General features: G+C 43.0%; 3 protein-coding genes across 3 annotated transcripts; 2 read left to right on the forward strand and 1 right to left on the reverse strand.

The window, feature by feature from the left end:
• Positions 1–3904: 3904 nt before the first annotated feature.
• On the forward strand, positions 3905–6930 carry LOC141134040 (nodal homolog). The gene is made up of 3 exons (XM_073623629.1): positions 3905–4181; positions 5094–5848; positions 6758–6930. Exons 1-3 carry the CDS (start codon positions 3905–3907, stop codon positions 6908–6910), a joined length of 1185 nt encoding a protein of 394 aa, XP_073479730.1. The 3' UTR covers positions 6911–6930.
• Positions 6931–41186: 34256 nt separating this feature from the next.
• ASH2L (ASH2 like, histone lysine methyltransferase complex subunit) lies at positions 41187–107923 on the forward strand. Its single transcript, XM_073622361.1, has 16 exons — positions 41187–41321; positions 52297–52363; positions 56368–56510; positions 56617–56705; positions 65006–65100; positions 65183–65278; positions 79231–79326; positions 83439–83514; positions 88290–88380; positions 89976–90193; positions 90287–90454; positions 91439–91632; positions 93164–93256; positions 94953–95051; positions 99431–99490; positions 102869–107923. The coding sequence occupies exons 1-16, from the start codon at positions 41230–41232 to the stop codon at positions 102974–102976; spliced, it is 1785 nt and encodes a 594-aa protein (XP_073478462.1). The 5' UTR covers positions 41187–41229; the 3' UTR covers positions 102977–107923.
• Positions 107924–119210: 11287 nt separating this feature from the next.
• STAR (steroidogenic acute regulatory protein) lies at positions 119211–139123 on the reverse strand. Its single transcript, XM_073624141.1, has 7 exons — positions 138840–139123; positions 131205–131318; positions 130927–131054; positions 129317–129475; positions 122911–123095; positions 120962–121055; positions 119211–120148 (listed from the first exon to the last, which is right to left on the reverse strand). The coding sequence occupies exons 1-7, from the start codon at positions 138901–138903 to the stop codon at positions 120038–120040; spliced, it is 855 nt and encodes a 284-aa protein (XP_073480242.1). The 5' UTR covers positions 138904–139123; the 3' UTR covers positions 119211–120037.
• Positions 139124–144179: the final 5056 nt, after the last annotated feature.

A 144179-nucleotide genomic window follows, 5' to 3' on the forward strand; every position in this document is an offset into this window, starting at 1 on the left:
CAGCCGCAGGGGAGGGGCTGAGAAGCCCCCGCTGATGTCAGCCAGGAGGAGGGGAGGAGGAGAGGAGACTGGCGGGCAGTCAAGTGAGCGCCAAGCAGCCAAGCGGAGCTCTGAAATAAGGTATTAGGCAGCATATTTTTTATAAATCACATACACTGGGGAACATCTAACACAAAGAACTATAGTAAGAAAACACAGTTATATTTCCAGCAGGAGGGGAGGATCAGGGAGCAGATCGGAGCTGCCAGGCAGGGAGGGTGGGAGAGGAGAACAGAGGAGAGACAGTGGATGACAGAGGCACGTAAACTGACTGTGGTGTCAGGGCTCAGCAGGCATGATAAACCGTGGTCAGTTTACAGGGGGGAGAGTAGAACCAGGCAGGATCAGCCAGGTATTTTAGGTGATAGAAAGTCCAAATTACACAGCACAAGCACTGTGCTGTTATCCTTGCTTTAAAGGAACAGGATCCATTTTATTTCTACGGTTACAAACACAAGTCAGTCAGTACATAAAGTCCTCATCTGCGTTCAGAGTCTCTTAGAAACTGTAAAAGAGCTTGAAAAGGGAGGCTTGGCACATCACTGCACACTACCAGTTTTTGTTTTTTGTTACTGCCATTTTTAATTGATCTAAATAAAAAACTATTTTACAGTTTATTAGAAATCCTGACTGCAAGTAAAGATTTTTTTTTATTGTAAACAATGCAGTAAAGATTACATACCAGTATGCCTGAAACATCAAGCCACAAAGCCAACACTAATCCCATAGTTACACTCCGTCGATGGTACACTGCGAGGGCAGTAACATGCAACTAATATCCATTGTCTGGATTACTATCCATCAATAAGACCTCATATCTATCACTGATAAAGCGAAATCAGCAATAAAGATTTATATATGATTACGCTTTGGCTCCTGTCCCTGTAAATCACAGTACATGGTCCAGGTTCATGGTCAATATTACAGTGATTGCTAAAACAACATTGCAAAGGAAGACAGAAATATAGAAAAAAAAAAGAAGAGAATAATTTTAAGAGGAAAGACCAAAAGGTCTAGCAGAAATGGCTCCGGCACAAAAAGAAAGACTTCCCTGGCTCAACCTCCCACCAAAAACAAAGAAAAGGTACAGAAAAAAGTGCCATTTGCCAACCCTGCCATTACCCATAACCCAGGACCTTGGCCCCCAGGCCCCCAAAAATGGTGTATTGCAAAACAATAGTCCAGTCCTTCATAGGGTCTCAACTTTATAGTTGTATATCTTTGATCCTGGGTGCATGTCCTCTTAAAGAGTACTCTTTTATCATTAATTATAATAGATGGTTTTTCATTGATCATGAATGATCCAAGATAGTTTGTCTAAACATACCACAGAGGTTTTCCATAACTTAGCAATGGCTATTTTGGAGGCTAGGAAGTAAAAGAAAATACATTTCTGGGAGGACTTAGGAATACCCGGAATTAATTTGTCTAACAAAGCTATCCAAGCTGTTTTTAGAACGTTGATTCCCGATAATGATTCTAGAGTGTTCATTGAAATAATGTTTGATGAATGTTAAAGGGTGACAATGCTATATTTCTGTCTCCCAGGTAAGCTCCTTTCTTGTTACCCTATACATGGGTTATTGATGGAAACTACATGTGGCTGTTTAACATACATTCACAAACAGGAAACCTGCTCTAAGAAAAGCCAAGCAGCCACTGAAAAGGAATTGTTTGTAAATAGGCTGCTTAGAGTAATCGTGGCGCTGAAATGCAACAAAGGAAAGTAGCTGAAAACAAGTACTTTATAAAATGGCAGTTGTTTATGGCACACAGTACTTTAGCAAGGTAAGAACTAGTATCCAATGTGAAGTGGCAGCGAGGAGCAGCGCCCTGCATTGTTACAATGTGAGACAATGTTTATTTTTTTTACTTTATTTAAAGGAATGTCACAAAATGACATTTCATTCATTTCCATTCATTGTGTTGGAATGGCAGTGCATTGACCGAAGTTGATTTCAGGTGAGTTGCGGTGCATCATGTAGAAAATTGCAACATGTCTGCAGTTTTATAGACTGCACTGCAACCCACTTCAAGGCAGCATTATAGTGTAGTGTGCAGATTTATGCAGGTCAACTGAACTTGTGTGAATAAGCTCTAAATGTCTTCCATTTATCTACTTAAAGAGTAAAGCAAGCCATATATCATACAATTTTCTTTCCACAACCACAGGACGAAGGAAAGAAAATTGCACGATCTCACCATCAACACTGACTGTGTTAATGGGGGAATCCAGCAATTTTCTTTCCCTCCCATTGCGCTATTGTATTCTGACAGCGGGAGATTTCACATCCATAAGAATACAATGATCACTGCCAGCATGTAGGCAGGTAGGGGTTAATGCTGCCCCAGTTGGGAAGGGCATGGTTAATCATGTTCCCGGGTTTTTCTTCTGGCAGGCTTTGCTGGGCCCAACCCACAGGTTCTATGTGATATAAAAGGAACATGGGGTTCACACCCAGAAAACACTGGGGGGGGGGGCTGGGATTTTAAGCTAGAGGGATGTTCTTCTTATTGCTGTCGCAGGAACCTGGATCACCAGTACTATGCCGGGATCGGAATTCCAACTGTTAGGGGAGACTGTTTGGACTTGCAGTGCTCCTTGAAGAAACCAATTATGGTCTCTACCAAGAATGGACTCTCATCCTATGTAGGTATGCTGGGGCAGCCACAAGCCTGAAGTTAGGGTCTAGGGATGTAGGAAAAGACTGCAATATATGTTGAACATGCCAAATTATTTACATAAAGCTTTTGAAACTTTGCCTGGTCTGAAGTTACTAAAGTGGTGTAATGCAAGTAAAAGGCACAGTTCGGGTCTCTACACACATTGGGATATGAAGAATATAGTACGAGAGTTGATGCACTGTGAAGACACAAATGGTTACCAAAGATGACAAAGGTTTCTCTAGCAGCCTGTTGTAAGCGTGTACATGTGACAGGTGAGATAGCCTATTGCAGCAAGGGAGATGTCGGCACTCCTTCTGCAGTGATCCATCTCCCATAGTACGGTAGCAGATCTGCACCACCGGGACCCTCAGCCTGTGCACAGGTACAGAGGAGCAAGAGTTAAGTGAATTGCATGCATGGAATCCATGCTAAGTGTACAGCGGGACCCCATATTGTCACTGGGAGGGAGGTAGTGGTGAAACGCTGGACAGGTGGAGAGGGCAAGAGCTCTGCGTGTCCCTCCTAATTCCACAAGTAACCATGGTGAGGCTTAGTAAATTAAGAGAGTTTATTTCATTTCAGGTGTCTGTTCCAGTCAAGGTACCCCATATGTAAAGCAGTTACCCTATCTAAAGTGCCTAGCGTAGCCCAGAAGAACCCAGGAAACATGGAGGACGCGATGACCACCCCATCACCCTATACTTACAAGAAGTTATAGCCGCCAGCAGTGATTGCACAAAGAAAACCTGGCAGGCTGGATTTACACTGAATCGACTTCAGTACAACCAGCCTGCCCATAGATGGATCGAAATTCGGCTGTTTCCTGTCGAAGAGTAACAGAAAGACTTGGAAATCCATAGGTACATGTATGTAGACTTTTTACTGTAATGTTACAACCCGACAGTTCTCATTCAGATTGAGGCTTGAGGTATCATAGGATGCAGCTTTGACATTTTGCAAGAATCCCACTGTGGAGTCATTAGTTTAGCAGCAGGGAGCCATTGAGTTGACATGGCCCTAGAAGTGAATGGCTTTTGATGCTAAGGTCATGTAGATCAAAAGGTCATTAGGTGTGAAGAGTAAAGGAACAGGTCAAGCCTCCCTGCTATATATACAGAGGGCAAGACCAGTGTTGAGAGAGTGTGAGAACTGGCAACATCTCCTGAGTTAAGGGGCAATACAGAAAAGTTGAGGAGAGATGATTGTATTTAATACTGCACTGAGTTTTGTACTATTGTTCATAGTACATGGGGTGCCTACACTTTTTGAAACGGAGTCAAGACTTGATCTTCCAGGATCTGACCTAAGCTTAAAACTTTCATCAATTCTTTCCGGAAAAAGACACGTACAAAATATCAAGTATCCTCTGTATATGATGCAACTCTACCACAATCTTCTCATGAGGAATGAGTCAAAATTATCTGAACGAGCCAACACTTCAGATTATGACATTGTGCTAAGCCTCGTTGCAAAAAGTAAGTACATTAGCTCCAATGGCTACTTTATTTTTTAAGTATGTTTAACCAACCATTTTCTTTAATTAGATTTCAATTTTAGCTGTTGAAGCATTTTGTTTGCTAAAGCACTGTTTATTCAATAATGATTAATAATAATTTTTTTTAACAAATACATTTCCCCCTTTTTTCATGCCTTGTTGCATCTCAGCACTGGTGATCTCCTCCAGCCTCTTTGCATCTACATGCACTCCAGTAAGGGCAGCATTGTATTTTTCAGTGCGAGCTTCCTGATGGTGACAACAGTAGGCCATTCCTGCAGAATGTGTGTAAAAGGAGCTGCTTTTTGTCTTTTGTAAAAACCTGTCCAATAAGGTGACAACATAGAAGCACAATTGGGAGACAGGGACAAAGCGTTGTCACTCTATAACAGGAATTGTCTGAACAACACCCCTTATAGCATGATCACCAAGTGTTATTTTATTGAAAGCTGAAGTTTTAAAAATACTGAAAATTACGTTTGAAATGGCACTAACACGTTAAAGCTTATATGGGTTAAGATTTAAGTGAGTGGTTTTAATTTAAAATGAATAGGCATTTTTGACAAGTTTTATGATGCATTTGCTTTCAAGTACATTAAAAGTAATATGATTAACTGTTCTTCATGTGGCCGAGGAATGACCCTTTTCTTGTTCCTCTAGTCAGAAAGATGGATGGTCTATTACTAGACATACCCCTGTTGGGTATAAGTGTTAAAACACTTGTTATCCAGCTACTTTTTGTGTATTGAGTGTCTACGTCTATTCCTGTCTGGCCACCATACAGACAGCAGTTTGACACATGACATGTTCTTCTTAGTGACATCTAGAAAAACAAAACTGCAGAACAATATACGAATGTTAATATTTTCGGAACTGGTTTGTTTTTCTGCAGATTGTACAGAAGTCAATAATCGCCTCAAGTTGTCTTTCGATATGTCCTCGATTTCTAGCAGCAATGAGTTACAGTTGGCCCAGCTTAGAATACACATCCCTTCATTCCTGGTTTTAGAGGACAAAACCTTAGACATCTATCACAGCAAGAAAGAAAAAGAACTGTTCCTTGGGTCATTCACGATAGATCCTGCTACCTTAAAAGGTTCTTCCTGGGCTAGCTTCGACCTCACCCAAATGCTTCAGCTCTTCCTCCAGCACGTAAGAGAAAAATATGCAGATGAGCATATAAAGTCCAAGTACATAACAGAGAAAACTATGGACACCAATATGGAATTCGAACCAAAATATGGTAGAAAACAGACCACTTATATATTCAGTACAGAGAGGGTTGTGCTTGTAGTGTTTGCAAAGGACAAGTCCTATGACAGCGTAGTTGGTTCTCAGAGTCTCATCAAAACAGTGGAGTCCTCAAAGTATGTTACACTGGAGAAAGCTAGCAGAGTATCAGCCATCCGAAGACATAGAAGGAACAGGAATGAGAACCACCCTATGCTGATAAACAATGTGCCTTCAAGGCCTGTAGAACATGGCAAACCCTTGTGCCAAAGAGTGGATATGTTTGTAGACTTTGGTGAAATTGGATGGGGAGATTGGATCGTCTTTCCCAAGAAGTATAATGCCTACAGATGTGAGGGTGCATGTCCAATCCCATTGAATGAGACATTCAAACCAACAAATCATGCTTACATGAAGGTAAGAGAGGGGATGCAATCCAATTCTAATAATGTTTTTAACATTCTATAACAAATACATAACACACTTGTGCCAACTGCAAAAAAAAAAAAAATTTTAGGATGCTAGTGACACAGCTCTGTATGTAATTATTTCTAGAGCATTTATGTCATAATTGAAGGACAGTGGTATCTCTTTTTCTGACATTAGTCATTTCAAAAGATAAATATGGCATTCTAAAAGAGAAACCATGCCCTTTATTTTTTTAGAAAACTGTATTAATTTAACTATATACATGACTATGGGCAGATTAATGTAAAAATTTGTATCAATGAGAGTTTTTGTGTTAAAAAAAATCTGCCTACACACACACACATATATATATATATATATATATATATATATATATATATATATATATATATATATATATATATATATATATATATATATATATAGTTAGAAAATATATACAGACATATAAAAAACAAAATTTTCTTATTATAGGATGTGCTTTCTGTTTAGTGCTTTTACTTTTACTTTTACTGTCAACAATGAAAATATATCTGTATAAAAGGTTCCCATTTCATAGAGAATTTTGTATTAGCAAAAATAATTTAAAAGAAACATAAAAAATTAACAGAATACTGTATGAAAATTCACTTTGTTAGAAACTATGCAAGAATTCTGATTGGGCACCAAGTCTATCTTTCGGATTGTGCTGTTGTGTCCATTCTTAATGAATCAACCCCCTTCATCTGTACGATTAGATATTAGAAAATTAAGTGTTATATCACATGATGCACAGTAAAATTACAAAATAAATTGAGTATTTGTATCATTACTTTTTTTTTTTTTAATATAGCAAACCCAAAACACACAATTTATTGTTAACATCACGATTCACAATTTTCTTCTTGTTATTTTCAGAGTGTGGTGAAGCTGTACCAGCCTGAGAAGGTGGATTGCCCATCCTGCGTCCCAGTGAGAATGAGTCCATTGTCCATGCTGTATTATGAAGGCAGTGATGTTGTCTTAAGGCATCATGAAGAAATGATTGTCGAAGAGTGTGGCTGCAGTTAGTCCTATGTGTATATATTTTCATATGCTCAGATAAACTTTATTTGTAGATATTGTATATATGTAATTATTTATATTTATGAGAAAATAAAAAATAGATGTTTTGTACTGGGGTCAAGGTATTGTTTTATTGTTTTTTATTAATAAATCTAAAAATATTTTATTTCCAAAACATGTATTAAACAAATCATTGTAAGCAAAATCCAGGAGTTATGGGGCATCTTTTTTTATTTATTTTTTTTGTCAAATAGTTTTTATTGAAAGTTTTGTAAGTTTTCCAAAAAAACAAACATACAAAAAAGAAAATCACAAATAAACAAAAATAAAATAAAGAAAAGAAATACAATAAAATGAGCAGCAGCATCACAATCCCAAGCAGTACTGGCGTATATATCAACTTAAGACATATGTTTAATAAATCTAAATACAGTCTCTGCATAGTCAAAAACATAATTATTGCTCTAAGATGAGTATCCCTGTATTATGCAGTGCACTGCACCTTTTGTACGTTTACCTGAAATTTAGCAGATAATACAAGAATATATAATAAACCTCATAACACATTGGGAAAAAAATGTCACCGCTCTTACATACACTATATTACCAAAAGTATTGGGATGCCTGCCTTTACACACACATGAACTTTAATGGCCAGTCTTAGTCCATAGGGTTTAATATTGCCCTTTGCAGCTATAACAGCTTCAAGTCTTCTGGGAAGGCTGTCCACAAGGTTTGTGTCTATGGGAATGTTTGACCATTTTTCCAGAAGCACATTTGTGAGGTCAGGCACTGATGTGGACGAGAAGGCCCGGCTCTAATTTACCCCAAAGATGTTCTATCGGGTTGAGGTCAGTAGGTCAGGGCTGCAGGCAAGTCAAGTTTCTCCACCCCAAACTCACTCATCCATGTCTTTATTGACCTTGCTTTGGACCAGTGCATAAATCATTTGGTGGAGGGGGGATTGTGGTGTGGGGTTGTCTTTCAGGGGTTGGGCTTGGCCCCTTAGTTCCAGTGAAGGGAACTCTTAAGACGTCAACATACCAAGAAATTTTAGACTATTTCATGCTCCCAATTTTGTGGGAACAGTTTGGGGATGGCTCCTTCCTGTTCCAACATTACTGTGCACCAGTGCACAAAGCAAGGTCCATAAAGACATGGGTAAACGACTTTGGAGTGGAGGAACTTACCTGGCCTGCACCTCAACCCGATAGAACACCTTTGGGATGAATTAGAGCAGAGACTGCAAGCCAGGCCTTCTTGTCCACATCAGTGCCTGACCTAACAAATGCGCTTCCGGAAGAATGGTCAAACATTCCCATAGATACACTAATAATCCTTGTGGACAGCCTTCCCAGAAGATTTGAAGCTGTTATAGCTGCAAAGGGTGGGCCAACTCAATATTGAACCCTGCAGACTAAGACTGGGGTACCATTAAAGTTCATGTGGGCGTAAAGGCCGTACCTATCGTCCTGTATACCATCAGGGACATGTTCAACAACCATATTGACCCGGGGATGGTTCTGGGACATATTACTTAAATACATAACCAATGGGAAATGTTTTTGTAATGTTGTACTTCAGAATTGAATGTTGGCCATACAATCTGACTGTACATTCTCCATATAATCCCCCTTAGATTTTCCCACATCCATGTAGTGAGAGGATCTGCCTAATCAATTAATTCCATACATTCCATCCTTGTACTGCAAACCTGTTGGTGAAGAAGATGGTAAAACCCAATTGTATTTATGAGAATCATATGTCCTTAATATTCATACCTTCCTTCTTCTATTCTACCACTCTGTTTAGCCACCAGGAGAAAAGTAACACCATGTGCAAAGCTAGCCACCCTCCTGCGAGGAATCTACACTGTCTGCTAAAGTATTGATGGGTGCAGCTGCTTGAATACCTGGACAGTGACTGCATCTGACAATTTTCCACCTATCACCTTTGATTTTTCAGACAAGGTTTGTGAAACCTGGTGGTGCTGACAGGCCAGGAATTGGCCCAAAGCAGGGCCATGTATGGCCACTTCTCATGTAAAAAAAGCTGATGGGATTTTCATGAAGCATGAGTCACATGCACTTCCTTACTCAAAGGTGTTTCCTTTGGCACCCAACCCGGAATGATGCTGGGGAGGGACAAAAGGAGAATATAATGTATTTCCACCTTTGCAGTCAAAATCGAGAAACTCCTGCTATATGTTTGTTCTCATTCACACAGCATACCTAAAATAACTTAAAATATTTCCTATCTTTTTAGTTGTTTCTGTGGGGCAAGTTTGTAGGCAGGTAGAGTTTTATGCTGCCCCAGTCAGGAGGTTTAGTGTTAATTATGTTCCTGTTTTTTTCTTGGCGGACTTGTTGAGTCCAACCCACTGGTTCTGTGTATTATAAAAGGGACAGAGGTCAAGACCAGAGGGGGGGGGCTAGAGAACAAGAGAGAGCGGTTGCTGCTGTTACCATTGCCGGAGTCTGTCCTGCTGACCTTGTGTTGATGGACTTGTGTCTTTTTTTCAACCTCGTCTGCTATATAACTATGTGACCTGCTAAAATATGCCGAGACCGGAGTGCAAGTTACTGTACACCTGTCTTCAGGATCCTTCGCCTAGGGGGATTGCTTGGACTTGAAGTCCATCCTGAAGATGCCAAACCTGGATATTACCATCATGGACTCTATCCTTTGCAGGTATGCTGGGGCAGCCACAAGCCTGAGTTAAGGATTAATTTAGGGAAGGACTGTTGACTTTGTCTGACTGTCATGCCAAGTTGCTGTCATGTCTTTGCCTTTGTCTAGTCTGAAGTTACTCAAGGGGTGAAATGCAAGCAGGTCAGCTAAGCACATTTAGGTATGAAAATAACAGTGCAAGAGTTAATATAGTGTGAAGATAAAAGTAGTTACCAAGGGTAACAAAGGTTTCTCTAGCAGCCTTTCATAAGTGTGTACATGTGACAGGTGGTATAGCCTCTTGCAGGAGGAGTTGTTCTTGGTACTCTCCCTCTGAGCAGGTCAGGTCAGGGAGTAGATCAGCACTGAAGAGGTCCTCAGCTTGTACAATCCTTTGGTGCTGTTTCCACTGTGGGCTGCCCTTCACTGTACAGCATAGATGGCAGGACAGACCGACCATTGGATGCACAGCACCAACACCTCATGAAAAAACACTTGGCTTGCTCTAACTAGACATGCACAGTCTAACCTCTCTTATTTTAGGGGCTGAGCTCAGCATCCTGCAAGTGAAATAGCGAACTGCATATGTATGTTTAGGCAACCTGCGTTCTAGTAGCTAAGTGCTCATTTGTGAGGTGCTGGGGCCATGCACCCCATGGGAGGACAGAGAGAAGCCCACTGTGAGGATCTTTTTAAAAAAAGGGGGAAACATTTTGCAAGGAGAGCCAGGGCACACATCTTTACAACTGACAATGAAGATCTGCCAGCACAGCACAGACAGGTTAATTATGGTAAGCATAAATCCCCTTCTTACAATTACGTAGAAAGGGAAAAGTTAGGAAGGTTTTTTCAGCAATTTAAATGGTTGGTTTCAATCAGTCAACTGACCTATAAAACTACACTGTAAAGCCTCCCCTAAACTAACCCCTGAACTAACATTAGTGCAGCGATCTCCCCTGCTGTTCTTTTGTATTCTGACAGGGGGTTTCCCCCACCGCCAGAACACTCCAGTCAGTGCTCTCTGTCATTGGTGGAGAGCGCTGATCGGGAGCTGGTTTTCCAGCATGCTCGTCTAACAGAGGCCAGCCAAACAGCCAGCTTCTGTCGGATCGGCTGCCATACACATGGGCCAAATGTCGGCTGGTTTTTATTGAACCCACCAATGTCACCCGACATTCGGCCCTTGTGTACTAGGCATAAGAAGAAGCAATAAAGGACAACAACTGTGAACTGCTGCAAAGCAGGAAGGAAAGGCTGCATACAGTATACTGTATAGTGAACAAATGTGGTTGCCTCCATGTAATTATTATTACTTAATTAATCCTGTAATTAACTAATAATGTAATTTATAATTACTAATTATCTGAGGTGTTGTAGAGGCACTTTTTAGGCCAGATCAGGGCTACTTTAAAGTGACATTAAAGCCATTTTTTTCCTAAATCAGCTAAAAACAACCTAACTCAACTGCATTTGAATTTTTTAAAATTTCCTCTTTTGAGCTACCTTTTTCAATTGTCCCCTGGTAGCCACTAAATTCTCATTCCCTCTGTGCCCCCCTGTAGTACCAGAACCCATGGAGTCCCGTGAGAGTCCCCACAATGTGCAAACTCCTGCTCTGTAATACAACTCTCTGTGCCGCCGTTCAATGCACCGCACACACAGCCAACATGAGAGGGACACAAAGCAAAAGCTGTGCCTCTCATCCTCCTCCCTCCATAACAGTGACTAAAGCGGCTCTGTATTCCTCTCATGCTAACTGTGTGTGTGAGGTGCAACACAGCCAAAAAACAATTGAAAAAAAAAAAAGTGTTTAGAGGAGTAAATGCATGTGATTTATGGTATTTTACTTGATTATTTAAAAAAAACTGCCATTAATACCACTTTAAAGTATATGTGAACCTTATCTTGTAAGACAACCCATTCAGTTTAAAATATAAATGAAAGGCAAAACATTCTTGCATATATACATACAAAATGTTTTGTATATATAAAATTATAAATACTGTACTTTTTTTCCCATTTTTTTGATCACATGACCTCTATTCTCAGCTGGATGAAGAGCTCAGAGAACTGGGGGAGGAGGAACAGCAGCACACTGGTCTGCCCGGTGAATGGCTGTGCCGGTGGGGGGGGGGATGTCAGCACAAGTCTGATCATTGGAGTTCTCAGCAAAGCCAGAAAACTGACCGCGCTCTGCTCTCATGCCTAGTGTGGTTCATTTTTAATAGGAAAGCAGAGAGACTGGCAGGATGACCAAGGATTTCAAACAAAGGAAGCAATACAAAAAGAACAGGATACCTTTTCGTTGTATCAGGAATATGAAATGTTGGGTTGACATAAGAATAAGTACATTGTACAGCAGGCACATATCAGGAATAACAAGACATTTTGGACAATTTCATGCTCCCAACTTTGTGGAAACAGTTTGGGGATGACCCGTTCCGGTTCCAATATGACTGCGCACCAGTGCACAAAGCAAGGTCCATAAAAAGACATGAATGAGTGAGTTTGGGGTGGAGGAACTTGACTGGCTTGCACAGAGTCCTTACCTCAACCCCAAAGAAAACCTTTTGGATGAATTAGAGTGGAGACTGTGAGCCAGGCCTTCTTGTCCATATCAGTGCCTGACCTCATAAATGTGCTTCTGGAAGAATGGTCAGACATTCCAATGGACGCACTCCTAAACCATGTGGACAGCCTTCCCAGAAGAGTTGAAGCTGTTATAGCTGCAAAGGGTGGACCAACTCAATATTGAACCCTACGGACTAAGACTGGGATGCCATTAAAATTCATGTGCCTATAAAGGCAGGCATCACAATACTTTTGGTAATATAGTGTATATACATACTTAAAAAAGTATTTGTTATTACTGATTTAGAGAGGAATATATAACATATACCTTTGTCCTATTAGTTCAAAGAAAGTCCGAAAATTTGAGGCAACCCTGGACTTTCATGGTACGGTATAGACTAAACCGTTCCATGAAAGTCCAGGGTTGCCTCAAATTTTCTGTCTTTCTACATACATACTTTATCTAAAGTGTACAAAATATTGTACAAAATATTTGAATTGTTGTTTAAATGATTGATTGGTGGTTTAAAAAAAAACGTTGTCAATGCTGCATGATATACTATATACAAATATTGATCCAAATATTTGGAAATATAAAAAAAAAGGATATGCACTACTGTATATACAAATTTAATATTACTGTTTTTGAGTTTATGCATTTTGAAGCCGGTTTATGTAAAAAAAAAGTCCCACAGCATGATGTCTTTCATCCAAAATGGTCCTAAAAAAAATATAGATTATGAGAGGATCAAGTTATGGAAAAGGAAAAAGTGAAGACATATACCAAGGTATTGGAAACAACCCAAATTAATCAGCATTGTCAAATTAAGTAAATAAATAATTTTGAAACAAGCAAAAAAAAATATTGTCTCCATTGGCAGTTACTGGATACGCAGTTTTAATGAATACATTTCAAGAACTTAAACATATCCAAAAAATTTCCTTTGAATTGAATTATAATTCTACTCTCCAATCCCAAATAACATATACTATACCGTATATCAGATTTACAGATTCCATGATGGAAGGCAAAGCGTGAAAACTTACAAACACAACTTCATCCTCTTTCTACTTAACTGTATTTTTTTACCTATACATTTGTGCGATATTCTATTCTTATATGTTATACATACCTGATTATTGTCAATTATAATTGCAGAGTAGTATACTAAGTTTCGTATTTTATGTATCTCTTCTCAGCACAAAAATAATGTACCGTATATAAAAAGAGAAAAGGTAAACTACTCGGGTTTTCAGTTCTCTATACTGTTAAATTCTTAATTTAATCTATCTTTACAAGTAAATTACAAAAGGACTTGTGAAGCAATGATATGTGTTATGTATACAGTACAGTTAGAACCCAAATCCAAGCTCTAGAAAACTACCCTTGCAGGCGGCTGAAGATTGAAGGCTTTGTGGAACCTGTCGCTGGAGTGCAGAGGAAGGTAAAGAATCACTCCTTAGGCCTAGTATACACTATTAGATTTATTTTTGTTCAACCCAGCGGGCTGAGCGATAAAAAACGAAAGGGCTTGAGAGGAGCCGCTGTACTAAAGGAGCGAATATCGGGCGGCACATTTGGCCCGTGTGTACGGCAGCCGGTCTGACAGAAGCCAGCCATTGGGCCATGACCAAAGGACCTCTTCCAATTGTCAGCCTCTGAGAGCACTGACCGGGGTGTTCTGGCAGGGGGTCGTCACCTTGTCACAACACAATAGAACAGCAGGGGAGATCGCTGTACTAACATCACATATTAGATTGTAAGCTCTTCTGAGCAGGGCCCTCTTAATCCTCCTGTATTTTATTGTATTATAACTGTATTGTCTCCCTTTTATATTGTAAAGCGCTGCGTAAACTGTTGGCGCTATATAAATCCTGTATAATAATAATAATAATAATAATAGTACAGCAGCTCCTCTCAAGCTCTGCCATTATTATTTTTTATTCAGCCCCCTGGGTTGAATGAAAAAATAATAATAATAGTGTTTTCTAGGCATAACTATGCAATGTTATTACAGCGATTTTCCCTGCTCAGCTATTGTGGTTTGACAAGGGGACTGTCCCCCCGTCAGAACCCACCGGTCAGCACTCTCAGCGATTGGCAGACCTTTTTCGGTCATGCCCTTTTATCAGAACTCGCTTCTGTCTGACTGGCTGCAATACACATCCCAATGTTGGCCAGTTTTGATTGAACCGGCCAATGATGCTTGATATTCTGCCCGTGTGTACGGCCCTTTATTCTTCTACCCCTTGGCAGCAAGCATTTACCCATTGCAGTGTGGGGGACCTGGAGTTGGGCTTTAAATAAAAAGTGGCCTTGCCCTTTGCTATATTTAAATATATATTTGAATGCATACATAATTATTTAAAAATCATACTTTAAAAAGTAACCTTATCAGGAAGTTAGTATATACTGTATATTTGTCAGTGTGAAATTCAAGTAGCACACACTCTCTTCTCTGGTTGTAAAACGAATGCTATTATCTTTAAAAAAAAATGTTTTTTTACCTGTTGGAAATCTTATTGATCTTAGTAAGTAAACTAGTGCACTGAGCAGTTTTTGCATTTACTGTAATTTTAAATCCTTTTTTTTCCTTTAACTTTTTCTGGCTAGCATTTATATTTACATTCCTGTTGCTATATTTCCATTCATTAATCTTGGCTAACCACTGCCCCGAATTTATTATAAAAGCAGTGGTTCTTTTAGTCCAGCAGGACAATAAACATATGCACCATTTTCTGGATAAGTAATTTATGGTATTTTAAAATGTAGACATGTTATTGTATTACTATATATGGTAATTACTCCTTTTTTGAAGCTTAGCATACCAAGACGAGAACACTTGGGGGTCTAAAATCTAATTTAACTGCACACTAACAAAAAACAAAAACCTTTCATACAAAATAACTCTCATATCCTTACTTCTAATATCTCTTTCAATGCAAATGCCATTGTGAAGAAGAGTTAAATGGTCCTGGGTGGTGGTCTAGTCTAGTGGATTGTAGTTTGTGGATTGACTGCTACATGAACCACCAAGAAAAACAAAACACAGGCCTCAGTACTAGAAAAGCAAAACACATGTCTGACTGGAGCCAATCCACATCATTCACCTCCCCACCTACCTAGGCCTTCTCCCCTGTGTCTGACAACCCTTAATTACTCCTGTCCTCCTGTTCACATAACTTTTTTTTCAAAGTGGTTTTATTTTATTTTTTTATTGTTTTTTTAAATAGGAATGAAGAATACAAATAGAAAGTGCAATTTAATTAATTCAACCTTGCATAAAGGCTATGCACAAACTTAGGTCACAAAGGGTTTTATTGTATTTTCCAAAAACAAGGAACAAACAGGAAATAAATAATCAAATCCCAAGAAAAACATAAATTGGGATATGGTAAAGGAGCATACATCTACATAAAGAAAATAGAAGTATGTAATGATTACTGAAAAAAAAAAAGCTTATAAGACGGCATGTGTAAATACAAACACATGAATGTAGCATTTTAATATAGACAGGTCCACAAAGATATCTCCTTGTGTCTGTTGAGAAATAACAAATAAGACAAAAGGAGGAGATAAAAAGATACAAAATAAGTAATAATGTAAAATCAAAATCCATTACAGAAGAAGAGAAGAAAAAAAAAAAGGTAAAGGGGGGTAGCTGGGGTGGAAGGAAGTGGAGGGTATGATCGTTAGTTAAATTATTGACATGATCTAACCATGGACTCCAAATTTGAAGGTATTTATCATGTAGGGTCGCTGCTTCGAACCCCAACCACAACACTACCTGCCTGGAGTTTGCAAGTTCTCCCTGTGCCAGCGTGGTTTTCCTCCGGGTACTCTGGTTTCCTCCCACACTCCAAAGACATGCTGGTAGGTTAATTGGATCCTGTCTTAATTGTCCCTAATATGTATGAATGTGAGTTAGGGACCTTAGATTGTAAGCTCCTTGAGGGTAGGGACTGATGTGAATGTACAATGTATATGTAAAGCGCTGCGTAAATTGACATATATATATATATATATATAAGTACCTGAAATAAATAGATAAATAAATAAATGTGTATCATTAAGAATGGAGGTTAATTTTTCAATATATCCAGTCCCGGTCTAACAAAAGTCTGAACACTCTACTAAAGATTAGAAACTACAATAATTGCATTTAAAATACATTATAATTAATATTTTCTAGTCCTGTATTATTAGATGGAAAACACATTATTTCACACTAAAGTTACTATGATTATTATTGTTAACCTGGGACACCATTTTACAGATACCACCCACAATGGTCAGTTCTCTTCTTATCAATAATTCTCCACCATCTGGTACAATGATGCCAAATATGGAGATACTGGCTTCCTTGTTAACTATGGTCGGCCTTAAAGCAGATTTACCACCTCAATACTGGATACTTTCACCCCCTTCCTGCCCAGGCCATTTTGAATGACAATTATTCAGTCATGCAACATTGTACCCCAATTCATTTTTTAGCATTTTTTTATTTATTTTTTTTTAGACAGATGGATCTTGCTTTTGGTAGTATTTAATTACCACTTGGTTTAATTTTTGCTATATAAACATAAAAATACAGAAACTTTGAAAAAAAATAACATTTTTCTTCGTTTCGGTTTTAAAAATTTTGCAATTAAGGGCCCTTTCACAGTTATGTGTCCATGTACGGGCTTCGCTTTGCTCAGCGGGGGATTGCCCCGTCGATCCCCGCTGAGCAGGCAGATGACAGGCCTGTCTGCACACTCTCCTCTATGGGGGATCGGATGAAGACGGACCGTAGAGTCCGTTTTCATCCGATCCGATGACGGATGGAAAAGTAGGGCTTTCCTCCGTCATCAGAAATGGAGCATAGCGGAGACTGATGTCAGCAGATGTTCATCCGCTGACATCCGCTATCCCATAGGGATACATGTATGTCCGTTTTTCATCCGAAAACGGATGGATGAAGAACGGACATACGGTCCGCCTGTGTGAAAAGGGCCTAAGTAATCTTTCTTCGAAAATTTAGGCCAACATTTATTTTGCTACATTTCTTTGGTAAAAATAACCCAAATCAGTGTATACTATTTAGTCTGTGTGAAATGTATAAAGTCCAAAATCTATGGTATATAGAGTAAATCTGAAAGTTGATCCATCCTGATGTACCTATTTTTTTTTTTTTTTACACTGTGATTACTTGGTACAGTGATGATCACTGTAACAGCAATCGTTTTAACTGTCATGAATGGCTTTTTATTCATGATTCTTGTTTTACTCTTCTTTACTATTGTGATGGTATAATTGGTCACAGCTATCACATGGTACAGGGGCTTCTGTGACTGGTCCTGTACACCATGTGATCACTGTGACCTCTGAGCATCACAATAGTAAATAATTAATTACGAATGGTTGCCATTCATGACCATTATTTACTTTGTGAGCATGTGATCACTGTGATTGGTCATAGCGATCACACCGTACCTGGGACAATCACAGTGTCCTGGTACTGATCTCTTAGTTCCGCTGTGTCAAATGGACAGGGAATGAGCCTGGGAGGATGCCATATGATGTCCACCTGGCATAGGAAAGCTCCTGCTCAGCCGTCATTTTACTATAGGCTGGGCATGAAGAAGTTAAAGGCTAAGTTCACCTTTTTGGGAAAAATAATAAATGCACCTATTTTTGCAGAGAAACCTCTGTACCTCTGTACAGGCTGTCAGATTGAAAGCTGCAGGGCTTGTGAATAAACTACCAATCAACTACCTACTCCCTTTTACCTGAACTGACCCCTTAATCACTAGAAAATTGAACGTTCCAAAAACAATTTTTGAAATGAAGTTCTACTGGTCTATGGTCAGCTTTAGTTTATCTACTTTGTATGTTTAAGTTAAAGTGACCCTGTCAGTCACCTAAAAAATCGAAATGGAGGTTCCCTGCAGTAGAAGAGCTGCATCCCCCACCATGTGCAGTTTTCCATCTTCTAACCCATACAACACTGCTGAGTCCTGTAATAATGCAGGGGTCAGAGGATGGGACCATGGCACTCGGTTGGGTCATAGGCATTTGGCACTCCCGGAAGTGCTGAGTGCTGAAGAGACTTACAAAGGCTGCAGAGCGAATGAGTATAATAGCTAATTTAATGCAGCAAAAGCTTCATTCAAATTTTTTAGAACATCTTATATGGTAGCTTTAAAATGAGTCTGTAAATTTTTTAATAAACTAGTTTATAGCAGTATCAGTTTTATGTGTATAAAACATTGCACCATATATCATTACGCTAAACGTTGGTCATTAAAAAGTTGAGTCCAGGGCAGCTGCTGACTTACCAAAAGAGCTTTCAGCATGTAACATGTATAAGGTATTCCTGCTCTTCCAAGTTTTGGTCTTTATGAGTCTACTTTAATTTTAGCCTGTCCAGTATCTATGGCCCTGCATGTGGTGAAACCAAAATATTTAACTATAATTTAGTTTCATCTCAGCTGTTGGATATTTCACATGAAACAAGACGGAATGTGTATGTTATTCAACAAACAGATGGTTAAATACAGAGGCTCAGGCCGATACAGGCTTACACTTGTAGGGCAGCTGTGATAGAAATAGATGTAAATCTTACAGGTGGAAAAGTGTTGGAGGCTGAAGGGACTGAGGAAAGTTTCATCACCTGCAGATGAATGCTACCAAGACTAAGCTTAAAAGATGCTCAAATGTCTGAGAATGGAAAGGATGAGTCCATCATTTAATTCTTTTTTCGTGTTGACACACTTTGCGCTAAGGCCCATCCACACTTATGAATGGGACTGTTTGGAAGTAAATGAGAGAGACCCAGCGGGGGTTTCCTGCAATTAGCCGTGGGTCGGACGGGGTATTTAAAATTGATGGGGTTTGGGAGGCTGACAGCTCCTGCAGCTATTCATTGTTGCTCACATGTAATAAAGCGTTTGCTGGCCTAACCTCATGGAGTGATTGCCTGCGGATGACTGGCCCTGGATGGAGATTGTCAACATTTGGCCAAGAAGGCAGTACTTGTCAATAGTAAGTTTAGCAGTACAGCATGTGATTAAAAGAGAAGTGCTGTATAAAAAAAACACACACATACAATCATACTCATCTATGAGGCTGCAGCATTAATCCAATATTGGAACTGTCCCATGCCGACTCGATCGCATGACGACTGATCACTCAGTTCTCAGGCTTCGCTGAGCAGAGAGCAGTGACTGTCAGTCACCTACGCTCTGCTTTGCCCCTCCAGCACTCACTGGAGCGCAAGGCTGTGGAGGGGGTGGGAGCAGCTGGCCCAAGCTGTCTGCCGTACGCTGAGAGGCTGAGGCAGCTGCTGGTGGGGCATCTTAGTGAATTCCAACATTATTGTCGGGATCCCTGCAGAGCCTGGACAGGCTCTGTGATGTCAACTGACAGCGGGCTTTAGCGTAAATAAATCCAATGATTTGGCAAATAAGTTCCTGAATAAAATTATCACGCCCACTAGAAGTGTCCAACCATCTGCTTTAAAGAGTGGTGTCTTCGTGCCTTCTTACTTTAAAGTGTGTTTGTGTATCACCACCATGCCGTGAATATAATAGATGGACGCTTACCAGATTTATAGATCCCCAAGGGATCTAATGCGCATGTAGCACCCTGGTGTTTAGGCAGGGTTGCTAACCAATTTAGTTTGCCAGGTAGTTGTCCTGGCTAATTGTTAGGAGATCCACTGATTTCCCCCTAATTCTGGAATTGCTTCACTTTTCTCTTCTGTCACTAGGTGGCGTTGTAGCTGGTGACATTAGACAAGACAAAGGCATAGCAAGGACAGATTAGGAATGGATGGGGTGTCTCAGTCAATGGGCAGGAGTTTCTTTAAGCCTGCCTGCTGGGAGAGCCTATTTATTTGGGTAGAGTCAGGTGATCGGGGTTCGGCGCCACCTAGACAGCTGTCTGGGTGGACGTTTGTTATGTTGCCAAGGGCTGCTAGGCTGGAAGCCTGAGGCCCATCCCGGGGACACCTGGGTGCTAGGCTGCCTGAGGCATATCCAGGAGCAGGGAAGCAGCGTAGGGTTGGGACTGCAGGATTGGAGTCCAAATGAGTTGAGAAGGTTCAGCCAGACGGGGAACCAGTTGTGGTCTGAGGTAGAGGGGAAACTGTCGCCACTAAGGGACCATCCACCTTGTTACCGGAGACCACTGTGAGTAAGCTGAACCAAGTACCTGAGCAGTCTTCTCACCAGCCGGGGACGGTGAAGAAGTGGGAAAGGATCAGCAAGTGCCAAGCCAGGGACCCAGGAGGACAGCGGGGGTGACGCTTAGATAAATAAAGGACTGTTCTGCGTTACCAAGAGTTACGTACAACTACTGTTAGTGACTGTTGCAGGATTAATTGCTATAGGTGACAGCGGTCCTGTCTATACAGAAGTTTTAGCCGGCTGGGGGCCTTCCACTGTATAGCTGTCTACCTATAGAAGTCTTGGAGTCTGCTAATTACCATTGCATCTACTCAAGGGTGTCCTGGCCCTAACCCTCTCTCCCCCAGTTCTGTTAAGGGGCAATAAATCTCTTGTTCGCATCCAAAAGTGACTGGCGCCCACCATTTCTTTTTGCATCACACCCACAATGCCTGGTAACCTACTCTACAATGAAGGATGTCAGCTCTCCCTAACCCATGAGGTCACCAATAGGCCTCTTGGGCCCCAGGACCTTGATACACGCATATGAGATGTCATGGTGGTAAGGACTCTGCTTCTTACGAACCACCCAGTGGGACTTGGGGTTAATACAGGCTCCCGGTTCACAGGTAATTGGAATTAAAATAATAAAGAAGACTCATAGTGCATTATCGTTAAAAACCAAAATGTTTAATAAAAAATTGCACTTACAGAATATCGCTTAAATGTAAGCAAACAATTTCGGGTTGGTCAGTCCGGGTTTGGCCCACATGGGAAGTATGGCCAAAAAAGCTTTGGCCATACGTCCCCTTTAAACTAAAATTTAAAAAAAAAAAAGAGTACAGTATTGAGTATTAAATGTTGAGCATTATGTGTGCTCTGGTTAGCAAAAATTATTCTTTGTCCTCTTTACTTTTATTATCAAGAATATAAGTGAAAGACACGAGTTCTGGTGACAACCAGGGATTCCTTCTCTTTGGGTTGCATTCAGTGGGTAGTACTGCCTGTCAAATGCAATGGGTGGATATTTTTTGCAGTTTTTCTCGTACAAAAAACATCAATGCAACCAGAAACATATTGATAGGTTAACTGGCTTCCTCTAACCTGGCCTAAGTGTGTGTGTTAATGTGGTAGGTAGGTGACATTAGATTGCGAATTCCTTTGGTGGATTGGAATGGATGTAAAGAGTTCTGCGTACTCTGTAAAAGCATTTTCTTATATGATTGTACTAAATAAGTCATGTAAATTAATAATTACTGTAGCTGAAAATGGAACACAGACAGCCTTTTTTTTAGATTGTCTCCCTATGCTTTTACCAGACCATGTACAACACAATCTGATAGGTCTACAATAAAAGTAAGGAACAGGAAATACTTTTCTCGATCTGTCTGGTGATGGCAACCATAGCAAATAAAGGATAGGTGAGAGCAGGCACCTTTTGTTTACTTGACCTGAGAGTCCATGTAACTACACATCAGTATATTGGCAAGATTCTTTCCTTTCATCTCTATAATATGTGGCCTAACAATTTGAAACATATGTAGCCCTGGCCCCAACTTTCCGGGAGCCTGATGGTGACTACTGGGGGTAGGGATAGCTGACATACATCCTCAGGGTGCAGGTTCGTGGGCATGGTGGGTGATGAACAAGAAAGAAGTTGGGCGCCAGTCACTTTTATGCTTTAACCATCTCAGTACAGTGCACTTTCACCCCCTTCCTGCCCAAGCCATTTTTCAGGTTTCAGAGCTGTGCGCGGTCATGCAACACTGTACCCAAATGAAATTTTTATTATTTTTTTCCCACAAATAGAACTTTCTTTTGGTGGTATTTGATCACCTCTGCAGTTTTTATTTTTTGCGCTATAAACAAAAGAAGAGTGACAAGGATTTCGCCGGATGCGAGCGGCGACGGACGTCTTGGTGTGGAGCTCCAGAGCCCTGCTGGCTAATCCACCAGCATCCGTATATTTACAGCCCAAAAAACTCAACAAAAACCCACCAGGCTAATCACCGGGACTCCCTGCTGTACTATCCGGGGCTATTTCAGAGAAATCCGGCCTACGGGAGGCCTCCGGACTCCCGCGGCCGCCATCTTGCCGGCCCGGGGCCTCCCAGGGGGATCGCAATCCAGACGGATCCGGAGGTAAGGGGACCCTCATCCACACATACAGACTATCCCCCTGTGCATCAGGCACGGTCCGGTGGCTCTGCTGGGCTCCTGGGACGCTCGTGGCGGCCGCGGCCTAGTCCGGCCTAGTGCGGCCTAGTGAGGCCTGTGGATCCCCGCTCTTTCCTGAGGCCGCATCCCCACCGGAGGTCATCGGGACCGGTCAGGCTCACAGCTAATTACAGGCCCCCTTTCCTCACCTGCCTGGTCAAACACCCTGGTCACTGCCAGAGACTGCCTGACTGATCCAAGGTATTGGATAGATTGGTGTGCCCCACTGGCTGCTGCATTTGCCATACTGCTCAGGGCCTTCTGCACACTGGCACCCCTGATATACCATCCACCATACATGGCCTCTGCCTGCCTGTTACTGTGAGGGGGGAGACTACAAGTGTTTGTTGACTGTCCTATGATACCCGGCTGGCCATCCTTTCACGGAGCACCAGGATCCACTTGCCCTAACAATCACCCCCCCACAAATACTATACAAGTCCACAGGGCTACTGATCAATGACCCCATCATGTTTATAAAAGACCCTTCGGGGGCGTGGTCTGGACATGGCCGTGTGAAAACGCACATTTGAGCGGCTCCCGGTCCGTCCCGGCCTTTCTTGCCCTTAAACCAGCCATACCAGCATTTAATCAGCGGCATGTACTCTGCTGGAAGACGCAGAGGAAAGAGCAACCGACAACATAAAAGAACACCGCCAAAAACACAGCAGAACGGAGCCATCAGACAATATCTTTCGGACCCCAGTGACCCATCCCCTGCTTCAAAGATGGCGGCCGCCATGCAGACGAACGAACATGTGAGTACCCCACAGCACTGCTCACTGACGCAGCCCATGGCCCCCGGTGCATCTGATAGAGACATTACTAAACCTCTGCTGCTCCGGACAACAGAGCTTATGAGTACCTCACAGCACTGCTCACTAACACCGTCCATGGCACCCTGTACATCGGATGGAGACATCTCTACCCCTCTGCTGCTTAGGGATGTCATCCAAGACACACAGGTCTCACATAATACACCCCTGACCCTGCACGCGGATGAGGAGCTGAGAGCACTGTTGAGAGCAATACCTACCAGAGCAGACTTTGAATCACTAGCCAGCAGGCTGGAAGCCTCACACCGAAGAGACATAGCAGCAGTGCGCACCGACATCACAGCACTGTCAGATCGCATGGGTGCAGGAGAAGCCACAGTAACGGAACTTACACAGCGCCTAAAGCAAGTGGAAGATATCCAAGCAAATCAAACAAAATCACTATTGAACCAGCAACTTCACCTAGAAGAAATTGAAGATCGCAGCAGGAGGAACAACCTGCGTATAAGGGGCCTACCCGAAGCCACGGGTACAGAAGATCTCACAGCTACTGCTATAGCCATTTTCAGAGACATAGCAAGAGTGGACTTTCCTGCGACGATGTCCTTTGACCGGATTCATAGGGCGCTGGGGCCGAAATCAACGGATCTGAACCGCCCAAGAGATGTGATCTGCAGAGTACACCATTACACCCATAAAGAGATCATCTTGCGGAAAGCATGGGAGATGAGAGATGTGGAATTTGACGGTGCATCTATCCAGATCATGCCTGATCTTTCCAGAGCCACCTTGCAGCGCAGAGCGATGTTGAAGCCAGTGCTTGAGTTGGCCCAACGCGCGGGCGTCACGTATCGCTGGGGATACCCCATATCGGTGACATTCAAGAAGAGATCACAATTTTTCACCTTACGATCCTATGCGGAACTTCCTACACTGTTTGATTTTCTAGAAACCGATCCAGTAACGGTTCCAGACTGGCTTCAACTGATCCCAAGATTTCCTAACCGCCCAGGGGGTCCAAATCTGAGAAGGCCAGGCTCACCAAGACGACAACGCACTCAACGCAGATCAAGGATCACGTCTCCAGCAGAAGACAGAGAAACCTAGAGTCGTCTGCTGTGGTGAGAATATGAATGTTGCCCCAGATGCTTTGACTTTCGCCTTTTTAGCCACGTTTGTTTGGATTTCTTATTTTTTCATATTTTACTGTTCACCACTTAAGGCCCCATTCTTAATGCTGTATAGTCTGAACTCCCCTAACAACATACCAAAAGAACTGGCTGTTCTCCCCTCAGAGTTGCAGATATGAGCCATCCCCCCCCCCCCCCACTAATCTGGCTGCTTGGGACAGAATATGGTCACAGTTGTGACCGGGGAAGTTGGAGAAGGAGTCCTGGAATTGAGTCAGGTTAACACTGCACCCCCTAATGGTAGTCCCTGGAATAAAGAATTTTCTATTGATGAAGGGGTTTTGATGGTGACTCTGCCTGTGCCATACAGACGACAGGAGTTAATCTCTCCCGACCCTGTCTCCACGTTACGCAATGGACAATCAGTATTGGGAATATTGTGTATCAATACGTCACTGCTCCCTGTGCCGGAAATGTTCTATCCTGGTTCCACAACAGTGTGTTTTATCTCTTGGAACTATCTTGCACTAAGTTACGCACAACTCAGGAATTTGAAAACTTAGGGTTTACTGTGAACCACGGTTGCATATCAATATTGCGGGAGGGAGGTCAACTGGGGAGGGGGGAGAGGGAAAACAGAACATTTATGTTTTGAGTAAGAGGGGTTGGTATGGAGGGAGGAGGGGAACACTAATTAGATTGTTGTAAGAAGGGCCAGTTGGAATTTGCTCAGTTATATGGCAATAGCAATGAAGGATAAGATTGGGGGCAGACAATACAAGAGAAGCAGATAGATAAGAAGTTATCAATAATAAGAATATGGTTGATGTTTTACCTTATCTGTTCAATTAATAATGTTTGTGATGTTTACAATGCTTACATGCCTATCTTATATGTAAGGGCGGGGGGGGGGCGGGCCGGGATTAGCTCCCCCGGTCGTGGTCTAACCTCATCCCCACTATGCCGAAACACCTTCCCGGTGATAACTGGAGTGTGTTTCATTGCAAGGAATTGCACCTAGTTGCATAACGACAACTAGTACGTGTAGGACGATCTTTTAGTTTGATCGTCCATCTCTTTTCATTGTTTTTGTTTTGTTTCTAGAGCCCTCTTTGCTCTTATTCTTTTTACCTTTTCCTTTTCCTCCCCCTGCTCCTTCAAGTCTTCTATTCCCTATTTCATTACTAGCACCCCCCCTCCCCCCCCCCCCCTTTTTTTTTTTTTTGTAAAGAAATTTCTTTTTTACTGACGTGAGCGCGATGGATCAAATCACTATCTATACCCTAAACACCAAAGGGCTGAATGTGCCGGAAAAACGTCGCATGCTCCTGAATGATCTTAAAAGATCTAAAGCAGATGTGGCGTTTATCCAGGAGACTCACTTTAAGACGGGTGCACCGATGTGTTTGAAAAACCGATATTTCCCAACTACATACCACGCTACCAATCCCTCAGCCAAATCAAAGGGAGTGTCTATATTGATCTCGGGGAATGTGCCATGGTCCTGTAGAGACACCAGAATTGACACAGAGGGGAGATATGTGTTTCTCAAAGGACTGATTGGTGATGTACTGGTGACCCTAGCGACTGTATACGCCCCAAATGACAGACAGGATATTTTCATATCCAAAACATTGAACGAACTGCTGTCTTTTGCAGAAGGACAACTAATACTAGGCGGCGATTTTAATGTTCCTCTGTGCCCATCGGTAGATACATCAAATGGAACGTCCTCTCTCCGGAGGGGTGTACACAAACGAATCACCAAGACACTACATGAGACCAGACTGATTGACGTATGGAGACTTTTACATGCCGGAGAGAGGGATTATACATTCTTCTCATCACCACACAAATCATATTCCCGCATCGATCTTTTTCTTTTGCCTCACAACCAACTGGAGGCAATAGACAAAGTTGACATAGGCACAATCACCTGGTCTGACCATGCTCCTATTACCATGAAATATTCCCTCTCACGAACAGCGACGACAAAATCAAGATTTTGGCGACTAAACGAAAGTTTACTTCAGGATCCCACAGTGTTAGCTGATGTCACAAAAGAACTTAAATTTTATTTTCAGACGAATGATATTGACAATTGTGACCCTGGGATACTCTGGGAAGCCCATAAGTCTGTGATCAGAGGAATCCTGATCAAACATGGTGCACATATCAAAAGGGAACGGGAGAAACAGTTATTAATTCTATTACAGAAAACCCACGATTTAGAAAAAACACATAAACAAAACCCGACCACATCCATAGAAACAGAACTCCTTACATTACACAGACAGACGGTAGATATATTACATTACCAAGCGAAAGCAGCTTTACAAGCGTGTAGAAAACTCACCTATGAATCGGGGAATAAATGTGGGAAAATTCTTGCAAGGGCAGTTAAACAACAGAGGTTACGCGCATATATACCACAAATCATATCCCCATCAGGGCAAAAAAGGGCGACACCCACGCAAATAGCAGATGAATTTAAAAATTTTTACTCCTCCTTATATAACCTCCCGAAGTCAGGAGTCACTGACACCGCAATAAGGGAATATCTTACTCTAGCTAATACCCCCAAACTATCAGCAGAAGATGCAGCTGCCCTAGAAGAACCCATCACAATGGTAGAACTACAAGGCACAATTAAAAACATGAAACCAGGCAAAGCTCCGGGTCCGGACGGTTTGACTCTGCAGTACTACCAGACTCTGCTGCCGATTCTAGGCCCACGTATGTTGAAACTATTTAACAAGCTTACGGAAGGGGGCCACTTGCAGAGAGACACATTAAGCGCGCACATATCCCTTATACCTAAGGAAGGGAAAGATCCCGTGGCCTGTGGTAGCTACAGGCCCATATCTCTTCTAAATATAGATCTTAAACTCCTCACCAAAATCTTGGCAAATAGATTATCCCAACATATGACTAACCTGATACACTTAGACCAGGTGGGTTTTGTCCCTACGCGTGAGGCTAGGGACAACACCACAAAAGTCCTTAATTTGATCCATAGAGCTAATGTATCTAAAGCGCCTTGTACCTTTCTCAGCACAGATGCTGAGAAAGCATTTGATCGGGTGAGCTGGGAATTTATGACAGCAGTCCTCAAGCATATCGGATTAGGTAACCACATGTTGCAATGGATCTCTAGCGTTTACTCGTTACCTACGGCTAGGGTCAAGGCTAATGGAATCCTGTCTGCTCCTTTTAATATCTCTAATGGTACCAGACAAGGATGCCCGCTGTCACCCCTTCTTTTTGCCCTGGTACTCGAACCCTTTCTAAACACGATACGCAGGAACCCAGATATCTCTGGGATTTCCATAGGGCACAGACAATACAAAATTTCCGCATACGCAGATGATCTTCTATTCTCCTTAACCAATCCGATTATCTCCCTCCCAAATTTAATTAAAGAATTTCAGAGATACGGGAACATGTCCAACCTAAAGATTAATTTTGACAAATCAGCAGCAATGGGAATTAATATGCCGATGGAACAACTTTCCTCTCTGAAGTCCAAATTCAATTTCAAGTGGTCAGACAGTCACTTCAAGTACCTGGGTACTAACATACCCAGGGATCTGAAACACACATTTGAACTGAACTTCCCTCCAATCCTGAGTACAGTTAAAGAGTTACTCGCAGAGTGGGGCAAAGGTCTTCACTCATGGTTTGGGAGATGCAATCTAATCAAGATGTGCATTCTCCCAAAATTTCTATACTTATTTCAAGCCTTACCTATAAGAATCCCCGGTAACTATTTTAAACAAATACATTCCCTATTTATAAAATTTGTGTGGTCACACTCTAAGCCTAGACTAAAAGATGCTATTTGACTCTACCGAAACACTATGGAGGTCTCGCCCTCCCGGACGCAAAACATTATTATCAAGCTGTGCACCTAGGGAGGATCATTGACTGGAACAGACACGACAAAACCAAACTATGGATCCAAGTAGAGAACCATCAGGTTAATATACCCTTGAAGGGGGCTATCTGGTGCTACGATAAATTACCTAGGGACATGACTTCACACCCGACCATCGGTGCCACGCTGTCAGTAGGGTTAAATATACTTAAAAACACTTCATTGACCTCCAAACAATCCCCCTTATTCCCTATTCTGGGGAATCCAGCGTTCGAACCAGGGCTAGACTATTCAAACTATGAGACGCTCTGGGAGGCAGGTAAAGACTGTGCATCACATTATGTGGAAGACGACCACTGGACCTCAATTCAATCTCTGACGAATGATAACGGGGGTTTTCAATTGTCATTTTGGAAAGCGATTCGGCTACACCATTTCCTCTACTCAATACCAGAACCGATGCGATATAAGCGCGATATGACGACGCTAGAAGAATACTGTAGAGGGGAGGGCACTCTGCCTCAGGTGCTCTCCAAGACATACTCGCTACTCAACACACCGACTGAACAACCAGACTTGTTATTTCTAAGAAAATGGGAACAGGATCTAAAATGTAATTTTACAGAAGCACAAACACAAAACATACTTCAACTTACATTGAAATCATCCATCTGTACAAAAATTCAGGAGACAAACTACAAAATTCTGACTAGATGGTATTACACACCTCAACTATTACACAAATTTTTCCCCGGCACTTCCGATAGATGCTGGAGGTGCGGTTCTGAGGAGGGGACGCTCCTACACATTTTTTGGACCTGTTCACTAGTACAGCAGTTTTGGGTAGCAGTAGAGACAATTGTTAAAAAATTCACGAATCACATAACGCAGAGAGATCCAGCCGTTTTTCTGTTACATGCCACCTCAGCCCCAATTAAATCATATAAAAAGTCAGTGGTCAGACATCTGCTCAATGCAGCGAAGTCCTGTATTCCAGCATTGTGGAAACAGAGTACACCCCCTACGGTGGGAATGTGGCTACGTAGAGTTGAAGAAATCAAAAAGATGGAAGACCTAATACTGACTGCCCAACACAAACAAGACAAACATTCAAGAAACTGGTTATCCTGGAACACATATATTTTCTCAGATGAAGGACAAACCTTACTAAATTCTTGAGAACCCTTTGACTAGGTGGCGGCTATGGGATAGAACCTTGGCCGGATCCATCGCGCTCGCGTCTATCTATAACCCTCCCCCCCCCCTCCCTTTCTCACCCCTTCCACTCTGCCTTTACTTCTTACATATAATTTTTTTTTTTTTTTTTTTTGTGCAATAAGTGGTCTATTATTTCAGTGACAGACAACTTTCCATTCACACCAACTATGATGGAATTATGTAAGAATAAGCAAATACTGGGAAGATATCATTATGGTTATAATGTAATACTGCATGGTGGTTGATATACCTATGGACTACAAAGACGGATTCACAAATCTAAAGAGGATAAATGATATCATAGGCCATTTTCCATGCAGATAGAATGGAACACTTTAATGAAAAGGATATATGATGACGGTATTTGTCAGAATGCTAATAGAAAGACCATGGATGTATTATATCGGTTATGATACGCTTTTTCCTTTTTTCCTATTTGTTTTTGTTTTCTCCCTTCCTTGTCAAAAATTCAATAAAAATTATATTTGAAAAAAAAAAAAAAGAAGAAGAGTGACAAGTTTGAAAAAAACACAATATTTTTTTACTTTTTGCTATAATAAATATCCAATTTTTTTTTTAAACACATTTTTTCCTCAGTTTAGGGCGATACGTATTCTTCTACATATTTTTGGTAAAAAAAAAAAAAAAATCGCAATAAGCGTATGTTGATTGGTTTGCGCAAAAGTTATAGCGTCTACAAAATAGGGGATAGATTTATAGCATTTTTATGATTTTTTTTTTCTTTTACTAGTAATGGCAGTGATCTGCGATTTTTATCGTGACTGCAATATTGTGGCGGACATATCGGACACTTTTGACACATTTTTGGGACTATTCACATTTATACAGTGATCCGTGCTATAATAATGCACTGATTACTGTATAAATGTCACTGGCAGGGAAGGGGTTAACACTAGGGGGTGATCGAGGGGTTAATTATGTTCCTAGGGAGTGTTTCCAACTGAAGGGGGAGGGGACTCACAAGGGGAGGAGACCGATTGGTGTTGCTCTATACTGAGAACACACATTGGTCTCCTCTCCTCTGACAGGACGTGGATCTGTGCGTTTACACACACAGATCCACGTTCCTGCCGTGTTACCAGGCAATCGCGTGTGCCCGGTGGACATCGCCCTCCCAGGACGAGAGCCATGCCACCTGGCTGTCCTATGACAGACGGCGGGCAGTAAGCGGTTAAACAGCAGAGTTTATTTCTCAAACAGGAAAAATGTGGGAGAGAGGGGAATAGGGCACAGGACACCCTTAATAGCGATCAGCAACAGGCAGATTGGCAGACTCCTTAGACAAAAATAGGTAAGGCAAACGGCAGTACAGGAATAAGACCCTTTAAACTCAACCAGCACATCTGTACTTTGTAGGACAAACTGTCTCATCTAGCAACTAAACTTTACTCACTGCTTCATGCACTGATTCCCTTGGGTGAGTTCTATCTGAAGTCGTCCGAGCCACTTCATAGCCTCCTGCTCATGAAGGGTCCTCTCTCTGGGGCTTCCTTAGAACTCCATCCCTCTAGAATCATTACCGGATCTTTGGTAGGCTTTCCTCTGCATAAACTTGAACAGCTGGATAGGCCTTGGTCAGGCCTAGCAGCTGGCAGCCTCCTGGATAGGCCCCAGGCTTCGAGCCTAGCAGCCAGGAACTCTACATACACCATCCACCCAGGCCGTAGCCCAGGGCGGGAACACTCTCCCTGATCACCTGACTTCATTCAATTAACTAACCTAATATGATTGGCTGAGAAAAGTATGTTTATCATAACCTGAACTTCACTGTAGCTCATCCCTCTAATGTCAAAGGCAACAGCACCACCTACTGACAGAAGGGAGAAGCCGCACTTAGAAAAGATTTAACAAAAGTCATGTAATCACTAAACACTACAAATTAGCCAGACTGACTACCATCTGGCACACTAAATTTACCTGTAGCCCTGTTCTAGGGACAAGGGTGCTACACATAAAATTGGTGTTCAAGCAGAACCTTACTTTCTGTGGTACCCCAGGACTCTTAATAGAATGTGCAAGACTACTCAGCATAGTTGCACATTTTAGCATACTAACCTCCTAAAGTGCTCTCCTCCGGCAACGCAAAGTCAGCACTCACCCTTATTGTTGTCAGATTCTTCTGGTCTTCCTCTGGGTCCAGAGCCTTCAGTATTCTGGGACACGTCACAGGTCCCAGAAGATTGCCCGGACATTGAAAAGGCGCAGCACGACTCGCTCATGCGCATTGCATACCTGGCTGTGATGGTCAAAGACCAGAGCTGACAATTGAGCGGTCGTGCGATGTGGCTCCCAAAAAATATTGAAGTAAATTTTTCCCACAAATTTCTTTTGGTGGTATTTGATCACCTCTGAGTTTTTTATTTTTTGCGCTACAAACAAAAAAATAGCAACAATTTTGAAAAAAAAAAACATTATTTTTTACTTTTTGCTTTAATAAATATCCCCAAAAAACATATAAAAAAACATTTTTTTTCCCTCAGTTTAGGCCGATACGTATTCTTCTACATATTTTTGGTAAAAAAATCGCAATAAGCGATTATTGATTGGTTTGCGCAAAAGTAATAGCGTCTACAAAATAGGGGATAGTTTTATGGCATTATTATTGATAATCTTTTTTTTTTACTAGTAATGGTGGCGATCAGCGATTTTTATTGTGACTGCAAAATTATGACAGACACGTCGGACAATTTTGGCGCAATTTTGGGACCATTCACATAGCGATCAGTGCGATTAAAAATGCATTGATTACTGTGTAAATGTGACTAGCAGTGAAGGTGGCGCTGTAGGGGTTAAGTGTGTCCTAGGGAGTGATTCTAACTGTGGGGGGAGGGGTTATGTGTGACACAACACTGATCACCGCTCCCGATTACAGGGAGCGGTGATCAGTGTCAGTGTCATTAGGCAGAACGGGGAGATGCTTGTTTACATTAGCATCTCCCCGTTTTTCCTCACTGTGAGACGAACGCGGGTATCCCCGCGGACATCGTGGTCACGGAGCTCCTGGCGGGCGCGCGCGCCTGCAAGCCGCCTTTTAAAGGGCAACGTACAGGTACGTTAATCTGCCTGAACGCGCCCTTCTGCCATAGTATATCTGCATGAGGCGGACGGGAAGCGGTTAATTACCACCTTAATCAGCCACAGAACCTGTGTAATTAATGTGTGTCCTGGATTAAAGGGATGATGTGGCAACCCATGCGTATCTGCCTCTGCCTAGGAGCGTCGGCTGCACTATGGCCAGCAAGTCCCTGACACATGGTGGTGGCAGCATCATGAAAATCAAAATGAATATAATGGTGCGCTATGATCAACCTCCCACCTTACTGACTAGATAATTGACAATTATAATCGTGATTAAACGTGATCAAAACTATTATCCAATATGTGTTCGGTGCTACAATAATAATACTAAAAATAAATAAAAGTGCTGCAAGAAAAATATCTTGTCTATAGAAACACACACACCGAGTATGGGGATCAGACAGCCCCTAAATGCACAAGGTTAGCCATAAAACCACATCACTAAAACTCTCAAAAAAAAGATAAAATGATAGGAACAAATTAAACAACAACTGTTTGACATAAGGGATCGGTCCTGCCAAACTGTCCAATCGTTAGCCGACTTTGCTTGCTGCTCCTCTCAAGTTCACCGTTTTAATGATAAGTTACATGGAATAAAATGAAAGAAACGCACCATTGCGCAATGATACAAGCTCAAAGACAAGGGATCTAAACTATAAGTTGGATCCACTCACATTTATGTAGTTAATTAGCGCTTGTATTAGAATGGTCAGATGTTTTTAGAGACACTGCTCCTCACACCGCATCTGCTGTGCTGACGTTCACACACAGATGCAGATGCAGTCACTGGCTCCTCCCGATGTGTTGCGTCACATGTTATGTGACTTTTTCAAGGGTAGTCACGTGACTTTTTCAAGGGTAGCCATGTGACAGACTGAGCTCACTATTTAAGCTACTGCCAGCGTGCCGGTTGCCATAGTGACGTCGGTCGTCATGGGATCATCATACCATTTAGCGCATTTTAAAACAATGCTTACATCTATTAATAGGTTACATAGTAGTACACACAATATATCTTTTAATGGTGATAAATCAGTAATATTAAAAACTCAAATTAAAACATACTTTGCATAATTAAATGACTTAGTAATAAGAATCTCCCTCCTGTGGCCATCTTAGGAATTACCCACATACTTAAATCACATAAATCATATACACATACTCGCTCCAGTGGTGAATAGTGGGAAAAACCCACAGGGGAGTCAAATAGAGAACCATATTAAGATCAAGAAAATAAAATTTTTATAAAATACCAAATTGGTGTTAAAAACTAAAAATATATAAAATACTAATAATCTGAAATAAAACAATTTAAATCAAAATCACTGTTCAATCCCCTCGGAGATAAAGTACACATTTCAAAAATCCATCTGGACTCACTTTTACTTAATTCTCTGACTCTATTGCTTCCCCTCCAATGGGGCTTGTACTTATCGATAGCCCAAAATTTTAGACATGTAGGATCTTTATTGTAATGTGATGCAAATTGACGTGAAACGCTGTGTTTGAGGAAGCCATTTCTAATGTTCTGTATATGTTCCTGTGTTCGTTTCCACATGGGACGTTTAGTTCTTCCTATATACTGCAGTGAACAGGAACACTGCAGTATATATACAACCCCTTCAGTTCTGCATGAAATAAAATCTTTAATAGTGTACTCTTTTTTCATGCTTGTACAGATAACGTTTGTGCATTTTTGACCATTAAGAATTGTATTCCTGCATGCGTAGCATCTTCTACAAGGAAAAAACCTTTTCCCTGAAAGAAAGTGAATTCACTAGATTTCTTTGGTGGGTCCGGGACGTTTTTCGCAACCAGTGAAACATGGTTTCTCAGGTAAAATCATTTGTAGTTGTCTATCAGCTAAAAGAAGTGACCAGTGCTTTTTAATAATATGTTCAACTTGTTTATGTTGAGTGTTGAAGTTCATTATAAAGCCTCATGCACACGGACGTTTTTACAGGCGCTTTTTTGAGCGTTTTTGCAGCTTAAAAAGGCCTGTCTATGTTAGTCTATGGCTTCATGCCCACCTAGGCGTTTTTGAGCTGCAAATGGCATAGGCGTTTTTAAGCTGTAAAAAAAACTCAGGACCAGTGGGTTCTGAGTGACGTTTTTCAGCTGTAAAAAACGCTCTAATGCTGATAAACGCTCAAAAACGTTGTTCACCAACGGTTTTTAATGTTTTTGATCCATTGGAGAAAAAAAACGCTAAAAACGCGGAAAAATGCTAAAAAACGCTAATAAACGCCAAAAAACGCTATTGCAAAAACGTTGAAAAAAGCTGAAAAAAGTTTAAAAAAAATCACTGCAAAGATACTGGCATTTTCATAACGTTATTTTAACATCCTGTGTGCATTAGCGTTTTTTAGCGTTTTTTTTTATTTTTTATATTTTATTTCAAAAAAATTTTTTTTTTTTTTTAATGGATCAAAAACTTTAAAAAACGTTGGTGAGTGACGTTTTTGAGCGTTCGAGCGTTTTTACAGCTGAAAAACATCTCTCAGAACCCACTGGTTCTGGGTTTTTCTTACAACTGAAAAACGCTTATGCCATTTGCAGCTCAAAAACAGCTCAAAAACACCTAGGTGGGCATGAAGCCATAGAAGCCATTGCTTCTAGACTAACATAGACAGGCATTTTTAAGCTGCAAAAAACGCTCAAAAAAGCGGCTGTAAAAACATCTGTGTTCATGAGGCCTAATGTTTTTCTGGTTATCATTCAGTTTTCTAAAGAATTCATGTATTCAACATCATGTTGTGGGGATGTTTTTCTTCAGCAGGGACAGGGAAGCTGGTCAGAGTTGATGGGAAGCCAAATACAGGGCAATCTTATGCAGCGTACACACGGTCGGACTTTTCGACCGGACTGGTCCGACGGACCGTGTGTGGTCTTCATCGGACCTTCAGCGGACTTTTCCAGTCGAAAATCTGACGGACTTTAGATTTGGAACATGCTTCAAATCTTTACGTCGTAACTCCGCTGGACCCAGAAATCCGCTCATCTGTATGCTAGTCTGATGGATAAAAACCGACGCTAGGGCAGCTATTGGCTACTGGCTATCAACTTCCTTATTTTAGTCCGGTGTACGTCATCACGTACGAATCCGTCGGACTTTGGTGTGATCGTGTGTAGGCAAGTCTGTTAGTTAAAAAGTCTGTCAGAAGTCCGTCAAAAGTCTGTTGGAAAGTCCGTCGGACCAGTCCGGTCAAAAAGTCCGCCCGTGTGTACGTGGCTTTAAAAGAAAACCTGTTGGAGTCTGCAAAAGACTTAAGACTGTTGCTGAGGTTCACCTTCCAGCAGGACAACGACCCTAAACATACAGCCAGAGCTATAATGGAATAATGGTTTAGATCAAAACATATTCATGTGTTAGAATGGCCCAGTCAAAGTCCAGACCTAAATCCAATTGAGAATCTGTGGCAAGACTTGAAATATGCTGTTCCCCTATGCACCAATAGAGCATTCATGTACTTTTTTTGCAAAAATATCAAAGCTTTCCATTAAATCTACAGTCACTCACTTTTCTTGTCCTAATCCACATTTCAATTAGTAATGCCTTTCTTCCTTACAGACTAGAGGTCATGACACAGGAAGGAGTTGACCAGCTGACCTCATTAGCACACACCCTGCATCATCCACCCTCCCATTCCCAGCTGCACATTTTTTAAATGAAATGCAATCAAACAGTGATCAACCTTCTCACTCAATACACAATATGCAATCAGATTGCATAGTGTATGGCCATCTTTATACAAGTACATAGAAGGGAGTGGACAGAAACACTCAGCTGTCAAGCCCCGTTCACAACTCTGCATAGCGGGGACTCACATTCCCACATGCTTTTATTTTGTTCTTTTTAGAGAGGGGAGGCGTTTTGGAGCATTTTTACTCATAACGCACAGGGCAGTGTCACTAAGCGATCGTTTTTCTGATCGCTGTATTAGTGTCACAGGTGACGCTAGTTAGGGAGGTAAGTATTTAGGTTCGCCGTCAGCTTTTTATAGCGTCAGGGACCCCCATATACTACCTAATAAAAGTTTTAACCCCCTGATTGCCCCCTAGTTAACCCTTTTACCAGTGATCACCGTATAACTGTTACGGGTGACGCTGGTTAGTTAGTTTGTTTTTTATAGTTTCAGGGCACCCGCCGTTTATTACCGAATAAAGGTTTAACCCCCTGATCGCCCGGCGGATGATATAAGTTAGGTTTTAGGGTCAGATAGGGTCTGCGTCGCCCCAGGCAGCGTCAGGTTAGTGCCAGTACCGCTAGCACCCACGCATGCACCGTACACCTTCCTTAGTGGTATAGTATCTGAACGGATCAATATCTGATCTGATCAGATCTATACTAGCATCCCCAGTAGTTTAGGGTCCCCAAAAACGCAGTGTTAGCGGGATAAGCCCAGATACCTGCTAGCACCTGCGTTTTGCCCCTCCGCCCAGCCCTGCCGATCGATCACTGTCACTTACAAAACACTAAGCACACATAACTGCAGCGTTCGCAGAGTCAGGCCTGATCCCTGCGAACGCTAACAGTTTTCTTGGTAGCGTTTTGATACAGTCGCTGACAGTCAGGAGCTTTTTTACCTGTGAGTCTCACTACTGTACCACTAAATTTAGAGCCCAAAATGGCAAATCGAAGGTACACTAGTGAAGAGGCCTACACGTTTCTGAGCATGACAGATAGTGAAGAGGAAGTCACTCATCTGTCAGATTCAGGCTCAGAATACGATCCTGTAGAGGACAGCGGCTCCATGACAGATAGCTCTGACGACGGAGTTGCGGTCCCTGCCAAGGCCAGCCGTACCAGACCCCAATCTTCTTCTTCTGCTGTTGAGGTGCAACTGATGAATTGGCAAGCACCAGCGGCCTAGTACACCCTGGTCATACATCCAGCACTGCAGTAACACTTGGTGACGTGGAGAGTCCCATAAGTGCAGTTCAAGCTGGCGAAGTGGCAAGCACAAGTAGTGTCCCGCTGCCACCAAGAAGACAAAGACAGGCCCGTCGTGCCCATAGTGTCCTTCCTGCAGAATCCGAATTGGGAACCCACCACTTCTGCAGCACCTGTACCTCTCCCTTTCACTGGCCAACCCAGCATTCAGGTGGAAACAGTTGATTTTACGTCAATGGATTTTTATTCGCTGTTTTTCACTGAAGATCTCTATAGATCTATTGTGGACAAAAGCAATTTGTACGCTGGTCAACACATCGCCACTATTCCCCAGTCCTCCATTGCCAAAGATTGGAGACCAATTACGGTCTCCGAATTTAAGACCTTTCTGGGCCTATCCCTCAACATGGGCATAGTTAAAATGAGTATGTTGCGGTCATATTGGTCCACTGACCCAATTCACCATATGCCCGTGTTCTCTGCCTCCATGACCAGGGCACGATACGAGCAGATTTTGCGGTTCATGCACTTCAACGACAATGAACTCTGTCGTCCTTGTGGAGACCCTGAATACGATCGGCTCTACAAAATTCAGCCCCTCGTAAACCACTACAACCAACGTTTTGCAGACTTGTTTACTCCCCATCAAGTTGTCTGCCTCGATGAGTCCCTGATTAAGTTTTCTGGCCGCTTGTCATTCAAACAGTACCTTCCCAGCAAGCGTGCCAGATACGGGGTCAAGATGTATAAGCTCTGTGACAGGACCACAGGCTATACATATAGTTTTATGGTTTACGAGGGCAAAGATAGTTACGTAGAGCCGCGGATATAGGCGTGACACCCGCTATTATTGTCCATCCTGTCCTGACAATCCTGGTCTTTGCATTGGTGAATGTTTTGAACGTTACCATACACTAGTGGAGTTTTAGCGTAGGGTACAGCATTGCACAGACTAGGACACACTTTCACAGGGTCTCCCAAGATGCCATCGCATTTTGAGTGACCCGAACCTGGAACCGGTTACAGTTACAAAAGTTAGTTACAAAAAAAAGTGTAAAAATAAAAAAAAAGTAAAAAATAAAAAAAAACAAAAAAAAAAATAAAATAAAAAAAACAAAAATAGTTGTCGTTTTATTGTTCTCTCTCTCTCTCTCTCTATTCTCTCTCTATTGTTCTGCTCCTTTTTACTGTATTCTATTCTGCAATGATTTATTGTTATCATGTTTTATCCTGTTTGCTTTTCAGGTATGTAATTTTTTTATACTTTACTGTTTACTGTGTTTTCTTGTTAACCGTTTTTTTGTTTTCAGGTACGCCAAAGGCGAAAGCAAGCGTCGGTCTGGCGTCATATGTAAACAGCAATTGCACCATGCATGTGAGGTATCACTGCGAAGGTCAGATCGAGGGCAGTAATTTTAGCAGTAGACCTCCTCCGAAAATCTAAAGTGGTAACCTGTAAAGGCGTTTAAAGGCTTTTAAAAATGTATGTAGTTTGTCGCAGCTGCACGTTTGTGCGCAATTTTAAAGCATGTCCTGTTTGGTATCCATGTACTCGGCCTAAGATGATCTTTTTTATTACATCAAACATTTGGGCAATATAGTGTGTTTTACAAGGTCCTTTGCTTTAAAAAAATATATAATGTTTGGGGGTTCAAAGTAATTTTCTTGCAAAAAAAATATATTTTTTCATGTAAACAAGTGTCAGAAAGGGCTTTGTCTTCAAGTGGTTAGAAGAGTGGGTGATGTGTGACATAAGCTTCTAAATGTTGTGCATAAAATGCCAGGACAGTTTAAACCCCCCCCCCCAAATGACCCCATTTTGGAAAGTAGACACCCCAAGCTATTTGCTGAGAGGCATGTCAAGGCCATGGATATATTTTAACACAAGTTGCGGGAAAATGACAATTTTTTTTTTTTTTTTTTTTGCACAGTTGTCACTAAATGATATATTGCTCAAACATGCCATGGGAATATGTGAAATTACACCCCAAAATACATTCTGTTGCTTCTCCTGAGTACGGGGATACCACATGTGTGAGACTTTTTGGGAGCCTAGCCGCGCACGGGACCCCGAAAACCAAGCACCGCCTTCAGGCTTTCTAAGGGTGTAATTTTTTTTATTTCACTCCTCACTGCCTATCACAGTTTCTGAGGCCATGGAATGCCCAGAAGATGGCACAACCCCCCCCCCAAATGACCCCATTTTGGAAAGTAGACACCAGAAGCTATTTGCTGAGAGGCATGGTGAGTATTTTGCAGATTTCGCTTTTTGTCACAAAGTTTTGAAATTTGAAAAAAGAAAAAAAATTACATTTTTCTTTTCTTTCTTCATTTTCAAAAACAAATGAGAGCTGCAAAATACTCACCATGCCTCTCAGCAAATAGCTTGGGGTGTCTACTTTGCAAAATGGGGTCATTTGTGGAGGTTTTGTGCCATCTGGGCATTTTATGGCCTTCGAAACTGTGATAGGTAGTGAGGAGTGAAATCAAAAATTTACACCCTTAGAAATCCTGAAGGCGGTGATTGGCTTTGGGGTCCCGTACGCGGCTAGGCTCCTAAAAAGTCCCACACATGTGGTATCCCCGTACTCAGAAGCAGCAGAATGTATTTTGGGGTGCAATTCCACATATTCCCATGGCCTGTGTGAGCAATATATCATTTAGTGACAACTTTGTGCAAAATAAATAAATAAATAAATAAAGTTTGTCATTTTCCTGCAATTTGTGGCAAAATATAAAATATTCCATGGACTCAACATGCCTCTCAGCAAATAGCTTGGGGTGTCTACTTTCCAAAATGGGGTCATTTGGGGTGTAATTCCACATATAACCATGGCCTGTGTTATTCAATCACTTGGGACAAAAAACTAAAATATTTAATGGGCTCAACATGCCTCTCAGCAATTTCCTTGGGGTGTCTACTTTCCAAAATGGGGTCATTTGGGGGGGGTTGTACTGCCCTGCCATTTTAGCACCTCAAGCAGTCATAAACTAAAAAACTGCGTAAATTCCAGAAAATGTACCCTAGTTTGTAGACGCTATAACTTTTGCGCAAACCAATATACGCTTATTGACATTTTTTTTACCAAAGACGTGGCCGAATACATTTTGGCCTAAATGTATGACTAAAATTGAGTTTATTGGATTTTTCTTATAACAAAAATTAGAAAATATCAATTTTTTTCAAAATTTTCGGTCTTTTTCCGTTTATATTTCAAAAAAATAAAAATCGCAGAGGTAATCAAATGCCATCAAAAGAAAGCTCTATGTATGGGAAAAAAAAGGACCCAAATTTCGTTTGGGTACAGCATTGCATGACCGCGCAATTGGCAGTCAAAACAGCGCAGTGCCAAATTTTAAAAAGTCCTCTGGTTTTTGGCCAGCCAATTGGTCTGGAGCTGAAGTGGTTAATTGAATAGCATAGAGACATAGATGATATCAATGCAGGCATGTAAACATTGACGAAGTAGTCCCTGATCTCTCCTCTCTCCCCTCCGCTCTCTTTGTGTCTTCCTCACACACACGCGCTACACGTGGTCACGTGTCTTCAATCGAATCTTTTCCCGCGCTTCTCTCAATTACTGACGCCAAGCGGCTCCTCCCCCGCCCGCAACAAATATGGCCGCGGCGCCCTTCCTCCTCTCCACTGCGCAGTTTCCGCCATGCCCCGCCCAGGCTCCTCCCGGCGGCGGCGCGCGCCTCGCGGTGTCACGCGTGTGAAGATGGCGGCGGTGGCGGAGAAGGAGGGTGCGGAGGCGGGAGGAGGCGGAGGGTCCGGCTCTAGCCCGGGAGGGGGCGGGGATAACCGGAGCGGGTAAGGATGAGGAGGGGCGGGGCGTGTGATGGTAGAGGTGTAAGGGTGCCTGTGCTATGAATGGGGGGGAGGTGAGTGTGCTGTGCTTGCACTACAAGTCCCATTATAATGATGGAGGGCAGTCTATGGGAAGCTCCAGCTGACAAAGTGCCCCCTGCACTATAATGGGTCCTGTGTGGTGGGGGGGGGGAGTGGCTTGTTGCCCATAGCAGCTGTTCTGTTTCCAACCATAGAGATGACAATATAAAGAGTACCTCCAGCAACTGGCAGAGTGCTTGCGCCACATTTGTAGCGCTGACCTGTATTAAAAAACACGTGTGTGTGTGTGTGTGTGTGTGTGTGGTTTTTATTATTATTTAGCATCTTTTTTTATACTGTCTATATTGATGTGCAGAAACCTGATTCCTGCGATTTTTTATTTATTTTTTTTTCCCATAAAGCGTGGTCGATCCTCTTTACAAATCCTGCCTTTTGTGGGTCGCTCAACAAAACCATGCAGCTTGTGAGCGATTGATGTACTGGTGGTGGGGGATATATGAACGTGTCGCGGCTCCGAGGCCCACTGTACACACTGCGTATAGAGGGGAAGAGCATTCCCGCTTGGGCTTTTGAAAGCGCAATTCAGTGCGTGGCGAATAGGGCAGCCCACTTCACCTAAAAACACAGAATTGCGTTTTCGAAAGCCCAAGCGGGAATGCTCGTTCCCTCTATACGCAGTGTGTACGGGGGCCTCAGAGCCGCAACACGTTCATATACCCCCCCCCCCAATACATGCCCTGTGCGCATTTCTTTCCCAAAAGTGGCGTCGGTTTAGATCCCAACCAGGACACCACCTGCCTGCAGTTTGCATGTCCTGTGTGGATTTCCTTCGGGTTCTCCACTCTCCTCCCACACTACAAAGACCTGCTGGGAGGATAATTGGCTCCTGTGTACATTGGCCCCAGTATATGTGAGTTCGGGACGTTAGATTGTAAGCTCCTCCATGGCAGGGACTGATGTGAATGTACAATATACTCTACAGGCTACTTTATTAGGTACTTTGCTAGTACCGGGTTGGACCCCTTTTGCCGTCAGAACTGCCTCAATTCTTGTCGTAGATTCAACAAGGTGTTGGAAACCTTCCTCAGATTTTGGTCCATATTGACATGATGGCATCACGCAGTTGCTGCAGATTTATCAGCTGCACATCCATGATGCAAATCTCCTGTTCCACCACATCCCAGAGGTGCTCTATTGGATTGAGATCTGGTGAGTGTGGAGACCATTGGAGTACAGTGACCACATTGTCATGTTCAAGAAACCAGTGGTGAGATGATCGGAGCTTTGTGACATGGTGCATTATCCTGCTGGAAGGAGCCATCAGAAGATGTGTACACTGTAGTCATAAAGGTTCTCCTCCTACCGATCACAGCGCACAACTTTCTCCGCCCCTCCATTGCTCTTTCTGTGGGGGTCCCCCAAGGCTCTGTTCTTGGAGCCCTTCTCTTCTCTAGCTACACCTCCTCCCTTTGGTCACTTGATAACCGTCCACAGCTTCCAGTACCGTCTATACGCCGATGACACCCAAATCTATCTCTCCTCTCTTCCTCGCCTCACTCCTTCAGTCTCCTCTCACATTAATGACATATCAGCATGGATGTTGCATCACTTCCTCAAACTAAATCTTTCTAAAACCAAGCTGATAATATTGTGACCCCCCAATCTATGACTTTTCCATTAAAATCAATACTGCAACCATCAATCCCTCCCCTCATGCCAGGGTACTAGGTGTAATCTTAGACTCTGACCTGTCCCTTCAGCCCCAAATCCCAATCGTTGTCAAAAGCTTGTAAACTTCACATCCGTAATGTCTCTCAAATACGTCAGGTACATCTAAAGAGAGAGACAGCGCACACCACGGGTAACTCCCAGTACAATATGTAAGATCCTCTTTTAGGTGAGCTGTTTTGCTTGTCACTTTTTGTAACCAACCATTAAAATCGCTATATGGACTACAGTTGCCGGCTCAATCCTTTTACTTGGCTCTAAAATTCGCCCCTTGTTATCTCACCTTGACTATTGTAACTCCCTCCTCATAGGCCTACCTCTCTGCAGGCTATTCCCTCTTCAGTCTATCATGAATGGTGCTGCCAGACTTGTCAACCTCACTAACCGCTCCGCGTCTGCCACCCCTCTTCACCAATCCCTACACTGGTGACGGATCGCCCAGCAAATTAAAAATACTAACCACAACATACAAAGCCATTCACAACTCTGCCCTATGCTAAATCACCAATTTTATCTCCAAATATCACCCAAACCATCCTCTCTGCTCCTCAAGATCTCCTACACTCAAGCTCCCTTGTCTCTCCCTCCCATGCTCATCTCCAGGATTTCTCCAGAGCCTCTCCCATCCTCTGGAACTCTCTACCTCAACCTGTCAGGCGATCCCTGAAAACTCATCTCTTCAGGGAATCTTATCACATCTCCAACTAATCTTTTACCACTTCCATCAGCTCATTCCCCACAGTTACAACCTTTTGTACCACCCTATTAGATTGTAAACTCTTCTGAACAGGACCCTAGTAATCCCCTTGTATTTTATGGTTTCCCTTTTATATTGTAAAGCGCTGCATAAACTGTTGGTGCTATATAAATCCTGTAGAATAATAATAAAGGGATGGACATGGTCAGCAACAATACTGCGGTAGGACAAAGTGTTTAAATAATGCTCAGTTGGTACTAAGAGCGCAAAGTGTGCCAAGAAAATATCCCCGCACACCATTACACCACCAGTTTGAACTGTTGCTACAAGGCAATATAGTTACATAGTTAGTCAGGTTGAAAAAAGACACATTTCATCTATAAAATAAATAGCATACAATCCCATATACCCAATCCTATACCCAAAGTTGATCCAGAGGAAGGTGACCCCCCCCCCCTCCCCCCCCCCCCGACCATTTGAATGTTGCAGCTGAAATCGACTCCTCAGACAAGGCAAAGTTTTTCCAATCTTCTATTGTCCAATTTTGGTGATCCTGTGCGAATTGTAGCCTCAGTTTCCTGTTCTTGGCTGACAGGAGTGGCACTCGATGTGGTTTTTAACCTCAGTCCTCAAGTACCCCCAACAACTGTGTTTTGGGAACTTCCCTTAGATAAAATGGCTTTTATCAATACTACATCCTTGATGTTGTGTGTGCAAAGTAAAGGAAAACCTGAAAACATGGCCTGTTGAGGACTGAGTTTGAGAACCACTGCTGTAGCCCATCTGCTTTTGATGTGCTGTGGGTTCGGAGATGGTATTCTGCCCTCTGACAACAAGGCATATTCTTCCACACAACACCCGCTCACTGGATATTTTCTCTTTTGGACCATTCTCTGTAAAACCTAGAGATGGTGGTGAGTGTGAAAGTCCCAGTAGATCAGCAGATTCTCTAATACTCAGACTGGCACCAACATTCACGCCACCTTCAAAATCACTTCAATCCCCTTTCTTGCCTATTCTGATGCTCGGTTTGAACTTCAGCAAGTCCTCTAGATGCTTAAATGCATGGAGTTGCTACCATGAGATTGGCAAGTTGTTGCCAAGCAATTGAACTGGTGTAACTAATAAAGGTGTGTGTGTACTATATTATCAAAAGTATTGGGACCCCTGCCTTTACACGCACATGAACTTTAATGACGTCTTAGTCTGTAGGGTTCAATACTGACTTGGCCCACCCTTTGCAGCGATCACAGCTTCAACTCTTCTGAGAAGGCTGTCCACAAGGTTTAGTAGTATCTATGGGAATGTTTGACACTTCTTCCAGAAGTGCATTTGTGAGGTCAGGCACTGATGTGGACGAGAAGGCCTGGCTCGCGGTGTCTGCTTGAATTCATCCCAAAGGTGTTCTGTCGGATTGAGGTCAGGACTCTGTGCAGGCCAGTCAAGTTCCTCCACCCCAAACTCGCTCAGCCATGTCTTTTTATGGACCTTGCTTTGTGCACTGGTGTGCAGTCATATTGGAACCGGAACGGGTCATCCCCAAACTGTTTCCACAAAGTTGGGAGCATGAAATTGTCCAAAATGTCTTGGTATGCTGACGCCTTAAGAGTTCCCTTCACTGGAACTAAGGGGCCAAGGCCAACCTCTGAAATACAACCCCAACACATAATCCCCCCTCCACCAAATGACTTGGGGTGGAGGAACGTGACAGGCTGGTGCAGAGTCCTGACCTCAATCCGATAGAACACCTTAGGGATGAATTGGAGCAGAGACTGTGAGCCAGGCCTTTTTGTCCAACATCAGTGCCTGACCTCACAAATGCACTTCTGGAAGAATGGTAAAACCTCCCCCATAGGTACACTTCTATAAGTGTGTGTTTTGTTTTTTTTGTTTTGTTTTTGTTTTTGTGCAGGAATGCCAGTGTGAAAACAGATGTATGGTAGCCATTCAAGCTTTGATAAACTCTTAAATTCTTCTCTAGTCGATCTCTCCTGAGAAATACTTGATCTATAGTGAACAACCCACTTGATATGACACACATGGAAGTGAATTTCGATCAACTGTTTGAAAATCACAGTACTTTAGTGATTACCCGAAACCCCCCCCCCCCGGTATGGATCTCCGCTGTAGAAAGAGTCTGCAGAAGTGAGCACTGCACCCACCATCTACTGATCATGGTTGCAATGTTTTGTAGGTTCAAATGCACAAAAAAAGCAGTTATGCAATAGTGCATTTAATTCTTATATTTTTTTCTATCAACTCTTAATGAATGATACAAGCTACGCACAGCCACACCAAATTCAGATCTGTGTCAGCATGAGGCTGGCGGGAGAGGTAACGGGGGGTGGGTGCTGTGGTTTTAACACGGTCAAAAAGTTGGACTTGGCTATTTTCCCCCCAACAGTTGACCATCCGATTCTCCTCTTTGCTAAGAACTGGATATAGAATTTAAATTCATAAAATATATATTTTATTAAAAAAATATATATAAAATGATTATATTATAAAAAAGTATTTTCTTTCTCGAACATCACGGGACACAGAGCCACAGTAAGAACTGATGGGTTATGTAGGTACCACTAGGTATTGGACACTGGTCACACCCTAAGCAGGAAGTTCAACCCCCTATATAATCCCTCCCCTTACAGGGATACCTCAGTTTTTACGCCAGTGTCTTAGGTGTTGGGCGTGTAAAGATGTCCTGTGCTGAAGCTCCAAAGGGAATATCCTAAGATCCTATACTGGGGCAAGCCAGGCAAAACGGATCCATTCAAAGTGTCCTTTCTAGGCCGAATTGGATGGTACCCGGGCCTCGTGTCCGAAGAAACGAGGTTTTACCTGTAATGCTTCTCTTTTTAGAGAGCTGGACCCCGCATATCAGAAAAGGGTCTTTAACACCTTATTTCTGGCTGGGTGCTCTACAGGGCCAGAACTGTGGATCCCCTTATTCGTAGGGGGCCCCAGTCTCTGATGGTTTTTTCAAACGGAGCCCACCGTGAGAGGTGAAGATTGGGTCTGTACAAACAGAACCCTGCGGCTGGATAAGGTAAGAGGAGATTCCACAGAATTTTTTAATTCTAGTAGGTTTTCTCCTTTAAGGTAAATGCATGCTATGCCTATTGTGACCTCCGGGGGCTGCCAAGAGCACATACCTTCTCACGCTGATGTCTGTCTCAGCGTTCAACGCTGCACAAGCTCCTCCGGCTGGCTCCAGGTAGGATGGGATGGGGGGTTTTCTCCTCTGGGATATTCCCCCCCCCCCCCCAGGCTAGGGGGAGGCCGCAGGTGGGCCGTAAAGCGGTTTTACACCGCACTGTCAACGCCGCCGCCATTGCACGTGCAGGCCCCATCACTGCCGGCCTCTCTCCTTCCTCCTCCACCCCCAGCCTTCCTCCAGGCTTGTCCCAGAAGGGTCGCCTCACGCGGGAAGCGCATGTTTTCGAAAAAACGAAGGGGGAGCTGTGGGGGGGGGGGGGGCGTTAGCGTGCTCAGACGCCCACATTGCCAGAAGCATGGCTATTTAAAGCACACTTTACAGGTGCTCTGAGCCTTTGGAGGGACACAGAGCTGACGGTCGCATGTAAGGTGGGACACAGGCATTCTCCTAGGCTGCATTTACTAAGGTAACACCAGACTGGGCATTTGGTAGCAAGGATTTTGCCAGACTACATCGCTCAGCAGTCAGTGTTCATTTTGGATACCTCCTTGTTGCTTTGCACTATGGGTAGAAGAGGTTCAAATACCCCCAGAACCAGAGGCTCTAGGGGATCTCATTCAGGTTCTGAGGACCCCCTTTCTGCAGCATCCTAGCACCCCCCCCGAGGGGCCAGGGACAGCTAGCCAGGGAGAGCCGTTGGGGTCAGGGGCTATACCTGCTTCTGGCACTTCAGCCCCTGTATACATTACACAAGAGGGTTTTTTCCTCAACCATTACTGGTTTAGAGGAAAGATTAATGGCCGTGATTACATCTTCACTCAGTGGAAGAAAACGTACTAGGCTTTCCTCTGTTTCCCAAGGCCCTCAGTCAGAGGAGCTCTGGGATAAAGGAGAGGAATCCCTTTCAGAGGATCGGGATGGGGCGGATGATACCTCTTCTGAGGAATCAGGTGGAGAGGGACCCTCTTCGGCTTCCCAAGAGGAGAAGGTCTTAGTACAGATCCTTACTGGATTGGTCCGCTCAACATTTAAGTTGCCCATATCTGAATCAGTTAAGGAACCATCTTCTTTGGGGTCGCTGAAACCTTCTCAAACAGCACATGCTTTTCTTGTTCATAATTTGCTTGAAAAGCTCCTTTATTCTGAGTGGGATCACCCAGATAAGTGTTTTCTTCCGCCGAAAAAGTTTTCAACACTTTTTATCCTATGGAAGAAAAATTTATTAAGATGTGGGGAATACCGGCCATTGATGCAGCCATTTCCTCTGTAAATAATAGCCTGACTTGTCCTGTAGACGATGCTCAGGGACAATGTGGATAAAAAGATGGAATCCTTATTGAAGGATGTTTTTTCCTTAGCAGGTTCAGTGGCTCAACCTGCAGTAGCAGCGACTGGAGTCTGTCAATACTTCAGAGACCATGTTAAGCAGGTCATCAAAGTTCTACCTGAACAGAAGGCCCAGGGGTTTGCTAACCTTCCAGCGGCCTTATGTTATGATGTTGACTCCATCAGATTCTATCATGCAAACCTCTCGTCTTTCACTTGGGTTGGGGCATATGCGTAGAATCTTATGGTTGAAAAATTGGTCAGCCGAAGCACCATGTAAGAAGCTGTTGGCTGGGTTTCCTTTTTGTGGTGCAAGGTTGTTTGGAGAAGACTTGGATAACTATCAAGAGAATCTCTTGTGGGAAAAGCACTCTTACCTGTTAAGAGTAAGCGTCCCTCTTTCAAACGGACTCTTTCCCCAGCGCCAGGGGCATCAGCCTCCAGGCAGTCACGACGGCCTCCTCGTCAGCGTCAAGAAACAAGAGTCAACCCCAGGGACAAAAGGTCCTGGGGGAAGAAGTCTACTAGACAAGACACAAAGGCCTCTTCATGAGGGGGCGCCCCCGCTCGCTCGAGTGGGGGGAAGACTGCTACAGTTCTCAGAGCTCTGGCAGGAGGACTTCCAGGACAGATGGGCAATCTCCATGGTAACCTTAGGGTACAAGCTGGAGTTCCAATGATTTCCCTCTCCTCGTTTCCTCAGATCAAGTGTTCCCAGAGACCCAGAGAAGAAGCAGTGGCTCCTTCTAGCGTTAGAGCGACTTTTGTCGCAAGACGTCATTATGATGGTTCCCACAAAGGATCAAGGATTGGGCTTCTATTCCAACCTTTTTACGGTCCAAAAACCAAATGGGGTTGTCAGACCCATTCTGGATTTAAGAGATCTGAATCGATTCCTAAGGATTCAGTCCTTCCGCATGGAATCAATTCGGACAGTAGTCTCCATCCTGCAGGGAGGAGAATTTTTGGCATCGATGGACATCAGAGATGCATATCTACATGTGCCCATTTTTCCCGCTCATCAGAAGTTTCTGCGCTTCGAGATAGGAGGGCGCCATTTCCAGTTTGTGGCTCTGCCCTTCAGGATAGCCACTACACCTCGAGTGTTCACAGATCTTGGCTCCTCCTCTGGCCAGATTAGGGGTTTAGGGTATAACTGTCATAGCATACCTAGACGACCTGCTCTTGATCGACCGGTCGGTAGCCTCCTTGAACAGGAACTTGAGGACCACGGTCAAGTATCTGGAACACCTAGGTTGGATCCTCAACCTAGAAAAAATCTTTCCTAAAACCAGTAAGAAGACTGGAGTATTTGGGTCTGATCATAGATACAAGCCAGGAGAAAGTATTTCTTCCTCAGGCAAAGATTACTGCTTTAAGGGAGCTGATTCTGACAGGACCAAGATGGGTCCTTCTGTCTGCCTTTGTATGAGGCTGCTAGGAAAGATGGTGTCTTCATTTGAAGCAGTTCCCTATGCTCAGTTTTATTCAAGACTGCTGCAACACAGTATTCTGTCGGCCTGGAACAAGAAGGTTCCGGCATTAGACTTTCCGATGCACCTGTCTCATGCGGTGCGTCAGAGCCTCAATTGGTGGCTCATACCCGAAAACCTGCAGAAGGGGAAATCCTTTCTGCCGGTTACCTGGACGGTGGTAACAGATGCCAGTCTGTCAGGTTGGGGAGCAGTTCTGGAACAATCTGCGATCCAGGGGCTATAGTCCAAGTCCTTACCCATCAACATTCTGGAAATCCGGGTGGTATATCTAGCCCTAAAGGCCTGGACTATCAGGCTACAGGGTTGCCCGGTCAGGATTCAGTCCGACAAAGCCACAGCAGTGGCTTATGTCAATCATCAGGGAGGCACCCGGAGCCGAGCTGCTCAGAGGTGAACCAGATCTTAAGCTGGCCATACACCATACAATTTTCCTGTTCAATTTTCTTTAGATTTACCTTCAACTATGTAGTACAAGGGCCTGCCTGATTGCATCCAAATTGAAAGTGTTTAGGTTTGACCTCCTATTATATGGTTTTGGTAAATCTAAAGGAAAGTTGAACAGGAAAATTGAATAGTGTATGGCCAGCCTTAGTCTGGGCAGAGATGCATGTGCCATGCATATTGGCAGTTTTCATTCCAGGAATAGAGAACTGGCAGGCGGACTATCTAAGTCGCCAGCAGCTACTCCCCAGGGGAATGGTCTCTGCATCCCGACGTCTTTTGGGCCATATGCCAAAGATGGGGGGGGTTCCAGATGTAGATCTCTTTGCATCCCGTGGCATCGGTTCTCACTGATTTATGCATTCCTGCCTATTCTGCTACTGCCACGACTCCTTCGCAGGATCAGGCAGGAAAGGAAGTCCGTACTTCTGGTGGCCCCCCGCTTGGCCCAGAAGGACTTGGTATGCAGAAATAGTAAGGATGATGGTGGTTTCCCCATGGACCCTACCGGTACGCCCAGACCTGTTATCTCAAGGTCCAGTGTTCCATCCTGCCTTACAAACGCTAAATTTGACGGTTTGGCTATTGAGACCCACGTTCTGAAGAGTCGTGGGCTTTCAGGTCCTGTGATATCTACCTTGATCAATGCAAGGAAGCCAGCTTCCAGAGTAATTTATCATAGAGTCTGGAAAGCTTATGTATCCTGGTGTAAATCCAGGGGTTGGCATCCCAGAAAATATGTGATAGGTAGAATTCTTGATTTTCTACAATTGGGATTAGAGATGAAGCTGGCCTTGAGTACCATCAAGGGCCAGGTCTCGGCCTTATCAGTAGTGTTTCAACGGCCACTTGCTTCGCATTCTTTGGTCCAAAACTTTATGCAGGGGTTGATGCATCTTAATCCTCCGGTTAAGGCACCCCTAAACCCCTGGGACTTGAACTTGGTTCTGTCGTAGTTCCAGAAACAGCCTTTTGAACCAATACTTCAGATTCCTTTGGTCTTGCTGACAAGGAAACTAATTTTTCTGGTAGCCATCTCTTCTGCTAGAAGAGTATCAGAATTAGCAGCTCTTTCCTGTAAAGAGCCTTATTTGATTATACACAAGGATAGAGTGGTATTGCGCCCTCATCCTAGTTTTTTACCGAAGGTGGTTTCAGATTTTCATCTAAACCAAGACATTGTTCTGCCTTTTTTTTTTTTTTTTTTTTTTTTTTTTCCAGATCCCTGTTCTTCGAAAGAGAGGTCACTACATTCTTAGGTTTTGACTGCTCTTACTATATCCAGTCTGGAAGCAACTGCTCAAATTCGCAAAACGGATGTTTTGTTTGTGCTGCCAGAGGGTCCCTACAGAGGACAGGCAGCATCAAAGGCTACCATTTCTAAATGGATTTGACAATTGATTATTCAAGCTTACGGTTTGAAACAGAAGATTCCTCCGTTTCAGATCAAGGCACATTCCACAAGGGCTATTAGTGCTTCTTGGGCAGTGCATCACCGGGCCTCTATGGCTCAGATCTGCAAGGCCGCAACCTGGTCTTCAGTCCATACATTCACCAGATTTTATCAGGATGTGAGAAGGCATGAGGATATCGCCTTTGAGCGTAGTGTGCTGCAGACAGTGGTACAGGGTCCTCAGGTCTGATTGCACCCTACTTGGTTGTGATCTCCCCCCCCCCCCCCCCCCCTCAGTTGGCATTGCTTTGGGACATCCCATCAGTTATTACTGTGGCTCTGTGTCCCGTGATGTTCGAGAGAGAAAATAGGATTTTTTTTATAACAGCTTACCTGTAAAATCCTTTTCTTTCGATGGACATCATGGGACACAGAGGTCCCGCCCCTCTTCTAATACACTTATATTGCTTTGCTACAAAACTGAGGTATCCCTGTAAGGGGAGGGATTATATAGGGGGTTGAACTTCCTGATTAGGGTGTGACCAGTGTCCAATACCTAGTGGTACCTACATAACCCATCAGTTATTACCGTGGCTCTGTGTCCCGTGATGTCCATCGAAAGAAAAGGATTTTACAGGTAAGCTGTTATAAAAAATCCTATTTTTGTAAAAAGATTTACTAGTCTCTTTTAATTGCAGTGACTCAATGCAACTGGGCTCAGCAGGGGGACCAGACACCGAATCTTCCAACGAAAAAGATGCTTTGGTAGGTAGACTGAAACTGCTGAATGAATCCCTCACCTTCTCATGGGTGCATTGTCCGATATAAAGGAGTGTGAATCTGATCACACCCTTGGAAGGGGAAAGTTTAAACTACCTCAATGTGCTATAGGAATGTTATCCCCACACAAGGGTAAAAACTGCCAAGGTGTAAAATTAAGGTTGCTCTCCAGAGACAAGGAGCCCCAGGTGCTGGCTAATGCTAGTTGAAGCTGTATGCAAACAGGAAAATCCGGACAGCCGCACTCCAGGAATGTATAATCCAAATTGCTTTATTGTAAAATCAGGAACATGTCATACAGGACATCTCTGACAGTGTATAGGCAATCAGCTAACGTGTTTCACACTATGCTAAGTGCTTACTCATAGCCCATGATTCAGTGCTGTGAGTAAGCGCTTGGCATAGTGTGAAACGCGTTAGCTGATTGCCTGTACACTGTCAGATGTCCTGTGTGACATGTTCCTGATTTTACAATAAAGCAATTTGCATTAAAAATTCATGGAGTGCGGCTGTCCGGATTTTCCTGTTTGCATACAGTATCTCAATGTGCTAGTTTTGGCCTACTGTTCCCAAAGTGGGTGTAGAAAACCTGCCATAAAATGATAGGCTGTGGATTGAAATGCTGCATTCAGTAAAGTTGTGACCAGTTACTGCTGCAGTAAAACAAAGCTCACTAAATCACATTAAAGGTCTGATTTATTAAAAGTTGTTTTATTTAAGACTGACTTCAGATACATTCAGGGTAATTAATAGAGGGTAGCCTCCCTGGCGGTATTCCCGAGTGTGGCTCGGGGTTAAAATTCAGTACCATTAGCGGTAACCCCGAGCCACACTCGGGATCGCATTGCAGGATCCTGGGGCGGCTTTACTTACCTTGTCCCCGGGATCCTGCGATGTCACCCGCAGTGTCCGAGGACTCCGTCCTCCTCCGAAACCTCTCCGTGCCAGGCTCCGTTTCCTGCGAGCGGCGCGACGCACGGGGGCGGAGCCTGGCGGCAAATTCAAAAAAAGTAAAAATCATAACACATACAGTACTGTAATCTTACAGATTACAGTACTGTATGAAATTATTTCACATCCCTTTTGTCCCCAGTGCTTTGGCCCATGCCCTGCATGCAGTTTTACATGATATACACTGTTCTTTCTGCCTGGAAACTGGAGATTGTCCATAGCAACCAAAAAGTGTCCCTTTACGTCAAAAGTGGCTTTAGACCAGCTAGAAAACAGCGATAGTAAATTAGAACACTTGCAGAATTGAGCGATAGTGAATTGTGGGGAAATTTATTTTATTACTAATTTTTTTTTTTTTTTTTAATTATTTATTATAATTTATGTTTTTGTGTTTCAAACTTTATCATACCCGGGATATCTACTAGACTCTGGTTTGGATAGATTTAAGTGTGTTATTGTTAAGATTTACAGACCTACAATATAAAACGCCAAATTTCCATGCAAAATAATTGTACCGCTTTCAGCACCTAAAATCCGAAATAATCATACCGCCAGGTAGGTTAAAAAACCCTGCCCCTCCCTGTGCTCAGTTTTGTTTTTTTTTTGTTTTTTTTTTTTTTGTTTTTTTTTGGTTTGTTTCCCCACAGCAAAACTGTTTGTGTGGGTTTTCTATCCTCCTTCTTTTTTTTTTTTTTTTTTTTTTTTTCTAGACCCAAAGCCGAGGGCGGAAGCTGGAGGTCTCCCCGTGAGGCCAGACCACAGGCTTGACAGCCTCTGGGTCTGGTAGAGCTTGCATTCTGGGTTTTATATTTTTTTTTTTTTTTTTCCACCCATTTCTCAGGGGGGCAGCAACTGGAAGAGGCCCTCCCCTGAGGACCCTGGGCACAGTGAAGGTTCCCAGAACTTTAGGGACCATGCCCTCCTTCCCCTTCCTTACCTAACAGAGTTGTCAGGGTACAGGTGGCTGCCGGTCAGAGGGATCTCCCTGGGGGCATGCTGTGTCGGCGGGCCCCCACTCCTGGGTTCCGGGTCGCACGGGTGGTCTGTGAGGAGCAGAGTGGCATCTGTGTGCTTTTCGGCACCATGTTGCCAGTGTTCTGAGAGCGGGTCCTTCCTGCTGGAAGTGACGTATTTTTGGGCAACCCCTCTGGCCAAGAGCTGTTGGCTGGGGGGGGGGGGGGGGAATTTTACCCTGCTTGGTAACTATTCTTTCCCCTGAGATGAGCAAATAAGCTGTTCACTTTGCAAGGAAATTTGCCCCACAGCTTTTGAATGTACTGAAGTTTAACTTTGCAAAGAAGACCCAGTCACATGCAAAGGGTACAAAAAAGCAGCATTTTTGCTTGCACACGATTGAATAATGGGAGTTGGCTAATCTTCAGGATGTTCACTAAGCTCTGGGGAAAATTCCCTTGTGAAGTGCAACTTCCTTGCAAAGTAAACCGCTTATAGGCCCCATTCACACTTGGGAACGGGGCCATCAGAGTACTCACCAGAACCCCCCTAATTAGCTGCAGGAGGCAGTCCTATTAAAATGAATGGTAAGCTGATGGCTCCCTCAGCTAATTGTGGTCATAGACTGCATCCAGGGCCAATCACCCGCACACATTGATGGCGTCATTTGCAAGTGTGAATGAGGTCTTGATAAATTAATCTAAGATGTCTGTATTCTCTTTGCTTCATTCTCTTGCATAGCTTATGGTTGACTGAAACTTTGCCTCCAGGTGATGTGGATTGAGGTTCAGGTTAAAGCCTAAATCCATACAAACACAAGCATCGTTGGTGTGAAAAACATTTGAGCAGGTTAAACTCTACATGAGGGCTATTGTCTTCCCTAGTCCAGGATTGTCTGCACGGCTCCACTTCCCTCTTCTATTGTATTGAAACTGCATTCGTCAGCAAAGCTTCTTCACCCCTCTCTGATTTTAGTTTAGTTTTCAGGGGCTTGACTTTCACTGACTGCAGTTGGTTTGCACAGAGCAGCCCAGATCCTCCTCTTCTTTGGTCCCTCTCTGCTGCTCCTAGTCCCTTCCTCTTTTTTGAGTGCCCCTCGGCCAGCAGCTTGCAACAGGTTGTCACCCAAGCCGAGTCAGAGCTCCGTGTATCCATTCAGACACTGAGCCCCGACCTGGCCCCACCCCCTCTCTTCCCTGCTCGGCTGACTGACTTTGACAGCCGCAGGAGCCAAAAGTGCCGCTGCTGTTTCAGCCAATCACGAGGAGTATTCGTATTGCTACAGTTTATTTTTTTTATCTTTATATTTTTTCTTCATGCATTAAAATAAAAAACCTTCTGCCTTTACAACTCCTTTAAGGTAAAAGGACAATTTGCTGTATAGGGTCCTCCTGTCCCCCTTCACACTAAGGCGGCGGCGGTAAAGCGTCGCTAGCGGGGCGGTTTTACCCCCTGCTAGCGGCCGAGAAAGGGTTAAAAACCACCGCAAAGCTCCTCTGCAGAGGCGCTTTGCCAGCAGTATATAGCTGCGCTGTTCCATTGATTTTAATGGGCAGGAGCGGTATACACACTGCTCCTTCACCGCTCCGAAGATGCTGCTAGCAGGACTTTTTTTTTCCCCATCCTAGCGCACCGCTCCCGTGTGAAAGCCCTCGGAGGCATCTTGAAGCAGTCATTCCCAACAAAAGAATTTTGTACCAAATATTCAATACAGTTCCGTTAGTGTGTTCAATACATCTTCCCTGTGTCATTCCATTTTATTTCACATGAATTAATTTCTGAACTTATTTGTTTTGGTGTCTTTGTATGGATTGGATGGGTTGTTACCGACATATGCTGAACATTTCATGTCAATGGCACCTTTAGAAATATTTACCCAGAAAAATGGTGATTTTATAATTAATTTTTTCTCCACTGACACAAACCAGATTTTTGACTCCCTCCCACACATGTGCAAGTAGTGGTGGGACAAATTACGCACCTATTTAACATTGGTGTCTGGACTTGAGAGAGATGTATCCTTCCTTTTTTTTTTTTTTTTTTTTTTTTTTCTCAACACTTATGAAACTTTCAATTGTCCCCAGGACTCTACAGCAGATGGTGAAACCATGGATACTCAGCCAGGATCGGTGGATGAGGAGAATGGACGACAGCTTGGAGAGATCGAGCTTCAATGTGGCATCTGTCTGAAGTGGTTTGGAGCAGAGACATTTGGTATAGATACTACGTATGTGCTCCTATAAATTTTTTATTTTTTTTTGCTGTTTCAAATAAAAAGCGATTGGTAAGGGTAGCTGAGAATATGCACGAATAATGGATTGTTTTTCTCTTAGGTCTTGTCTTCCGTTTATGACCAACTACAGCTTCCATTGTAACCTATGCCATCACAGTGGGAACACATACTTTCTGAGAAAGCAAGCCAGTAAGTCATTGTAAATGGGTGGTGGAGGGGGAGGAATAAGACCATTGATGGTTTTTAGTATTTTCTCAATGTTCATTGGGGAAGTGACTTACAATTTGTGCACAACAGTAACATTTTCAGGACAAGCGTATGGGGGGGGTGGGGGGGGGGGGAGAAATGTGGTGTTTTGGGTTGGATTTTCTTTTTTTTTTTTTTTTTTTTTTAAGGTCCTGCAGCAGTCTAAGATCCAAAGCTTTGTGTATCAGTACTGCTGGACCTCACAAGAAGGGAGTAGTCCCCAAAAGCTTGTACTCAGCTGTTTTTGTTGCAAGTCCGCTAATACACATACAACCAAAGAGATTGTAAACCCTTGCATATGCCCAGTGAAGTGACTGGCTTCAGGTGATGCAGAGATCAAACCAATCCTCCTACATAAGTTGTATAAAATTATCTGCAGCCCTCTTCTCTACATCTGTTCAAAGTGCTGAATTATAAAGCTTGTCAGAGTTCAAAGAAAGGGGGAGAACTGAAGTTATACTCTACAGAGCTCAGTGAGGATCTCTAAGAGCTGAGGCTCAGAATCAGCTGGAGAAACCCTGTCACCTTTTTTTCTCTTGGTGTCAGAAAAACTTGACAAATGCTGATAACCTAGGAATGAAGTAGCAGACCGGGATAACACTTCATGCTCTGAGACAATTGCACACCATAGAGGGATATGCTCAAATTTCATGTCTGAGGTTTACAACCACTTGCCGACCAGCTGGGCGAAGCAATGTTATGTTACGTCGCTGCGGCCACTAGGGGCACGCACGCGCTGCTCGCCTCCCAAGCCGATGCGAGTGCCTGGCGGTCACAATCGCTGCCAGGCTCCCGCAAACGGTGCTGAGACACTCTAACTGGGATCTGTGTGTGTAAACAGTTTCTGGTTCTCTGAGGGGAGAAGTGACAGATCGTCTGTTCATACAAAGTATGAACAGCAATCTGTCCTCTCCCCTACAGTCCCCTTCCCCCTTCAGTTAGAAACACACGGGGAACACAGTAAACCTCTTGATCACCCCCTAGTGTTAACCCCTTCACTGCCAGTGACATTTTTACAGTAATCGATGCATTTTCTTTCTCGAACATCACAGGACACAGAGCCTCAGTAATTACTGATGGGTTATATAGGTATCACTAGGTGATTGGACACTGGTGACACCCTAAACAGGAAGTTCAACCCCCTATATAATCCCTTGCAGGGATACCTCAGTTTTTATGCCAGTGTCTTAGGTGATGGACGTGAAAAGATGTCCTGTGCTGAGCTCCAAAGGGTATATCCTATACTGGGGCAAGCCAGGCGAACCAGATCCATTTCAAAGTGTCTTTTCTAGGCCGAATTGGATGGTACCCGGGCTCGTGTCCGAAGAAACAAGGTTTTTACCTGTAACTCTTCCTCTTTTTAGAGAGCTGGACCCCGCATATCAGAAAATGGTTTTCTATCCTTATTTCTGGATGGGTGCTTTACAGGCCCAGAACTGTGGATCCCCCTATTCGTAGGGGGCCCCAGTCTCTGAAGGTTTTTTTCAAACTGAGCCCACCGTGAGAGGTTAAGATTGGGTCTGTATAACAGAACCCTGCGGCTGGATAAGGTAAGGGAGATTCCACAGAATTTTTTAATTCTAGTAGGTTTTTTCCTTTTAAAGCGGTGTTTCACTGTCATTAAATTTTTTTTCCTTTTTTTTTTTTTTTTTTTTTTTTTTTTTTTTTTTACAAAATGACAATGTTTGATATATTAAAATATCTAACGTACTCGTTCCGTTTTTCCAGCCTACTGCTCTCTGTTTTCTCAGTAAAAAAAAGTTATATATTCTCCTTTTGCTGGCTGTCATCTTGCCTGTGGGCATGTGAAGCCCACAGGCATCCTCTTCCGGGATACGGTGCTGCTGATCGACCAGCATGCACCGCCCGTTCTATCCCCGATCTCGCACATGCGCAGTAAACAGAAATCGTAGCGCTGTCAACAGCTCAGGTTGACGTCACGTCTGTTGAAATCTCGCGAGATTTCACGGTGGGTGTCCGCACTGACTCCTGGGATGAATGACACGAGATCCCAGGAGACAGTGCGGCGATCTGAGGAAATGATGCGAATACCCGCAAAATCCCCGCCCACAGCCACAGGGAATGAACACGGGCCGGGACATTTATCGTAAGGTAGGGAAAAATAAAAATAAAGGTCCATATAGCACTCAGTGCTATATTTAGAAGCCATGGAGCTGAAGTTGAAAAAAATGAGTGAAGATCCGCTTTAAGGTAAATGCATGCTATGCCTATTGTCGCCACCGGGGGCTGCCAAAAGCACATACCTTCTCATGCTGATGTCTGTCTCAGTGTTTCCACGCTGCATATCCTTAGGGATATCTCCCCCCAGACTAAGGGGAGGCCGCAGGTGGTCTGTGAGGCGGTTGTACACCGCTGCTACCGCCGCCGCCATTTGCCACGTGCAGGCCCCATCGCTACCGGCCTCTCTCCTTCCTCCCCCCGCCTTTCCTCCATGCTGATCCCGAAGGGTCGGCTCGCGCTGGAAGTGTGTGTTTTGTCAAACAAAAGGGGGGGGGGGGGTGCGGGCCGTCAGCACAGCGTCCAGCGTGCTCAGACGCCCATATTGCAGGCTAGTGAAGGCACACTTTACAGGTGCACTAAGCCTTTGGAGGGACACAGAGCTGACGGTCGCATTCTCCTAGGCAGCATTTACTAAGGGAACACCAGACTGGGCATTTGGTAGCAAGGCTTTTGCCAGACTACATCGCTCAGCAGTCAGTGTTCATTTTGTGATACCTCCACCTTGTTGCTTTGCACTAGGGGTAGCAGAGGTTCAAATACCCCAAGAACCAGAGACTTTAGGGGATCTCCTGCAGGTTCTGAGGATTCCCTTTCTGCAGCACCCCCCCCCCTTTAGGGGCCAGGGACGGCTAGCCAGGGAGAGCCCTTGGGGTCAGGGGCTACACCTGCTTCTGGCACTTCAGCACCTGTATACATTACACAAGAGGTTTTTTCCTCAACCATTTATGGTCTAGAGGAAAGATTAATGGCCGTAGTTGCATCTTCACTCAGTGGAAGAAAACTCACTAGGTCTTCCTCTGTTACCCGGGACCCTCAGGAGAGGAGCTCTGGGATAGGGGAGAAAAATCCCTTTCAGAGGTTCGGGATGGGACGGATGATTCCTTCTCCTGAGGAATCAAGTGGAGAAGGGCCCTCTTCGCTTCTCAGGATGAGTCTTAGTACAGATCCTTGCTGGATTGGTCCGCTCCACATTTAAAGTACCCGTATCTGAATCAGTTAAAGAACCCTCTATCTTTGGGGTCACTGAAGCCTCCTCAAACAGCACATGCTTTTCCTGTTCATAATTTACTCGAAAAAGCTCATTTTTTCTGAGTGGGATAACCCAGATAAACGTTTTTTCCGCCTGAGAAAGTTTTCAACACTTTATCCTATGGAAGAAATGTTTATAAAGATGTGGGGGATACCGGCCGTTGATGCCGCCATTCCCTCTGTTGTCTGACTTGTCCTGTAGACAATGCTCAGAGGCTCAGGAATCCTGTGATTAAAGGGATGGCATCCCTATTGACGGATATTTTCTCCTTAGCAGGTTCAGTAGTTCAACCTGCAGTGGCAGCGATTGGAGTCTGTCAATACTTAGAGACCATGTTAAGCAGGTCATCAAAGTTTTACTTGAACAGCAGGCCCAGGGGTTGGCTAACCTGCTGTTTACACCATTAAAGATTCTATCATGCATATCGTTTTTCACTTGGGTTGGTGCGTATGCGTAGAATCTTATGGTTGAAAAATTGGTCAGCTGAAGCACCATGTAAGAAACTTCTGGCTGAATTTCCATTTCATGGTGCAAGGTTGTTTGGAGAAGACTTGGATAATTATATTCAAAGGTTCTCTAGTGGGAGAGCACTCTCTTGCCTGTTAAGAGGAGGAGTAAGTGTCCCTCTTTCAAATGGACTCTTTTCCCCAGTGCCAGGGGCATCAGCCTCTAGGCAGTCGCGACTGCCTTCTCCGTCTGGGTCAAGAAACAAGAGTCAAACCCCAGAGACAAAAGTCCTGGGGGGAAGAAGCCTGCTAGACAGGACTCTAAGGCCTCTTTATGAAGGGGCGCCCCCACTCGCTTGAGTGGGGGGAAGGCTGCTACAGTTCTCAAAGGCTCTGGCAGGAGGATTTCAGGACAGATGGGTAATCTCCACGGTAACCTTCGGTTACAAACTGGAGTTCCAAGAGTTTCCCTCTCCTTGTTTCTTCAGATCAAGTGTCCCCAGAGATCCAGAGGAGAAGCAGTCGCTCCTTCTAGCGTTAGAGCCACTTTTGTCGCAAGAGGTCATTATGGTGGTTCCCGCAAAGGATCAAGGATTGGGTTTTATTCCAACCTTTTTACGGTCCAAATGGGGATGTCAGACCCATTCTGGATCTAAGGGATCTGAATCGATTCCTAAGGATTCGGTCCTTCCGCAGGGAATCAATTCGGACAGTAGTCTCCATCCTGCAGGGAGGAGAATTTGCTGGCATCGATGGACATCAGAGATGGACATCAGAGATGCATATCTACAGGTGCCCATTTTTTTTCTGCTCATCAGAAGTTTCTGCACTTCTAGATAGGGGGGCGTCATTTCCAGTTTGTGGCTCTGCCTTTTGGGATAGCCACTGCACCTCGAGTGTTCACAAAGATCTTGGCTTCTCCTCTGGCCAGATTAGGGGCTCAGGGTATAACTGTCATAGCATACCTAGACGACCTGCTCTTGATGGACCGGTCGGTAGCCTCGTTGAACGGGAACTTGAGGACCACAGTCAAGTATCTGGAACACTTAGGTTGGATCCTCAACCTAGAAAGATCTTTCCTAAAACCAGTAAGAAAACTGTAGTATTTGGGTCTGATCATAGATACAAGCCAGGAAGAAGGTATTTTTACCTCAGGCAAAGATCACTGCCTTAAGGGAGCTGATTCTGTTAGTCAGGACCAAGAAGGGTCCTTCTGTCCGCCTTTGTATAAGGCTGCTGGGAAAGAGGGTAGCTTAGTTCGAAGCAGTTCCCTATGCTCAGTCTCAGTCAGGACTGTTGCAACACAGTATCCTGTCAGCCTGGAACAAGAAGGTTCAGGCATTAGATTTTCCAATGCACTTGTCTCAGGCAGTGCGTCAGTGCCTCAATTGGTGGTTAATACTTGAAAGCTTGCAGAAAGGGAAATCCTTCCTACCGGTCACCTGGACGGTGGTAACAACGGATGCCAGTCTTTCGGGTTGGGGAGCAGTTCTGGAACAGTCTGCGGTCCAAGGGGTATGGTCCAAGACCGAGAGGTCTTTACCCATCAACATTCTGGAGATCCGTGCGGCATATCTAGCCCTAAAGGCCTGGACTTTCAGGCTACAGGGTTGCCCGATCAGGATCTAGTCTGACAATGCCACAGCAGTGGCTTATATCAAATTTGTGGCAGGGACAAAAGATCCTCTTGCTTACAGGAAGGATGCGGTGGTGATTCCGTGGCATTGGTTCTCACTGGTTTATGCATTCCTGCATATTCTGCTACTGCCACGATTCCTTCGCAGGATCAGGCAGGAAGGTCGGTACTTCTGGCAGCCCCGCTTGGCCCAGGAGGACTTGGTATGCATAAATAGTAAGGAGGACCCTACTGTCACGCCCAGACCTGTTATCTCAGGGTCCAGCGTTCCATCCTGTCTTACAAACGTAAAGATTGACGGTTTGGCTATTGAAACCCAGGTTCTGAAGAGCCGTGGGGTTTCAGGTCCTGTGATATCTACCTTGATCAATGCAAGCAAGCCAGCTTCCAGAGTAATTTATCATAGTCTGGAAAGCTTATGTATTCTGGTGTGAGTCCAGGGGTTAGCATCTCAGAAGATGTGTGATTGGTAGAATTCTTGATTTTCTACAATTGGGATTAGAGATGAAGCTGGCCTTGAGTATCATCAAGGGCCAGGTCTCGGCCTTATCAGTATTATTTCAACGGCCACTTGCTTCGCATTCTTTGGTCTGAAACTTTATGCAGGGGGTGACTCGTCTTAATCCTCCGGTTAAGGCGCCTCTAAACCCCCTGGGACTTGAACTTGATCTGTCTGTTTTACAGAAACAGCCCTTTGAACCAATACGTCCGATTCCTTTGGTCTTGCTGACAAGGAAGTTAACTTTTCTGGTAGCCATCTCTTCTGTTAGAAGAGTATCAGAATTAGCAGCTCTTTCCTGTAAAGAGCCTTATTGGATTATGCACAAGGATAGAGTGGTATTGCGCCCTCATCCTAGTTTTTTACCGAAGGTGGTTTCAGATTTAATCTAAACCAAGACATTGTTCTGCCTTACTTTTTTCCAGATCCCTGTTTTTCGGAAGAAAGGTCACTACATTCTTTGGATGTAGTAAGAGCAGTCGAGGCCTATCTGGAAGCAACTGCTCAAATTCGCAAAACGGATGTTTTGTTCGTGCTGCCAGAGGGTCCCAATAGAGGACAGGCAGCGTCAAGATCTACCATTTCTAAATGGATTCGACAATTGATTATTTAAGCTTACGGTTTGAAACCGAAGATTATTCCGTTTCAGATCAAAGCACATTCCACAGGAGCTATGGATGCTTCTTGGACAGTGCATCACTGGGCCTCTATGGCCCAAATCTGCAAGACCGCAACCTGGTCTTCAGTTCATACATTCACCAGATTTTATCAGGTGGATGTGAGTAGGCATGAGGATATCACCTTTGGGTGTAGGCAGCGGTACAGGGTCCTCAGGTCTGATTGCATCCTACTTGGTTGTGGTTCCCCTCCCCTCAGGTAGCATTGCTCTGGGACATCACATCAGTAATTACTGAGGCTCTGTGTCCCGTGATGTTCGAGAAAGAAAATAGGATTTTTTTTATAACAGCTTACCTGTAAAATCCTTTTCTTTCGATGGACATCACGGGACACAGGTCCCGCCCCTCTAATACACTTATATTGCTTGGCTACAAAACTGAGGTATCCCTGCAAGGGGAGGGATTATATAGGGGTTGAACTTCCTGTTTAGGGTGTGACCAGTGTCCAATCACCTAGTGATACCTATATAACCCATCAGTAATTACTGAGGCTCTGTGTCCCGTGATGTCCATCGAAAAAAGGATTTTACAGGTAAGCTGTTATAAAAAATCCTATTTTTTTTTTATAGTGCTGATCGCCAATGGTCCCAAAAATGTGTCAAAATTGTCCGATGTGTCCGCCATAATGTCGCAGTTTTTTTGTTTGTTTTTAAAATGGTCGCTCTTTGTTTATAGCGCAAAGAATAAGAACTGCAGATGTGATCAAAGCTCTGTTTGTGGGGGGAAAAAAGACGTCAGTTTTGTTTGGTTGCAGCGTCACACGCCCGCAATCGTCAGTTAAAGCGATGCAGTGCCGAATCGCCAAAAGTACTCTGGTCAGGAAGGGGGTAAAATCTTCCAGGGCTGAAGCGGTTAGGCCCCTTTCACACTGGGGCGGTTTGCAGGTGCTATTGCACTAAAAATAGTGCCTGCAAACCGACCCGACAGTGCCGCTGCTGTCTCTCGCTTTCACAATGGAGTGGTGCGCTAGCAGGACGGGAAAAAGTCCTGCTAGCAGCATCTTCGGAGCGGAGTATACACCGCTCCCGCCCATTGAAATCAGTGGGACTGCACGGCTATACTGCCGGCAAAGCGCCTCTGCAGAGGAACTTTGCGGTGATTTTTAACCCTTTCTCTGCTGCTAGTGGGGGGGGTAAAATTGCCCCGCTAGCGGCCGCCGACGCCGCCCCAGTGTGGAAGGGACCTTAAGATCACTTGGCCTAAGTTCACATCTATGCAGGGGCGGGACTGTGTAAATCGCACGCGTTCCTGCAGCAAATACCCACTGCTGTTTAGCAACTGCTAGCATCAATTCTTAATAGCACCCCACATATTGGGAAAATACAGCATGTAGGGCCATGAGGTTTTTGTGTAGCTGCGACCCAGCCGCCAATCCCTCCCACCCCCCCCTGTGCAGCAGGGACCTTTTCCCTGTTTCTCACAGGTAAAGCAGCCCATTCAAATGCAAACACAAACTGCATAAATGTGAACCTAGCCTTGGAATACTCCTGTAATAATGCATAAATTTTAAAAGCTTATCTGACCGCCTACTCTTTGCTGCAGTGGCTGGCTGACTGACCTGCTAAGCACAGTGGGTTTTCTTTGGGGAAATCCTGTGTTGCCATATACTAGCATTTACAAAAGTGGTAGTGGTCTGTTCTGTAATTCTCTAAACAGTTTGTATGGGGTGTGGGCTTTTGGGAAAAACAACTGATCTTAAACTCTCTATTTGCAGATTTGAAGGAAATGTGTCTCACTGCTTTAGCAAACCTGACGTGGCAGTCTAGAAACAAGGACGAGCATCCCAAAACTATGTTTTCCAAAGACAAGGTAATCTCTTACAACATATAAACTATTTTACTTATTTGCTTGAGAGTATGCTCACAGTATAATGCTGCTCTGTATTTTGTAGGATATAATTCCATTTATTGACAAGTACTGGGAGAGTCTGACCACACGACAAAGACCGGGAAAGCTGTCATGGCCAAACAGTATTGTGAAAACTATGGTAAATGTCTTCTAAGTGAAATGACAAGTGCATTTTTGTTAATTTTTTCCATGTCATAATGTATAGGACAACCGATTAGTGTTAAGATCCCTAGTGCCCAACCTGCATCCCTGGAGGCCCATGCAGACACTGATCTGTTTTTTCCCTATTGCCCTGTTAATGTAATGATCTCTAAGTCTCATGTAATGTGTCCTGAATGTCCCAAATCTAGCATGTCCGCAGCTTGGGAGCATCTCTGGCACAGTGTCTGCAGTCTCTAACACCGAACTTCATTTGCGGCCCTTTAGTGATATTGCAGGCCCACAAACCAGAAAATTGACTATTACTGGTCAAGATTAATTGGTTACTTGCTATATTCTAGGACCCAATAGGCAGCAAAGGTGTTGCATTTCACTTTCTATTGTTACACAAAATATAGCATCTGGAATCCCAGCTGATTTGAGCTAGCGCATGTTTAGTGGTTAAATGATTTATTTTAACGCTGTAGTTTTTCTGGTGGCAATCCTAAGTGATGGCTGTTATTGAAATTTTTTTTTAAATCAAGATTTTCAAGTACTGAGAAAATATGGAAGATGTTGCAGCTTCTCCTTAACCACTTCAATACAGGGCATTTGTACACCCTTCCTGCCCAGACCAACTTTCAGGTTTCGGCGCTCTCACACTTTGACAATTAGTCATGCTGCACAGTGCCCAAAAAAAATTTCCCTTAACGTCTTTCAGGACAGCACCTGAGAGAGACTCCTCCCCTTACCTATAGGAAACACCTCTTCCACCAGATTTAAAAGGAGGCTCCTTCCCACACACTGCCAGTTTTTGTTTCCTCCGGAGGGAACACTTCATTGGGAGTCAGGGCTCTTAGGTGCTGTCCTGAAAGCCCAGGTTTCCTGCTCCACCAATATTTTTTTTTTTTTTTTTTATACCTCTTGAGCTGTTCCTCCCAATCCACAGCTATTGTCGGGTGCTGCTGGCTGGGCTCCTTCTCCCTCTCCATTTGGGCTCAGGGAGAGTCAAGGCTGCTGTGGGCATCACTCCTAGGCGGCGAAGCACATGCGGTCACTGTTTTTTCTCGGTCCTCTGCCTGTTTCCTGTTTATACTGCCATCTTGGGGATGGCATCCTGTGCTCCATCTGCCAGAAGTGAGGCATCCGGAGGGGGTGGCGCCCACGGAGCAGGTGCTTGGTGTCATTTCCGCCAGAAATCGCAGGGGGAGAAGAGAGGAATGGGGCTGGTGCTTATTTGCCGATCTGGCGCAGTGGCGCTATTTGAGTCTGGAACCGGCGTCCAGCCACACAGCAACGCAGCGCTCCTCGATGCAATCAATGGCGCTAATGAGTGGCACAGGCACCAGCAAGACCCGGGTATAGGGCAGTTGTATACTGTCCTCCTTTGGGGTCCCCCCCCAGTGGCAGGGGCCTGTCTGGGCACATGAGGCGGCTTTGGTTCTCACTGTGCGCCTGTGGTGAGCCTCCTTGTAAAAAGGACAGGTTGTCTCACTGGGATGCTTTCTTTCCTTGTTTTGTCTCACAGCAGGCCAAGAGCTCTGATCCAGTGGCAAAAAGGAAATGCCCTTCATGTAAGGCAAAATTACCTGAAGGATGGAAGAAGACTTTGTCAAACCTATATTGATTCGCTAGTTAAAGAAGCTTCTGCCGCTTGCAGCGATTTGATTGCATCTGTTAAAGAACTTAATGCGACTATTCAATCATTTCGCTCTTCTCTAGCAAACCCATTCCTGAGTCGGCCAACTACCTCACAGTCCTCTCAGGGCTCATTATTAGTCCCGATGGTGGAGACTGAGGCATCTCTTACCAAAGAGGGACTTTCCTCCTCCCAGTCTAGAGAAGAATCGGAGGAGGAAGGAGAAAATTTACCTTTAAAAATATAAGTTGTCTTTAGAACAGGTAGATGGCCTGTTAAAAGCAATCTATACCACACTGGGTCTGGAAGAAGGAAAGAAAGGAGTTATCTCTGCATGACAAAATGTATGCAGGGCTCAGCGAACAAACAAATTGCGACTTCCCGGTGCACTCAATTATTTCTGAGGCTATTAAAGAGTGGACAGAGCCAGAGAGAACCTTTCTTTCCTAAAGCCTTAACATCTTGCTGCCAAGCATACGCAGATATGTGGCCTCAGATTTTGGGGGTTATACCGGGATGATGCCCGCAGCTGCAGGTGTCATTTTGGTACCATTTTTAGAGCCGTTGATCTGCTATCCAGGGATAACAACCGATGCGGCTAAAAGCCGCTCAGTTGTTATACCGGAGGAGCGGGAGGGGACATTCTCTGCACCCCCCCTACCAACCCCCCCCCCCCCCCCCCCCCCTTCAGCTGCTCTTACCGGGCTTCCCCACCCACAGGGAGTCCCAGTCATTGATCCACCTCTTACGGCGGCTAGAGAGACTGGCAGAAGCCGGAAACTGATTCGTTCTAGTCTTCTCTCTGTAAACACAGAAGTGACGTCACTTCCTGTTTACTCGATTGCCAATGGCACAGCTTTTTAAAAAATATACAGTATTCAGAGTCGCTAAACGGTGATCTTAATACTTTGTTATGCAAAGGAGGGATTGGAGGTCTTTTAGACCCCTGATCCCTCCATAAAGAGTACCTGTTGCCACCTATTACTGTAATAAGGGATGTTTACATTCCTTGTGACAGCAATAAAAGTGATCAACTTTTTTTTTTTTTTTTTTTTAAATGAAATAAAAAAAAAAAAAATTAAAGCGAGCTTGCACAGCAAAAAAAGTATATGGAAGTCGCACCCGCATATGTAAACGGTGTTCAAATCACACGTGAGGTATTGCCGCGATCGTCAGAGCGAGAGCAATAATTCCAGCACTAGACCTCCTCTAACTCTAACCTAGTAACTGTTTTTTTTTTTTTTTTTTTTTTTTTTTTTTTGGTACTGTGGTTTGTCGCCATTCCACGAGTGTGCACAATTTTAAAGCATGACATGTTTGGTATCTAGTTACTCGGCGTAACATCTTTCACATTATACAAATTGGGCTAACTTTTTTTTTTTTTTTTTTATTCATGAAAGTGTCTTTTTCCCCAAAAAGTTGCGTTTAAAAGGCTGCTGCACAAATACCATGTGACATATAAAATATTGCAACAATCACCATTTTATAGATTCTCTGCTAAAAAAATATACATAATGTTTGGGGGTTCTAAGTAATTTTCTAGCAAAAAATACAGATTTTAACTTGTAAACACCAAATGTCAGAAATGGCCATAGTCGGCCAGTCCTCGATAGGACAGCTGATTAAAAAGGTAATTTCCTATCAAAAATGGGAAAAAAACAGCCAGTCGTCCCCCCCCCAAATGGCTCAAGAGCAAGGTACCATACCCCAGAAGAAAAGAAGAAATTGATCATTGCAGAAGGGAAAGGGAAATGTCCTTTTTCATCCTCCTGCGTCCTCCAGCAAAATGCAATGACTTGTACCTACCAGTGGGTAGAAGGCTTCAAAGTTTCCTCCCCCTTTGGGCCAGCATGACAGTCAATATATTTTGCCAAGGTTACAGAATAGTTTTCGGATCGTCCTCCAGAAAGATACTTTGTGACAAACCTATCAAGGGATTTAACAAGGGCCCTGGCTATGAAGAACCTTTTTAAAGGATCTGATGCACCAGAGGGTTGATACCCGTATCTCCAGAGGAACAAGGTCAGGGTTTTTATTCCCACATATTTCTGATGAGAAAACCATCTGGAAACTTCTGTTTAATTCTCAACCTGAAACCATTAAACAAGTCAGTCCTATACAATAAAAGGTCAAGAATATGCTGACCAGAGAATGCTTTGTGGCATCAATCGACCTGAGAGATGCTTATCGTCATATTCCTGTAGTGCTTCAGTCCCAGAAATTCCTGAGGTTTGCGGTGAATATGGGCAAGGAGATTACACATCTACAGTTCGGGGCCCTTCCCTTCGGTCTGTCATCAGCTTCGTGTATTTTTACAAAAATATTCGCGGAAGCCCTCGCCCCTCTTCGTCTCCAGGGGATTGTGGTAATCCCATATCTGGACAACCTCCTTCTTTGCCCCATCCAGGGGGAGGTTGCAGGGGGATCTGGACCAAGCCCACAGTCATTTGGAGTGTCTGGGGTGGATAGTGAATATTCAAAAATCAAATTTCATTCCAGCTCAGCTAGTACTTTTTCTGGGATAAATTTAGTAGAACAAAAGATTTTTCTCCCAGAAGAGAAAAAGATCAAGGTCCAGAGGGTAGTAACGACATTTCAAACGAATCAGCAGATTTCAGTTTGAAGGGTTTTGTCGGGAACATTAACCATCTATGCCAGCCATCCAATGGGCAAGGCTGCATTTCAGGCCTCTCCACAGGTTCCTTCTAAGAACATGGAACCACAGGAAAGAGTCTAGATGCAAAGATAAAGATCCCCACCAGAGTCAAATGTAAACTTTGGTGGAAAAGTCATGTAGTACTACAAAGGGGCCTTCTTTGGTCCTTTCTGACTGAAAAAGTGGTGACAACAGATGCCAGTATGCGGGGATGGGGGGCTCACATGGGTCAGGATTTGGCACAGGGAACATGGTCCCAGGCTGAGGCTGAAAAACCTTGAATTGGAGAGGGCTAAAAGCGGTCGCCCTAGCATTGGCTGTCTTCTCTCCAAGCCTCCTAGGTTTCCATGTCCAGATTCTGTTGGACAAGGCCACTACCGTAGCCTTGCTGAACAAACAGGAAGGCACAAGAAGCAAAGCTCTTCACTTGCTGTCAGATTCTGGAGCGGACAGAAAACCACTTACTATCTTTATCCGCAGTCCATCTCAAAGGCACGTTAAATGAAGTAGCAGATTATCTGAGCCAACAGAAGGTTCAGGAAGCAGAGTGGAGCCTAAACGCAGAATTTTTTGCATTGATCGCCAGGACTTGGGGCCTTCCACAAGTAGACCTGTTTGCTTCAAGGCAAAACGCGCAGCTCCCACAATTTTTCTCCCTTCAGAGAGACGGTTCTCGGGATAGACGCTCTGGCACATTTGTGGAATTTTCATCTGGGGTATGCTTTCCCCTTTCCCAGTTGATTCCACTGGTGTTGAGAAAGATACAAAAGGATATAATCAATCTTGATTACTCCATTTTGGCCGAAGGGCTTGGTTTTCCACAGTTCTGCAGTTGGCAATCAAGCCATGTTGGCGACTTCTGCTCAGTCAGGATTTGCTGGTACAGGGGCCAGTACATCATCTGGCTGTAGCCAGGTTAAAACTCACTGCTTGGTATCATAAAGTGGGGTTCCACCCAAAAAACAAAAATGCATGAAAAATCCTAAAAAAAAAAAAACATTTTGGATATTTTTTTTTTTTTTAACTTGCCTCTAAATACCTGTTGCTAGGGGGTCCCTCGTAGTCTGCCCCTTCCAGTGCCTGGGCTGGTGACATCACTTCCCCCTCGGCACAGGAAGGGCTCTGCTCCCTCCCTCCTGTCAATCATCTGGAAACCCATTACAGGTCCCAGGTGACTGCGCGGCGCCGCTCGCGCATGCGCAGTGGGTGCCAGGCTGTGAAGCCACAGCCCGGTGCCCACAGTTGCAATGCTGGCGCTGCTGAACGGAGGGGGAGACGAGCGGGCTTCGAACCCTGCATCGCTGGACCCAGGGACAGGTAAGTGTCCAATTAAAAGTCAGCAGCTGCAGTATTTGTGTTTAATTTTTATTTATTATTTTTTTATTTATTTTTTCTGGACCCCCTGGGTGGAACTCCTCTTTAAGAGCAATTAAGAAGCAAAGGTTTTAAAATGGTTAACCACATTACTTTCCAGTAGGAAAAAGGTAACTAGAGCTATTTACGCCAAAGTATGGGAGGTCTCTTTCTTGCTGTCATTCAGAACATAGGGATGTAAAAGACCTAGTCTCCATATTGGGAGTTTTTGCAAAAAGTTGCAGACAAAGGTCTTGCAGTCAGCACTCTTAAAGTGCAAGTGGCCGCATTAGGAGTTTATCTAGAGAGATCCTTATCTTCAGAAACTCGGATCATGAGATTTTTCATCACTTTCCAGATCCAGACCAGTCCCGGTGAAGCATTTTCCAAATTGGGATCTCAGTGGTTCTACAAGCACTTGCAAAAGAACCATTTGAGCCATTACAGGCCATGTCTAAAGAATTTTAACTTTAAAAACTATTTTTCTTGTCACAATTACATCGGCAAGAAGGATTAGTGAATTGCACGCCCTATCAGTTCAAGAACCCTTTTTGTCAATTTTTTCAGATAGGATTGTACTTAAAGTAGATCTGGGGTTTTTGCCGAAAGTGGCAGGTTTTCATAACGGGTCTCAGGAGATTGTCCTTCCAACATTTTGTTCTGACCCTTTGGGGAAAAAGGAAGAGCAGTTTAACAACTTGGACATGAGGTGTACCCTATTACATTACTTGGAAGTAATGAAAGGTATTAGATCCTCAGATTCATTATTTGTTTAGTTTTTTCTGGATGCAATAAAGGCCACCAAGCATCAAAAATCATTGGCTAGATGGCTTAAGACAGCTATTTCTGTAGCCTATTCTCAGATGGGTCTATCTCCCCCGCTGGGAATCGGCTCATTCAACAAGGGCCCAGGCCACTTCATGTGTGGGAAGGAGCCTCCTTTTAAACTTGGTGGGAGAGGTGTTTCCTATTGGCAAGGGGAGTCACTCTCTCAGGTGCTGTCCTCAAAGACTCTTGGAAAACAAGTTACCGGTAAGTCTAACTTGAAATTTTTTTTTTTTTTTTTCCTCAAACGGAGCTTTCTTTTGGTGGTATTTAATCACCGCTGGGTTTTTTTTTTTTTGCAAAATAAGAGAAAATTTTGAAAAGTCTTTGTTTCTATTTGTACAATTTTGCAAATAAGTCATTTTTCTTCATAAATTTGGGCCAAAATTCATACTGCTACATATCTTTAGTAAAAATAACCCAAATTGGTGTATATTTGGTCTCTGTGAAAGTTAGTCTACAAGCTATGGTGCAAATCATTGAAAATTGATCACACCTGATGTACTGAAGGCCTATCCTTTCTTGAGACCCTAACAGGCCAGGAAAGTACAAATACCCCCCCAAATGACCCCTTTTGGAAAGTAGACATTCCAAGGTATTTGGTAAGAGGCATGATGATTTTTTTTTTTTAAAGTTGTATTTTTTTTTTTTTTTTCCCCCTCACACATAACATGTACTGTACATAACAATCGCAAACCAAAAGACATTCTGCTGAGCAAAGGGGAAAGAAAAGATTACCTGCTATTTTAGTAGTGCAGTGGTCCACAGGAGAGCATCGGTCCTGGATGGTGGACATGATGTACACATCTTTCCTATCCCTCCACTTCACAGCCAACACTTCCTCGTTCCTCAAGCTTGTCGCTTTCCCCCCTTTGTAGCCTTGGGATGACTAGACTCTGTGGGAAGCCCTTTGTTTTTTCCTTGCTGTACCGCAGGCCAAAGTGTTCTTCAGTTATAGGTAGCGGAAAAGGGGCAAACTAGTATAAATGTGATGCCCCATTTTTCAAGAGTGGGAATGCCAACTCCCAGGTAATTTTTCCACTTATTCCCATATACGGTGGAGACTCAGGGGACTGGAGCTGGGAGTCTTTGCCTTCGTACACGCAGAATGAGTGCACATATCCGGTGGCGCTTTCACAGAGCTTGTTGAGCTTCACCCTGTACCTCGCCCTCCTACTGGGGATATACTGCTTGATTCGCAGCCGGCCTGTGAAATTGACCAGGGATTTGTACAGACGTTCTGGTCGGGGATATAAAGTTCGGCAAACTTTGGAGAAAAAAATCAATTAGGGGGAAAATTTTATAGAATTGATCAAAGTCGGGGGGATTGTGGCTGACTCTGTGCTAGAAGGCAGCCACAATGGGTTTGCCAAGGCATCCGGAAGCTGGGCTTGGCGCTGGTTTTCTTTAGTGTGAAATTCCTGCACTTGTACTGGGCCTTTCCTCCTGGGGTCTAGCAACACTTGTACTGGGCCCCTCCTCCTGTGGTCTAGCGCCGTTGGCATTTGCTGATTGGCCATTGGGGTGTCTGGCACTGCTGGTAGCTGCCTGGCCTTCAGACGTCTTTTTGGACGGACTACTTCTCTGATTCAGATGCTGATGTACTGCCTTTTGAAGGGGCTCATATTCTGAATCAGAACTGTAACTGGGCGGTGAGCTCCCCCTCTTCTCTCATCGGTCAGAATTCAGTATTTGATATGCCTCTTGAGTGTATACCTTTCTGGACATAGTGGCTGTTTGTCGGGTGACAATGATGGGCTGCACATCAGGGACTAATGGGCTGCACCTTGGTAGCAATGGGACAGGTACTCCTGACAGGATGACAGATACTCTGACAGGTACTCAGATGAGCTCAGACAGGTACTGATTGATCCTCTTTATTCAGGGGTGCAATCTGGGCACAGTAATGTGTAACTCACTGTTAACGCGATCTCCTCACACTGGATCGGTGTGAGGAGGAGAGCCCAGTAACAGCCGATTTCATTGGCTCTTTACCCTATTCGGGGCTGGGCTTTGTCTGAGGGAAAGGCCTCAACCCCAATTGCTGCGTGCGCTCCTGGGGGTGTGCACACCGCTCTGCATAGTGACCGGCTGTGATTGTATACAGCCGGTCACGCTTTTTACCCACGCTCAGCCGGACCCTCTTGACCCTGATTGGGGAGAGGCTGTGTCCCTAGGGACACGCCTGATTCCCATGCTGCATGCCACCGGGGGCCTGCAGTAGCGGCGGGAAGCTGAGGACATCATATGACGCCTGCCCAGGATAGGAGATCCCATCTGCGGATGTCATGACTATGGCTGGGTAGTGAAGTGGTTAAACTGTGGGTTTTTTTTTTTTTTTTTTTTTTACCCATTATACTTGCCTAGGTGGATGCAGCATTGGACCGATGCTGCATCTGTCCCCACCGCCTCTGCACTAAGAACCGAGCCATCGAACACCACCGATGGCTCGGCTCTGAGCTGCTGCCTTTCAGTCAGCAACTCTCCTCTCTGCTCCTCCACGCTCATTAGAGCGCTTGGCTGTGGAGGGGCGGGGAGTGTCCGTCTGTCTCTCAGCGAGCCACTGAGAGACTGAGATGGGCATCAGTCCAGGCACCTGGCAGATGCAAACTTTATTGTCGTGATGAAGCGGTGTTTGGACTGATTCCAGTGACGTCAGCAGAGAGCAGACTTCAGACTGCTCTCTGCTGAAAACGGGTCACAGGAGTGCAAAACGAATTGCACTCCTGTCTCCCATAGGAGAAGCCCAGCCAAATGAGCTCAGGCTGGACTTCTCCTTCAACCACTTCAGCCCTGGAAGGTTTTACCCCCTTAACCACTTGCTTACTAGGCACTTAAACCCCCTACCTGCCCAGGCCAATTTTCACCTTCAGCGCTGTCACTCTTTGAATGACAATTGAGAATATATATTAACATTTTTCTCTCATTCTTTTGGTGGTATTTAGTCACTGCTGTTTTATTTTTTGCTAAAAAAATGGGAAAGACCAATTTTGAATATATTTTTTTTTTTTTTGTTATAAAATTTTGCAAACAGGTCATTTTATTCTATTGGTGGGTGGCACTGACCAGGCCATTTTTTTGTTACTTTAACTGATACTGACAATTGCCCAATGTACAAACAAAATTGTGTCTTGTGTCCGTGTGGGGTGTTTTTTCGTTTTGGCAGGACTGCGACATTGCGGAAAAAGCCTGACTCTCAGCCTAGGTTCACATTGGTCCGATTTTTAACATGTCAAATCGCTGGCAATAGATGGAGATAAAAAAAAAAAAAAATCTTATGAGGGCCACAGGAATTCTCATACTGTCAGGTAACACTGCTGGGGGGTGTTCAACCCATGCTGACCAACTTTTTTTTTTTTTTTTTTTTTTTTTTTTCCAGGTGCTTTCATCAAACGATACTTACTATATTAAAAAAAATAAATCATTATTTTAACCACTTCAATACAGGGCACTTTCCTGCCCAGGCCAATTTTCAGCTTTCAGTGCTGTCACTTTTTTAAATGACAATTGCACGGTCATGCTACACTGTACCCAAACTAAATTTTCATTTTTTTCCCACAAATAGAGCTTTCTTTTGGTGGTATTTGATCACCTGCGGTTTTTATTTTTTGCTAAACGAATAAAAAAACTTAACGTTTTGAAGATTTTTTTTTTTTTTTTTTTTTTTTTTTTTTTTTTTTTTTTTTTATAAAATGTTATAAATAAGTAAAGTTTGTTCTTCACTGATGAGCTGCACTGATAAGGCGGCAATGAAAGACTGCAGTAATTTCACTGGTGGCACTGGCAGGCATTTTTCATTGGCACTGCTTGGCAGCTGCCTTGGCACTAGCATTTCCCTGGTGGTTCAGGGTGACCTACCTGGTGGTCCTAGGCGGGCATCCGAGGGGGGGCTGCGCTGAAACAATCAGCACAGACCCCCCTGCCAGAAGAGCAGACTATCAGCTGATCAACGGCTCTTCCTGTTTACATCGTGATCGGCTGTGATTGGACACAGCTGATCACGTTGTAAAGGGTCTGTCAGACTCTTTACCTAGATCGGAGTTGGTGTGTCAGACTGACACGCTGCAACAACAATCGCCGCAATGCGCACCCCCCCAGGGGCGCGCAGTGGCTTGTTATCTTGACCACGTCATATGACGTCCGGTCAGGATAACACAACCTCTTTGCCAACGTCATTTTGCTATATGGTGGGCGGCAAGTGGTAAACAATTTTTTACATGTACACTTTAGTTTTTATATCGTACAATTCCTGCTTGGCATGCTTATGGCTTGATGGCAAAATCCTGGCATGTTTCACCCGCTGGGTTTCTTCAGGGAAATTTTTGTCCGCTGCAGGTCAAACCATTCTATCAAATAAACATGCAGTATAAATACACACATCAGCAATGGAAATATTATTCTGTTTCTTTCACATGCTTGCCCCATAATATTTAATATGCTGCTTGGGCAGGATACTTGAGATATTCTATCATCAAACCAGATAATGGGGTTATGTAGGACCATAGGAGATGTATAGAGACCTGGCTAAAAGGAAAATAAACTTTTTCACTTTATCCCAGGCATCAAGAACCACAGGGGATACTGTTCATTTCATTGTGATATGCTGTATATAGCACATGCCCACTTTGTAATTCCTCTGTCGTATATGGCTGTGAATGTTATGTTGGCTTATTAAAGCCTATTAAACTTCCTGATTAAAAATAAAAAAAAATAAATAAACCTGCAGGGACTCTGGTTTATTGCAAAAAAAAGACTTACTAAGTGTAATGCGAAAAACTACCACACGGGGGCAGAGAATCCTCAAAGTTGTGTGGACTCCATAGACAGTGGGCTAGATGCAATAAAAAGGAGTTGGATGGTGAACTCGGTCAGAAACCGATGGTCCCATCAGTGTAGGTAGTACATTATAGCCATTATAAACCATATCCATCAGCTTGCCTGTAAGACATAACATCCATATTCAAGAAGTGACATTACACTTAACAAGATGAAGTGAGTTCACTCCATACATATAAAACATACTATCTGCTGCTAACTAAAACAAGATCCTAATCCTCATAGCAGATTAAACAGCACAATGCTTCTGCTATCTAACCTTCCCCTCCCTAAACTGTAAATAAAAACCTGGCTGATCCTGCCACTTCCTGAGAGCTAATTATGGCTGCTGAGCCCTGACTACCGTGGTCAGTTTGTATGGCTCTGTCATCCGCAGCTCTCCTCTGTCTCTGCCACCCCTCCTGCCACTATTAAAAGATTAGAAATTGTCACTGGCAGCCCCTCTAGTATAACTAGGCATAACACACTGGGGGTTATTTACTAAAGGAAAATCCACTTTGCACTTGAAAGTGCACTTGGACATGCAAGGAAAATAAAAAACACCATTTTAGTTTGCACGTGATTGGATGATAAAATTAGCAGAGCTTCCACTCATTTCAGATCTACCCCTTAGATTGAGAGCGACTGCACTTCCAAGTGCACTTGCAGTGCAAAGTGGATTTGCCTTTCGTAAATAACCCCCCTTGTGTTATATTAAAACAAAGCTTCTAAATACCTTTTTAGAGCTAGCTTCAGGCCGGTCTCCTACTCCAGGGCTACTGCGGGAGCCCTGGATCGGAGTAGGAGACCGGCCAGGAGTCACGTGACCGGCCTGAAGTTGGCTCAAAGTATTTATAAGCTTTGTTTTAACCACTTCAGCCCCGGAAGATTTTACCCCCTTCCTGACTAGAGCATTTTTTTGCAATTCGGCACTGCGTCGCTTTAGCTGACAATTGCGTGGCCATGCAACATTGTACCCAAACAAAATTGACCTCCGTGTTTTTTTTTTTTTTTTTTTTTTATTATCGGGACTGTGACATTATGGTGAACACTTTTGACGCTATTTTGAGTCCGTTGTCATTTATACAGCGATCAGAGCTACAAATAGCCACTGATTGCTGTATAAATGTCACTGGCAGGGAAGGGGTTAAGTGTGTCCTCGGGAAGTGTTCTAACTGGGGGGGGGGCTCACTACAACATCACAGGGAACAGTGGATCTGTCCTGTTGCTAGGCAGAACAGGGAAATGCCTTGTTTACATGGGCATCTCACCGCTCTGCCTCTCCTCACTGCAATCGCGGGCCGCCGGCGAACATCGAGTTTGTGCGGCGCGTGCCCGATAGCCGGCAAATTCAAAGGGACTTACAGATACGCCCGTCTGCCTGCCTGTGCCATTCTGCTGACGTATATCTGTGTGTGGCGGTCGGCAAGTGGTTTAATAATAAAACGCCTATACAGTGTGTTATGCCTAGTTATACTAGAGGGGCTGCCAATGACATACAGCTTTGTGGTAACAACCACTTTAGGCTGGGTTCACACCTATGCGCATTTAGATGCTGGTTTCCCTGCATCCAATTCGCATAGCAGGAGAGTATGACAGCTCCCTATGGAGCCGGTTCACATACCTCTGCTGCGGAGCGCATTGCACAGAAATGCTGTGCGTCTTTGGCTCTGTTTCAGGGCCGAATTCAGGCATAGAATCGGCCCTTATTCGTCCCTGAAACGGAACAGGGACGCACAGCGCTCCTGTGCGACCCGCAGAGCCAGTTGCAGTGTGAACCCAGCCTTGCGCTTCTAGTCATGTGGCTCTGGCAGTGTAATGGCTGGAACTGCCGGCTTTATGTATGTCCCACCCGGCCAGCGGGTGACGTCATCGGCCAGATGGGGATGCATAGCCCATGGTGCGCAGGGTCTGAGGCTTTCCGAAGTGACTTCTGTCTGGTTCCTAGTACTTGGCTATGTGCGCTGTTAGCAGTGTCATCTAGTGCTCGGGAGCACATTTCTACTATATTGGCATTAATAAACCAGAAATATATTGGGGGGGGGGGGGGGGGGGGACACAACTTGTTCAACCTTAATGTATTGCACATAGGAAAGCCTATGTGGAGAGTGGAGGGGCCGCACAATCTCAGATGCCATGAATATTTAAATAGGCTAAACCCCACACCAACCGTGGGAGATATAGCGATGCTAATGGAAAACAATGTTCCACTGCAAGCGCCCTTGGCGTCTGTGCAGTCCTACTACTGTACCCCTGGCTGGTGGCAGAATAGAGCCAATAGAATATTAAATACATGAACATACTCCTAAAGGGGCATTGCATTGCAACTCAACATCCTAAATTTACAATAATTCACATTTTTGACCTTACAAAAATGGCGATTGCATATAGTGATAACTATGTATTTGTTCATGTGCACACTATATTGCTTGTATTTTACATGTATGTACGACTCCATATAAGGTTAGATTGTTTGTATGCCCAGGATTAAAGGAAAGGCTTGAAATTTTAGTGTGGTGTGTGTGTGTGTGGTTTGTGTTTTTTTTTTTTTTTTTTTTTTTTTTTTTGAGGGCTTTTATTTCCTACAGGTTTCTTGTTTATGCAATGGTTGTCAAATGCATTGTTTAGAAGACCATCATGAGCATTGTACTAACCTCTGTTTCAGACTAAAGAGCGAGATGTGTTTTTAGTGAAAGAACACCCGGACCCAGGCAGCAAAGACCCAGAGGATGATTATCCGAAATTTGGCCTTCTTGATCAGGTAATAAAAATCCTTTACTCTTTTTTACTCTTTGTATATCTGTCTGTAAAAGAATAAAAAGACTCCAGGGATCATCCCAATGTTTTCAGACTTGCATGGAGGCAAGGGTAGCATTAGATACTATGCCCTAAATAGGGCTGTGCTAAGCTAGCATTCCTGCTAGTGCAAACATTGTTGTGACAGGGACCTACTAGACTGCCATAGGCAAAGAATGGAATGACTAGCCATGGGCCAAGATTTGAATGCTCTAGATCAGCCATACTCCACCAGGGTTCTCAAAGAGGTACTAGTGTTTCCTTGAGCAGAGACAGATTGTTCTTCTCACTGACAGTGCCTTTGTAGCTCCTATAGTCTTTGGAATCCACTGCTTGGAAAAAGCCACTGCTCCCTTTTTTTTTTTAATTTTTTTTTTTTTTTTTTTTGTGCCTGAAAAAGGGGCATTCATTCCACTGACATCCACCAATTTTAAGAGGGGCATTCTTCCCACTGACTACCAATGTATGGAGCATTAGTCCCAGTTACCCTCATGGTTTTTCATGATTTTTGCTGAAAATATTTTCTTGCATTCATTGGACACATCATCTTCTATTCTCAACCGCATAGTTATAGCGCCACCTACAGGTTTAGAACACTATTCAGAAAAACTGCAACCCCTGTGGGCAGTTATAGCTGTTATTCGCGCTCTCTTCTGCCTAGTGTCCAGGAGTAAGGACTTGCCTCCTTGCTAGGACCTCCCTGGTTCATTGGCATTTTTTTTTCTGCAGAGGTCTTAAATCAACACCTGGGTGATGAGCTGGATAATCTAGATCCAGTGGTCATCCCAGTCTGGCCAGTAAGCACGCATAGACCTTTAGCTAAGCACTGGGTAGGCTGCAACAGCTCCATACTGGGCAGGCTGGCAAGCTAAATGCCTCGTGGGGACACACATGACCGGGTGCCTGTAGTCCATGACAGTGCTACCCTGGCTGGCAGTCCCTCCTGTCTCGGGAGCATCACCTGCTAGCTCTGCTGGATTGGTAAGTAGATTTCCTATTCCCTGACGTGGGGTGTAGGTGCTCCCTGGGATGGTTCGTCCTGCGCGGTTGTCCTTCTCCCCTACTGGCTTGGGCTCCCTGTCCCCCCCCCCCCCTTCTGTGGGCTCTTGGCTTCGGGTGTAATATGGGGTGCTGCTCTGGGGCCACAGGGCTTCTCGATGTCCTATGCCCACTTATAGGCAGGCAGCCCCCCTGGCATTGGACAGAAGGGGTCTGCCAGGCACTGGTGGCCTCTCCACTACAGCGCTGCTTGGCATGTTACTGGCTGTCCCCTTTGGTACGCACTGACCGGCTGGTTCAGTAAGGTTTTCTCTGTTCCGCATACTGTGGTGACCCCGGTTTACTACACTGGGTCCGTCCATGATGACCCTTTTTGGCCCCGAAATGGTGCCATGTCCTTTCGGGTAATCTGTTCTGCAGAAGTGGGCCATGCCGCCTGTGGTGGACCCTCCTATTTCCAGGCTGCATAAGGCTACCATGTTACCAGTGAAGGAGTCGCTGTTCTTTAAGAACCCGGCGGACAGAGAGGCGGAATCGGTTGTACATGCAATATTCGCAATTGCCAGCTCAGCTCTTTGCCTGGTGTTTGGCCACTGCTGTGGTGTCTCAGACCCTTACTGAATGGGCTAAACTCCTTTTTGCCTTGATCTGAGTGGGAAGCAAGTTCCCTTAACATTTTTGTGGAATTGGAGGACCAATTGGTCCAGGGCTTTAAGTTCGTGTGTGACATCCCTGGATAAGGCCCACTCGCTCCCTGTTTCGGCGGTGGTGCTTAGGCATGTCCTGTGGCTCAAGTACTGGTTGCCGATCAGACATCTGAAAAGGCTCCTAACTGACTTTTACCTTTCCAGGGTGATCTCCTCTTTGAGGCTACCTTAGACACAATCAAGACTTACCAGGAGGAAGAGTACTTTCAGTCAAGATATGGAAAGGAGCCACATCACAAGCGCAGTCCCCCCTTATCTATGCATGAGAAGCCTTTTTCGTCCCCCTGGATCTGCAGACCAGGGCTCCAGGCTATTCAGGGCCCCCACCAGTTGTACCAAGCATCCTGGGTTTACCAAATCTGCGACAAGTCCTCATCAGCATGAAGGTGTGCCCCCACATGTGTGGGTGGGGGAGAGGGTCATCTGGCAGAGCAGGACTTGCTGTGTCAGGGGTGGTTTTGCTGTTGCATGCAGGTCCTGGGCTGCTGGTCTCTGCTTTTTTTTTTTTTTTTTTTTTTTTTTGTTCCATATGCTAAGTTCCCTTTTTTGAGGGCCCTTCAGAAGGAACACTTGTCCCTCAACTCCTTGGACCCCCAGATTCGCCTGGATCAAAAGACCAGAAAGCTTCTGCTTTGATGCATTGCCTCTCTGTCCTTCAGGAGGGAGAAATTGTTTCTTCCCTTGCATTGGACGGTAGTCATGGCAGACACCACGCTGACTGGGGAGGAGTGCTGGGGGCGAGCTTGGCCAGGGTCACTGGATGCCAGAGTCCCAATTGATGTCCTGCAACTTTAGGCGATCAGGCTCTGCCTAGGGCAGTGGACGGAGCGTCTTCTGTGGCGCTGGCCCTATGTCAACCATTTGGTGGGACCAGGAGTGTGGAAACATCACTGGAGGCCTCCTGCATTCTCAGGTTGGCGGATCATCGCGTGCCAGCACTCTCCGGCATGGAAAAATTGATAGGTGGATTACCTCAGCATCCTGTTGGACCAAGGCAAGTGGTCCCTGCATTTCAAGTGTTTCCATAGATTTGCCTCTGGGGCTCTTCAGACCCAGATCTCCTAGTGTCTCGGTTGAATGGGCAGGTATGTAGATGCGTGGCCAGGACGATCCTTGGCGGATGCAAGAGACTCCATTGGTATCATCTCATGCGTTCGCTCCTCTATCTTCTGCAACAGACTGGGTAGAAGCTACAGGCCAAGGGTATTCTGGTGGCTCTGCTGCCCCTGGTATGCGGCTTGTGGTGCGGTTGGTCGCAGATGACCCATGGCATCTGCCGCTAGGGGCAGATCTTCTGTTTCAATGACTGATCTTCTACCCTGCTTTGCAGTCACTGGCTTTTAACAGCCAGGTTCTAAGACAGAGACTGTCTGAGTTGGTGATTCCCTACCATGCTGAGCTCAAACGTCTGTTGCCAGGAAGCTACATCCTTGCATCTGGAATGCTTCTATCGGTGTGTGGCTGTGCGTGTTCATCCACATACATTCTCATGGCTAGGATAGTGGCCTTTCTGCAACAGGGTGTTGAAGACCTTGCTGTTCGGTACGATTGAGGGCCAGGTTTCTGGTCTGGTAACTTTCTTTCAAGTTCCCTAGCCACACTTTTATATTTTATTTATTTATTTTTTTTTTTTGTTCAGACTAGCTGAGTAAGGGTTTTTTTTCTAGATTGATTTGACAGTGGGTTTTCAAGCATGTACCATAAGGGTACGGTTTCCCGTAACGACGCTCACTACTCGGGTGCTGGTGCTTCTGGGCCACAGTTTTTGAGTTGGCTGTTTGAGCTTTCTGTTCCCTCCGGGGGGGGGGAGGGGGAGGGGGAGGGAGAATGTTGTGTGTATGTTCTGGTTGGGCTCCTGTTGGCCTGGTTTTGTCTTTAAATGGTTTGGCCTTGGTTTTTTTTTTCTCCCACCCCTCACTTGTTGGGTACTGCTTTGGGACCTCTCTATGGTTGAGACTAGAAAATTCCGCTGTGTCAATGTAGAGAACTGGAATGAGTATATGTAATATATTATATTTTTATATATATATATATATATATATATATATATATATATATATATATATATATATATATATATATATATATATATATATATATATTATATATAATATATATATATATATATATATATATATATATATATATATATATATATATATATATATATATATATATATATATATCTCTATCCATCTCTCTTCATGATTTCAAGGGTTCTTATGTGATTAAAAAGCTGAAGTTTGCTGCTGAGCCTCCCTGCCTTTAAGATGTGTGGGGGTGTTGTTGTTTGTGTTTTGTTTTGTGTTTTTTTTTTTTTTTTTTTTTTTTTTTTTTCTGAATAGCGATGTATTTACTTTATTTTTTTAAGGATTTGGGAAATATTGGTCCAGCATACGACAACCAGAAGCAGAACAACGCATTGGCTACTGCAGGAGGATTAAATGGTAAGTTGGCAGTGTACAAAAATTTACTTTATGGATTGGGGGGGCTAGAAGGCTGCATGTGAGCTATTCCAGCCCTCAAAATTTCAACTTGCATTTGGTGAGTGGAAATTGGCTGACACTGTGTGTTGGAGCAGCATCGGAGGGCGGGTTGGGCGCCGCAGGCAGGGTTGAATAGGAGCCAATTCTCCTCCCAGCAATCGGCCAGGGGAAGGGAGAGTAAGAGGAGAGCTGGCCGGATCAGAGGGGGATCTCCTGCTGTGATAACGCTGGATCTGTAAATGCTGGCCACTGTCAAAGTCCCACCTCCTATGATAAACCGCACACTGGTCCAATGCCAGTAAATTGAAATGGTGTGCTGTCTATCTTGGAGATGTTCCAGGAGGCAGGGCTTTGACAGTGGAGGCGGGATCCACCCCCTGGCTCTTTTCTTCCTCTTCCCTCTCCTGGCAGATTGCTGGTAGGAGACTCTGCTCCCATAGCGCTGCACTGATAAGGTTGATAATTTTGTTAAAATGCATTTTTGTAACTTCTGCATAAAACACTTTAACACTGTAATTTCATTAGATAATTTACGAGGTTGAATTAAGTGGCGGGTAGGGGTTGGGTGGGGCAACTGGTGGCGAGTAACTCTGAAGGCCTGCTTAGTAGCTCAGGACTTGAAATTTTGAGCCCTGAGCTATGCAGTAAGTTATAGCCCATGTCAAACTTTTATTGTTTTTTTTTTTTTTTTTTTTTTTTTTTTATCTTGACTTCTCCATACAGCAATCACTGCTATAAAGATGCACTGATTACTGTATAAATGACACAGGTGGGCATGCGGTTAACACTAGGGTGCAATCAAGGGGGTTAAGTGTGTCCTGTGGGGGGGGGGGGGGGGGAGAGAGAGAGTGCATTGACTGGGAGTATAGACTGCTGTTCCTAATCACTAGCAATCACACTGTACTCCCGTGACAGAATGGGGATCTGCCAATGTAAACAAAGCAGATCCCTGTTCTGCCTCTGTGTGGAGCGATCGCAGGTGGCTGGCGGACATGGCATCGGTCGAGCGCCCGCTGTATCTATTACATGGAATGCCGTACCGGTAAGGTGTTTCGTGCAATAGAGCCGCCATCCTGCAGTAGAGCTGTGGCGGCTGGTGGGCAAGTGGTTAAAGTAATCCTGTCCCAAGTCTGGGTGATTTTACTGAAGAAAAAGATGCATAAGTCAGAGGTGTGTGGGTTTTTTTTTTTGTTTTTTTGTTTTTGTTTTTGTTTTCGTTTTGATGGCAATTTGCATATACTCGCACCAGAATGTGAGGAGTGTTCAGATGAATTGCAAAGTCCCTCTTTGCCATGAAAATGACCTTAAAGCCATTTCCAAACAGTAAACTCACTCCCACCATCATTTTTTGAAAACATTTGTCTAAAAACACCTAGAAGAGCAGGCCTGATATCTGAAATCTACTCTAATCTAGTCAATAATACAGAACAATCCAAACTTCCCTATATGCTCAAGTGGGAACAAGAATGTGATTTCTCATTTTACAATGGAAAATTGGGACAAATGTATCATTAATTTACACAAATGCACAAGATCAATTACGATCAAAAACTGCAATCAAACTTTTTACAAGGTGGTATTATACTCCAGTTAAAATTCATGCTTTTTTCCCTGACACCCCTCATACATGTTTCAGAGGTTGCAATTCGGCAGGATCCTTTTCTCATATCTTCTGGGATTGTGATAGAGTTACTCAGATATGGAAACAACTGGAAAAATTTGCCTCCAAAATCTCAAATGGCAACATAAACCTCACTAAATATAACTGTCTCCTATTTCCCCCTATCATCGGTCTTTCCATACATAATATGAGATTGATCCACACAATATGTGTTGCTGTACACTGGTTGATAGCATACCATTGGAAATCCCCCACAGTTCCTCTTTCACATTTGAAAACCAGAATTAACAATATTAATTTAATGGAAAAAATATTTCACACAATACAAAACACTAACCAATTCTACACAAAGAAATGGGACCCATGGTTTAACCATGCTAATCTCCTCTTCTTTAACCCTGAATAATTCTACTAAATACTGAAGTTCACTGAAGAGTATTATATTAATATAGAGTTTAAGGTATAATAGGAATTGCTATATTTATATATAAATTTATACTCCATTCAAGAACCGCTTAAAATATATTGTTCCTTTTTGTAGAAATTACTTTGTACATTGTATGGCATATGTCAATAAGCTTTTTGTACTATTTCTTTGTACCAAATAAAAAAAAAGTTTGTAAACAAAAAAAAGAAAATGACCTTAAAGCCGTAAACATTTCCTCTGCATTTGTGAAGGCTTCAGGGCATCCAAGAAAGTCCAGCAAGCGCCAGGACCGTCTTATACAGTTGATTTAGCTGCAGGATTGGGGCACAACCAGTGCAGAGCTTTCTCAGGAATTGCAGCAGGCAGGTGTGAGGAGAATTTTTTTCGAAGGGCAGTAAAGAAGCCATTTTTCTACAGGAAAAACATCAGGGACAGACGTTCTGCAAAAGGTTCAGGGATTTGACTGCTGAGCACTGGGGTGAAGTAATTTTCTCTGAATCCCCTTTCCAATTGTTTTGGGAATTTGGAAAAAACCTTGTTCAGAGAAGAAATGGTGAGCGCTACCAGCAGTCCTGTCATTTCAACAGTAAAGCATCCTGAGACCATTCATGTGTGGGCTTGATTGACTCACAATTTTGCCTAAGAACACAGCCATGAATAAAGAATGGTACAAAGACACCATCTGAGAACTTCTCCCAACCACCGGAGAACAACTTCTCCCAAGAACAATGCTTTTTCCAGCATGTTAGAGCACCTTGCCATAAGACAAAAATTATAACGAAGTGGCTTGAACAAAACATCTAACTTTTGGGTCAATGGCCAGGAAACTCTCCAGACCTTAATCCCATTGAGAACTTGTGGTCAATCCTCAAGAAGCAGGTGAAAAAACCCTGCAAGTTCTGACAAACTCCAAGCATTGATTATGCAGGATATGGCCAGGAAGTTGATTTCCAGCATGCCAGGGTGAAATTGGAAAAAAAGTCAACACTGCAAATATTGACTCTTTGCATAAACTTAATGTAATACAAAAAAGTCTTTGACACGTATGAAATGCTTGTAATTATGCTTCAGTATATCATAGGGACATCTGACAGAAAGATCTAAAAAAAAAAATTGAAGCGGCAGACTGAATTTTTATATTTGTCATTCCCAAAACTTTTGGCCATCGATTGTAGCTTCTCATTTATCGCATCAATATCACATTAGCCGATCGGATTAGGTGTGCTACCAGTCACTGGTAAGGGGGTTCCTAGCATCTACCTATTCACATCCATTTTGTGATGTACTTTGGGGACTCAAGGGCTCCCTGTGAGTACCCTCTCCTACTAGCCCCGCTTACCAATACAAGTGAATCTATTATCTGGCCCTATCTACAATGCTTCATACCTATACCCCTTTATGTAATACTAAGCACTTGCCTGAAATGCAGCTGGTCCTGGACCCTGGGTTGCTGATAGCCAAAGGTGTTTTTTTTGTTTCACGTGTTGTTGCTAATGGAGAGCTTAATCCATCCTCTACCTGACAGTTTAAATTCTCTTTCTAATTATTCTCTTTTGGATACTCTGGAGGTCTTGCGTGATGATGAGCCCCGAAAAATTGATCTCCTAATTTTTACAATATCCTACTTACGCATTCAGCCTCTAAGTTGTCCTATGCTCCTAAAGCTCAGTGGGAACCTGATATTGGGGAATTGGATGAGTGGGGTGAGATTTTGGAAAACTGAATAGGTGTCTCCCAAAATCGCTTGACTGCCTAGTACAACTGTATATTCTACATACGGTGTGTTTGGCTGGCAACCTTTTTTTTTTTTTTTTTTTTTTTTTTTTTTTTGTGCCCTAAATGTCTAATGGCCCCTGGCACGTTAAGTCATCTTGTATGGCATTGCCCTAGAATTTAAGGGTTGTGGGCAGAGATTATGCCATTTCTACATGACCAGATGGGTTCTCCACGTTCCCTACACCTAAGCCCTTGTTGGGTCTCCTGCCTAATCCCGATTGTGACAAATGACTACATTCCATCAGGAAACTTTATTTGCAGCTGGAAAGCTCATTACCTGTGGGTGGATGCAAGCTCTGTCACCTATAGCACAGGCTTGGATAGCTGACCTCCATTCCTTATCTCTTGACATTTATTTGCATAGGGGGTGCCCCAATAAATACAAGATTTGGTATAGATGGCTGCAGTCCCCTGATGCATGTGAATAGATCATTTTTGTTCTTCTCCCTTTTGGGGTGTGTGTGTATTTGGATTTGGGTGGTCTCATGGAACCAAGCATTCCTTTGCATATTTTTATTGTGGTTGTCCAGGTATAATGTCTTGTGCACAGTACGTATGGATGTATACTGTGCTGCATTGTGATATTGGATCTCTATGTAAGATACTGCCCTCTTTTCCAGTCTCTGTATACTTTGTGGTTTTTACATTACTGTGCCACCAGCTATGTTACCAGTTGTAACTCTTTTCTTGGAGTTATTTGCCAAGATCATTCAATAAAAACTTGCTTTTTCAATTAAAAAATCTTGACCTGGAAGTGGTGCTGCCAAGATACCCTTTTGAAATGTTGAGATTTGCATATAAATATAGCTGTCTTATATGGACTTTGGCATGCAGTAATCATTTAGGGAATCCTCTCAATATGCCTGTGATTTTTTTTTTTTTTCTCATGGTTTTTAAATTGTTGCCTTGTAGGTGCAGCAGCTGCCAGTTCTGCAAAGGGTAGAGGAGCAAAGCGCAAGCAGCAAGATGGAGGTGCTACTAATGCAGCAAAACGAGCCCGAAGGTAAGATATGTCTCTTCCATGCTTTAGGGGAAAATTATTGCGTTTTGGCTTCTACCAGGCCTGCCCGGTTTTCATGGTTAAAGGGATACTTTATCTAAGATTTTGGCTGAAGGAGATGTGAAGCATTATCCTCGCTGCTGCTTGATTTTTACTGGTTACCCACTTATCTACAGTTTCCCCACTCTATTACTTGAGAGCTGGGTCTCAGCACAGTCCATCTGTACATAAGCGCAGACTTCATCTAATGTAAAGATACACTGTTGGGACATAGTGACACTGTTTTTCCAAGACACCCAACCCCTTCCTGATACACTTGGGTTATCAGGGATCTCGTGCTGCTGCATTGATGCATGTCAATGGGTCACATACTGCCTTATACAAGCACTGTGTTTTCTATACAGTGGCAGCGGAGATGGTGGATTATCTGAGTGAAGGGACCTTATCCTTTCTTCATTCTTCACCCCCCCCCTCACCTGATTTAGAAGAAAACTACTGGAAATTGGTATCATTGAGCATGACAATGAGTAACCAATGGATGGTGCACAATTCACTTGTATCTGCAGTCAAAGGGGGGGAGGAAGCTTTGCATGTAAAAGGGGAAATATTCTTGCCTTTCCTGTGTCCCATGTTTTTTTGAAACTCTGCCCACTGTAAGTATTTAATTCCTGAAAGACACATCAAAGTGTTTCGTTGTCTGGCTAGTAGAGTGACCAGCTGGGTTCTGTAAGGTTTGAGTCGCTGTCCTGGAACAAGTATGCATATCTGTTAAGATGGAGTAGAGTTGGACATCCTTATTTGCATTCTTCTTTCAGGTAAGGGACATGGGTATTGAATCAAGAGGGTAAAGGTCAGGTAACTAGAAATGATCGCCTCTAGGGCTCTATGGAAAGGTGTCCGTCTTTTTTTTTTTTTTTTTTTCTTTTTTTTTTTTTATCATTTTACTGGCAGCAGCTTCTGAACTGCTTTACACTCCATTACAATCTGCTTTAATGAATACTGGGGACACAGAATTACACCAATCCTGTTTTCCAGGGTTTCCAGATATGTATGACTCCTGGTCAGTGCTAATGGCAGGGAAGCAGAATCTGACTGGCTTCCTTGGTTGACCTGGTCAGATCTTATTTTAAAGTCAGCGGCGGGCCATTTCTCCTATCTTTAGAGTAAACTTCTTTGGCATTTGACACTTCAGTGTCAGCGGATCCCTGTATCCTCACCACGCACTGATTCTTTTTGCCTCCCTATATCACTGCAGTGTAGGAGATGAAAAGGGCCACCAGGAATGTGAGTATATGCTGTCTTCTATTATTGATGCCTGCTTTATTAAAGCCTTTGGAGACTTAACAGGGTCCTATTAAAATAAGTAATCTCTTGAATACCACCCTTATACATTGCAAATATAAAAGTTCTTCCTTGGAAATGCAACATGAGTCTCTTGTTTTAGTTCTTAACACCAATGCTCAACTGCAGAACTGTTCATTTGGTTTTTTTTTTTTTTTTCCTCGGTTGATTCTTGGTGCTATTAGGGGACTATTGCAGCCATGGAAGTTCATAGAGATCGGTATTCAATAATTTTACTGTAGATTATCTTTTTCTAGCGATCCACTGTTTGCAGCACAGCGTCTTCCTCCTCATGGCTACCCACTTGAGCACCCCTTTAACAAAGATGGGTATAGGTACATACTGGCAGAGCCAGATCCACATGCACCCGATCCTGAGAAACTGGAGTTGGACTGTTGGGCTGGAAAACCGATCCCGGGAGATCTGTACCGAGCTTGTCTGTATGAAAGAGTGCTGCTCGCCTTACATGACAGGGGTAAGGAGCTTTCTAAGTGCATATCAATCTGATGTCTATGTAAATGCATTTTATTTGTGCTTCGTTTACTTATGCCTGGGTTTCTCTTATCAGCTCCCCAGTTAAAGATCTCAGATGACCGACTGACTGTATTAGGAGAGAAGGGCTATTCTATGGTCAGAGCATCCCATGGTGTACGCAAAGGGGCCTGGTATTTTGAAATATTTATAGATGACCTGCCACCCGAAACAGCTGCCAGACTGGGCTGGTCTCAGGCACTAGGTAAGATGGGCAAATGTACAGATGAATAGAGCATTCCTCATCTTTTATGCTAGTTGAATACTAGTGTTACATCAGATTGTGTGTCTCACTAGATTTTTATAGTAAAACAAGCCCCAGGGATTGAGGCCACACTTCCAATTAAGAAATACTAAGGCCGTCCATTGACTGTTCCAATTTTGGCCAGTTCAGCAGGACCCGGCTGAGGTCCCAACCATGTATGGGCAGGCTGAATGTACTAAGTTGATCAACTTAGCTGGTATAGCCGCTAGCAGTAACCATGGTCTTCTCCCAGCGGGGACGGCTTGGCTCAGAAGGATTCCCCTGTCAACACTGATGAGGAGAATCAAACCTGTGGTTGCAGGAAAGAAACTTGCTTCATATACGACCTACTGAACACTTTCCTTCAAGATCTTGCACAAGGAAATGTATGCAATGGCTATGTATGTATACTTTTTTTTTTTTTCCCCCTATATATTAAATCAGCAGCGTATTGCACCTGCTATAAGCAGTTTGCGGGTACAATGTCATGCTCCTGCAGACACTGCCTACAGATTTCTGCCTGTACCTGTGGTATATGCTTTCCGTTTGAAAGCTACAAGCTGTCACAGTGGCAGACAGGACTTAAAAGTGTCTCATTCAGATTTCTTTGAGTGATGCTGCTGTGTGGGTGGAGCCCCGCACAGTCACGCTGGTTCTAAAATGTGGCCGAGCAACCCCCACTCGCTGTCAAGGGGAAGGGGTGAGGGGGACTGTGGCTGGAGGTGCTGGAGCATGTTGCACCCTAAACACGGGTGTAATGTATAACCTGCTCAAAAGGTAAATTTAGCCTTAAACATGCTTGGGGATCAGCCTGGATCTATACTCTGTCATAAATAGGGCAGACTCGATAGACCTAATATTTTTGTCATCGCTCTTCTATGTTTCTTTATAAAATCTGTTCCTATTGAAATTGACTTGTAATGTGTCATCTTTCTTTATATTCAGGTAATCTTCAGGCTCCTCTAGGTTATGATAAATTCAGCTACTCCTGGCGCAGCAAGAAAGGCACAAAGTTTCACCAGTCTATTGGAAAGCATTACTCTGACTCTTATGGACAGGGCGACACATTGGGATTTTATATCTGCCTGCCAGATGAAACCGAGACTGCTCATGCTATGCCTGACACCTACAAAGACAAGGTATGTTGTGACATAGAATTTCTTAATCGCCCAGTGTAATTCTGGGATGAACATATGTGAGCACTAGAATAGAAAGGGTGTTCATGCCAAGGGACTGAATGTGTCTGGTGAAACACAATTCCATGGTGTCTCTATCACAATAGAGTCTCAAAGTCCTATACAGTCAGTTGTAAAATATATAAAGTTGGCCTATAAATGCATTTTATAGTGAACCTGTGTCCAGACTATGAACCCTAGTGTATATAGCCTGAACAAGCAGTAAAATCCGTTTTAAAACGGGCCTTCGTTCCTCTCTGTAGCTACATGCATTGTACAAAAATTCATCTTCAAGGTTCACAATACAGACTCTCAAACTCCTTTACTTCAATCTCCATGCATATACAAATATGACTGTACAGTTTCGGACAAAACCTCCGTCCTTCAAGTTGCATAATATTTATGGAATACTTGCAGTCATGCTTTTGCCTTTGCCATTGTTCTAAATCTTGAGGGGGAAAAAAATCTTGTAAACCTGCCTTCTAATGTAAAAACAGCAGTTTTACGAAGCTGTTAAAGCCCAACTACAGACAAATGAAAGAAAAACGATCCCTTGCAGTTGGGCTGTACTTGCACTGCAAGAGTTAATGGCTTGTATTGTCTATGCATAAAGGTAAAAAAACCTTGTGTACATCAGCTCCCCCGGCCCTTCTGATACTTAGCTGAGCCCCATCTTGATCCAGCGACATGCAAGAGCAGATTCTCTCACCAGTTCTCCTCCTCCATAATTGGCTGAGACAGCAGCCGGAGCAGTTTGGCTCCCGCTATTGTCAATCACAGCCAATGAGGGGAGAGAGGGCGGGCCAAGCCACGTGTGTGAATGGAAACCGAGCAGCTCCCTTAACAAGCAGTACTTGGCAGGAGGGAGAGGCGGGAGCACTGGTGGGGGACCGGAGGAGGATTGCGGCTGCTCTGTGTAAAACCACTGCACAGAGCAGGTAAGTATGACGTGGTTTTTTTTTTTTAACCTGGTATGTCATCGTTAAGTGGTTGTATCGCCTTCCGTGGCCTGCTTGGGCTCTCCCTGAGCTACCAGCCGGCATGTCCGCTGGCTGGCCGGACAGCCAAACAAAGCCAGGATCAACTTTGGCTGCTTACTATAGTAACCCGAAAGTGATATCACTTCTGGTTTACCTGGTTGTCAACAACACCATTTTCAAAAAAATCAAAGGCATTCATCTTGATTTGAATGCTTTTATGCAGAGAAGGGATTGGGGTCTTATTGACCCCAGATCGCCCCCGCCCCATAACGAGTACCTGTCACATGCCTATTGCTGTCACAAGCATGTTTACGTTTCTTTTGACCGCAATAAAGGTAATCAAAATAATTTTAAAGCAACAGTGTAATAGATGCACAAAAGGAAGGGCAAGCCATGCCAAGAGAACTGATCAAATTCGTCTGCCATGCAGCATTCCATGTTATCAGACAGGCTTGTAGGTTGTCTGTTCTAGTGTTGGGAGGAATTCTCATTTCATCTTTTTTGCTCTCTCAAAGGCATTGATCAAATTCAAGAGTTACTTGTACTTTGAAGAAAAGGATTTTGTGGATAAAGCTGAGAAAAATTTAAAGCAAACACCTGGCAGTGAGGTGAGTGGCAAGTCTCTATTTTGCTAGTGGAAACAAAGGCTTGCTTTTGTTTTTAGTAAGCAGCTCCATCCAAAGTTCAGGCACAAGTATATGGACAGTTCTGCAAATTATTGCGTTCAGATGTGTCCAGTGAGTGGGTACTGTTAATGCTACAGCATAGAATGACAGACAATTGTACACTCCAACTTGCAGCAACAGTTTGGGGAATGCCCTTTAGTATTCAGCATGACTGTGCCCTGTACACAAAGCCATCTTCATGAAGACCTGGATTGACAATTTTGGTGTGGAGGAACTCAAGTGGACTGCATAGAGGCCGGACCTCAACCCTACTGAACCTGATTGCTAACCAAACATTGGTACTTTGGACCTTGCAAATGCTCTTCTTGCATAAATTCCCACAGACCAACTCCAAAATTTTGTGGAAAGCCCTTTCAAGAGTAGAGGCTGTTAAAGCCTCGAAGAGGACAAATCCAGATGGATGCTAAGGGTTTTTGAATGGAATGTCCTAAAAAAAATAAATAAAAGGTGTCCACAAACCTTTGGCCACATAGTGTATTTTTTTAAAATTCAATATATAAAGTTGCTGGCAGACCAGAATGGCAGTAGCATGTAGTGAGCATGGATTTAAGTTAGGACACGTGTTGCTATTGGCCACAATTTCTTCCTTTTCTTCCTCCTAAAGGTCACCTTCACAGGGATACATGGAAATGGGGTGGCAGTGACCAGTTGCCTGGTTTCTCATCCAGACTCTGCAAATGTTATAGCCTTACTAAAGTTTTTGGGGTGATCTCTCTAATGCGCTTGAAGATAGAACTAAAGGGAGTTGGGCTGTGCCCTTCTATATATTAAATGGAGACTTGTTTTTTAGAATGGAGTTGGTACAGTATATTATGTTCTGGTAGAGACCTAACCATAGTTTTGGTTGTACCAAACTTAAAGCAACCCTGTTGCTTAAATGAAAAGCTCCTTTTAGGAGACTTTTATACTTTCTTGTCCCAGGGCCAGTTTGTGGAACCTTCAGTCATTGCAGAGCAAGCTGCCAAAAAAAAATTCTTTGGTTTCCCAATGCAATTCTAGGTGTTTGATGCCTGCATCCTCCACTAGTCTTTGCAACAGAATCACTTCATAGCACACCAAGGTACAAAGGTAACATTTCTCCCACTGTGTTTGCAAACCTAAATAGAGTGGTTCTTTATCTGCGCAGCTTGGTTTGGAAAGCGAATCTTTAAGAGTTTGAACCTGTAGTGGTGAATGAATCCGGTTTCATGCAACATCTGGTTTCTTTCTTAGAAAAGCAATTTCACAGCTCACACTTGGGTGCATGTAACCTGATTTTGGTTAATTTCTATGTGCTAATGCTGAGGTTTCGATCTCCTGCAGCCCTTGAAGTCCTTATAGACTTTATTGACCTGATGGTTTTCTAAACTCTGCATATGAAGCCTGAGATGGCAGCTCCTGGTTTTAAAGGGCATTGGGTAAATTCATTGAAGTAACAGTCTTCTGAATGTACAGGGTAAATGGTGGAAATTGCCTTAGGGGAGGTATGCTCCTGTACTCAGTGAACCTAGAATTGTCCTTGACTGATCTTTGTAACATTTTAGATTAGGGAAATATGTATCACTAAATTATGCAGCAGGTCGTCTTTCATTCTTTCATCCATGTTTGTTTGTTTTTTTTTTTTTTTTTTTTGTTTCAGATTGTATTCTTTAAGAATGGTGTCAACCAGGGTGTGGCCTATAAAGATGTTTTTGAAGGTGTATATTTTCCTGCCATATCACTATACAAGGGCTGTACTGTAAGTATGTGCTGTACTTTATATGAATGACCTAGGGCTAGACCTCAGATCTCATGTTTACACTAAAAAGCAATAAAAAAATGAAATGTCATTTGGAGAAAAGTCCCTTTTTAAGAGCTATGGGCAGAAGTGACGTTTTTGACATAGCTTCTGCCCTGCAGTGGTATGGAGACAGGTTGGGGGCCCTCTTCCCCCTCACATCTCCATACCAGACGTGACCGGATCTGATCGTCTCCGCCGCTAACAACGGCTCCGGTAAATGGCGGAGGTCACCGGAGTGTGGCAGGCCGGGGGGGGCCTCCCGCCGCTGATGAAAGTGATCCTGCGGCCAATCCGCCGCAGAGACCACTTTTTTCTGAAAGCGGACCGCCCGCTGAAGAGGATACCAGGGTTATGGTAGCTAGCTGCTGCCATAACTATATCCCTCTTCAAATTACCACCATGTAACGACAGCGGGCAGTCTGTAAGTGGTTAAGATTCTCTCTGTATCCTATAGCTGAACAATGGATGAATATCTACAGTACTGACTGGTTATTGGGACAGCCAGCACCTGTGGCTGTCAGAATACATTAACAGTGATTTGCATTTGATTGTCAGAATTTTCTGCAAAACAGGGCCACCCAGGAAACAAATTGCAGCAAAGTTAGTGGGAATCAGCTGGAATTCAGTAAGCAGTTGGCCAACTCTGGTGGGGGTCAAAGCAGTGGTATGGCCTTGGCATACAGATTTGCTTGGCATGCTAAAAATTAGTGTTTTAAAGTGTTAAGTGAATTTTTCCTATTTTAGCTCTGTTTGTTATATAACAGTAAGCTCTGCAGTGGATGTCGTTTATAATAATTTGTGGCATAATGCCCTATTTCAAAGCTACATTTGGCACTCAGGTGACTGCCCACTGATCTCCCTTATCAATGGGATAGCTGCAGGGGGATGTGCTGGGGAAGAGGGGATGAGACCGGCGGGCAGTCACGTGACTGCCGAGCGGCGCTTTGAAATGAGGTATTATACAGCAAATTCTTATAAATGACATTTACTGTGGATCTTACTGTTCTATAACAGACGGAATTATAGAAGGAAAACTCTTATTTTTAGAGCTGGAGGGAAGGGAGGAGAACACACACACAGAGTAGGCTGCGGGTGACGGAGGAACGCAAACTGACCTTGATGTCAGGGCTCAGCAGCCATTATAGATCGTGGTCAGTTTACAGGGGAGGGCAGAAACTGGCACGATCAGCCAGGTATTTCAGGTGTTACAGGGGGCCAAACTACACAGCACAAGCACTGTGCTGTATAGCATGCTTGCAACATTGTGGAGTGACACAGCCTTTTAGCAGAGTGCAGATAGCATTATCCATTTTCCAATATAAATTGGCCCCTAAGAATCTGAGTTGATACGATTTTATAAATTGGCCATTTAAAATCTGATTTGATTTTTAATGCAGAATGGTGTTTAACTTTTTTTTATGATTAAGTCTTTTGAGTGAGGTAGGATGGGTAGGGTTAAAAGCATCTGCATAGACTTATGTTGCCATAACAGTCCCATGGATGCTTATGTAGCGCCCACCTACTTGGGTGTGTGCTAAAGTAGGCAGATGGGATTAGTGTCAGGTAAAATTGCCAGTGTTTTTACTCTGTTGGTTTAAACCTGGTTGGGTCAAATTGGTTGGGAGGAATTACAGAATAGCAGGAGGGTGTGACCACCTGTATTCTGATGCCCTGTTCTTCCAGTGAGAGGTTCTGGATGGAGCAAGGGTTGCACACAGAATGCAGTTTGTGTAGGTCACCCTGAACCAATCGTTAATTTGAATGGGCAGGGGCTTTCAGCCCTATATAAACTGTGGGTCACATGCTCAAAAGGAGGATGGGAATTTTAAGACCGCATGTAGGGGCTGGTGCAGCTCAGGATATCTCTCCTCTGGGGAGGGAAACATGCCATGCGGGGGAGGAGACATCAGGAGGAAACTGCTATGACTAACAGGAGGAAGATTGGGTGTTCTACATTCTGTGGCAATCGTGGACTGTTGATAAGGAGTACAAGTGAGTGGAAACCCAGGGAAATGGTATTTCCAAAGACTGGTGGGTGTTAAAGTGCGGGTCTTGAAGGAGGAGGTGCAGATCTTGGCCTTAAAGAATCAATACCTCGCAAAGAGCATTGGTGTGCGGGTCAATACAGAAGTCTGTGCAAAGGGAGTTGGGCCTTACAGAATTAACACCCTGGAGGAATCCAATCAGTCAGCCTAAGAACTTTATTCAGAGTACCGTTCTTTGGACATAATTTGGAGGTGCTGTACAGTTGGGAAGTAGCAGTAAACAGGAGGGAGAAAAGATGCAAAGTATAGCAGGAAGTGGTTGTCAAAAGGATGCAGTAGATCGGGGTATGCCTGGACTTTTCCTGAACTGGCATGGTGGGATCGCAGGAGTCAACATATGCAGGTGAGGCCTGGTACTTCCAGCATCCATTACCAAGTGTTTTTCAGAGAAGCACTAAGTTCCCTAAGGGAAAAGGTTATAACTACCATTACAGATGTCAAAGATGTAGAGGCAGCTCATACTACTTGAAGATACAGACTGTACATATTGCACATTCTTTTCTGTCATGCATCAAGAGAAAGGAATAAAGTTTTACTGTTCTGGAGTGTTTGCTGTATGATTCATACAGGGAAGGGGTAATGGGGTCACACTACAGAAAAGAATGAACTAACCGCTCCTACGGGGGTAGTGCGCTACACTTGGTTCTAGATTAAGTGACCCACACAGTGCACTACAAGCTCTGGTGTCACTCATCATTGTCTTTGGATAAATTCCAGCACCCCAGTGCATGGACCTTAAAGCCAAGCGCCACAAGGTGTAGCTGTTACAGCAGATGTTTGTAGTATACAAACACATGCTAATACCTTCCTAATAGACTTGAATTTTGAGTTTAGGCTTGCCTAAATACTGCTTGACCATCCATTTTTAAACTGGTTGGTGCATGTAAATTCTTGAAATCGGATGTAGCCCAAGTGCACCTGTGTTCTAGTCTCATGGATAACACTATAAAGGAGTAGGTTTGATATGGTCATACAGTTCTTGGCTGTGACGAAGCTAGACCTTCTTCTACCCAGGGCAAAGACTCAGTTTTAGGTGGGGGGAGCACATTGCATGGCAGGGGGCACAAAGCGGGGGCCTTGGCAGCAGGGAATCCCATGTGGACAGAGCTGGTGATCAGTGTAACGGGTGGGGTAAATTACTGAAACTGGTTTGTGTGACTCAGCTGAAAGCTGGCATTTCCTTCTCCTCTCTGCCAGCTTTCAGCTGCTGCAGGTAGAGTTGCCTGGTTCTTGGCTTTTCTAGTAAAGACCATCGTAGTGCGTTTTTGGAAGTGTACATTGTCATCGTGACAGCAGTAGCAGAATACCGGTCATTCAGCTCCTCAGAACACCACTGTGACACAAACTCCTGCAATCTAGTCTGTTTACAGCTGCCATACACCAAGTGGTGCTTAGTTGATACAAGAAGTTGGTTTAGCTGTTATGGACAGGGATTATTATAACTTCCTAACAACCTGATGGCTTCATTCAAACAAGATGAATCCCTCTGCCTCCTTATCCTCTTCAATTGCAGCAGAACAATAAAAACTATTAGTTATGTAGATATTAGATGGGTCATTCCCCTATTGTTTGTTTGGGGGTTTTTTTTGTGCAATAACTGGGATATTCAGCTGTAGATTTTCTTTGAGTTTGTAAAGTTGTCTGGGAGGAAATATATATATTTTACTTAAAAATGAGCAGACTGCGATTTTGCAAAAAAAGCTCACTTCCAAGTAGTGGGGCACCTACAGCAGTTTCCCAGCATGCACTGTGGGAAGTGCCAGTCATAGACGGATTGAAATTTAGCAGAGATCCGGGCATGTTGGGTTTTTTGTGCTGTAGCTGCTAACAGTGATCATTGTATTCTGACAGCGGGGAAACCTGCCACTGTCATACAATAGTGCATCGGGAGGAATTCCAACAGCAACACTGACTGTTGATGGAGGAATCGAGCAATTTTCTTTAAACCCACTGTTGAAGAAAATTACATAATCTATGGCCAGCCTTAGACTTTGATAGTTGAGAATATGTCAGACAGTTCATTGACAAATGTTATCACATGCTGTAGCACACGTTTGACAGCTTTCTTTCATCTTCTTGGTGGAGGTTGGCCAGTGACCATCCAGAAATTTAATAGGAGCAACCAGGGAGAAGACTTGGTAGTTCTGTTTTTGGTTCCTCTGAGATATATTCAAACTGCCAAAGTACCGGAACCAAAACTAGCATAGTACAAACACAATTACGAGTAATAAATGCCATTTAAAAACTTGGTTGATTGCATATAATTTGTGAATTTTGTTTTATGTTTTGCAGGTTTCTATAAACTTTGGACCACATTTCAAGTACCCTCCAAAGGATTTGTCATTCCGTCCAGTAAGTGCTGATTCAGGAATATCTGCTTCATTCATTTCTGTCTGGAGAAAAAAAAAAGTTATAATCCCACCAGTGTCCCTATTACTGACATATGATGAGTAACCAGTTGGGTGGTGGTTAAAAGCAAACAAGTAAAGTAACAATCTAACCTGCTAACCAAATAACTGTAGGCGATAGCTGGTATGGGGACATCCACACATTATGTACTGTGCTACTTGGATCTCCTGTGAAGTCTGCTTCCCCATAGTGTAGATCAGAGATGGCATACCATTTGTGCAGTTACAGTGGGGCCCTTTGAGATTTAAGGGAAGATATTTACTGGACGTGGACCAGGTTAATGGGAACTGAGTAGGGTTTACTGTCTGATCTTGGTTGCATATTACACCATGTGAGAGGATATCAAAAAGCCTACTTTCTGCCTTTATCTGGAAAAAAGTGTGTTGCACTTGGGCAGTAGTTGAATAGGGTCTCAAATTATTATTTCACAGGGGCCCACTGATGAATGTCAAGCACTGGTGCAGCTTAAGCACTTCCCTTGCCCCCATACCGCAATGCAATTGGTATGTTATGGCAGCTTATGCAGTAAACTATCACTTTCCTGCTTTGTTTATTGCACACCTTGTTTCCTGCCAGCTAGCTGGAGAGTGTGAGCGTCATTGCACTGCTGGGGACCTTCCCATGCTCCTGTAACCTGCCTGGAACACTTCTCTCCTGCTCCCGGTTCCTGTAAACATGTTAGACTGGCAGTGCTGTTCAATGCAATAGAGTATGTTGTGACAGTAAAGAAAATCCTACTGACTTTTTCTATGCATGTCATAACCTAAAAATGCATCAGAGGCTATTCGAGTAGAATTTCAAAATCATCTAGAGAAAAACCTTTATATAATGGTTTTTTTTTTTTGTTTTGTTTTTTTTTTTAACTGCCTGAAGTGTTATTTTCGTATACGTATTGTATTGCATAATGCTCAGTGAACATTTTGCAGGCATCTGGAGGTGGGGGTGTTTAGGCTGCATATGAAAGTGTATAGATATATAAAACCATAATACGACATAGAGATTATTTGATCGCAAGAATGGCTGGACCATGTTATGTAAGATGGTTTTCACAAAACAATATGATCTTTCAGTAGGAGACCATCAAGTGTGAAGGTCTGTATTTTTGTAGTTTTGACGATGAGCTGACATTCTGGTTCTAGAGAAACAGCAGAACTCCAAATTCCAGACAGCACAGCACAAAGCTCTTTTTATTGTAGAGGTGACATAATCGGCTGACAATTCTCAGAACTACCGTTTTTTGACTGAGTGACATCAGCAAGTGAAAACTTCCTGTTTAAGTGCTTTAATCAACAGCTGATGTGAGCAAATCGCCCACTATCGTTCAGTTATCTATCCTGACAATGGTTAAAATAGAAGCTTAGTCAGTAATTTTTTATTTTAAAACACAAGCATCCAAAACATATTTCACCACTTCAGACCTGGAAGGTTGCCGCCTCCCCCTTCATGACCAAGTCATTTTTTGCGATTGTGCATTAAACAAAAAGCAATCCTTTTTTTACTTTCTGCTATAGTACATATCCAATAAAAAATCAAATTTCTTCATCCATTTAGGCCAATATGTATTCTGCTACATGTTTTTGGTAAAAAAAAATACCAATAAGTATATATTGGTTTGCGCAAAAGTTATCGCATCTACAAACTATGGGATATTTTTATGGCCATTTTCATATAAATTTTTTTGGGGGGTATTGCGGCAGCCAAATCTGTCACCTAACTGACGCTTTTCACACTTCCACCCTAGCTGGTGCTTACGAACTGCATGGGGATTGCTCTGACTGAACAGAGATCCAGGAACACAAGATCTGTTCTCCTCTGTCAGATCGGCAATCTGCCTTGTTTACATGGGCAGATCAGAGTAACACATCCTGAAGTCATGTTAGCACTACCTACTTTTTGGACATGTAATGGCCTGAAAGTAGGTAGGGTTTCAGCTGGGGTGGCGGTGTCTTGTTATCCTCATTAGAGATGTTACCCAGGTATATCTGCCTGCCACTCACTGCTGGGGTGTGTTTTTTGTTTTATTCTATGTCAGTTTTAAGTGTATTTTAAATCATTGCATAACTATATTGGTCAATGCGAATTGGAGTTCTGCTGTATTGTAGCCAGCTGTTTGCTTTTCATACATTTTACAGAGTAAGGCAATGTTAATATCCTTGGGTACAGTGGTCCGTTATTGTCCCATATGTAAAGTCTGAAAGAGGGAAGCCATACATAAAGTTAGCACATTGTGGGGGATTTTTGAAGCAAGAGATTTGCATATTGCTATGGAAAATTTTTGAGCCCTGTTCCTGAAATTCTAGGCATCCTACTTTGACAGCATTAGACAGATTTTCACTCAGAAGCACAATTAGAACAGCTAGAAAGTACAAAATAGTAGGTGCCTCAAAAGCAGTATCCTCTGTTAAAGGGGTACCATCAAGTGAGAACTCTGACACAAAAAGCTATTGATGGACTATCTCAGTACTCAAAGGCAAAGATTTTACACACAAACTGTAATAAAATTAGCCTTTTTTTTTGAACAGCCCATTAAGACACACAGGAGATACAGAAACTAAAAATAGATCATCATGAAAACTACAGTAACGTGCTCGAGATTGGCCGCACCTTTTTCCTTGGTATAAAGCGTTCTTAATATTCAAAGATGGCATAGGGATGCCAGTTAGGCGGTGGGAAAACAGTTGCGGCTATTCTACATTTTTTTGTAACATTCGTCACTACCTTAGGAGGATTATAAGCCAGTCTAGAGTAGAATGTAGATGAATATTAACCTACAGTAAGATGAGTGTGTGTGTATTTATATTTTATAATTTTTTTTTTTTTTTTTATTATAAAACATCCAGTGTAGCTAGGCAGGTGCACCAAAAAAGGGGCACCACAGACTACCCCCCCCCCCCCTCCAAGGTCACCATGGAAGGGAGGGTAAGCATAATTAACACATAGCACTTACCCTTCTTAAACTCCAGAAGTATGGAGAATTGCAGAAGTGGTCAAAGGAGTGTCTTATACTGGCACAGTATGCCGTTTCCTGTTGCTCATATTTTGCATGTCTTCCTGTCGGAAATGGGGCCCATAGCTGTCCTATGAAGAATGCACCTGTAGCAGTCCAGCTCTAGGGAATGCTTCCATAGCTAGTCATCTCTGGGATATGGGCCTGTAACTGTTATGCTGATATATTCCTTTGTGCCAGACTTCCTCCTTGTATGCTGTCTCGTTTACCCAGCAAAAGAGAACCAGATATCACGCCATCTGATCCTGTATATGTAGCCCAGTCTATAGTGCTTGAAAACTTATTTGTTTTTGTTTTTTTTTTCTCCTTTACAGATGAGTGACATGGCATGGACTGCAGTTGTTGAACATACATTAGCAGATGTTCTGTACCATGTGGAAACAGATGTTGATGGCAGAAAGAGTCCTCCATGGGATCCTTAATAGCCTTAATGCCAGTTTCTTTTTATAGTTTGTGGTTTTTTTTTTTTTTTTTTTTTGTTTTTTTTACAGAAATTTCAATGAAGCGATGAACTGGTTATCTATGGCAGCAGGGGAGAAAAGCCTCCTTTGTCTGTTTACTTGTAGTCCTACTAAAAGAGCATTCTTCTCCAGGGTGTGAGGGTATGAAGTAGTATACTTGGCTCAGGGCTCCACTAGTTACAGAGGGCTTCTTGGAATACACTGGCCTTTGCCTTTCGGTTTCTTGGGTGGAATATTGCTTCTTTTACCAGTGGAGATAGTTTGCCACAAGTTTTTTAAAGAACATTGTCTTGGCAACAGCTCAAATTTTCCTATACAAAATTGAAAAAAATCTTATTGGTTACTGTGAGTCCCCATGGACCATTTTCCTTTTGGACACTTTGACAAATGTATATTAAAGAACCTCCTATATACTTCCCAAATGTTAGCACACAAAAGTGTGTTTGTTAGGTTCCACTTCAAACTAAACTCTTTTTTTTTTTTTTATGGTCGGTGGAAAGATTTCATCTCACTCTGTCCCTGTGACAGTAGGATAAGAAACCCTTCCTAACCCTTCTGAAAAATGTTAGTTTGTGGAGAGAATACCCATCACTTGTCACCCTGAGGAACTGAAATCTCTACAGTAGGAAAATAGACCTCAAAAACTTTGCTTTTAATCAAGAGCATCAAACAAATGTCTTGGTAATTCAACCAATAACAAGAAGGCAAAAGGCAGGCAACTCTTTTCGGGGACCGGAAAATCGCCCTCCATCATGGCTTAAACAATGTATCTGATTTTCGTGGACTCAAAACTGCTTCTGAGCTGGTCTCTGTAACTGATAGCCTTAAGGATGATGGCCAGTGAAAGATTGTCAGTATCAGCGGCAAATTGCTGTTTGGCATGCTTATCTGGCCCCCAAAATGCAATAGATGCCCTTTTGATGTTTGGTATTGTTGAATCATTAAGCATTTAGACTCCCAAGACTTCTGTTTTTTGAGTTCTTATTAGCTCCAATGTGGACTTCTCAAGCTGGATGACCCCCACTTTTCAAAGGGCCCCCCATTTTGTGGAGATCTGCCAACCTCAAGGCTTCAGGCTCAAGTAACTTTCTTTTCTTACCTTTTTTTGAACATTGTGTCCAGCATCTCGTTTGCACGTTCTATGCCTTCCCCACTGTCAAAAACAAAGTTGTGTGTTTGGTTTATTTTTGTCTGGAGTTGGTTTAACCTTTTTTGCTGCGGGGCCGAGTCCACCCCATGTGGCTCACAAGCTGCTTTTTGCTGGTGTTGGGGTGAATGGGAACGTCTACCTTTTTGTGCCCTGGCATTGCACTACAAAGAATGACCCACTGGTTTGGGGGTTGTACACTTCTCACGAGATCTCATAACTCCACTGTGGAGCCAAGGTAAATACAAGGAATATTATGCCTTTTTGGCCTAAAATTCATTTGAGAAGTTGATAAAGTGGTAGCAAAAATCAAAACCACCTGGCAAGCATGACTTATTCTCCAATAAATACTATTTCAACTCAAATTACTACTGTATAGAGAATCGGATTTATAAATGTATAAAGGCTAGTGCTGTCACAGGGGCAGACATGTTGAAACAGATGTTGGGAGAATGCAATGTGAGGGGGTTTGCATAGCCTGTAATGTGACAACTGCTATCATTACTGGCATTTGGTGGGAATGTGCATGCAGTTTTGAACTGGTGGTGGAACTGATGTTCTCTTATTTTAAATCTGCTTCCAGCCATTTTTTGCAAGAGCATTAGACCCTTGAGCTGGCCACTGTATTCTTGGAAAGGCTTTTATGACCTTGGTCCATGTGAAAGGGCTATTAGTAACATTAGCAAATTGATTCCAAATTAAGATGTCAGATCTGATCCAGATGTGGATTATTAATCTCTACACAACTTGACTTCCTGTTAGGCATTCTTCTTTTGGCTATATAGAAGAAATTTGTGTCCATTTACAAAAGCCTTATGCATGTGCCATTTGATTCGTAGGTGCTACTCAATGTATTACACATTTTTTCAGTTTTATTGCATGGTTCTGTTGACTTTGCCAAATGTGTGCAATTTTATTGATTTGTATGCTATTGCCTATTGTCTGTTTTTTGGGTTTTTTTGTTTTTTTTTTTGTTTTTTTTTTTTTTTTGTTTGCCTAAAATCTTGCTTTTAGTTTCTGATTGGTGTAAAAAAAATTTTTTTGAGGCGTCTGAGGTTATCAGAAGGCGCCCTTTAAAGTTAATTTCCACTTTTTGCAGTCAATTTTGAGAAAACCCCACTATGTTTTGTGTTCCCATTCACACAGCAAAAATTATTTCCGATTTAAATGTTTTACCTATTTAAGATTTCTCAGAAGGCCCTCCTGGCTGATGTCAAGGATTTTTGAACAATGTCAGATTGAGTCTATCCTAAGGACAGGTCCAGTCTTGAAGCCCACCTAGTTTATAACTGATGATTATCATGTGCCTGTACAGTACAGACCGGGTTATATATGGCAAATACAGCTGTCCTCCAAAGAACTACATAGGATTTTGCAATTCTGGAATTTCCAAAACTGAATTTCTAATAAAGGTGAGCTGCAATTTTTAACCATTTAAGTTATGCTGTGTGAATGAGAACATATAACAGGTTTAAAGTAGGTGTTACCCCTGAGTTTGGCTGCAACAATTTGAAATACTTTCAAGGGCTGAAAAAGTAATGATTTATAGAGCCCAAAATACCAAGTCATGAGAAATTGGTTAACTACCAAAAGCTTCAAACGCAACACCCTTAACCATATAACCTGTTGCCATTCTCTCATATGAATGAACTGTCTGTCTGATTTGTACATTCATAGGATGCGTGAATAAGACGCAACCTATAATGGTGAAGAAACTGACACGTGTTTGACCAATTACTGGGTGTGCAATTTTCCAGTCATCTAAGTGTGATGAGCATGATGACCAGTGGTACAGCTCTGAAATCAATGGATGTGCTCTTCAGTTATACTGATAACATTCACCGCTCGCAGTGAAATGTTGGATCAGTCAGCACAGGGGAACCCAACCGTCTAGATGTGTAGAATTCCTAGGAAAAAAAGCAATTGGTTAAAGAAAAGTCGGTTTTGAAGATTGGCAACATGAGTACACAATACAAATTTAAGACCACAAGTGCTTGAAGTACTGCACTCGTGTGACCCATTGACAGCAAGGATGGAGTCAGAGCCGGCCAGGCTCAGGAAAGTTTGCAACCATATGCCTGGATCGGCACCCGACTCAACCTCTCAGCAAGCTGCTGAGCTGGAGCTGGCCACTCCCGCCCCCTCCGTAGCCCAGCACTCTACCAGATAGTCACAGCGGTGACTATCTGGTAAGGGAGCCCTGAGAACCGAGTGATCAGCTGTGTTTGCTTGCTCGGTTCTCAGAGCCAGCAGGGGACAGATGCAGCATCAGACCGATGCTGCATCCACCTAGGTAAGTATGATTCTGGGGAAAATTATTTTTAAAAATTGATAGGTCTTGACAGGGTCTCTTTAAATGTGAAATAACAATGGCGGCTTTTGTTAATTGACACAACTGCCTTTTTATGAACAATTGGCAAGTCCCATGCAGTGACCACACTTCATAATGCAGCTGATCTTTCCCTTTTTGTATCTTTTCATTTTGCATCTTTATCTTCATAGCATTGAAATCATTCGGCCTACATTGATTGGTCTAAAATGTCCTAATAATGAATGTTGTCTCCTTGCTAAAGAATAAATACAAGGTCAAGTGTTTAACAAGACACTGTCTCCTCCCGTTCTGCGCAAAGTGCCAGTGCCACCTGAAAGTCCACCAGCCCAGCAAGGTATACTAGGGGGGAAAAAAAGTCCCAAGGCTAACACTGCGCTAGATAATCGACAACTGAGGTGAATATTAAGATAAAATATAAAAATAAATCAGCCAGCACCTAAAGTTCAATACTAAACTTCCAATAAGATAAATAACAAGGAGAGTGCAGTGCTAATATTGATATAAAATAATTGTAATATCAATGAGATAAAAGATTTGAATAATCAATAAATGAGTGATAAATTCAATAAACAGTTGATAAATAAGAAAAACCAAAAAAATTACCAAAAGAAAAAATATACAAAAGGGAAAACTAAAGCAACTTTAGTTGTGTTAGTTTTCCTTTTTTGTTTTTTCTTTGAATATATTTTTTTTTTTTGTACTTTCCTATTTATCAACTGTTAATGGTTTTTCCCATTTATCAACTGTTTATTGAGTTTATTGATGATTCAAATATTTTATCTCCTTAAAATCAAATTATTATTTATCAGCAAGTTATACTAACCCATCTGCACTTTCTACACTGGAGCTCCAGGTATGAGGGAGCATGTGACTCTCCATCCCCGTATCCTGACAGTGCTTGTACCTGAGTGGACATTGAACCACCAACACTGTCACATGGGGCGCTTGTCCTGTCACTCCACCCAAGTAAACTCAGGGTGGACTCCTTCAGCCGGAATGCAGTGAGGGAGTGCAGAGACTATACCTTGGTAGGCAAGGTGGGCTGTCAGAAGACTGCCCTTAATCAGTATGTGACAGCGTCTCTTTAAGCCAGAGCTATTTCAGTTACTTATTTGTATTCATTAGAAGCTGTTTTATGTAAGGTGTCTTTTTATTGTGGAAATGCTATTCTCTTCTATTAATGGCATTTTTTTTTTTTTACCTCCAACTAGTATTATCCCATTCTGTCCACCCAAAAATCTTTACAACAGTACATTTCTGCACAGTGCCAGATGCATATAAGTGCGATAAAAAACGGACAACGCTTTATTGGCAAAGTATTACTTCCTGGTCACTGAGGCCTGATTTGTGTTACTGAATCTGGTGTGTGTTCTGATGTAAACATTATTCTTGTAACAAATGTGTTTTAATTAAAGAAATTTTTTATTTACCAAGATGTCATTAGTTTTTTTTTTTTTTTTTTTTTTAACATTGTATCTGGATTGATTTTTGGCGTTCTACATCTGGCAGAGTACAGACCAAATTAGAAACCCAAAACCCTGGTGTTTGGAAGCCTTGTCTGTGTTCAGGAGCAGCACCCAACTGTATACTGTACGTCCATTGATACCCCTTACATTTAATGATCAGCCAGTCCCCCGGATGGGCCTATAAAAAGGTAGGTGCCTGGAGCTGCAGGCCCTACATTAATCCAGCCCTGATTATACTGAGTGAAACAGGCCCTATGTGCTCTTTTGTTTTACGATTGGGCTTACAAAGTATATGCCAATGAAGGCAGTTATCTGGAAAGATGGATATCTACAAAAAAGCTATTAGACTAGCAGGCATCATTTCTCTATCTTGGTTAGAGCAGAAGAGACTAACAGCATCTGCTGTCCACTCTCCAACCCTTCCAAAACACCAACAGGTCGTGGGGCCGTGTTTCGGGGGATAGATTCCCCTTCATCTATACTTGCCTGCCTTGTATTGTATTACACAGTATGCATTAATTGTTCATATGTAGTGTGTAATTTCTTTTCAACAACCTCATCCTCTGCAAAAAAAGCAATCACCGAGGATGGAAGCATCACGGCTGCATTTGCCAAAGCTGGAGTCCATCGCCATCAACTCCCTGGAGTTCGTTGGCTGGTCTAGCTAGTCTGATGGCTGAGGGTAGGCTACAGCATGAGTGTAAATGTGTGGTGTAGTATTACCAGTCAAAAGTCTCTCTCCTCACTCAGAGGTACAGAGGCTAGAGCCCAAGTGCCTAGTCAACTAATGCTGCAATCAGAGGATGGAATCATCAGGGCTGCAAACACCTAGACTGGAGTCTGTCACCATCGGCTCCCTGGAATTGGCTCGGCTGGCCTAGCTAGTCTGATGGCTGAAGGTAGGCTGCCACATAAATGTGTGTAGTATCCTAGTGAGATGTATCTCTTGCGTCAAATGCCTGAGGGTAGGCTGTTGCATGAGTATGAATGTGTGATGTAGTAATCCCCAGTCAAAAAGCCTAGAGTCACCTAAAGCTGCAGGCATCAGTGCTGCAATCACCTAGTATGGAATAATCAGGGGCTGGGTGGCATCTCTTATGCACCACAATAGGCCACTGCAGGAGTGTGAGTGCATGCATTAATCCTAGCCGGTTGGCATCTTGTGCCCCATGGCAGGCAGCTGAAGCAGTGCAGGTGCGTGCGGTAATCTTGGCTTGTGGCATCTTATGGCCCAGGGTAGGCGGCTGCAGCAGCATGAGTGCATGCGGTAATCCCAGCCAGGTGGCATCTTACTCCAGAAGACCCGGGGTAGGCCACTGCGGGAGTGCGTATGGTAATCCTAGCTGAGTGGTATCTCTTGTGCCCAATGGCCCAGAGTAGGAGCACGAGTGCATGTGGTAATCCTAGCTGGGTAGTATGTCTTATGCCCCGTGGCAGGCTTCTGCAGCAGTGCATGCGGTAATCCTAGCAGGGCAGCATCTCTTATGCCCTATGGCAGGCCACTGCATGTGCATATGGTAATCCTAGCCAGGTGGCATCTCTTGCGCCCCATGACCCAGGGTAGGTTGCTGCAGGAGCGCAAGTGCGTGCGGTAATCCTAGCTGTGTAGCATCTTGCGCTCCATGGCCCAAGGTAGGCCACTGCAGGAGCCCGATCGCATGCGCAATCCTAGCCAGATGGCATCTACATCAGATGGCCCAGGCCGCTGCAGGAGCCTGAGTGTGTATGGTATTTCTAGCTGGGTGGTATCCTAGTTCTGTGGCATCTATTACACCCCATAGCCCAGGGTAGACTGCTGCTGTGCGCATGGTAATCCTAGCCAGGTGGCATCTTACACCCCATGGCAGGCAGCAGCGTGAGTGCGTGTGGTAATACTTCTCGAGTGACAACTTTCACACTGCATGGCCCAGGGTTGGCAGCTGCAACAGCGCGAGTGCGTGCGGTAATCCTTTCTGGGTGTCTTTTTTTTTTTTTTTTTTTTTTTTTGCCAGGAGGCCCAGGGTGGGCCACTGCCGGAGCGCGAGTGTGTAAGTTATTCCTAGCTTTGTGTTATCCTAATTGTGTGGCATCTCTTATCCTCCAGGTTAGGAGTGCGAGTGCGTGCGGTATGTCCTAGCCAGGTGGCATCTTATGCCCCATAGCAGGCCCCTACAGTAACGTGAGTGCGTGTGGTAATCCTAGCCAGATGGTATCTCTTGCGTCCCATGTACTAAGGTTGGGCTGCTACAGGAGCCCGATCGCGTGTGGCAATCCTAGCCGGATAGCATCTCCTATGCCAGACGGCCCAGGGTAGGATGCTGCAGTGGCACCATTACGAGTGGTATCTTTTACATCAGATGGCCCAGCCGCTTCAGCAGCAGTGTGAATGTGTGCCAGAATTCTAGCCAGATGGTTTCTCCAGCGCCAGATGGCCCAGGGTAGGAAGCTGCAGCAGCGCAGGCTGGTGTGTAATGACTTAACTCCCCTCCATGCACAGTACTTCGGTCATCCCAGCGCACAGGCACTGTCACGATGTACACGGGCAAATATTACATGGATGAGCTGATCAGGTCCGCCTGTCTGTTTTTCAAACGGACCTGATTGGATGGTCCGTGTGACCCGATAGACTGGTGGGCGTGTCAATTTACACCTGCCTACCTCCAATCTCGTCCACTAAAGAGCAACAGAACATGCTCTTCTGTGTGATTTAAATTCCAGGTAGTTGGGTGCTAACAGAAAGCTGGTCCATTTTTGTTTTTAAAAAAAAAAAAAAGTTTTATTGAACCATAAAAAGGTACATACATGAGTCAATAGACACAGTGGAAAAGATATGCTAGTCCTTTGCTGCAAAGTGAATACAAAGCTGAGCTGTTATACACCTTGACATTGTTTTTCCGACCAGTACAAAAAAGAAACGTAAGATAAAATAAGAACAGACTATGGTAATATCACATGGCAAGAGTACCACAGAAATTTCAGACTGGGAGTACAAGCATCCATATCACTTAAAGAGGGTGTGTACCATAAAGGGTACAGCCTACACACTAAGTGCTATGACTACACAATATAATGCTCATTATGTATATCTGCAGAGTATGTAACCCGTCACACCTGCAGGAGCTTATGCCAGCTGGACCATTTACACCTGACTGCCCATAGAGCAGAGTGGCATAAACTGAGCTGACAAGGACCTGTTATCCTCCCTCTCTGCTCTAATCAGCTGACCTTTCCCCTGCTTAGGAAAGCAGATCTGCCATGTGTAAAATGGAACTTAAGGTTTCCCCCTGCAAGAAATACACTCCAATCTGTACTGCCACCTATGTAACCTGTTCCTTTATTGGCCCATCCTCTACCTTCTCCTGTACAGCTTTCCCATAAACCTCTACCAGTGGCAGCTGTTTTATTTATTTTTATTTTTTTGTGCGTGTGGGCACAAGCAATCCACCTGCCATGACCCCAAACCCCCACCCCTGGGTCACGGATGGCACTTAGCCACCCACCCCCCAGTCAGTTGGGGCCCTGCCCCATTTTGCGGCCAGCTGCTTTCATGGTTCTCCTGATTCTCCCTCCTCCTCCTGGTAGCCAATCCGATCGGATCTCCTTTTGGCCAATCGGTGATGCACCAATGCAGGTGTAAAAATTTTTTTTTTTTTTGTGGTTTTGAAAACCGTACCAAGAATGCAGGGCTTTTAAAGACACACTGAGCACGCAGGGTTTAAAGGGATGGTTGTGGTTTTGTGTTTATAGAAATGTTTTTTCTATTGTAGATTTTTTTTTTTTTTTTTTCAGAAAAAGAAAAGCGACAGGTTTAGGCTGCTTTCATACTGAATGCATTTTTGCTGTGTTTCTAGCATGGTAAACTAAAACAATCTACAATAGAAAGCATTTATATGTAGACCATTATATACTATGGGGTTGATTTACTAAAACTGGAGAGTGCAAATTCTGGTGCAGCTAAGAATGGTAGCCAATCAGCTTCTAACTTCAGCTTGTTCAATTAAGCTTTGACAATAAAACCTGGAAGCTGATTGATTTCTCTGAAGCGCTGCACCGGATTTTGCACTGTCCAGTTTTAGTAAATTAACCCCAATATGTGTGTATATGAATAAATCTATTATATATAAAACACACGTACGGAGTAAATGCAGGAGAGGACAGCCTTCCCAACTAGCATAGCATTACCCACTGTCTGGCTGCCCCTCCCCCTACCTGCCATCCAGATGTACTGTCCTGGTAATGCACTAAGCTTATTAACCCTTTACTTCCTGGGGGACTCACTCTGCACTCCCCTCCTCCGCAGATCCAGTACTCACTTCAGTGATGATGAGTGAGGAAGGTCTCTCCTTTGAGCTGAACTGTGTACACGCTCGCTCCAGCCGCATGATCAGTCACCCCCCCCCCCGGGCCCGGTCTGCACTGCCACTGATTCAGGTGGTGGAGAGAGAAGCGGGTAAGTGTGTGCAGAGCGGAGGGGCAGCTGTCAGAGGGATTATGACGATACCAGCTGAAGCCTGCGGCACTGAGGTGGTGCTGTACTACCGCTTAATTACCGATTCAATCCAGGCCAAAAATCAGAGAGGTGCCGCCCAGGCCTTGCTCTGCCTCCATTCCATCCCCACAGTGAGTGGTGGGAAACTGGAAGTGACACCCATGTCCTTCGGCAGTGCCATTAGAAACCCGACAACAAGGCGAATGACCAATAAGTGAGTGTTGCGGCGCATTGGTTTGTGCCACAAGCACTCACAAAAGCAGCCAAATGTGGCATCTCACCTGCAATCACATAATTGCATAGATATCATGATGCCCATAGTGCACTGTGTTTGGCGCCCGTTCACCGTGCACTTAAAGGACTTTTTTTTTTTTTGTGACTAGTTCTGAGGGGGCGGCGCCTGTGCACCCCCCTATGGACGGGCCGCCACTGACCTCTACCCCACACCCCCAGCTAGCATATATCTTGAAGTCTGTGCAGACCAATGGGTCTTATGCCTATGGCATTCCCTGTATTTACCCCCCAGACTCCTGACCATCTCCCTTCCACCTCTCACAAAATATTATGGACAACCAAAGCGTTTCCAGTGTGTTTAGACTGTAAAGTTTGAAGAAGACACGAGTGCACTTGGGTTTAAAAAGTTACTAGTGAGACAATGATATGAGACTCCTGTATTTTTTTTACATTTTATTTTGCCAACTATTTCCAGGCTTGACTGGTTTTCTTAGGGTTCTTTCAGACAGGCGGTAAGCCTACCACTCTCGGAAAAGTGATCCATGGTGGATCAGAGGGCAGTATAGCAGCATCTGCCAGGTGTTAAGGAGGTGCTGTTTTCTTTTTAAGTTGCTTATAGCAATTTTACATTGTGTTTGGCTTGTGGTTGCGGTTTGGCCCCATTGATCTCAATGGTGAGTTTGTCAGGCTATATTGCCTGTTATACTCTACAGCCTGAGTTAAAACTGCAGCTTAGCCTCCTGTTTTTACCCCCCCCCCCCCCCCCCCCTGCTGCACGTGTGAGAGCCCTTACAGGTGATATTATGTACCCAGTGTATTCCTCCATTCAACAGTTCTTTGCATTTTACTGGAAATCTTATGTCAATTTTATAAAAAATTCCTTAGCACTTCTTCAGTCACAGTTTCAGCTGAAGACAGAAAATAGGCAAATGATCACTATTTGGCTCAGTAATCATGCAGAATGAAATCTGTCACTTGGATTGGATTAACCAAAGAAAACAAAAATAGCAGCGCAAATCTATAGAAATCACACAATTGTATACAAAATTCTGAAATCTAGTGATGATGGAATCCTTATACTTGGATTGCAAGAAGGAAACTAAAGATTCGCACAAACAAAAATACCCATTAAATTTACACCACTACTTCAACTGTCTTCCGATGCATTATACATTTTACACTGATGACCTCCTATATTGTACATTCATACCATGATGACAATTCAGGAATTCAGTATTTGATCTTTTTTATTATAAAAAATGCAAAGTAATGCACTTAGGAGCCAAAAATATGCATGCAAGTTACACAGAAGAACTGAAGATGAAAAAGGATCTGGGTGTCCTTGCAGATCGTCAATAACATACATTGCCAAGCTTGCAGCAAGCGTTAGCAGACTACTAGTATGCATTAAAAGGGGTATTTGCTGAAGAGATAAGACTACAGCTCTTCCACTTTACAGAACTCTGGTTTAGCCACATCTTGAGTATGCTGTCCTCAGGATGTGCTTGAACTGGAGAGAGTCCAGAGAAGGGCAATCAATCTAATAAAGGGGCAGGAGGACTTTGGTTAGGAGCAATGGCTACAAATATTAAACTTGTACTCTCCAGAGAAGAGACGCTTGAGAGGTGATATGAGCAATATAGAAATCTTTAAATGCATTTGTAGAAAAGTATTTAGGCTAAGGTCTCTAAGGAAGACACAGCCACACAATCAAATTGGGGGAGGCCCCTCGATCATAAACTGCGTAAGGGGATATGTGTGGGTAATACCCCTTGAAATGTTCCACATTTTGTCATGTTACAACCAAAAACGTAAATGTATTGGTTTTCACTTTTTTTTTTTAATTTTTATTTATTTATTTATTTATTTATTTTACAAATAAATATCCGAAAAGTGTGTTGTGAATTTGTATTCAGCCCCCCTGAGTCAATACTTTTGTAGAACCACCTTTCACTGCAATTACAGCTGCAAGTCTTTTTGGGTATGTCTCTACCAGCTTTGCACATCTAGAGAGTGACCTTTTTGCTCATTCTTTGCAAAATAGCTCAGACTCTGTCAGATTGGATGTTCAAAGCTTGGGATTCTTTTATAACCCAACCCTGCTTTAAACTTCTGCAGAACGTTATCCTTAACCTGTCCGGTGTGTTCCTTGAGCTTCATGATGCTGTTGGTTCTCTAACAAAACAGCTATATTTATAGAGATTCAATTACACACAGGTGGACTCTATTTACTAATTAGGTGACTTCTGAAGGCAATTGGTTTTAGTTAGGGGTATCAGAGTACGGGGGGCTGCATACAAATGCACGCCACACTTTTCATATACGGGTATTTATTTGTAAAAAATTTAGAAAACCATTTATCATTTTCCTTCCACTTCACAATTATATTCCACTTTGTGTTGTTCTATCACATGAAATCCCAATAAAATACATTTTAGGTTTTTGGTTGTAACATGACAAAATGTGGAAAATTTCAAGGGGTATGAATATTTTTTTTCAAGGCATTGTAGCTACTAATTGTTCATATGGCATGTAGATATGCATTTTCTCATGTATGCACCTCATGGAGTATCGGAGCTGGCAAATCATAAAACTGTAATGATCATTTTTGGACTCCTAGTCCGAATGATATAACTGAGGTAGGCAGGATTTGTATTAGCCTTTGAGTTCTACTGATAGCCTTGTGCTGCTGTTTTGTGTTGATTGTCTGTTTTGTATACCTGGTTGTCAGGCTGTTATATATGCAAGCCTTTAAAAATTTTTTTTTTAAAACTGCGTAAGGGTTTCTTTGCTCTTCAAGCAGTAAGGATGTGGAACTTCCTTTCACAATTGGTGGTGTCAGCAGGTGTAGGAGTGTAGATGAATTCAAAAACCTTTTTAGGCAAACGCAATGTACAGGAATCTTGAAAATGGTAATGACACACACATACATACATACTCAGGTTGAACTGAATAGACTAGGGTCTTTATGCAATCTTACCAACTATGTAACCAACGGGCACACATTTTGCTAGTTTCAATAAAAAGGAGATCCAGGAGAGTTTATAAAATATTTATTAGAAGACAGGACAGGGGTATGAAGGCACACCTAAAAACTTGTTCTAAATAACCACATACAGTATGATGATAATAGATAACTGTATATTTAATACTGACATAAGAGCATATTTTTACTTACTGAAATATTTATGCTTTTAGAGAAGTCATTACAGAAGACCCTTCAACTGGTCCATCTGGAGGCTATGAATTATCTTGTCTTTAATTCCAGTACTGGGAAGCTACATTTTTAGATATGTAGGTCCTGCCCACAAAGATGGCAGCCTTTAAAGAGCTTATGACCACCTAAATGTTTCTGATTTTAATGGAATATTTTGCTGAAGATCAAGACAAATTCTTCACACAATACATTCACCTACCTCATAAATTCTGTAGACTTTTTTTTTTTTTTTTTTTTTACAATAGTTTAAAGGGGTAGTTACCTATATTATACAAGAGTGGGTGGGTTAGATTGGGTCCTAACCGTGTCCTTATCTAGTATGTAAAAACACTGGTGTCGTAAAATCATAAATTATAATTTGGTGCTGCATATACTGACTGCTATCTCCACGCAAGGACGTTCCCCAATATACAGTTGTGCTCATAAGTTTACATACCCTGCCAGAATTTATGATTTCTTGGCCATTTTTCAGAGAATATGAATGGTAACACAAAAACGTTTCTTTCACTCATGGTTAGTGTTTGGCTGAAGCCATTTATTATCAATCAACTGTGTTTACTATTTTTAAATCATAATGACAACAGAAACTACCCAAATGGCCCTGATCAAAAGTTTACATACCCTGGTGATTTTGGCCTGATAACATGCACACAAAGTTGACACAAAGGGCTTTGGATCGTTATTAAAGATAACCATCCTCACCTGTGATCTGTTTGCTTGTAATTAGTGTGCGTGTATAAAAGGTCAATGAGTTTCTGGACCCTTGCATCTTTCATTTAGTGCTGCACTGACGTTTCTGGATTCTGAGTCATGGGGAAAGCAAAGAACTGTCAAAGGATCTGCGGGAAAAGGTAGTTGAACTGTATAAAACAGGAAAGGGATATAAAAAGATATCCAAGGAATTGAGAATGCCAATCAGCAGTGTTCAAACTCTAATCAAAAAGTGGAAAATGAGGGGTTCTGTTGAAACCAAAACCATGGTCAGGTAGACCAACTAAAATTTCAGCCACAACTGCCAGGAAAATTGTTCAGGATGCAAAGAAAAACCCACAAATAACTTCTGGTGAAATACAGAACTTCTAAAAGGCTTCAGCCAAACACTAACCATGAGTGAAAGAAATGTTTTTGTGTTATTTATATTCTCAGAAAAATGGCCAAGAAATCATAAATTCTGCCAGGGTATGTAAACTTATGAGCACAACTGTAATTACTATTAAACAACAAAAACATCTGATCGTCTTTAACATTAAATACAAAAATAAATTACACAGCTTGATCATAAATATTAAATAAAATATAATATGGGAATTGAAATAAATAGTATAAATAGAGTTCGGAAGTAAGGACAGCGCAGAATTCATATCTGGAATTTTAGGAATAACAGAAATCTAATTTTTTTGGGCCCAGCTATTGTAAATCTTTAGATGTTAAGTAGCTTAGAGAATACTTTTCTGCAGGTATGTACTTTTTAACAGAAATCTCCTTTTAGCCTATGACCCATCTATATAATAACATAGGGGTCCCATTTCCCCACAGTGCCAAGGTTATAGGTTGTCTTATTGAGACATGTCTGGCCTCAGAGTTAAAGCGGAAGTAAACCCATCGATTTAACAGTTTAAAAAAACGGTTAGGCTCGGTTCACACTGGGACGACTTGTCAGGCGACCTAGTCGCCTGACAAGTAGCGTCCCGTTCTGTACAATGGAACCGTTCTAATCTTAGACTTAGAAAAAACTTAGAAAAAGGTTCCTGTACTACTTTGGGGGCGACTTGAGGCGACTTGCATAGACTTCTATATAGAAGTCGTTTTGCAAGTCGCCGCCCCTGTCGTGTGCAGGTCGCCTCGGTGAGGCGACCTGCAAGTCGTGCCGCCCCTAGTGTGAACCGAGCCTTACATTCCTAGCACATTCTGGGAATGTAACTGTCACATTGGCTGTGCTCTCAACCAAACTGTCAAACCATCCAATAGCTAGTGTCATGACTGATCACATGTGCAGCACATGGCAGTTGAAGAACAAACAGAGGCCAAGATGGCAGCTTCCTTGGCTGAAAACAATTGGAGGGTGTACTTCTACTTTAAGCACAAGATTTGCTGATGGTAGAAAGTGCTCATTATTAACCAATAAAGAAGACCTTAGTTTTTCTATTAACTTCCATGGATTGGGCTGTGAATGGGGTACCCCTACTAGGACTTGGATCTGCATTTAAAGATTCCCAATGCAGCAACACCTCCTGGTTGAACTCGGTATTGCAGAGCAACAAAAAATATATTGGTTTTAGGAATCATCGTATCTGGTTAAACAATCTGTAAGTAACACGAGGGAAACATGTTGTTTTCTAAAGAGTCTGTGGGAAGTTGGAACGCGTCTGTTCTAAGGTGATCTGATTGTATTTGATAGTACCGCTTTTCTTACTAACATTCAGGAATAAATTAGGCTTTGAAAAATACTAATAATGAAAAAAAATGTTAAAAGCTAAAAAGGATCTGGTCTTTAAAATAAATATGCACAAAGTTAAACATTTATGAAAAATATGAAAACATTTCCCAATGCTAGTATTCCTCCTCACTGAAGGGACTTGCAGTGTAGCGTAGCTGATGGCATGCAATTCTTTTCTCAGTGATTCTCTTTTGAATACATCTAGCCTTGCAGGGTAATAAGTGACCCCCCCCCACTGAATTAAATATTGGTTTAATTTATTATAACAAAATAATATTTTAAAAAATTGTAACTTTGGGGGAGCGTCCTTGCATGTGGCACTGTATATGGCTTCTGTGGTCTCACTTGATCACCAGTGACAAAATGGTTCATGAAACTGATCCTTGCTGTCTGTCATGCCTCTTATATAGGATCTGGTACATTTGTGAAGGTAGGAAGGTCAATTTTAAATATAAATTGCAGGTTGTACAGGGGTAAGTTATGTCTATTGTACTTTTTAATATTTTAGGGGTGAAGACTAAGAAAAATGCGTGTGGTTATAACCAAGAGTGTCCTTGCTTGTCAGATATGGGGGGAATTTGGTGAATTTAGGGTCATACTTGCCTTGCCTTTTTTTTTTTTTGGAAGAAGTATGGAAAACAGGAAATCATAAAGATAGATTTATGATATGCTTTAGTATATTTTCCCATGTGCTATTATTATGTGTGTGTTTTCACAATACACATTTTAATAATAGGCTCAATAAGCTGAACACAGGAATTAAGTTTGGGCCAGTATTACCTGGAAATATGGTCATAAATGTGGAATAGCTCTTCACTAGCAGCTAGGTCCTTTGTTGCAATTTTAAAATTGACACATTTGTTCTATTTTAAGTGTATGTGTTGTTGTGTGTGGTTGTTGTGTTTTTTTTTTTTTTTTTTTTTGTTTTTGTTTTTGTTTTGTTTTTTTTTGCTTTGGCTATAGTAGGGAAGGTTAAAACCTGTCAGTTTATTGTATGCCGTGTCTCGTTGGAGAGATTTCCCTTCATGTCTTGTTGCTTCTCATCTCTACAGATATTCCCCTCTTAGACAGTTATCACCAGAATGCGTATTCTTATTGGAAGATTTCTACTTATCTCCTTTTTTGGTGACAACTGTAAAATTTTGGATTTCCCATTACATTCTGTCTGAGTGACAATGATCACCAGGACAAATAGAGGGTAAATCTACCCAGAGTTGAAGAGATGGCATTAGAAGACTGACAGAGGTTCTAACTCTTCCAAAACAAACAAAAAAAATGGCTATACTTTAGGAGATTGAGGCCTATTAACCTGGGACCTTGAGTCAAATTTAATGACTTTTTCACCTTTTATTTATGTTGAGCTTTTTGTAGTACTTTTTAATTGCCATAATTTGTAACAAGAATATCAAGTACTATTTCTAGAACATGAAGCAAAACAGTTGTTTGGTTCTGGTAAGGTAGGTTGAAAAGATGTTCAATAAGGCAGGTATAAGAACAGTAATTTTGTAAAAACTACAATATAACTTTTTCTGACCGTTAGGGCATAGCCTCTGGACTTGGCATAGTAATTACTTAAAAGCAGAAGAGTTTGCTTACGGAATGCCCATAACTTATAGCAGATGGTGATTGTGGCTGTTGACACACTTCCAATCTAGAAGGAGTCTCAAAATGACAGATAAATGGATGATGATGATCATCACAAGTCGATGAAGGGTGCTGGGTTAGCAGAGAGACACATTAGAAGACATGGCCACTCGACTGCGAAGATGTTTGGCAAAATCCACTTGTGTCTGGGAGAGAACCTGGTTGATGATAGACTTGGGTAACCACCCCTAGGAGAAAAATCAAACATGAGGTGGAGTTAGAATTCGAAACAAGACATACAGAAAAAATTTGGAGGCATGTAAAGTACATTATGGGTGCCAAGTAGTCCCTATTTGCAAAAGCATATCTTATTTTCATTACAAATCACTTTTCTTCCATTCCCCTATTTTCTTCAACCTGTCGATTATCCATCAAACCCTTATGGCCCCTTCTTTTCTTGGATGAAAATTCTAACTTTAATGTATGTTGTAGGATGAAGGTCACGTGACCTGTAAACAGTAGCTGTTCTTATACAATACTGTGGCAAATGTGTGTTACCGAGAACTCTGTATTTTAATTTATAAGTTAAAAACAGTTAGGTTCTCTTTGCCTAATTTGGTCTAGTAGTTCTCTTTTGTCTAGTAGGTTTAAGTGCTGTGAAGTCTTCATATTGAGTTGTTCCCTATCCACTTATTGTTCCACTATGCCAGTTACATGTTGATTGAGTAGCCACATTTAATGGTGCAGGCAGCAAATCTGGTTGTGTAAGTTGCTGTACCTTAAAAGTAGATGGGGCTAAGCTTTGTCTGTTTATTTTGTATTTAGCCCAGTTTAGGTGCTCCTTTAGGTTTATATAGGATCACACTTTACAGTGCATTGACAATGTGGAGTAACTTATGTTGTTATTTACTGTATTATACATATTTGCAAATGTTTGCTTTTATAGTTGTTTTTATAATTGAGTTGTCTTTGCTGGCTAGCATGATTAAGTGCTGGGGAATTTTTGTATTGTTCACAGAAAATAGATGCCCTTCTGCTGTTATGAACCATCTAGCACACACCTTTAGGTCAATACTGAGAAGCCAAGTTAGTTTAGTCTTTGATGGATCTTCAAGTACCGGATGTAGAACCATACATGTAGGCCCGTTCTCTGCCCTGGAATCAAACACATTATACACAAGTTAGATACTTTACTCCTTGTTTCAGGAGTCTAATATACTGCAAATTATCAGTGTGTGTAGTGTTTTCACATTACAAAAAGAAATATACATAACTCAGACACACAGATAAAGACTAGCTTGATTGGTTTATATGGGTTCAGGTTACTATTCTTCATTGTTCATTGCCATGCATTAAATAAACCCTAAAGTGTAGCATAATACACAACTATTTTAAATCGGTGAAAGATTTGATGATTGGTTGCTTTGTGTTTCCTACAAATTGCAGATTTCTCTTCTGGGAATTCCTCCCTGAACGCATAGGGCCCTAAACGCAAGTACCAGTCAGTGTTCAGTCACAGTCTGCCATAGACTTGGAAGCTGCATCTGTCCCTAGTGGGTGCACTAAAACGCCAGGAGGGATGCACTGTAGCTAGACAGCCCTCTGCGCAAGTGCGCAGGGCTGATGGTTTTTCCGTCGGAATTCCGCTTAAGCTTGCCTTGTATACACACGGTCACACAAAAGTTCCCTGGACTTTCGACCGTCAAGAATGTGGTGACGTACAACACTACGATGAGCCGATCGTGTGTACGGGGCATTAGGGTATTAAGGGCAATAGGTTCAATGATCATCTACCAAGCCCTGTAAGTAACATTAAGGAAACGAGTTGTTTCCTAAAGAGTCCGTGGGAAGTTTAAATTAATCTGTTTTAAGGTGATAATCTGAATGTAATTGATAGTACAGTTTTTCTTGGTAAAATTCAGGAAAAAAAAAAAAATTAAAAGCTAAAAAAGGTAAAACCCCAGGAAGGATGCACTGTAGCTAGATGGCCCTGTGCACAAGGGGCCTTAGGGTATTAAGGGCAATAGCAGTCCTGTTTTATACTGTAAGGCATGAGACAGCACTTTTAGAATAAATACAAAAACAAAAGAAAAACCATACCAAAGTGTCCCAAAGGATTTCACCTATACCAGTTTTATGAGTGTCAAGATTTCAGCACCAAGGAGCACTATATAGTATATCGTTATAGTAGCAGATAGCATGAGCAATAATTCCACCCTGCAAAAGCTCAAAAATGAAAACCGTAATGCCTTGCGCCAGGAACGGCGCTTGGATGACAGCGCTCACCCATTCACTGGTGAATGGGAGGGAAAAGACTAAGCAATAGTGCAGAAACTATATTAAAACGATGTACAATAAACAAAAAAACAAAAACAAAGGGGGCTTAGGAGCTGGTAACCCTAGAAAAAAGGATACCAACAGACCAGGAGTGCAGCTGTCAACAAAGAGGAGGGACTTCACCTGTATGAAAACAAAATCGGGTAGGATGGAGAGAGACAGCGCGACCATTCTGGTGTAGTTAATTCCATATAATTTATTCCAAACTATTTATAATATATAATTCATCCACTCTTGTGAGTTGTGTGTGTGTGTGTGTGTGTGTGTGTGTGTGTGTGTGTGTGTATGTGTGTGTGTGTGTGTGTGTATATATATGTGTGTGTGTATATATATATATATATATATGTGTGTGTATGTATATATGTATATGTGTGTGTGTATATATATATATATATATATATATATATATATATATATATATATATATATATATGTGTGTATAATATATATATGAACTTGTTTGGAATAAATTATATGGAACTTGCTACACTGGAGTGGTCGAGCTGTCTCTCCTCCCCTACCCGAATAATTCCACCTTGCTTTACTTGCTAATAATTTATACCTAACCTTCCTGTGTTGTGTAAATTTAATAAAAATCTATTTTTATACTTTATCAGAACTGGCAAAAATGAATTGCAATTGGACTATTTTATTAAATGCAAGAACACATTACCTGATGTAGCCTTTCTGCTCTGGCATTCCTCCAAACCTTGTCGACATGCCGGCCAATATGCAGGTGGAGCCTCTTCTCTTGTTGCAGCGAACACTTACAAAATCCCGAGGTCCAACAATATTTCCCGCAGTCTCTGCTGCTTTCTCGTGTGTTATCACGGTGTCGTTACCAATTCTTTGAAGAATCTGCGCAGAGAAAAAAGTGTTTTAAACAGCAATCCTACTAATCACGATTTTTATCTTGAGGGGATAAATAGCAGAATTTTCAGATTCAATAAAAACTTTAATTTTTTTTATACCTGTAACTGTGAGCAAAGATCATCACTATACTTACTATAGAACTATTGAGGAAATATGTAAGCTTCCATTTCTAAATTTCTTCTTCTGAAAAATGCTAGTTTTTTGGCTGTCCTGCTTATTCAATGTCTTCAGTGGTTTGAGTCGCTGACCAGGAACAGGTTTGCATACTAGGAGTTCTGACTGTACTCTAACTTTGTTGGTGCAGCTTCCACTGGGTCAGTGGCTCAAACGCTTGAAACCAGAGCCAGGTAACTAGCATTTTCAGAAGAAGGTAAGCTGTGGAAGCCTTCATATTTCCCTCATTACAGGTTTTATTTCAAGCAGAACTCCAAGCAAAAATCATCACCTCAGTTAAAATTTTCAACAAGTATGTCCTACCGTTAAGTATACTCCATATGCCCAGCTCAATAACCTTCTCCCTCTGAAATTATGGGTCACCTAATAGGTGACTAAGATATGACCGCTGATTTCTTCCTTGGAATATGAATCCCCATTTTGTGAGGGACAATGTCAGAAGGGAACAGCACTTTGGTGAGGTCATCCATCTGCTCTACATTCCTATAAATGTATGTACAGTGCGGGGGTACCCTTGAGTGTAAGGTGAAAATCTCTTATCTGTTGCCAGGGTTGGAGGGTTCCATTTATATTTCGGCTCTTGTGGCCTGAGCAGGGTTCTAACTCAAGTACTAAACCAAGGTAGCTGTGAGCACTGTAGTTGTGATGCTATAAGTAATAGCATATTATTTCGACCACAAGTTGGAGAACGAATTGTAAATCATAATTTTAGCCAGAGAACTACATAATAGCCAACACCACTCTATAATCTTAGAGCTGTAAAAAATTCTGCAAGTGGCAATATTTGTTCCAGCAAGTTGTCACTTTATACAAACCGCACACATTACCCGCTGACTGTTACAAAGGCTGAACCACTGTAAACATATTAATGACTGAGATTAGAGCACATCAGACTCTAAGAATGTTCTTCTGTAGAAAATAAAGCAGATGCCAAGGCCATTGCGATAAGGGCTCAAGGAAATGTGGGATATCGGACTTGCTCCTCCAAAAATAACTGGCAGGGGACTGCAATCATTTTCAGTATGTTGGAATTGGCATTATTAGGATAAGAGCCTCATTATGACAAATAACTGTTTGAGGGTGGTTATGCAAAGGCCAGTTATGTGCCAACTGGACAACCTGATGCTGTCTAGTGCTTCCCTATAGGAAGTGACTCCAACCATTAGAAGTGCTCATTGTAATACACAGGTCCTTCCTACTTGTTTGCAAATTCCAACTGTCAAATCCTTCTCTTTTTATGGAGGAAAGAGAAGGTGCCCAACCAATATGCCACCACTACTTCATGTTGGGTGACTCAAACGTATGATTTGGCATCTAACTGCCTTTGTTTTTGAATAAATATCTCCCAGTCCTAAAACTATGTATGGCTACTTTAAAATCATTTCCCAACAGAGGCAGGAATTCTTTTAGGATTATGATGGACCCATGGGAATGAGTATTTTTTTGAGAGAGGGCTACAGTGGTCCTGAAAATACTGCAATATAAGGCTGATGCATTGATGGACAGGGAAAGCTCCTCTAACATCTACCTGATCTAAAAATCTATTAATACGCATATGGTTCTTGATATGATTAGTGAAAGCACTTTTCTAGGGAGGAATAAAGTGGAGATGGCTTAGATAGCTGTGATGGGAGTTCTTTATCCAGAAGTAGGTCACTGCAGTGGTGGATGGGGTTGGATGGGCAATAGTAATTTGAGGGTCAAGCGGGTTGCACCTTACCTAGAACTAGAGTGCATATGGCTCCCAACACATCCTCCCTTTCATGGGTCTTTATTTTCAATATGTCTTTCTGAATTTTGACTTTTATTTTCAATGTTATATCTCTCTTTCTCAAATCTAATGTCATGATGTGACTGGCTACTATATTTGCCCTTGATGTTTCAAACATCCAATGTTTCAATGGCCAATTTCATGCCTGTTCAATGACTTGCATCCTATCGTAGTTGGTTCCTTACCAGTTTTTTTCAGATTAGTGGGTTTTCATAAAGGCAAGGCATTAAGGCAAGGACATAGTTTAAAAAAAAAATGTCAAAACTGCCACACTATATTTTATTGTTAAATAGACTGTGCAATATAGGAAAATGTGTGATTTTTTTTTTTTCAGTTTGTTTATTTGGTTTTCTTGTCATAGTACAGAAAGTGCAAAACCATGACATGCATGTAAACAATTCCAATACTGTTACTAAGGCACATAAAGAGAGAATATATCAAAGATGTGAAACAAACAGGATCAAATTGCACATCGATATGACTGATGATGAGGGATAACCCTACATGATGTAAGGACATTAGTTGTATCAAAGAGACCTATGTGTACATACAAATGATATTAAGTATTCACAAACAGACTGGGTTTCCCCTCCGGGTGAGACTGTAAGTGAACCATCATAAAAGACAGGCAATGTGTAATATGTTTAGGCTTCATCAAGTGGTCACGAACCATATAACTAGGGTTCTTAAAATCTGATTAATACAGAAAGTGAACCAGAAAGAAAAGAGGAGGAGGTGGGGGAGGGGAGTCAAAGTTGAGGGCAGTCAAGGCCATGTCGTCCCAGACTTTAGGTATCTCTAGACAAGTATTGTATCCAGGGTTGACATGTTTTAATGAATTTAGCCTGGTTGTTATAGAGATTGCAGGTCATCTTATCATTAATCATGATCCAGTTTAATTTTTGTTGGAACTAGTCAATAGTAATGTTTGACTATATCAAACAACATGCAATGGCTATCCTAGCGAGCAGAATCATGTATGAAATTAAGCGTGTGGTGTGTTTAGAAAGACACTTATCACATTGCTGAAAGATAGCAATGTCTGGGGTCCTAGCAAGATTTACATCTGTAATTGAATGGATAAAAATGAACATGGTGATTTCCTGACCACAGTGTCTAAAACAAAGGGAGGAGGCTTGTGACTTCATCTTGACAATCCTTGAGGAAACCATATACCATCTCAATGGCGTCTTAAAGTGAGATTCCACAAAGCCTGTGTTATTCAAAATCTTAGAAAGATTATTGATTGTGCCATGCCATTCTGGGAGTTCCCAAGAAATGTTGAGGTCTTTTTCCCAGTTTTCCATGTAAGGAAGCTTGCGTGCAGAGTCAGTCAGTTAGCTATATACAATAGAGCAGGCATCACTAAATGGCGGACCATGGTCCGGTTTCGGCCCCAGTGGCCATTCTGTCCGGACCGCAGCCTCGCCAAGTAGTTACCTGTGTGTCCTCTCCCTGTCGGCGGCTTGCTCACCTGCCTTCTGATGCAGCTATATACACAGCATGGCAGGTGCGGCAGGTCCATGCTTTCTCTAATATCACTGCACTGCCCCCTCCCCACACTGCCTTATTCACACAAAACATGAAGCACGGCCGCTCTGGACAAAGTGGGTGATTGGTTGCTAGGCAGTGGGGCAGTCCCATCAATAAATCACTCACAAACGTCCTGCCCGTTGTCCAGAGCGGCCACGCTTCATGTCTTGTGTGAATAAGGTAGGGTTCTGTGGGGAGGGGGGGAGAGTGCTGTGCTGTAAAGGACAGGGGTTTGATATCGAGAGAGGGCTGTGAAGGGGGCTCAGCCTGTGATTGGGGGGTCTGTGATTGTGGGGGGGTTCAGTCTGTGATGGGGGTCTGTAATTTGGGGGGTCAGTCTGTAATGGGGTCTGTGATGGGTCAGTACCAGTTTGTGATGGGGGGGTCAGTCTGTGATGGGAGGGTCAGTCTGTGATGGGGATTTGTGATGGGTCAGATCAGTCTGTGATGGGTCAGTCTGTAATGGGGGGTCTGTGATGGGGGGTTTGTGATGAGGCATGGGGGGATGCGACGTAAGGGGGGTGGGGGCTGAGGACACTGATGTAAAAGTGGGTCTATGATGTAAAGGGGGGGCTGAGAACACTGATGTAAAAGGGGGTATGTGATGTGAAGGGGGGACTGAAGACACTGATGGAAAAGGGGGTCTGTGATTTCTGCACTAGCACAACACAGGTATCTGCAAGGGCAATAGAAAACAAATGTTTTCTATGTGTCCTGTTCACACTGCAACAGGGCCCCTGTATGCTAAGCAGTGTGGTGCAAAATGCATACTGTTTCTATGCACCGCAACTGAGCTGTGGTGCATAAAAATGAATTAAATGTATTTTTGACATTTCAATAAAGTTGAAAGAAAAAAAGCACAAAGTGTGATATGTGTGGGTCGTAAAGGTTTGTGCATATGTGTGTGGTGGTGGGGGGGTGGGGCGCTGTGATGGGAGGCTGTGAAGTGGAGGATATCATGTGGAGTCAGCACCAATATGACATTCAGACTTCCCGCTGGAAGAATTTTAATCCAGTACCCCTGCAATAGAGCTACGGCCTTTTACTGTGTATCTAGTTTTACAAGATTTCTCAAAGAATGACAATGATAGGGGTTGGTTAGTCTTGTTACGTTTGTCCTTCAAGTATAAAGTGATTTGGTTATATCGAAATAATTAAAAGGAAGGTGGCTGCAATGTGGATTTATAATGAAAATTGGGGATTTTATCAGTCATTATGGGCAATAGCAAACATTCTTCTTTCAGACACATTTACTTATCCTTAAAGGTCAGTATTTTTTAATCATGATATTTTGCAGTCTCACACCAATCCCACTGATTTTAATTTAGCAGTACACATGGCAGGTCAGAGGCTACGTTTGACCTGCTATCCACTAACTTCTTTGAACACAGCATGTCCTTTTAAGGTGCTGGCAAAGCAGGTCAAATGTAGCCTTTTCCTTCTATGCCAGGAAATTCATCAAACTCAAGTGGAGAGCTCCCACGTCTGCCCTTACCCTGAATGCATGGAAATCATTAGTCAACCTTGCAGTACCCTTATATAAAGAAATTTACTCTAGTAGAGGATGCCCCCTAAAGTTTCAAAAGGTTTGGAACATATGACTAGAGTCTGAAACGACAACTGTAGAACGAGAAGACCCTGCAGGACTACCGATCTGATTAGATTTCACATATGAGATGATGGTTCCTCTGACTGTTCCCCTGGGGGTGCATTCTGACTGACCACGTGCCTATAACCACCCACTTTGTTGTAGACTTTCTTGGGTGATACCTGTCGTATATCACATATCTATGTAAATTGCTGAGCATTACACTTATCCTGTTATTTTTAGCAGCAAGCTATGGGGTTGTTTTGTTGTTTGTTGAACTAGTTTAGGCAGTAGTTAAGGTATGGTATGCCTTGCCTAATGTTTTATACACCTTGAGCCGGGAAATGCCCAGAGGCTCTGTTATATAACTTTTCTTTTTCTGAAATAAATAAAAAGAATTTTTAAAAAATGTAGCCTTTCCTTGGTAAATACTACTTTGCCATTCAAATGCATGCATTTGTGTTTAAATAGCAAACTCGAAATGCCAATTGGCATGTGCCCTTTTCTGGTTCCTTAAGAAATGCATATTTAGGCACACTGCTCAACTGCTAACAGGAAAGTGTAGGTAATCCTATGAACATAGAAGTAGTACCATGACTGTCTGACTGATTATCTATTTCTGTGACATCACACAGACTTAGCTCATGTGAGGTTATAAAATACAACTGGAACACAGTCTGTAGGCAGGATGAGCAATATGAGCCAAAGCTGTGATCTTATTGGCCATACTAAAAGTTGTTAGTTTTGATACATGGGGCCAACAGATGGCCACTCGTGCTCTGTGACATGTAGGAGAGAAGCTGGTTTCCAATCAAAGCCATTTCATGCTAGCAGTGCCCAAAAAAAAAAAAAATTCCCAAGGCCACAGTCACATATTTTTTGGTTTAAAAGATGACCATGATCCAAGTTTTGTCATACCCGCACAAGTCCTAGTAGTTTCATGTTCTAGTGCCTTACAACAAAAGCCCACCAAAGCTGCAATAAATGTAAGATATATTACCGTGCAATAGGTGCCTTGAGAATTTAGGCAAGTCTGGACATAGTAAATGGCCACTAAACATGAAGCACAAAATACATTTCACAATAAGAAAACTATTCTGAATTAGACCTCACCAGGAAAAACATTGGGTATTATCCTACCTTGATTTCTTTGACATTGGGATTCCACTCTCCCATGCTTTCCATGTTGTCCACCAGTTCTCCATAGACTCTATCCAGAGGCTTTTCCACAACCGCCTCAAGCTTAAAGACCTTTCCGATGTCTGGCAAGTGCTTACTTAATACTTTATCTCCATTTTCCTTTAAAAGAATAATAAACATTCAGTTGGTTGGAATAAATACAAAGATTAGTTTGATAAAGGCTGTGTCAGAAAGAACACTGTGTACTTTTTCCAGAAATGAGTGTCAGTATTTATTGACAGATGTATATCTACATAGTTTAGACACTTGCAAAGGTGCCTTGATGCAGAAGTCTGGCTTACAAGCCAGACTTTTCTGGCAATACTTCTCTTGTGGGTCACAGCACTAACTTTTGCTCTCCTGTGACACAGAATTAGCTGGCATCAGGCTATAGCCCGCTGTCAGCTGACATCACAGAACCACTCCAGGCTCTGGAAGGATCCTGACCATATTGTTGAGATCCACCCAGCTGCCTGATTGACGGCTGGCTTTGGCTCTGGCGTCAGTATTTTAATCACTGACCTCGAGCAAGTAAGAATCAAATTTGGTCAGAGTAAAGTCAGGTCAGTGACCCCCACAGTGTTGGATCCAGTAAATCGTCAAGAAAGTCTAGCAAGGTGAATTTTAAGAAGTAGGTCAGCAGTGACCGCTTACATGAAACTTTACCGACGGGTGTCCTTTAATGTAGAGCATTTCCCTCCTACTCACACAGTGCTTGCTGAAGTCTGTGTGATTCACATCTATATAGAGCCCATGTGAAATAAACAAAGTGAGTCAGAATCTCTGACATACTTTTGTATTAATTTTCTGCTCACTTTTCATAAATCCTCCTTTCCCAATAGTGTGTCCTTTTTAATTTTGTGCTTTTAATTAAACAAAAAATATGGACTTTCAGTTGGAGAGCTGGAGGAAACATCAATGGACTACAAGTGCACTGTTTACCACACTTCCATTGAGAACTACAAGTCCATCTGATCTCTGTGAATAATAGACACAGCTATGGGGGAGATCCATTTGCACCCTAAATACAGTTGTAATGTATCATGGTGCAAAAGGTGGAGTTACCCTTTAAAGTCCATGTAAAACATCTAATTTTTTAATCTAAGAATAATAAATAGGCATTTTCAATACAAGTTGGCATGTTAAACGTTTACATTTTTAAAAATATAACCCTTTCTTCACAGTTAATGTATAAAGGAAACTGTATTTTTACTGCACTTTGCTATCAGTACTGGAGGAAGGGGAGGGGGGTGCAAGACTGGGATTTTATATGATTTAATTAGGCTCCTGTAGTTGTCAATCTACGGGGCTGTGGATGGAGCTGGGTACGGCTATCCACTTACAGGGCTGTCAAGAGTACCAACAGTTAAGCAGCTATGGCAGCACCTTCTCAAAGAAAGTACCTATCCTATGGTTCCACTGGCAGGATCAATAGGTATTTACAAAATATTCTGTTAGTACTTGTATGGGCAGCCTATAGTGCATATGCAATTTTAGTGTTTAATTATTAATTGTGTAATTTATATATTGTCCAAATGTTAGCTGATCAAAAATTATAAAACTTGGCTTACCGCCACAATCTCTACTTTCCATCCATCCTGCTCTCCAAGGATGCTCATTGACTTCTTTAGTGCCTCCTGTCCCTGTTTGATGTAGGATATCTCTGCTTCATTAAAGACTTTTTCTTCAAGCCTCGAACCTGATGGAAATAAATATTCATAAATCCACAAACAACATTGCTGATGTTGATGAATGGGCACTCAATAAAAGGTGGTTCCAGCTCAAACACAAGAATACTTTCTGTTCAGTTATGAATGATGGTAAACATAAGAGCGATTGATGGACTTACTCAGTAAGGAACTCCTTCTTCGAACTTGGTTTATCCATTGACTGGGCCCAGGTCCAACCAGAGCAAGTTTCTCCAGTTCATGTGAGAGAGCTACAGCGGCTGTCCTCCGTAGACCTAAATAATGAATGCAGCAAGCATACATTAATGGGTTATGAACAATATTACTGAATCTAATCTGACATATCGAAATAAACCTGCAGGAATACACATTTTGTATTTAATTATTGCTGCACGCCAGGCAAACTGCTAAATACACAGTTGCAGTGCTTCTATGAGAGCTGTTTAAGCTGTAAAGGGATTTGTAAATCTTTTTTCATCCAGTCTTGTTATACAAGAAGGCAACATTGCCAGACAGTAGGACAGGTCTTTGTTGATTATTATACTGTAGTAAAAACTCAAAGTGATATTAAAGGTAATTTAAAAAAAAAAATGACAAACCTGTTATACTCCCCTACTCTGTGTAATGGTTTTGCACAGAGCAGCCCTGATCCTCCTGTTCTTGGGGTCCCCACCAGCGCTTCTGGCTCCTCTTCTTCTCCCAGCTTGCTATGGGGGCACTCGTGCATGCCCGCTCCCGAGCCAAGCTCGAAGCATGGCTCCTCCCCCGGGTTTCTCCTCACTGGCTGTGATTGACAGAGGTGGGAGCCAATGGTTCCCGCTGCTGTCTCTCGGCAAATGAGAAGACAGAGACCCAGGAGAGCAGCTGCGGGGAGTGCTGCATACTGAAAAAAACTACAGCCTGGGCACATAACTTTTCATTTATAAATATTTATTGATAGCCACAAAGGATATCAATTCATGCTATGTGCACTAAAAGCCTTTGGAAACCTTGTTATTAAATTATTGGCAAAATTGGCAGCGACATCTGCTGTTTACTTTCAGTTTCTAAGGACTACATTTCCCATGGTACCTTGTTACCTACAAGCAGTGATTCCTGTACTGACTCTGCCTCCTCTCAGAACCTCTGTAGCTCCCAAGGCAGGATCTGTGAAATGCGTGACACAGCAGTGCCTACTCTCAAGGAATACCTTGTCTCCGCCTCCTTGTAATGGGTGGGGCCTGCTGGGTCACTCCCTCTGTTCTCTGCTATGTACAATGCAGGGATGATGTCACTGCTACTTCTACATGGCACACAAAGTGGAATTATATCTTCTGTGGTTATTAAGTAATTTATTTAAATGTAAGTTTAACATTAGCTATAAATGTTGCTCTTTAATAAATAGCACAAAAAAGCCCAAAACATTTGAAAGTCTTTGTCCAGTTTTTTTTTTAGTTCTATTTCTGCATGTTTGACTGTTGCAGAGTTCCACTCAATTCCTGTCTGGTGGAACCATTGTCAGCAGGACAGGAAGTGAGAATAAATCTCTTTAACCTCCCTGGCGGTATTCCCGAGTGTGGCTCGGGGGTTAAATTTCAGTACCATTAGCAGTAACCCCGAGCCACACTTGCGATTGCATCTCAGGTGCAGGTTACTTACCTTGTCACCAGGATCCTGCGAAGTGTCGATCCCCCCCGCTGTGTCTGCAGGCTGTGTCCTCCGCCCGATGCCTCTGCGACGCACGGGGGCGGGGCCCGGTGACCGGTGACAAATTCAAAAAGTACAGCATTCATAACACATACAGTAAACTGTAATCTTACAGATTACATTAATGTATGAAATCTATTCACCTCCCTTTTGTCGCTAGTGCTTTGTTCAATGCCCTGCATGCACTTTTATATTATATATACTGTGCTTTCTGCCTGGAAACTTGAGAATGTCCATGGCAAACAAAAAGTGTCCTTTTACGTCAAAAGTAGGTTTAGATCAGCTAGATAACAGCGATAGTAAATTAGAACACTTGCAAAATTGAGTGATAGTGAATCGTGGGGAAATTCGTTTTATTATTATTATATTATTATTATTTATAATTATTTATAGTTATTTATTATACTATAATTTATGATTTTGTGTTTCAAACTTTATCAAACCCGGGATGTCTGCTAGACTCTCGTTTGGACAGATTTAAGTGACTTATTCCTAAGAATTACAGGCCTACAATATAAAACACCAAATTTCTATGCAAAACAATGTACCGCTTTGAGATGCAAAATTCTGACCGAATCATACCGACAGGGTGGCTACCACAGCCCCAGATAGCATTAAAAATCTGACAGGTCCTTCCAGATTCCATGCAAAACTAAAAAAGATGATTTTGACTTGACATGCACTTTGAAGAAGTGCTCAAACCCCCAGCATAATACTACGAAACCATGACAATAATGATAATAGCATACTTACCAACATTATGGTCTTGGATCCTGGGACACTGTTATCCCCATCCAAGAATATGCCTTTTTTCCTGCCCATTTTCTAAATGGGTGTGTCCAAATAAAGCCCACATTATGAGTTGTCCCTGCCTCTAAGTATGAATGCCCCCCCACAATTTTTTTTAATTACAGCTGGGTATGTGCAGTAACTCAAATGTGGTTGGTGCTGTGATCCTGGAACATGGCCTGGGGCACAACATTGGCAGAACAGAGGGCCAAGAAGCCACTAATAGGGGCATATAGTTATACTGCTAGAAGAACGACACCTCTGCGCTGGATCACATGTATATATACGTGATCCTGCTCTTCTGGGTAGAATGCGCGCTGCCTGCAGCACGCTCCCGCTGTGATCATGCATAGCGGGAGCCCAGCGGTGGGCACCACGGACTCGATGTCTGCCGGCACCCGCCGATCATCCAGCACAGAACTGCAATATGCTTATGTAAACAAGGCAGATCACCATTCTGACAGGAGGGAAGGCATGGCTCCTGTGTCTCTGCAAAGCAGGAACAAAGGATCTATGCCTTCCCCTAGTGAAAGCACCTGTTTAGAAAAACACTTGCTAGGAACATAGTTAACCCTTTGATTGCCCCTGATTATCCCAGCCAGTGACATTAGTACAGTGACAGTGCATATTTTTTAGCACTGATCACTGTATTTGTGTCACTGGTCCCCAAAGAGTGTCAATTAGTGTCAGAATGTCTGCCACAACATCGCAGTGCTGCTATAATTTGCTTTATCTTGGTCAAATCTTTTTACATCTTTAATTTGACCTATAATCTGTGCAATTTAGTTCAAATCAAACTGAAATTGTTGTTTAGTGATGAAAATAAATAAAAAATAAAATAACGTGGTCTCATAGGTGTACACATCCTCTTATAATTAGGGATGCGGCCGTGTTCAGAATCAACCAATCACATTCAAATTGATGCCAAATAGTAGTACACACCTGCCATCAATGAAAGTGACTCTGATTAAGCCCAAGTTCCGCTGTTCTAGTAGGATTTACTCAGTTGCCTCCTACAGCAAAAGCCATGAACAAAAGCTTACAAAGCATCAAAGGGATCTCATTCTTGAAAGGTATCAGTCAGGAGAAGGTGCAAAAAAATTTCCAAGGCGTTAGATATGCCATAAGAGACAGTGAAGACAATCATCAACGAGTGGAGAAAAATATTGCACAACAGTGACCTTACCAAGAAATGGACGCTCCTCCAAAAGAAAACTGCCCTGGGAGGCTACCAAGTGTCCTACAGCAACATTAAAGTGGTAGTAAATCTTGGTAAAACAAAACTGACCCCCTGCAGGCTCATGTCATAATGTGTTAGTACGCACCGCATACTAGCATATTATGAGAGACTTGCCCAAAAATGGTTCCATGCTGTCACTGCTGACAGGGATTACATTTTCACTCGGTCTGCCTTCCAGGTTCGTGGTCTCTGGCCATTTGTATGGTTGAGCCGTGATGACGTCACTCCCGCCACACCAATGGATGGTGTCCATTGGGAGCACAGTGAGCAATGCGCCAGTGCACGTTTAGAAGATATTCACTGTACCTACAGGTAAGCCTTATTATAGGTATACCTATTACCTTATTATAAGGTATTACCTTATTATAGGCTTACCTGTAGGCACTAGATAAAAAACGGAGTTTACTACCGCTTTAAAGGAGATGCAGGAATTTCTGGCAAGTACTGGTTGTGAATCACATGTGACCGCAATCTCCCATATTTTTTATATGTCTGGTCTGTAGGGTAGAGTGGCGGGACTGAAGCCTTTTCTTACTAAGAAAAACATACAAGCCTGGCCAGGGCTGCTGTTAGGCTGTATGGGCCCCATGATTTCTATCTGACAGGCCCCCTCCAAAAAATATTAAAATTATATTTTCATTAAAAAAACACAAATCGCCCTGGACCCCCCACGTTCTTTCTCCTTCACCACCACGAGATTCCAAGCAAGATCTATAGGAAATCCATCTTGCCTCTCCTGCTCACAGCAGCAAAGAGCTGCATCCCACTGTACTGGAAGCAGACACAGCCACCGGCGGTAGCCGTGTGATTGAAAAAAGTAGTCGAAATTAATGCAATGGAGGACCTGGTGGCCACGGATAGGTGCCTCCGTGAGAAATTTCTCAAGAAGTGGTTTTATTGGCACAAGTTAGTTTATTCTGATCAGCATGCAGAGTTGGTGACTTAACTCCCCTGGGAGCTGGGAATAATGGAAAGGCTCCCCAGATGTGGCTTGAAGGTGCTGGCTGGTGGTTGCCCCCCCCCCTCCTCCCCTCTCTTTCTTCCCCCCTCTTTTTTGTTACTTTTGCTATTGCTCTCCTTTGTTGCTTGGCCCTTTGGGTCATACCTGCTCTCTCGATCTTTTAAAAAAAAACAAAAAAATGGTGTTAACCGTAAAAAACTGTGCGGGATACGGAGACTTTAGTCCTTGAAGCCCACTGTCTGATCTGCACTTCATATGTTTAACCAATGATGACAATGTGATGAGGCCTTATATGTGGAGATGATCCACTGTATGTTGTTGAGGTTTCTGTATCACGTATGCCTTATTGAAATAAAGGATTGTTAAAAAAAATATAAATCATTATTTTTGGGCAGCAGGGGGAGTCGAATCCTGGACAGGGAAGGTGATCTATGAGGCATGGGGGGGGGGCACTTACAGGAACCAATCCCCTGTGTGTCTCTCCCTGCAGCAGCTGAAAGCCAAGTGGAGGGTGAGAAAGAGAAGCCACTTTTTAGTTGCTGCAGGGAGAGACACCCATGGGATCAGTTCCTCTAATTGCCTCCCCTGTTTTAACGATCACCCCCTCTACTGCCCAACCAGCCCCCCTCCCTGCTGGTGCTACCCCCTTATCAGCGGCCCTGAGCCTGGCTACATTTTGCAAAAACCCACATCAAGTCTGCATGTGTTATGGTCTGATGAGACCAAGATTGAACATTTTGTCCACAATTTCAAAACGCTGGCGCAAAACCAACACTGGGCATCACCAATAAAAACATCATACCCATAGTGAAGCATGGTGGTGGCAGCATTATATTTTATAGGCTATTTTTCTTCCGCTGAACTGCTAAAAAGCTGAAGATGAAGAGGAATTTCACCTTTCAGCATGACAATGACCCAAAGCATACATCCAAATCAACAAAGGAATGGCTTCACCAGAAGAAGATCAACGTTTTGGAATGGCCCAGCCAGAGCCCAGACCTGAATCCAATTGAAAATCTGTGAGATGACCTGAAGATGGCTGTGCACAGGAGATGGCCTCACAATCTGACAAATGCGGAGCACATTTGCAAGGAAGAGTTGGCAAAGATTCCCAAGGTAAGTTGTACCATGCTGATAGATTTCTACTCAAAAAGATGGAATGTTTTAAGTAAGACCCATTATGGTACCCACTCTATAAGGTAAAAAATGCTGATAAGTCACTTGCCAATTAAAGCGTGTATAAACCCAAGAACAAAAATGTGTTGCAGCTTACCAGTCCTTAGTTGTGGTGGCTGCATTTATTTTCTTTTTTATGCTTCATCTGTTATTTTCACCTAGTGATCCTGCCAATAATACATTTCCCATCCTAGGGTGACAACATTCACTCCCTACTGTATCTGTAGAGCAGCAGATTTTTCACTCTAGGACAGGACTACAGAACGCCCTCTTTCCTCTGCATAGTGCAGGCAGAAAGCGCAGGAAGCTTCCAGATTACAAGATTTCTGGCAGGATCAACAGAAATTTTGGTTCACTTATCAAACAGATATACCATTTATCAAACAGATGTTAAAACCCTTAAAGAGCAAATAAAAAGTTCACTGTTGAGGGTCTATATAAATGTTAAGTGAACCTCCTACAAAATATATATTTAACTAAGCCCAGATAGAGTAAAGGTGGCCATAGATGGATTGAAATTCAGCTGGTTCAGCAGGGGCAATATGAATCTCGATCCATCAATGGCTCTTCCTGCTAGAGAGCAGTTGATATGATCGGCTTTTCTCAAACGGAAATGTTGGAAATTTTTCATTTGATCAGCAATGCAGCCGATCCTGCTGTCAGAATATAATAGCACAGCAGGAAAGATTGGGGGATCCCTTTGTTTCTTTTGATCAGCTGGCTATATGAAAAAAAGATCAATATTTGGCCAGCTTAAGTTAGGGAGAGGTTCAGCATCTGAGTATTTTCCTCCTTAGGATCTATCTCTAAATTTGGTAAAAAAAAGTTCCCAACATTTTTTTACATTACCATGTTACACAAAGGACTTGTTACTCTAATGCAATAAACAAAGCAATAAACTTTCTATATTCAGTCATGGTTCTAAACACAATAGAACAATACAACTACAGTAATACATTTTGGATTTCGAGCATAATTAGTTCCGGAAACATGCTTGTAATCCAAAGCACTCTTTTATATCAAAGCGAATTTCCCCATAGGAGATAATGGAAACTCAGATGATTCGTTCCACAACCATTTATTCATAAGTCCTTCAGTTTATAGTCCATATAAAAAGATTATAGCAATGTGATAGATTGTGTAACCATAAAATGTCCATCTTCAAATGGAAGCCTCCACAAGGGGATTAGAAGCAAAATCCAGCAGGAGCTACAGAGTATAAAAGAGAAGAGAGGCACCTCTAAGTGTAGCAATATGGTTACATTTAATGAAGGTACAACATTTAGAAATTCACATGGTTGATGATTAAAAGAGGCACATCTAAGTATGCAGGCATCTGGGGTAAAGCTGTCCACGTAGACCATCCCCCATACCGCCGGCTCTCACCGCTGTCAGTCTGCAATCGTGACCGGGAAGACTACCCTGCAGTAGAGAGATCTGAAAGCGAGACTTGAACCGCTCGTGGATCGCAGAGTGGAAGGGATGACGTTGATGGCGGTGCAGAGGGCGGTCTATGTGGACAACTTTACCCCGGATGCCTGCATACTTAGATGTGCTTCTTTTAATCATCAACCATGTGGGTTGCTAAATGTTGTACCTTCATTAAATGTAACCATATTGCTACACTTAAAGGCTTCTCTTTTTCTCTTTTATACTCAGTTGTAATGTGACGCTACTTGTATATCAAGACAGCGCTTGTTTATCAAGTCAAAATGTATAAAAAAAATTTGCTTGTCTTACAAAATGCTCTTAATCCAAGGTTTTACTGTACATCTATAGTGTGTAAAATAGGTCTAAAGGGAAATCTTTTTACTATTACCAGAATTGAAAAAAAAAAAATTTTACCAGAAATAATAAAATATAATTTTGAAACCACACAATGGCAGATTAGTTGGCTAGTCCCTTTTGCAGGTTAGTTGACTGAGTTTTATGGCAATACATCACCTGTCATGTTGCGTAGATGTCGGTATGATATCCCAGCGCATAGCTTGAATGTAGCAGGTAGCATGTTTTCAATGAATGAAATATATACCCAGTAGAGGAAGGTAGTGTGAGCTGGTGATCACCGGTTATGTATTTGGTGTTGGTGGTTAGGCGCTATTTCCAGGCTCTCTGTAGATGGTCAGTATCTCTAAGCTCACACTGTATGGGCTGTCTCCTGTTGGTCTAGGTGAATAGGACCAGTGACAGGGTGAATATCTGAGCTCTTGGTCGATGTGATCTGCACTGATGGGCATGCTCCGGAATTCTTTTTAAATCCTCCAGTGTGAAGGATGGCGTGCTGTAATGACACAGATAAGGACACAACATCATTTACTGGAGGCCAGTGGGAGCAAGGACAAGAGCTACACAAACATGTCAGCTGATGATTAAGACCTGATACAACACATCAAGGCAATGATGAAGCAACAGCCATTATTACATTAACCCTATCTAAGGCAATTCATAAAATACTGTACTAGAACTGTGCAAAACATTACAAAAAATCTTTTAAAGTGAGGAAAGTTCTTCTTGTCTTATCATAAGGGACTAAAATGACTGGTGTGTTTTTATAAGAATAGTTACGTATTTAAAAAAAAAAGTCAGAAAATCGCGATAGCCTTTGTTGGAGGACAGCCGTGGTGCATTTAGATTATGTTGAATATAAACTGAACTGGTTTATGGTGAATGATAAACTCACCTGTACCCTCCATAATAATATAACTAAATTTTACAAAATGTGGGACCCCTGGATTCAGTACATCTCTCCTGTGACCTGAAAGTGGATGGACCTTCTTATCACTTAGGCTACTGGGACACCCCCTCTTCTCTTTCTTTTCTTTCCTCTTTTTCTAACCTCTTCTCCCTTTTCTGTTGGATTTGAGCCGACTATATCCTAATAGACATTGAGTGTGCAGTGGTGCCTTAGGGGCACTTTTTTAAAGGAAAGGAGCACCTATGGTCTCCAAACTGTGGCCAAATGTGGTCCTTTGCTTGCTTTTATCTGGCCCTTGGGGAAATATTTCATCCTCTGACACCAACAATATTGGACAATTCCTCCCAATGACACCAACAATGGGGCATAGTTCCTCCCAATGACACCAACGATTGGGCACAGTTCCCCCCAGTAACACCAATGATGGGGCATGATTCTTCCCACCCAATGATACTAATGATGGGGCACAATTCCTCTTACTGACATCAAAAAAAGGATCATTGTTTACTCCCACTGATGCTGGGACATTTTCTCCTTTCAATGGCCACATTCCGGCCCCCCTAAAGTCTGAAGGACTGTAAACTGGCCCTTTGTTTAGAAAGTTTGTAAACCCCTTACCTATACTTTTATTGTCACATTAGAGCTTAGGGATTATAGCCAGAGGATTCGCTATTGTCTTCCTGACTCTCCTCCCGGCCAATCCCGGCTCAGGAAGCAGGTCCTGAGACCTGACTGGCCAAGAGGAGAAGCGATCCTATTGGCCACCGAGGAGGAGGAAGGAGGAGACGCAGGGGAAGCCGCGCCACCGCGAGGAAGAGGAAGAAGCCCATGACCTAGATGGGGTAAGTGCGGGGACTGTTCAAATGATCAACCGCCCGGGGGGGGCTGGGGACCCGACCAACCGGAGGGGGGGGGGGGGTTTGGGGTGGACGGATTGCTGCCGCTCCCCCCCCCCCCAAAAAAAAAAAATATACCACCAGCCGCCACTGCTTGGCCCTGTTAGACCTTGATAGGTTCTAGTCTATACCCTGCACATGCTATATGATGGGTGCTTTTACTAATGTGATGTTTGACCTGCTCACAGGGTGCGCTTTATAGGAATAAAACTTGCCACTGGCAACTACATAACGCACCCTTCTCTATTCATAGGAGGTGTTCACTTGTGCTCAGTTATATGTTCTTTGTTCTCTTTGTAACCACAACATTTATGGAACATATGCTTTGTACTGTTGAAGTATAAAAAAAGTTTGAAAATTTGATACATTTTAATTTCATGCAAAAAAACACTGACCATACAATTTAAATTGGCTTTGGCATATTAACCACTTCAGCTCCAAAAGATTTACCCCCCTTCATGACCAGGCCGTTTTTTGCGATACGGCACTGTGTTACTTTAACTGACAATTACGCGGTCATGCAATGTTGTACCCAAATACAGCTTTCTTTTGGTGGTATTTGATCACCTCTGCAGTTTTTATTGTTTGCACTGAAAACAAAAAAAGACTGACAATTTTTAAATAAAATCTTTTTTTTTTTTTACTTTCTGCTATAAAACATATCCAATAAAAAAATTGGAAAAATATTCAATGTATTCATTAATTTAGGCCAATACATATTCTGCTACATATTTTTGGTTCACAGTAAGCGAATATAGATTGGTTTGCGCAAAATGTATAGCGTCTACAAACAATGGGATTTTTTTATCATTTAGTAGTCGCGATCAGCAACTTATAGCAGACTGCGATATTGCAGTGGATAAATCGGACACCTAACTGAAACTTTTGACACTTTTCGGGAACCAGTGACTCTAATACAGTGATTAGTGCTAAAAAAAATATGCAATGTCACTGTACTAATGACACTGGCAGGGAAGGGGTTAACAGCAGGGGCGATCAAAGGGTTAACTGTGCTCCTAGCAAGTGCTTACTCACTGTGTGGGAGGTGCTTCTACTAAGGGAAGGCTTATCAGAAACACAGGATCAATGTCTTCCCTACTTGTTTACATAGGCAGATTGCCATTCTGCTTGTGTACTAAACAATCAGCGGGTACCGGTGGACTTCAAGTCTGCAGTACCCACCGCTGGACTCTTGCTGTGTGTGATCACAGAGGCGCTGATAGAAGGCACTGATGAGCACTGATGGGATTCGCTGATGAGCACTGATAAAAAGCACTGATGGGCACTGATAGGATTCACTAATGAGCACTGATAGGAGGCACTGATGGGCACTGATAGGAGGCATTTATGGGCACTGATAGGAGGCACTGATAGATGGCACGGATGGGCACTAATAAGAGGCACTAATGGGCACAGATAGGCAGCACTGATAGGATTCACTGATGAGCACTGATAGAAGGCACTGATGGGCACCGACAGAAGGCACTGATGGGAGGCACTGATGGGCACTGATGGGAGGCACTGATAGGAGGCACTGATAGGAGACACTGATGGGAGGTACTGATGAGCACTGATAGGAGGCACTAATGGGCACTGATAGGTGGCATTGATGGGCACTGATAGGTGGCACTGATAGGCACCGAGGAACACTGATAGGCAGAACTCAGGCAATATTGATGGGCAATGATGGGCAGCATTGAAGAGTACTGATAGGTGGCACTAATGGATGCTGTTAGGCGGCATTAATGAGCACTGATAGGTGGTGCTGATATGCAGAATTGATTGGCATTAATAGGTGGAATTAATGAGCACTGATAGGTAACACTTGTAGGCGGAATTGATGGGCACTTATAGGCGGCATTGATGAGCACTGATGATTGGGGCGCTGATTATCAGTGTAAACAATTTACTGACATTCTTGCAGGGGTGGATGGGGGGGGGGCAACAAAGTAATTGCCCCCCTGAAAATATGACACTGACATGATTGTCACACTGGTCACAGTCACTTGCAGGCTGCAGCACTGCTCTGCCCGAGTCTCTCTCTCTCTGTCTCACTCTCACATCAGTCGATCAGCGGTGCAGATAGAGAGAGACATCAGTGTGTAATTACGCTGCGCCGGGACCAGGAGGAGCCTGGAGGTGGGTGGAGCTGCGCCATTGGCTTGGCAACCCTGCACTTGTTGCTAGCGCCTTGGCCGCCTGGCGTCTAGCAACAAGTAACGTCATTGAGTCAGTCACGTTGGACTCGGAGTCTCAGACTCAGAGCCAACGTGATGTGACAAGAGCTGCCTGGAGAGGAGCCTGCCTAAGTGTATCTGTCTTTCCAGGGGCTGATAGACAGTTGTTGCTGCAATCTCAGACTGCAGTAGTGAGTAGTGGCCCTGTGTGGCAGAGGCAGAGCGCCAGCAATCTTCCTCATCCGCGGCTGCCCCTGAGTGTATTGGCCCCGCCCACCGGCAGCACTCCCTCCCTCCATCTTGTCCACACAGTCACTCACACTGATTGCAGGCCACCGCCCCTGATAAGTGTTGGCTCCACCCACCTCCTCCCTCCATCTTGTCCACACAGTCACTCACACTGACTGCAGGCCACCGCCCCTGATAAGTGTTGGCTCCACCCACCTCCTCCCTCCATCTTGTCCACACAGTCACTCACACTGACTGCAAGACTCCGCCCCTGATGTGTGTTGGCTCCACCCACCTCCTCCCTCCATCTTGTCCACCTTGCAGTCTGCAGAGCGGCGTCAGTACAGGAAGAAGAAGGTTGCGGACAGTGAAATGACTGGATCCAACCAACTGGACTCCATTGCTCCTGCATGGGAGCCCCTCCCCCCACCAGAGCACCAAATTATTTAACTAACAGTGAGTAAAAAAAAAAGAATGAATGAATTCATGTGACAAGTCAAATCGCAAAATACATTTGTGCCATTATGTATGAAAAAAAAAATGCCCTTTTAATCGTGACTTGTTCAATCTTAACCCCTTCAGTTCTGGAACATTTTACCCCCCCCCCCTTATGACCAGGCCATTTTTTGCAATACTGCACTGCGTTGCTTTAACCGACTGACAATTGCGTGGTTGCGTGATGTTGTACCCAAGTAAAATTGACATCCTTTTTTTCCCACAAATAGAGCTTTCTTTTGGTGGTATTTGATCAGGGCCGGACTGGGAATAACATCCAGCCCTGGAAAAAATTTCATACCAGCCCCACAGCATTATTATACCACCGCAACAGCATAACGTCATTGATTTCTTGTTCATGAAAGGGAAAACCATAAAATGCACATTTGAAGAGTGTATTATATATAGATAAGACAGATATGAAATCACATAGGGCTTTATATATATATATATATATATATATATATATATATATATAAGCAAATTCCAGTTAAAAGTGGTAAGTGATCAATCATCAAGGGGGACCCCAGGAACTCAGAACGTGGGAGGGGGGGGGAACCCCTTCCGCAGAAAGAATACACTAAGGTAAGGGGGGGTGGGTTACTGATATAAGGCTGTGCTTTATATCGGTGCCCCCTTACATTATCGTATTCACTCCCCCCTTACATCAGTGACCCCCCCTTCAGACTGGCCTAGCGGTGCTGTCACTGACCTCCTCTCAGGTGCACCGTCCCGGCGGTGCTCCCACTCTTGACTTCTCTGCAGACTCCCTCAGAGACTGCAGACATGATAC

Source organism: Aquarana catesbeiana, linkage group LG03 (assembly GCF_042186555.1).
Source record: "Aquarana catesbeiana isolate 2022-GZ linkage group LG03, ASM4218655v1, whole genome shotgun sequence".
Taxonomy (NCBI): Eukaryota; Metazoa; Chordata; class Amphibia; order Anura; family Ranidae; genus Aquarana; species Aquarana catesbeiana.

Bases quoted from the DNA above. Each gene is read 5' to 3' on its own strand.
- LOC141134040 (XM_073623629.1), top strand. From the start codon at position 3,905: ATGATTGTATTTAATACTGCACTGAGTTTTGTACTATTGTTCATAGTA. The intron at 4,182-5,093 runs GTAAGTACATTA...GTTTTTCTGCAG, and splicing joins GCTAAGCCTCGTTGCAAAAA to ATTGTACAGAAGTCAATAAT. The intron at 5,849-6,757 runs GTAAGAGAGGGG...TGTTATTTTCAG, and splicing joins CAAATCATGCTTACATGAAG to AGTGTGGTGAAGCTGTACCA.
- ASH2L (XM_073622361.1), top strand. From the start codon at position 41,230: ATGGCGGCGGTGGCGGAGAAGGAGGGTGCGGAGGCGGGAGGAGGCGGA. The intron at 88,381-89,975 runs GTAAGATATGTC...ATCTTTTTCTAG, and splicing joins GCAGCAAAACGAGCCCGAAG to CGATCCACTGTTTGCAGCAC. The intron at 93,257-94,952 runs GTGAGTGGCAAG...TTTTTGTTTCAG, and splicing joins AGCAAACACCTGGCAGTGAG to ATTGTATTCTTTAAGAATGG.
- STAR (XM_073624141.1), bottom strand. From the start codon at position 138,903: ATGCTACCTGCTACATTCAAGCTATGCGCTGGGATATCATACCGACAT. The intron at 129,476-130,926 runs GTAAGCCAAGTT...ATTCTTTTAAAG, and splicing joins GGAAAGTAGAGATTGTGGCG to GAAAATGGAGATAAAGTATT. The intron at 121,056-122,910 runs GTAATGTGTTCT...GTTTGATTCCAG, and splicing joins GAGCAGAAAGGCTACATCAG to GGCAGAGAACGGGCCTACAT.